Raw genomic sequence first — 140,545 nt, forward strand, 5'->3', positions numbered from 1 at the left:
GCTGGCAGGCAGGAGACACCGACCCACAAGCGGACGGGTGTGTAGGCAGAAGTGGGCGGGGACAGCCAGCCAGACAGACGCCCAAGGCGTTTTCCATGCACAGGCTCGGCGGGCTCACCCAGGGCAGCAGGAGGGCCGTCTTGCTCTCACCTGCCACCACAGGACCAAGCACGGAGCTGGAACGGCGGACGTATCACTGAATGGTATTAAAAATAGGGACTCCTTGGATCAAGCCTGATGGGGAAGGCTGTACGGACAGGCTGCCCCCACCATCAGGCCACTTGCTCCTCCTTCTCCGGGGACTGTTCTCACCCTGGCCTCAGCCCAGAGCCCAGGCAGGGCTGATGGAGCCCACCCACTGCCTCTGGTCCTGCCTGCTCCTGGAAGGGGACCTGCATGTCACCCTGACCCGGGCCTGCTCCCCCACTTGGAGTGAAATGGGAGCATGGCCGGGCCCTTGGGGCCCAGGGAGCAGGCTACCTCCCCACATTGTGGTTTTGTGGCCAGTGGCCCGCTCCGTGGGCAGGGATCACTAGGGCCAAGGATCTCGGACTAGGGGTTCTCACCCGTGGGGCTTCCCCCTTCTGTGATGGAGCCGCACCTGCCTGAGTGACAGAGAAGAGGGGCAAGGAGCCAGGTGGCCCGGCCGCAGTGGGGTTTGTGTGTGAGGTGTCTGGTGTGCCTGCGGAACTGGGGAGTGGAGTGGGTGCTGCCGTGTGAGGCGGGGACCGAGTCCGAGTCCCTAAATTGGAGGGCTGGAGTCTGCCGTGAGGAATTTTCTCTCTCAGCTTGGAAAAGGGAATCAGTTCCCTGAACGGCAGCAGAGCCTCCCATGCCGGACCCTCCCTGGGCCCTCGGGCCAAGGAGGGCTGTGCCCACCCCTAGGCCCCCAACCCCTAACTTCAGAGTTTACTGCAGATGAAGTTGTAACACAAGTTAATTACATGGTTATCGAGAGATAACGGAGCCACCCGAATGCAGTTTCTGGGCAATTACAATTGTTTCCAACAGAGTTCCCATATTGCAGCCATGAAATAACATGTCGTTTTGCAGTAATTATGTAATTAACTTGTCTCACCGCTCTAGGTTGCACAACAATTAATTCACTCACAATGAGATAGACTCAACATCAGGCAGCCGGCCCCTGAAAGCCCCCGAGAGCAGAGCTGGCCTTCTAGGAGGACCCCAGCCCCGCTCTGCCCACCGCAGACCTTGCCAGGGGGCTTCCTCAGTTCAACATGCGGTGGAACGTGCCAGATCCAGCACCATGGCCCCACTTACGGCTGTGTCATCGTCCCTATCCGGGACATGGGAATGACGATTTCCCGCAGCAACCATGAGCCGGAGATCTATACCGTGAAGTGCTGTGCTTACGACAGCTGGGGTCACCATGCTGGACGTCATGATGTGCTGAGTGAGACACCCTTTGCCCAGAAGTCCCACAGCGGTCCACGGCTGCCACCAAGAAGAGGCCACACAGGCCTTGCAGACATGCGGCTGGTGTGGAACCAACGGCAGGGCAGGGGAAGCAGAAAGGAGACCGGGCTCTTCCTGTAGCAGGGCAGCCAGGGCAGGGCTGCAGTGGCTACTTGCGGCCAGGGATTATGCACCTTGGGAGCTCCCCAGGGGCTCCCAAGAAAAGCCTGACTCCTCCGCCCCCCCGCCCAGCCACGTGGCATATAGGAAACTTGGTGAAGTACAGGGCATGAATGGCTCTGACCCGGTTCTCCTTGGGGCTGCAGCACCATGTAGACAAGGGTAGGGGGAGACAGGAAGAACCAAGCATGGATAGCTGGAGGCTGCAGCAGCTCGAGCCTCAGCCCGGGGCCGTGTGGGCGGTGGCAGTGCGGACAGACATCGTATGGTAGCCGTGCATGGTCCCCTCTTCCTCCAGCTAGCCCATGGGACCCTGTCTTTCCTGTCTGCGTTCCTTGGTGGCCTGTGTCAGAGATACCCTAACAAGGGGCCTGGAACCCACGGAATATGGCCCCTGCTTATGTCCCACCCCTTAGCCTGAAGCTGGACCACATAGTCAGTTTGGAAAGAAATTTGGTTCCAGTCTCGACAGTGCTGCATGACCCGTCTCGTCTCCTGGGCCTCGCCCCAGAGACTGTGCCCACATCGTGAGACACAGGAGCCAAGGCAGAACCCGCGTGAAATTCCTGCCCAGAAAGTCTCATCTCTGCGTGGAGACCATTGCTTTCCTCCCTTAAAGCTGTCAGTGATCATCACAGCCTGACTGACTATGTCTGGCATGGAGTGCTCCCCAGCACCACCCATCTAGGGACGCTGCCACCAAGTGAAGGTAGATTCGGGAAAGTTGCTTTGTGCAACTGTGCATTACCTCTAAAACTATAATTACCTAAAAATGAATGACTAAAGATGGGCTGCCGTGAAGATCAGTTGGTCCAGAAAAATACTTGGTCCAGCCTGGTTTAATTATGAGAAAATAATCAGATAAAACACACACACACACAAATACACACAGCTCCAGAGTGTTAGTAAATCAGAAGCTCCTGAACAAACCTCATCCCTGGGCCTGGGACAGACTTTCGTACTACCTTGTCTCAACAAGGGTGGGAGTCTCTTGCCCCCCGATGTAGGGTTGAGGGGTATCCCAGATCTCTCAGACTCCCAAGAGTAAGTGGACTACAAGTAGATTGTTCCTTAGCTCCCCCCCCCCCCCCGTTGCTGCCATATTTGTCGCCCAGCAATAGCCCCTCCTACCAATTGGTCTGCCCCCAGCTTAGCACCTCTGAGTTCCTGCTGGCTCCTGTGGCCACGCTGAGCTCCGCCCACCCCCAGGCTCCAGTGGTCTCCAGCACTCACCACCCCTCCCCTCTGGGCTGGGGCTGGTGCTTACACGACTTTCACATCACACTTCTTTCTGTGGCTTCTCCTTTTCACCCCCGGCACCTACTTCGTGGAACAGGGACCTCCCTTGCTGGCGCTTGTCTCCGGACCCTTTCCAGGGGCTCAGGGCCAGACCTAGGAAGGGGAATGCAGGTCCTGCTCAGGACATCCATCAGGGCGCGGGGTGGAGCAAAGGGTGCTTTACTGTGCAACTGCCGTAGCAGGAAGAGAGAAACAGGCTGGGGCCAGGTTTCTGGGAGGAAGGAAACCTGCAGCGCCGAGAGAGAGATGAGCTTTTAAAGCGTATTTCCTGTGGAGAACAGTTGGATTCAAATATTTTGGACTCTCCCGAATGGTTTTTATTCTGGGGCACCAGCCTTTCCCTTTATGAAACATGGTGAAAATCCTCTATGCTGCGGGTTCCCCCAAATACCAATTTCTCCCTCTCTAGACCCCCCAGGCTGCACACCTACACAAGGCTTCCCATGGGGGCCGCCTGGACCTCAATTCTCTGAGCTCACACGCTCCCAGCTCCACACAGCAGCCCAGTTTCCAGACTACCCCACTAGCACTGGGTGTTGCAGACCTCGTGGCCTTCTCAGGCGGCTCAGGAGCCCTTTGGCTGCCGCTGGCACCGGGTTGGGTCTCCTCCTTCGGCCCCCTGCCTTCTCTGGGTATGACTACATTCCAGAGAGGAGCCAGTCTGGGGGTCCTGCCTGGGCCTTGATGTACACTGTCACCTCCTGAGTCTGCTCTGCGAGCAGAGCAGGAGCCCCCTTGTGACCTGGCGTCTCCTACGTTTCCGGCAAGTACAGTTTTGTCTTTCAGAGTCTGAAGGTGCGAAGGGACAGAGGCAGTTTCTGGGCCACACCTCTTGTAACAGGTCTCCTTCTGCCCTTGGGGGATATGGGGCTCTCCCCACAGGGGGTCCGAGGGCTCTTCCGAATGACCCAGGACCCCCTCCTCCTGCCTCCCTCCTGATGTGCCAGCACGGGTTAGGGATCCGAGGTGGCACGCTTGCCTGAGACAGAGGGACGGAGAGGGAGAGATGAGAGAGTAAGAGAGGGGGGAGGAAGAAAGGAAAGAGGAGACAGATGGGAAGAGATGAGATGGGGCAGGAGAGCAGGAAGAGAGAACGGGCAACAGGTCTGGGAAGAATCTAACTGCTGGGGAGGCGTGGGCTGAGGGCAGCTATGGTGGCAAAGGGCCACGTGCCATGGTAGTGGCATGTGGCCAGGAGCCAGATTACGTGGGTTCAGAACCATAGCTCCTGTGCGTGGCAGCTGCCCGGCCTTCAGCAGCTCACTTCACTCCTGTCTTATAGAGGAGGCAAGTCCTCATCTTTACAAGGGGGTGTGGGCAGTGCCTCCTAAGACTGCCTGAGCCAAGCCTTAGATGAGTCATCACGTGGGTGGCACCTGCCACAATGGCAGCAGGCTCACGGTGGAGCACGGGCTTGACCCAGCCGGCACTAGGTCTGCTGGTTCTGAGGCCCAGGGCCCTCCTGCAGGAGGCCTGGGCTCCCCATGGCAGCCTCTTCCCTTCCCCACCCCACCCCCCCACAGGCTGCTCCCTGGAAGGGGCACTGCACCCTGGAACTGTGGGGGAAATCAGCCCGGCAGACCACCGAGCAGGCTTTCCTAAATAAAAACACACCCAGCCCCTTTCAGCTGCTCAGTAACTCGGTTAGGGAGGTGAGATGATTATCATCATCCCCATTTTACAGCTGAAGAAACTGAGGCTCCAGGTCTCATTCTAGTAAGTAATAGAACTGGATCTGAACTCAGGCCTGGTCTGACTCCAGATTGCAATCGGGGAATCCCCACGTGAAACTGACCCCTAGACGGGCCCGTGCACAGGTAGATGGCACCCTGACAAAGCCCGCAGACACGCCCCCTTGCCCCTGTTTCTCTCTACGGCCCATCCCCCAGCTGAGAACGTGGTCCTTGGGTAAGGAGGGAGAGACAAGAGAGGAAGAGTAAGTGACTCGGGCACTTCTGTCCCTCGTTGCACACCCTGACTGAGCCTGTGGGCAGGGCCTGGCCTGTGCGGAGTACTGGATGGGATGAGCGGGTCCAGATGATGTCATCAGAGGACACGCGGGCCGGGGCGGTGATACAACCCAGGCTGGAGTTCTAGCAGTGAGGCAGGCCCCAGCGCGTCACATTCAGTCTGTCAGGAAGCCAGCCTGCTGCGTGCCGGCGCTGGTGGTGGGTGCTGAGGAATGGAAATCCCGGTGGACGAGGCAGGCAGGGTCCTTCTCCATGTGGGCTTGACAGTCTAGTCGGGGAGACCGACAGTAAACAAACAGATCAAAAACAAGCTAATGACAGTGCAGAGAGCCTGGAAAGAGGCCTGCTTTAGATAGAATGGGAAAGAATGATCTTTTCCCGCTCACCTTTAGAGTAACCTTCTTCTCTAATAGGCTCACTTTGGGGAAATTGAGGTCTAGATAGGAAGTGATAGACAGGGGCACATTGAGGCCAGCCTGGGTTGGGACCTTGACTTCTGGCCCTAAGGCTGGCCCAGACCTGTGTCTCCTGCATCCTGAGACCTTCAGTCCCCCTAGGGTCCCGCTCGGACGCACAGTGCTTAGAGGACAGCAGTGCTGCTCAGCCCTGACGTCTGCTCAGTGCTTCTCTCCCTTTGTTTTCCAGGTTAATAAGAAATATTATTTCTTAAAATACCAAGACATTGGACTTGGGTTCTTGGCTGCCATCGCCAGTCTCCCTGCCCCAAGATGCCACTAACTTGGGATATGTTGGCTGGGTCCGTGGGTTCTGGGGATTCCATCCTGATTATGCACCAGGGAAAAAGAGGATTTGCTATAAAAGCAGGAATTGGCAATGCCCAGAGGGCCAGGGGACAATGGGTTGGCATCACCAGTCCTCCTTTCCCTTTCTCCAGACTCACTGCCTTCAGCCTGCTGGCCTGTTCTGAGGGGAGAGGCACTCCAGGCTTAGGCTCAGCCTCAGGCCTGCTACTGGGCCTTCCTGCTTCCAGGGATCCCGAGGGAAGCCAAGGCAAGTGGGTTTCTCATGGCTGTGCATCCCAGGGCTGAGGTGCAGGGACCCCTGTCTGCTGCCAACAGTGCATACCATGCATGAGGTGCCCCCTTGGACGGAGGGTTGTTTCATTTGGCTCCTGTGATTCTTCCCTACTTTACCCTGGGCTTTCATGCAGGGCTGTGGATTTCCAGAATGTGGCTGACAGTAGAGCCCCTTGCTTCTAGGCTGGAGACACCAGGCCATCATCCACTCCTAGCCTCTCACAGGGAGGAAGTGAAGGCACTTTGCACAAAATAGGGTTGGGTGGGCACTGGTTCCATGGAACTCAGGAGACCCTGGACCCCTTCTCTAAGTTCCCATGGGCTGGCTGCCCTTCAGCCTGGGGCCCAGCTGGCCCAGGCCTGTCCTTTACACCCTCCCCTGCACCTGCCTACTTATTTCAGGCCTATTTGGAAGCTAATCCCTGCATTCATTAAATGACCCCTCCTCCTGTCCCTCTGCTTTCATTAGAGACAAGAGAGCTAATTACCAGCCCCTCCGAGGCCCCACCACAGGCCATCTTAGAGCTGACACAGCCTTTAAATGACTTAAAAATCCTATTTCCCTGCAATGAAATGGGCAACCCTTCCCTCCCTATTAAAACTAATTACTGTGCACTTCCCATCTGAAGAGGGACCCTGCTCCTTGTCTTCCACAGACAGAGGCTCCTCACAGAAGCCTTTCCAGGTTGCTGGGAAGGGAGGAGGTGGAAAAGCCCTCCAGCCAGACATCCCAGTGAGTTGGGGCAGGCTGAGCCTGGTGGAGACTGGGCAGGACGGGCTCAGGCTGGAGAGTCGGCTGGAGAGGGTGTTAAGGAGCAGGGAGAAAAACCAGTCCTGGCCGTCAGCCCCCCTGGGGCCTAGGTGCTGGAAGAGCTCCCCGCCCACATCTAAGACTTGAACATGTCCTATGGGAGGGGGAACCAGGTCAGGGCCACAGAGCTCTCTGGAGCTCTCCATGGTCCTGGAGTTTTTGAGCCTGAGCCCTTGGGCTCACGTTCAGATGCACAGAGTGAAAGGGGTGGTGGAAAGCACCTCCAAGTATTATGATGTGGGCTACAACTGCAACACAGGAGCTCCCCATCTCCTAAAGCAGCTCGATTTTATAAAGGGAGGCCCCTGCTCAGGCCCCTCTGATGATGCCAACAGTGACCTTAATTGTGACCCTTGTCTTTCCCTCTGCCCCCTGTCTAGGACCTACAAACTTAAAAAAAAAAAAAAAAAAAGACTATCTACAAAGGGGTGGTCTTAATTTCAGCATATATGTAACCTTGTTTCATTTCAAGAATATAATTTTATTTTTCAATTTAGCCATTATATTTATTTTAAATCACATAGGGGGATGCCCTAACATTTTTTCTTTAACTTAGGGCCTCTAACTTGAGCTCCAGACTTCATCTGGCTCTGTTCATTGGGGGCTTTGCTACGTCACTTCCCCTCCCACATTCTGGGAGCCCTTGAGTCCCTCCCCAGGGACATGTAGCAGTGGGCTGTCACTACCTGCTCTCTTCCCACCCCCACCAGCAGTGGAGGCACACCTATGTTTAGCCCAGAGCCAGAACCTGTTAAAGTGGGAATGAATATAAGGGGGAAAAGGAGCATGATCTGCCCTCTTAGGGACCCCAAGGCCTCTGCAGTGCAAGTCTCAGGCCATCCTCAGGCCAAGCAGGACTCAACCTCTACCCTCTGCCACTGCCCTTGTCTCTGATGGCCCTCACCACCAGCAGCACTTTGAAGTATGAGGCACCATCTTCCTCTCCCCACTTCCTGCGCTCTACCAGTCCCGTGCACCTTCAAGCTTTGCCTTCTGATCTTTTGCAGGGAAACAGGCAAGAATAAAAACTCCACACAGAGGAAGAAGCACAGATTCCAGAGTCCCACAGTAGATGTAGGTTGCAGGCTCCTGAACGCATCTGGGTGATGACCAGATCTCCATTATACTTCTGGTTGCCTTTATTCCCTAGGGGAACGCTCACGTTTCCACCTACCCCTGCGGCTCATCAGTAGCAAAATAATGCCCTTGGGCCTCAAGAGGCTCTAGAGGGAGGCTATCAAGGGCTCCTTGCTCCCTGTGGACAGTCTAAATTCCTGAGCTCATAGGTCTGTACCCTCTGGGAACTTAACCCCAACAGGGCCAATGACAACTCCCCATACTGGAAAATGTTTCTGCTTATTAAATCCACGTCACCTCCTTTGCTGTATTGTGTTTCACGGTGTCCCTGGGAGCACAGAGGTTACAGGGGAGGAAATAAAACACATCGTGGTGTAGGTAGGTGGTGTGGAGAACTGAGGTCAGCTGTCCCGCATCTTGGGACAGGGAGATGCTCTGCGGTAGCTCAGGCACCCACGCCAACACAGCAGCACGTGGCGAGAACGAATGGATGCATCGCATGTTGTGAGAACTCTGAAGAAGGGGCAGCCCGTGTGGCACAAAATACCTGAGAGGAAGCAGAGACTGGGTTGTTTCTTGCAGAGAGAATAGCTGGAGGGATGAGGGAGGCCTTACAGGTATAGGGGGAGGTCTGGAATCTTGACTGGTTGGAACACGAGAGGGGACACTGGCAGTGGAGTGGCTTTGGAGTTGAGCTGGGGGCCAGGAAATGGGAAGCTGAACAGAAGAGGTGAAGCCTTGACGTGCGACACAAAGAGTTTTTCTAGGTTCTCAAGCAGGACGTGGCACACGAGTCCTCTATTTTCCAACTCTTGGGCCCTTTTTAATATGTCCTTTCCTGCAGGCACTGAGGAAACCTCACTGGCCACCATTTATCAAAGCTCTATCTTGGTAAGGGCAGTTACAGCCTGCAGTGAAGAAAGAGTACCAAGGAAAAAGGCTTTTGGTGGTCCCAGGAAGCAGAATTATTTGAGCTGGGCCTCAGATTCATCTGGGTGGAGACACAGAGAAAGGATACTTCTGGCCGAGACAAAAAGCAAGTGCAAAGGCCCAGGGGCGGGACAGTACTCGGGGAGCTCTGGGTGCAGCAGGTGGCCAGCTGTGCTGCTCCTTTGCTTGTCGCTCAGTGCATGGATACACTGGATGGTCTCTGTCTTGGGAATCGGGCACATAATTGAGGTAGGGGTGCCCTTTTTGGGGGGAGAACTCGAGGCCCGATAGACCAGAAAGGTTCTGCAGGTGGTGGAGTTCAGCACATGGAGTAGCGTTTTTCGATGCCATCTCTACCAATAATGCGGATTCAAAGCAGAGATGACCACTCTGTCGGCTAGAAATTGAGCGTGACATGGCCCAAGCAGAGCCCTGTGGCTGGTCACTAGGTACCTCCCATCGGATTACTGTTGTTTAGTGCTCTTTGGGGGCGGTTCTTCAAACAGCTGAGTAGTATCACAGGCATGGATGAGGTTATGAAAGAATTTATCAAAAGTCTGGACACCACAAAGCATCCCTGATAGCTGTCTGGTGCCCTAAGCAGAAAAAAAGTAGGATTGGTTCCATTCATCCCTCCCTCCCACCATCCCTCCTTACCTCCTTCTGTTCCTCCTTCCGCCCACCTTTCTATCTATCCATTGTATGTTGAGTGTCTAATGCAGGGTAAGGCCAGGGAAGCACAAAAGAAATGAAGCAAAGTCCCTGCCCTAAAAAACCTCTCACGGAAAGGAGGAGAGTCAAGAGCCAGCCTGTGAAAAAGCCTTAAGTCAGTGTGGTCGGTGTCCTACCAGCTTCAGAAAGAAGGCAGAGGAGGTGGGGAAGTTTCTGGGGAAGGACACTTGAACATCAAACAAGGGAGAATGAGCACAGCAGACAGTGCTGTGGGGGAAGGCCCAGAAGCAGGAGAAGGTGGAGCTTGGGTGAAGCGTGGCCCCAAGTTCCGTGTGCCCTCACATAGATGCAGAGGTCCTGGAGGAGAGCAGCAGGGCCCAGGCGGGGGCTCTCCTGCTGGCCTGGGGAGATGGGCATTTATCCTTGAGGAACAGGAAAATGTCAGAGCTTTGTAAGTGGAACAAGGAATGATCAGATCTGCACTCTTTGAAAGATCACTCTGGGGTGATATAAAGGGAGAATCAGAGGGAGCAGACACCCAAGTGGGGACACCTGCAGTTCCAATTGCCCAGGTGAGAAATGAGTTTTGCATGACTTCCTCTTCATGAGTCCCTGCTGGGCTTTTTTTTTTTATTTTTGTATCCACTCAAAAACATATACTAGAACCGTCCTGGGGATGCAGAGGTGAAATGCGCCATCCTGCCATAGCTTCCAAGGTCTGCTGTTTCCCTTTTCAGAAAACCCAGATCCCCTCCAAGGACCTTCACCCATGATCTGCTCCTAGGGCTTCTTCCGGCACAGAGAATAATGGCCGAAGGAAAAGTGTACACATCGCCAAAGACTGTCTTATGATTTGAGATGGACTGTGGCCACCTCCTCAATCCCCCATTACCAGGGAAGACATTTGGGGCTCATAGAGAGAGGAATTGAGAATGGTGCCAAATGTCCCAGATGATTTGGGGTGGGTGGGGGGCATTTTCTGTGAATGAAGGGTCCTGTGAAAGCAGGGGTGGAAATGAGTCAAACACGTCCTTAGCACCATAATTCTGGGTCATAATTATTGGAGAGAAATAAAAATCAGGGTACTGGGAGGCATATGCATTCCTCTGGTGAGAGTCAGCCTGCTGCAGTGGTGAATTTCTCTCAGCTCTCACCAGGAGGAAGCAATGCATGTCTGGTTGAGAGACTGAACTAGATAGAGTCAAAGCATGAACATCTCTCTCATGTAGACGAGGGAGCATCTCCCTGAGACACCCTTTGCGGTGGGCATTTGGTGAAGTCCCAGCCTCCATTCTGCAGATGATCAGTCTAGCTGGAAAGGGTGTGTACACTCCGCACCATTATTGGTCCAGGACGAGGAGGTATCCAAGTTGTCCTGATCAGACTAAGGACTTATATTTATGATTGGATGAGAGGTTTTCTGTCTTTCTTTTCAAATGTGAATAAGGAACACAGATAGCCCTGTTTGTCACCGGAAGCATCTTATGACCACAAAGGAGACCAGGAAGGCAGAATGACACCGAAGAGACAGAATGGAGGAATGGGAAACTCCTATGTCCTTGACAGCTTCATTACGCTGCTGGTAGCTGATCCTTGGGACCCGCCATACTTCCGATGTCCCTATTCTTCAAGCCCCTTTAAGTTGGGACTTGCAGTAACTTTCTGTTACTTGCAGCTCAAAGCATCTTTACTAATACCCTCTCCAAAGGACTCCAAAGGTGAAGGCTTGTACCTCCTTGGTGTGGTACAAGGTACTTTTGGGTTGCATAAAATCTCATGCCACCATCTTCCCGCTTCCCATATTGGTTTCAGGTGCTCAACTGAACCCCTCGATAGAAGAACTGCTTACACCCCCATCCTCTGTGTTAGATCTGGAGAAGACACTCAGAGAAGAGGCAGGACCTTCTCCTTTGTCCTCAGATGGGGCGCTGGCCCTGCCTTTGGGTATCACTGCCCAGAAAGGCTTTGGGGACATGGACAGCTCCCCAAGGCTTGAGGGTCCAAGGGCCAATTTCCTGATTTTCCTCTCAAGAGAATATCATCAGACCCATGCACTTCCTTCACCCGAGGGCCAGAAAGGAGGGCCTTGAACTGCGAGTGGGGGTGGCTATTCTCTCCATATGCAGCAGTATTTTCAATCCCATCAAGTCCCCCCTTTCACCGCCTCCCTGACCCTGTTGCTCGAGGGGAGGAGCCATGCACAGGCCATTAGCAACGGGGAATCCACTGCACATGGGCTAGAGCCTAGCAGAAGTCCGAGGGCAGAGTTCCAAGGGGTCAACTGGCAGGCAGACAAAGCTGGAAGCTGCTGTTCTCATTCCCTCAGGCTGACGTATCAGCTAGGATGGGCTCTGGAAAGCTCTTGAAGGTAGTGTCTGCAGTGCATCCTGCCCTAGCTCCAAGGCATGGCCTGGCTGGGACTGCAGGGGGAACCTTCAAAGCTGTTCTCGCTCCCCTCCCCTGCCTTGGAAACATGAAAGGGGTTCTGATGCCCCATGCTGGTTGCTTTGATATCCAGCCTTATCCACTGAAAAGACCTTTCCCTGTCAGTGCTCTCTGTCTCTCCCCTGTGACTCTTGCCCTGTCTCCTCTTTGTCTCTCCCTCTCTCTCTTTCCTTCATTTGTTCTCTGTCTCTTTTTGACTCTCTCCCTCTCTCTCCCACCCTCCCTCCCAGGATCTATGTAGCTAAAATACTTTTTCTCAAGTAAGATCTAAGTCACCCTGTGTAAGACAGTTGGGCGTAGTGGAGAGGCTGCCACAGGGCCTTTGCTGGCCCCAGCCTGAGGCTGCCCATCCCCCATTCTCCATTCTTAGAAAGGACATGAGTCTTTTGCTACTCGGAGGCTCACAGGTCATCCTGCCTACAGGAGAAATGAAAGCCTATCTGTGTCAACTGGGAGGCTCGCCCAGGCCCTAGAATAACCCCCAGCCCATCCGCCTGGAGCCTAAAACCATCATTATTAGTCTAGCCATTGGGAGCCCCTGTCCATGCACCAAGTGACACCATGTGTGAGCCTCGCACCTTCTCTCCGAAGGGCCCTGGTTATCAGAAGGAAGGAGCCGTGGAGGGGTGTGCTCTGCTGTTGGCACAAATTGTGTCTAAGCCTCATGTTTCATCACACACAAAAGTTCACACACATCTTCATAATTCTAGTCCATAACATGGCCTTTTTAGAGTGCACTTTTTATTGAAATGTGAACAAAAGAGCTCAAATCATTAATGCTTAGCCCCATGGTTTTTCAAAAGAAGCACACCTATGTCAGCAGAACCCAAAGAAAAGGAATATCATCAGCACCCTAGGAACCCTAGTCCCCCTTCCAGTCACTACCGCTGAAAGGTCGCCTCTAATCCGCCAGCCCGTAATAGATGCTTTTCCAAATACATGTTTTAAATTCCTTTCTCTGTAGTGCACCCACTATTTGTGGGAGCCCATACTTGTCCTGGGGCATTCACAAGCCCCAGCATCGTGCTGGGCACTGCGGACGGAGCAGCACAGAGCCTCTTCTTGCCCATCCTCCCAGCAACTTCAGGAAATGAGGACTGGCCTTACTATTTTTGGTACTTGACAGCTAAGAAACTGATGTTCCGAGAGATGTGATTTGCCCAAGGCCACTGAGCCTGAGTGGTGAGTCAGAAATGTGAGACCCCTGCCAGCACCCTGCAGCTCCAGGGGGAGATTTGCTCCCTGGAGCCTGAGTTGTCCCATCTGGGGAAAGGATTCCTGTTGAGAGCTTGATAACATCATGTTAGAGACGGTCGGGGGGCTGAGGGCTGGGCTTTAAGCAAGACTGACTCCCAGAACATGGACATGGAAATGAGGGCAGGGTCCCAGGCAACCTGACCAAGGTGACCAGTGGGCCAGTGGACGCTGCCTCAGAATCAAACTCCTGACAGGAGGTGACCTTAGTCCTCTGGGCCAAGTGTGACCTTCGGCTCCCAGATCCATTCCCAAATATTCAGTGGCCCTTCCCTAGGGGCAGAGGAGAACAGGACATGGTCTTGCCCCCAGGGTGGCTGGGTGACCTTGGGCAGGTCTCCTCCCTACTCCTCTTTACAAAAGAAGACACTAGAAGAAATTTCCCAAAAGGGTCCAATGTGGCTTGCAGTCCTGGGGCACCCAGCAAGGGATGTTGCCAGTGCTGCGGGTCCTGCCAAGGTCACAGTAATAGAACACGGTTCAAATGGTCTAGAAGGGTACAGCCAGTCTATGCAGCCCCACTGGCCTCCAGGCTGGAGGCCTCCAACTCACATCCCTCTAACTCCCTGAGGACAGGCTGCAGCCCAGGAAAGGGGTCCCTAAGCAGATTCCAGGGCTGTAGGAAACCTGCTTGGGGAAGATCACACCAAATTTTTCTAAAATTCAGATAACTGGAGAAGGTGATCTTTTCAGCTCCTTTTCAAAACAGTGAGTGTGAACCTTGGTGGACAGGAAGTGTTGTGGAAAAGGCGGTGACCCCTTGCTGACGACCCTATTGCCGGCCAGGCTGGCTTCAGAGAGTATGGAACGGGACAGACTCACGCTGCTCTCCCCTGGCCAGACCACCGCTGGGCTTTGACTTCAGGAGGAAGGTTCGGAATGGGAGAGAGAAGAGAGACCTCGTGCGACCAGGAGCCGCTGTTGCCACTGAGCGGGTCTCCCCCCGCAGGAGAGCAGCCTCGGGGCCGCGGTTTTCCGGCTGTGGAGCAGAGAGGTCAAGAGCAAGGGCTCAGGTCTGGCAAAGTGGGGTTTCGTGTCTCGTGCTGCTGCTCTCACCGGTGACCTTGCTTCGGTTACGTCCTGTGTCTGGCCTCAGACTCGCACGTACCTCACAGGGAGAGCGGGATCACTCAGTGAGGTGATGTGTGACAGGGGCCTCGTACTGTGTGCGGCACAGAGCAGTTCAGCTCCTCTTTGATACTATTACGGTTATTGCTGTTATTAACTGAGTGGCTCTTCTGGGGAGAGGGAGACTCGGGGTGGGGGTCGGGGAGAGGAGCCCGCAGACCCCACAATAAGGATGACCCCTCTCGTTATGAAAGCTGCCACAGTGGCTGTGAACTGCCCGCCCCTCGAGGTGTCCAGACAGAGGCTGACTGACCCCCGGCCCCAACTCCAAGGGCCACCTCCAGCTCTTAGCCAGACTTTTGGTGTCCCTTCCACTTTTGTTCCTGGTGGGGATGCCCAGGACGGTCTGTCAGTCTGGCCACGGGGTTTTTATTCCAGTCCAGAGCAAAGGACACGGGCAGACAGTGTGGTCCCGGCCAGTGTCTACGGGGGAGGATGCAAGGGCTCCTTCCTAATTCATCTCTCTGCCCAGAAAAGCCCTCAGAACTCCTCTTTCTGAGCACAAGCAGCAGGATAGGGACAGGGATGAGGGCACGAAGAGGTGGCTTAATAAAAAATCCCAATAAAGCTCTGCAGCCCCTGGTGGCCAGGGGCAGGTCCTGGGCACAAGCCTTCCTTAGACACGCCCACCCGGGGGCCCCGACTAATATTCCTGGAGCCTCTGCCTGCCCCTGGCTTCATTAACAATGCTGAAGGGGCCAAGAGGTCCAAGGGGGCTCCCAAATGCTGCCTGACAATATTGCCGAGCTGCCTGCGCCAGCCCCACCCCAGCGCACGCACCCCGCCCCCACGCCAGACCCTCTGCTGAGGAATGGGTTTGATTCAATCAGCCACTTGCCTGTGGGACCTTCCGGGTCAACTTATTATGGGCGGACGCCAGCTCCAGGGAGTCAGGCAGCCCCGGCGTGGAATTTGGAGCAAGGACTCATTAAAGAGCAGCTGATGTGGACAAAGCTGGGGTTCTGTTCCCCCAGAGCACTCCAGACCCAAGGTAGGCTCTAGCTAGGGAAGGCCCCGGGCTGGGGTAGGTAAGGGCAAAAACGGAGGCACAGCCCGCAGGGGGCACTGCCCTCCCGGTCAGAGCTGGCCTCCCTGCACTGGGAGCTCTGGGTGTGACAAGCTCAGGCCTGGTTCCCTCTACCTACCCCCGACCATACGGCTTTAAGGAGCTGGGGCTGAGAAAAGCTAAGTCCGGCCAGTCTGAAGACAGCCAGACAAAGGCCTGGTGCGGGACCCCCCGGAGCGCTAGGCCCTCGGGCCGCGTGGAAAGCAAGGGAACAGGAGTGTGGACTTTGCAGTTCGGCTTGAAAAGCAAACCTGTGAAACAGAGCCAGGCCCCCTCCCTCCCCCTCGCTCCAGCATTAGCAGGAGGGGCTGAAAACATTTGTTCGGAGGGGGGTGAAAAGCCCTAAGTGCTTCTGCTTCCTTGTTTTTGCCAAATCATGCAGAAGATGCTGGCAGCTGCAAAGATTCAATTATGCACAATGCGAAAAATCATTTACAAAAATAATGGCACTCGAAAAAAATGGCCTCTCCAGAAATGGCGTGGAACAATAAATCCGTTAATTAGCTAATTAATATTCAATTGGGGTCAGTGGGCTTAATAGAACCTTTCTTGGAGACCCAAGAAATTCTAAACTGCCGCGAGGCGCCTGCCCACTGCCATTATCTCGGGCGAGCAGGCCCTTATCGGGCCGCCAGCTGTCCCCGAACAATGCAGGCCCTTATCAGCTGGGGCAGCAGCCCTGGCCGCTCGCTCGGGCTCCCTCCACCCAGAGGAGCACGCAGCCTCTTGGTAATTGATATATGGCGCAGCTTTGTCTGAGGCTGTTTGCTCTGCTGGTATTTAAGGCAGCTCAGGCCCCCTGATTGATTGCCATTGGCCAAGTGTCTGCCGTCAATGACAACCTGTCAATGAGGGACCAGCCAATGAGGGAGGCTGACACTCCTGATGCCCTGGCCATCTGGGCCGGGCGGGAGGCCCGACACGTGGCAACATGACCCGCTTGGGTCTGGCTTAAGTTTGGTCGCCCTCCTCAAGTGGGAACGCGAGCCCTCCTAGACTTGGTGCTTGTGTGTGCGTCCCCGGTCCTGCTTCGTGGAGAGGTTGGACTGGACCCTCGCTACTCTGACTGTAGCCCATGGTCTTGAAGCATCCATCGCCTGCGAGATTGTAGAAACGCAAGTTCTTGCCACCCCCTCCCCCGATCAGATCTCCTGATTCCGACCTCTGGGAATGGGGCCCAGGAATCTATGTTTTATCAAACTCTTTAGATGGTCCTGATGCATGAAGTTCAAGAAACAGTTGACAAAAGCAGAGTTCCCACTCTGGCTGTGTCTTAGAATCACCTGGGGTGGGGAAGAATTAGATACGTGCATTGCCGGGTCCTGCCTTCTGGAGTTGTTTTCCCCTCACCCACAGAAAGCAGCAGGGGGCACAAGGCACTCTGGGAACGCTAGGACTGGCTAGCCAAGAGGCAGCTGTCGTGGCCTGTTGGGGGTCCTGTCGAGTGTGGACCAAGGCCGCACGCGTCCACCAGTGTCATCAAGCTCTGGCTCTTCCAGACTTGGGCCCCAGAAAACCCATATGGGAGCCATTGTGTATTCAAAATGTATTTTCTACAGAGAATGATGTTCCCTGTGGGAGGATGAGTCCCTAGGCTAGCCCCCAGATATTGTGAGACCCGTAGCAAAGCTGAAACTCAGCACGTGTCCTCAGCAGGAGATGCCACAGGGCAGGGAAGGGCAGCAAAGGAAGTGGAGAAAGGGAGGCAGATCACGGAGAGGGGATTTATCTGTTCTCTTCCCAGGGCCCACACCCCTACTTCTGAGCGGGCACGGGTTCCTCGGTGTCCTGCATTCCTGTCCTGCTCTTCCTTTCTCTCCTCACCCCGCTGGCCCTTCCTCTGTCATTGCACCCGCCCAGGTCAGCCCTGCCAGGTAGGGCTCAGTGTTCCATAGCTCGCCTCTCCTGCCCTTCCCCCAACTCAGACCCACACGTCCAGAGTCACAAACACTCCGGGAGCGGCTGCGGGTGTCTCTACAAGTGAAAGAGCAAGCCTGGGGCACTGAGGTAGAGGGCTTTAGTCAGATGTGGCCTTGGAGGCCGCTTAGGATGTGGAAGTGGGGAGAGTCCTCCCCCTGATTGTACCCCACCTTCTCTCAGGTGCTCCATGGAAGTTAGTCAAGCAGTAGGACCCGGGAGGCCATAGGTAGGGGCAAACACCAGACATAACCCAGCTCAGGCTTAATGCCCCTGATCCCACGAAGTTGGGGAGGAATCTGCAGATCGCAGAGCTTGATGGTAGGAGTTCAGGGGTGTACTCCCCAGAGAGCCAAGGCCAGGTGCAAGGAGGGTGAAGCATCAGCAGGCCACAGGGCCCCAGCCACAGCAGGACAAAGCCGGTCTGGGTGGAGGGAGCTTAAGAAGATGGCATCCCTGAGCAGGCCACCCAATGGGGCCTTGAACCAGTTAGGATGGAGTGATCAGCCCTGGGGCATAAGGCAGGGACCAGATGTGATAGTGAGGCCAGAGTGACATCTCCTGGGCCACCCTGAGGCCACAGGTGGCTTCAGTGGCTGGTGAGAGAGGAAGGAAGGAAACCAAAGAGGCAGCAGTTCGTTCCTCTAAGCAGTTCCTTTGTTTTTCCTGTGACTCCACAGCAAGGGCTCCCGGTGCTGCTCCTCGGGGTCATTCCTGTCCTGAAGAACAGGTGCCCTTAGGGCCTGGACCTCTGTGTGGGAGGATTAACAGAGCCCCAGGCCTCTGGGGAGGCTCAGCGCTTGCTCTGAGCACAGAAAGGAGCACAGCTCATGCTCAATGATCTTTTCATCGGTGCCCTCCCTGGGGCTCTTGGTGCATCAGAAGGCTGCTGAATAACATCAAAAGCAGTTACCCATCATCCATCATTCTGCCAGGTTAAACGAGTGCCATTCTGATTCGTTAACAAACCCTCGCAGAAAAATAACCTTCCATGAAGTAAGCAAAACATTGACTTGAGACCCTACGGATTAGCCCAAGCCCTAACCTACCAAATTAGCAAGTACTTCTGAAGCTTCCCAGAATGTCAAAAACAGTCCCTTCCCTTTTACAAAGATGTGCACACACATGACTTTTGCCCTCAGAGGGCTCCTTGGCCCCTCACTGAGCAAGTCTGTTCCTTTGGACACCTTGGGTTTGGGTCATCTTGTCAGATCTTGGGATTGGAGGCGAAAAGTGGGCTAGAGTCTTGGCCCCATCCCTTTTGGGGAGTGAGCATGTGACCCAAGATTGGGGGTTCTGCCTGCACAAGATGGTGCAAGAACAAGACACCCCCATCCTCCCCTGCCAGATGGAATCTGTTTTGGTTATGTGTCAGGAGGGCTACTAGACACTGGTCCCCCTTGGAGAGACTCCCATAGCCAGCTGGTGGTGGGAGAGAGAGAGAGACAGTGAGAGGTAACAATGGAACAGAGACATGGAGTGAGACATTGAGAGACTCAGAGACAGATTTGGGAGAGGCAGAGAGAGACATCAAGAGCGCTGGTTGGTTTGTGCAAGAGAGAAGGGGAGCTCTAGTCTTTGGTTAAATTATCTGGGACTCTCCTTTGGCTGCTACAGAGACTTCCTGTGTCTATGATGAGAGATACCAGGAAGGGAGTGGTGGAGGGCTGGGACCCCGGAGGTTTTCCTGACTCCAAGTCCCTATTCTGGTCTTGAGTCTCTGGCTTCCTGTGAGTCCACAGTGGGCTCATTCTGGAGCAGACAAAAAGCTGAGCTTGTTTCCAATCCCCTCTGCCCCCTCTCCTTGAAACACCGGACTCTTGGGAGCCTCCAACCAGTGTCCACCCTGACTTTGTAGATGAGGGAACTGGATCTCAGGGTGCGTCCGTGTACACACTATACCCACTGGGTCAGGTGCTGGGCTGGAACTGCAGAAACAGCCCTCTATCCCTCTTCAGTTCTCTACCTCCTGCCCAGCCCTCTTTCCCTCACCTGTCTCTATCGAGGGGGAGTCCAGGCCCCGCCACCAAAGGAAAGAAAGCCTCTGCTCACCTGAAAACCAGCCACAGAAGCAGGAGGCCCTGAGCGCGCCTGCGGAGTTTGGAGCTCCTTCAACTTCACGACTAATTGCAGAGAGGCAGTGGGCGGGCTCTTGGCAAGCGATTAGCTGTCCCGCTGCATGAATAATTTGCATAGAAAATGCTTTATTTTGGCAATCTATTAAAGGGCCCACAGTGCTGTGGCTTATCTCAGTCTCACAGCAAGGAGAAGGCTTGGCTATCTCGTTAAGTTCTGTTGATGCATAACAATTTGAAATGGGCACAAGCTAGTATGACATTTAAAGATGCCTTCACTTAATTATATTACACAAACACGGGTTGTTTATCCTTGGGAATAAAGTCTTTTTGAAGTCAAAGTTGGCATGTGCATAAAGGAGGGCATTTTAACTGATTTTTCAAGAGGGGGCCTCCTCACTTCAAACTTGGGGGGTTGCATTTTCCTAGGGCCTCGTAACACAGAGGTTCTATGGCTGAGATGCAGACTTTGAGACTGGTTCCCTTGTTCTTCTTCTCTGGGAGTGGCCTACAGTTTGGCACTTAATACAAAATCGTGGAAAGAAAAGCTTATTAGAGCAAGGAAAAGAGACTCACTGTGTGACCTTGGGTGAGCCCCTCCCCATCTCTGAGCCTCTGTGGTGGCCTCCCGTGCAACATGTGGGGTGGGACTTTCCTGCTCGAAGGCAATGAACGGTGAACCACAGTGTATTTTTGCTTTCTCTTTGCCTCTCATCTGGTTGACTCTCTAAATAAAAATACAGTCTCTTTGTGAAGAGCCAAAGGGAACTCAGGTCCCCATCATGCTCTTTCTAAGGACTGGGAACATGCTAGGAAAGGGAGATTGGGGGAAACGTGGAAGGGGCTCGCAGCTGCAAAGGTGCGGGTATGTGTTTTGCTCTGCCAAGCCAGAAGGCCCCAGGAGACTACAGAGCCAGCAGCCTTGCCTCACATCCCGGAAAACCAGGAACCAGGCCCTGGCTGGAGGGAATGCAAGGAGAAGCCCTAGGGGCATTGAGAAAATCCTCAAAGCCCGAAGAAGCCTGCTCTGCCCACAAGGTGCTCAGGGAAAAGCTTACGGAGGACACTGGCTCTCTCTTCACCTCTGAGCATTAGAGCAGAGACCGTGCTGCCGTGGGAGGAGCTCTGGACACAAGGTTAGGGGGGACGGTTTCTGGCAGGGTAGAGCCTTTGATGTTTCCGGTGATAGTGCTGCCTGAGTAGGTCTTTCAAGAGAAAAAGATGCAGAGAAAGGAGGGCTTGTCCAGGGCCCTGCTTCCAGGCTCTGTGTTCCTCCTGGAGTTAAGCTTTCTGGAAAACAGACTCTCATCCCGCCTTCCAGGCCCCTCTTTGCCCCCAGGACTGAAGACTGAAATTCTCCAAAGCTCACAGACAACATGCTCCTACTCTGCCTCTTCCTGGCACTAAAAAAAAAGATTTGTGATTAATGGACACATTATCTGTGATTAAGTATGGAGACAATTCCCATTCCCTTATGACTTCCTAGAAACAAAACTGTTAAAATAATTGAGAGACTATTAATTAGCATTAATAGTTAGTTAACCTTATATTTAACTGGTGTGTACCACTTTGAATAAAACCTAAGCAAATGCTAACTCCCAGACGCAATTAGGTAACTCCTTGGCTTGTCACTAACTGTTGGTCACTGCCTGCTCTAACATGATTGTCCCCCAGTCTTAAGGAACACCAATCTGGATATTGAGTATGTCAATCTTGAGTCAAAACCTTCCTGGTGGTTGCTAGAAAGAGCGTCCTCTCCAAATGTTAGCACTAAACAGTCAAGGTGGGGGAACTCACACACTGTTAGGCTTATACCATCTGGATAAGAAGAAGCAAGGTTGCCATTCACTGAGCACTTGTTTGGAACTGGGCCCCGTGTTAAGCACTTTGTTAGGCTAAACTATACAAAATTAGTGTTTTTGTAGTTCAAAAATAGCCAACTGGTGGCCACTTCATAGGACTCAACCTAATATCTGATTTAATCCTTACTATCTCCTTACCATTGTTATGACTCTTTCCATAGTACACATGAGGAGAATGAGGCACAAAGAAAGTAAATGATTTGTCCAAATTACAGAGCAAGTAAGTGGGGCCAGGGGCCATGGGCATTGACTCCATATGCCTCTAGCCCTGACACCTTACCTCTTACCAACATGTTCCTATAAGTATTTCTCATGTTTTAATCAATGGACGTGCTCAAACTGAAACTGGTACATACTGTGTGCTCAGTTAATGTTTATTAAATGAACAGACGAATGAAGGATGGATTACAGGGTGCCCGAGGCCCTGGTACCAGGATGGTACCCAGGAGTGGGCTGGCTGGATACTACTGAGCCATCGAGCACTTGGCCAAGGATCCTCACATTATCTTCTCCTCCTCCTAACCCCCCATACCAGGTTTTTTTTCCAGAGTGAAATATGGGGCCAGGCATGGCTTGAAAGGTGGTATGGAGTGGGGGGATTGACCCAGGAGCTACATGGCTGTCAAGGCAGAGCACTAGGACAGGGGTTCATTTAGAGAAGCAGAGGAAAGAGGGTAAGTGGAACCATTATGCCATTAGCCACTATGATTAGGCTAAGAAGCAGAGCCTCCCTGAATCTGGAATCCCCCTCCAGATGTAAAATGCCCACTAACATCAGAGAGTCCTTGTGCCACATCCGTCACTTCCTGAGTACTTAGAGACCTTTCTTCCTGAGCCCCAGGTCTAGTCTCTGGGCTTGAGTCAAATCTTCCCTCTCACAGCCCCTAAACCTCAGCTTCTCTTAACCTTGCCCTGTGACTGTGCCCAGGAGACTGAGTTTGGGCATATGTTGTGGCCAGCCATGGAAGAAAGGAAAGGCATGTGAGCACCGATACAAGAGACACAGGGCACCCCGTGGTGTCATGCATGGTATGAATTAATGGGTTGTACTGTAATTTATATATTTATCAATTTTTGGCCAAACATAACTAAGAAATTGAAAACTGTAAAATGACACATAGATGCACAATAATTATAGCTCCCCTAATGAATAGCTTCCAATAATAAGAAATGGATGTAGTTAGCATAATTGTTGCTTTCGGTTTTGCACTGAGCAGTATTCCTGAAAGTGATGGATTAATAGATGCTGACGCCGCACGTTGCCCTCCCTTCGGGCGGCAGCCACACTGCACACAGTGATGGTTATAGAAGTCCGTGGTGACAGGAGGCACTTGGTGAAGTTGGAGATTCAGAATCCAGGCTATTTCCTCGAGGCCCAGAGGGATGGGTGGATGGGTGCAAAAGGAGGAAAGCTAACCCCTGGGGAATGGCAGATGCTGGAAAGCCTCACCTTCCTTGTGCCTAAAACCTCCAGATCTGGATTACTACTAAGAGTCTTCTGAAGAAAGAAGTTCAGTTTCATTCAGTGACTTACTTGGCATTTCCATACTGCCCTTATCGAGCCCTGGGGGACTACACAGAAGAACCACCCACATGTTTTGCCCTCAAGGAGCTCGCATATTTTGCCTGGCTAAGACCTTATCTTGGATGCCATGCTCAATCCTTACCATTGCAGTCCTAACCCCACACACCATGTTTTATGATCCATAAGGCTCTTTCAATTCATTAGCTCATTTAATTTTGCAATGACCCTATAAGGGCAGAGATAATTATTCCCAGGGGAAACCGAGGCCCCAAGAGTAAGTGGCCTTTCCAAGCTCACTCAACAAGTCAGTGATGATGAAGGGACCACAACATCAACGTTTAATTTTGAGTCTGGAACTCATCCCACAAAAGCACACTACCTGCTAGGATGAGGTCGGGGGAGGAGGAGAACCCTGCTCTGCCAAGATGGATCTGGTGTGGAACAAACAGGGTAGAATTCATCTGGCCTTTGGGACTCACACAGCGAACACGAGTCTTCATGAAGACAGCGTGCAAACAGGATGGAAGAAAGCAACAAATGGACAAATCCTCTTCCAGACATGCCTACACCTGGTTGAGTGTCCTGAGTTATTTATCATTCATTTAACAAATATTAACTGAGATCCTACTGTGTGTAAGACGCTGTCCTGCAGAATATCCTGGATGTGAAAGACATCCTGTTATAATCCCCCAACTCTGTCCTCCCCCTCCTCCCGCCCTCAGTCTGGCTGTCCCAACCCCAACAGGAAGGCGGAGCATTGGTACCACGGACAGCTCAGTGGATGTAACAGTGAGAGCAACAGGCCAGAGCACACACACTTCCTTTCCGGGAAACAGCCTCATTTCCTGGTCCCACCCACCGCCCTTACATTGAAGACAATCTATACCCCTACCCTTTTGGTGTATGGCATCCAAAGGCCTTGAAAAATGATCTGGATGCTCCAAGGCTGCCCAGAGAAACCACCCAGACCCACTCTTCCTTGCTCCTTCCTCTGCTTTTCCTTGTGACACCATCTCATGTGACTCTGTGCTCTTGCTTTACAACCCAAACTCTGATCCTACCACCGTCCTTTTAGACTTCCAGTTTGTTCTGGGTGTTTCTAGTGCATCAACTTTGCTTTTTCTTAACATAGGGTCTGATTTAGCTTGCCCCTGTCCTGCCTTGGATAGGAGCTCCCACATGGTACCCAGACTCCCTTGTCAGCCATGTGCTTGTGTTCCCTCTAGGCTAAACCTAACAGACAGTGGGGTTGGACGTGTCTTCAAAATGGCTCACGAGGGGAGGAAAGAAAAGCCGGCGTTTGAGAACCAGCTAGAGCAAATTGACAGAGGTTGCAATTTATAATTGACAGAAAAGGGCATCAAGGGAGTTTCCCTATGAAGTTTCTTATTCCTTAGGGCTTTCTGATATGAGTGAAGTGAAGGAAGGTTTGAGGGCAGGGAATCAATTCTGAAATAGTTTCTGTGGAAAGCAGGAGACAGAGATACTGGGGACCGACAGAGGGAGGGATGGACAGTGCTGAGGGCTCGGCAGAAAGGAGCCCATAGTTCCTAGGGTTCTGGTCCTTGTGTTTGGGTAACTGTCTCCAGTAGCACTGCATGCAGAGATTAGGATAAGGAGTTTACCTACAAGGGCAGTGGGAAAATAGAGGTCAATGGAGTCAAGTGTGTTGACGAGACCCTGCTCTCTTAGCCCTGCAAAATCCTCCGCTGGGGATTCCAGAAGCCGTTGCTTTCGTTCCCATGCGCACACTGCCATCTACTGGGAGGATGGAGGAGCAATCCAGAGGCTGCCTGGCACTTGAGCCCAAGCCAGATCCCATCCTAGGAAAGCCCCTCTCTCCTGCTAGTCCCAGCCTGTCAGTCTTCAGCTTCCCTCCCTCCCTCCCTGCCTGCTTCCTCTGGCCTCCCAAGCCCTCTGTCACACCCCATCAGGGTACTGATCCCCCTCTGGCTTAGGTTCCTCTCCCCCAACTGCCCTTCCAACCCAAGCACGGAGACACAGGCACAGAGCACAGACCTTGGGGCACGTGGCCTCTCAAGCAGGACAAGCTGCCCGTCTGCTCCATCATTCTGGACCAGGCCAGGCAGGAAAGAGGCAGCCATGGGGCCTGCCTTGTCACAGGTCTGGAGGGGAGGCTACATGGATGTGCTGTTTCCAGTCTGCCTGAGGGTTGTCGGCCCAGAGAACCAGGCCTGTTCCAGAGCTAGCTGCTCTGTAGCTGCACTGGGAACAGAGAATGGCCCCCTGTGATCCCTGGGAGGAAGGCAGGGGAGTCACCTAGTGACCACCAGAGAGGGAAGACCCTCTGAGACCTCCCAAAGGAATCCCCATTTCATGGATGAGAAAACTGAGGCCCAGAAGTAGGGTGTATCACACTGCCCCTCCTGATGAGAGGGACTATTAAAGCGCATTCCTAAAGGACTCAGAGGACATCTAGTCTAATCCTCTCTCTTCTAGGTGGGGAACACCAAGGCCTGGAGGGTAGCAGGAGGGAGGGATGCTGACCTGCTCCAGGTGGCGATGCTAGTTAGCATCTGCCCTATGCTCTCTCTGTGCACCGGGCTGCCCCGGTTTGAAGAAGTCAGCTCCTGGAGGAGGATCTGCCTGAACACAGGAGGGCTCTGGGGAGGGGGTGGACAGGGAGGCCGCCCAGCCTTCTGGAAGAATGCTGAGACAGCTGCCACCGGCTGCCCTCTCCTGCTGCGGTGTTCCCACCCTTTCCTTTGCTGCTCAGAGCAAGGCCAAGGTAGGAGGCTTATTTATGCCTGTGCTTTTATTTATTCATCTTTTATTCATTCACATCCTGTCAGTGTATATTGTTTACATTATAAATCATATGTATTCCCACACTCCTTCTTAAGGAAAAGGCCCAAGAATACAGATTGTTGCAAAGCTGTGAACACAGTGGCGGTGGCAGCATGGTGCCTCCACCCCCCTCGGGCCTCCTGGCGGGACTGCAGAAAGTCTTCCTTATGGCAGGCTGAGGGCTGAGACCACCTGGATCTCCACAGGCACCCACCGCATGCGGCATGCACAGCCCACCCTCAACAGAGGGAGCAGAAGAGGGAAGAGGGATGAGAGAAGGCGGGGGTCTACAGGGAAACCTCAGGATGGCATTTTCCCTGCACCCTTTCCTGAGCTGGCCAGGCTGGGCCGGGGCACCAGCTTCCTGAAGCCTTCTGAAGGGAGTGAGCCAAATCTGAGCTAGTCTGTAGGGAAAGCCTTAAGCCACCAGAGAGATGGTTGCAAATGCCAAGACCAAAAGAAGAGAAGCAGATTTGTGAAGGAGAGATGGAGCCAAGAACTGGCAACCCGGTGAGGCAGGGCATTCGAGCAGAAGTGGGTCAGGAGCAAATGCAGTGAGTTCTGGAAGGGCCTGGCGGGAAATCACGGTTTGTATTTACAGACTGCCCTAAGTGAGTGGGAGGGCCTGGAGTTCTAGCCAGACAGGGGGTTGGAAGAACTGGACTGAGCAGATGTACCCTGCAGCTGCCAGACAGAACTAATGAGAACTTGTACATAGATCTCTGTGCGGGGTTGGGGGGGAATCATTGTTTCAATCGTGTATCAAAACCTTCAGATATGTCTAAAGCTATCCTCGGAGGTGGAGTCATAGACTCAGATGCATTGTTAGACAAGATAAGTAACTAATAGCTAGTGCAACAGGCAAACAGCAAAATTGCAGTGGCTCCACACAATAAAAGTTATTTCTTGCTCATGCTACGTGCCTGTTCCAAACAGTTACTTAAAGATGCAGGCTGATAGAGAATCTTCTGTCTTGTAGCTGGACCATCTGGGACACATAGCCTACAAGGAGGAGGAGGGAGAAAACATACTGGCTCGTAACTGTTTCAATCCAGAGAAAATATACACCACTTCTGCTCACAATGCATTGGCTAGAACTAGACCCAGGGCTGATCCAAATCTCAAAAGACGCGTGATGTGTAGGGGAGTAGCGCATATATAGCCAGTGAGCACTGTCCCGCCACACATGAAACATTAAACAAGAAACAACTAAAATAAATGACTTAAGCGTCCGACTAAAGAAACTAGAAAAAAATAACAAAATCATCCTAAGAACAGTAGTAAGAAGAAATTAATAATAAAATAGAAATTCACTCATTAAGAACAACTTGTTAACTGCCCAACTGAAGAAAAGACTAAAAAAGATGAATTTCTAGTTAATCAGATCAAAAAAGAAGCAAAGAAGCACAAGTAGACAAAGTAGGGAAATAACCACAAATACAGAGAAAATTAATTATAACTTAAAAATTTTACAACTCTATGTTAATGTATTTTACAAAGTGTGTGAAATTGTTTCTAGGAAAATGATATTACCAAAATTGGCTGAAGATATCATGGAAGATACTGAGAAAAAAATATTTTAATGATTTTCTTGTATGTACACACACAGTTTCACAAGTGAATTCATTCAAATCTCTGAGGAACAAATAATTCTGGAGTTAAACTGTTCCAGTGCATAAAAAGGAAAGAAAATCTCCAAGTTATTTGTCACAGAACTAATAAAATATGGATAGCACAACTGGACAAGGCAAAATAACTACTACAGATTAATCTCATTTTCATAACAAAACAAAAATCTTAAGTAAAATATTAGCAAGTAAAACTTAGCAGCATGTTTTTAGATAATACATAATTACCAAGTAAAATTAAAAGCAGAAATGCAAGGGTGATTTAAAATTAGGAAATATAATTTACCATATTAATACACCTAGATGTATGTTCTCAGACTAAAAGTTAGCACCATTCTTAATGCTGACACATTAAAATCATTTCCATCAACACCAAAAACAAGGTCAGAACATACTCTTGTACTATTATTAGGTAATATTGTTGTATAGGTACTGATCAATGTAAATAGCCAAAAAATAAATTCAAGATATAAAATTGAAAAGAAGAGGAAAGTCATGGTTATCTTTAAAAGATATGAAAAGTCCAAACAATTTGAGGGGAAAAAACAAATGGTAAATAACAATTAGAAAATTGATGTAAAAACTAGATGTTTTCTGTGCAAAAAATAACCAGGTTAAAAATAATATAGGGGGAAAAAGTTCACAGTCACAATGGCAACAAAACAGAAATACATTTAAGAGAAAGTGTTCAGAACCTATGAATTTTTTTTAGGGATTTATTTATTTATTTTAGAGATAATGAGTGTGGGGGGTGGCAGAGGGAGAGAATCTTCAAGCATAGTCCCCACTGAGCATGGAGCCCAACTCAGGGCTCGATCCCTTAACCCATGAGATCATCACCTGAGCTGAAACCAAGAGTTGGATCCTTAACCAACTGAGCCACTTAGGCACCTATGAATTTCTGAAGAATTAAAAGACTAGAATGAATGAAGACACAACTGGTATTTGGCTGAGAAAACTCAAATTTTTTAATGTTTTAAAAAGATTTTATTTATTTTTTAGAGAGAGAGAAAGCACACTAGAGTGGGGGGGGGAGCAGAGGGAGGAGCAGAGAGGAAGAGGAAGAGGGAAAAAGGATCTCAAGCAGACTCCCCGCTGAGCACGGTGCCTGAGTCAGGGCTCAATCTCACAACCCTGAGAGCATGACCCTAAGATCATGACCTAAGCCAAAACCAAGGGTCAGACGTTTAACCAACTGAACCACCCAGGCAACCCTGGGAAAACTCAATTTTATAAAGATGGCAAACATCAATAAATTGATCTATGCATTCATTGTGATACCAACCCTACCAAACCACTTAGAAAGTGATTCTAAAGTTAATCTGGAAAATATATTTGTGGGAATAGGGAGTAAAATTCTGGACAAGAGAAAGAGAAATGATAATGAACTAGCTCTACCAGATAATAAAACATATTATAAAGCTTCAGTAAATAAAACAGTACACTACAGACACAATAGACTGATCACTAGCACATAATGGAGAGTTCAGAGAGAAATCAAAATGTGTGTGGATTTACTATAAGAATAGTATTTTGAATCAATGGTGGAAAGATGGTTATTCAATAAATGTTGCTGGGTCACCGGCCAGTCTTTTTCTGGGGAAGGGGAGGAAGAGGATGGGAAGAAGAAGAAGGATTCCTTTCTCGCTAGTTTAGTAAAGTGAATTTCAGATGGGTCTGATATAGACGTTGCAAATAGGAGCATGAAAGTACCAAGAGAAGATACTGATGGATGCTCTTCAAATTCTTAAAGTGGGGATGGCTTTCTTAAGCATAAAACAGAACCCCAAAGCCTTAAAGGAAAAGGTTAAAAAATTAGGCTACGAACAAGGTAAAATCTCCTCTTTAATGGAATCTGCCATAATTAAAGACAAAAGAGAAACTTGGGGGGGGGGAGTCTGCCACACATTAGGCAAATGGAGCAGCACCCATAGCTCCGGGGAGAAGGGAACAGGAGAGTGAACAGAGGAATGAGAGGAGAAAGAGCAAGATGACAGAGGAAGAAGAGGGCAGGAAGGTGGAAGCATTCAAGAAAGAAGAGAAGAATTCATTTCCTCTGCTAGGAAGTTGCTTCCCCTGGGGTGAATTTCCCTCTTTCCAGTCCACTCCTGGAAGACAGTGTGGCCAGCTCTTCCCTGCAGACAGGGAATATTCCAACACCTGGTGACTGCAGAGAGGCTTGGTGATCACAGGAAGGCTTGGTTGACCATGCACAAGAGGCTGCCAACTCTAGGCTTGCAGAAGTAGCTTAGACCTGAGCCAGTTATGTCTCACCACCAGGAAACCCGCAAGACCTTCAAACGGCAGAGGTGACTGCCTTTAGGCAAACTTGGTGACTTCTTATGGGTGCCAAGACTAGACTTAGCACCTTTGAAGTAGGCCAGTATTTTCCACAGCAGAACTCTTTTGTTTTTCAAATGAAAATTAAAAATACCTACTTACCTATCTTTTACACATTTTTCTTCTCCCCTGCCCCGGTCTATCTGTATATATGCTCAGAGATTTCTGAAATAATGTTCAAGAGTTGTAGATGGTTCTATCCAGGTGGTAGAGTTTAGGAGTGGATATTAACTTTCTTCTTTGTATCCTGTATTGTTTCTTATAGTAAACATGTGTTAGTTTCATAAAAACAAAATCAATATATTTTAAAAAGGAATTTAAACAATTAAAACAACCTATGGCTTTGAAATGTCAAGAATTAAAAGCAACGATATACAAAAATTAACTCAAAATGACTAATGGTCCTAAATGTAGAACTCACATGGAAGAAAAACATAGGAGAAATTTTCTTGACTTTAGGTTAGGCAAAGAGTTCCTAGGTATGACATCAAAAGCACAATCCAGAAAAGAAAATATTGGTAAATTGGACTTCATCAAAATTGAAACTTACGTTCTATGAAGGATACTGTTAAAAGAATGAAAAGATCAGCCACAGGTTGGGAGAAAATATTTGCAAATCATATACCAGACAAATGACTTGTACCCAGAAAATTTAAAGAACTCTCAAAACTCAACAATAAGGAAGCAATTCAGTTGTTTAAATGGCAAAGATTTGAATAGATATTTCACCAAAGAAGGCATATTAATGACAAATAAACACATGAAAAGATGCTCAAAGTTGCTCATCATTAGATAAATGTGAATGAAAACCACAATAACATACTAGTATGTACACATCAGTTGGCTAAAGTTACCAAACAAAAGCTGACAATACCAAGTGCTGATGAGGATGGGGAGCAACTGGAACTCTCTTCCACTTCTGGTAGAGATGCAAAATGACACAGCTCTCTGAAAAACATAGTGTAGCAGTTTCTTTAAAAAGTGAAACATGGGACACCTGGCTGGCTCAGTCAGTGGAGCACGCAACTCTTGATCTCGGGGTTGTGAGTTCAAACCCCATGTTGGGTGTAGAGTGTACTTTTTAAAAAAATCTTTAAAAAATAAAAATTAATAAATACAGAGAGAAACATACATTTACTTATGTCCCGTGAATCCCCCTGTTTTTGTTTTCATCCTAGAGAAATGAAAACCTATGCTCACACAAAAACCTGTGCACAAAAGTTTATAGCAACATTTTGTAATCACCAAAACCTGGAAACAAAATCCAAACACCCTTCAATAGGTGAGTAAACTGAACTATATCCATACAATAGCATACCACTCAGCAGTAAAAAGCAGTGAACTATTAATACACAACATCTTCAATGAATCTCAGATGCATTTTTCTAAGTGAAAGAACCCAGTTTCAAAAAAGATTACATACTGTATGACTCCATTATTCTGGAAAGGGCAAAAATAGAGAAACAGAAGACAGATCCATGGTTGCCTGGAATGGATATAGGGAGAGGATCTGAAGTTAAAGGAGCAGCACATGGGAATTCTCTGGGTTGTTGCAATTTTTCTGTGTCCTGTGTGAGGTGGTGGTTAAAAGGATCTGGGTATGTATAAAACTCATAGGAAAAAAGCGAATTTTACATTTGTAAATTTAAAAACTTTAAGAAGACTCCCCAGTGAACATTCTGCTTTCCACATGCAAAACCTTGATGTGAATGAACAGCTGTATCAACCCAGACAGAGGGGGAGAGAGTATAGACTAATGCTTGGGGCGCCTGGTTACCAAGACTTTATGGAAAGACATAAGATTGGGCCCTTGTGGTGACACTAGTTTATTCATGAACGTAGCTGCACCGTTTCATAAGAAAAACAAAACAAAACAGAAAAAGAAGACCACCCAAAGTACCACAAATACAAAATAATTACATGTCAAAAAAATATCGAAAACAAGGGCTATTGAGGAGCATGTCTACTACTTATCAGTTTCAGCACCCAGTCAATTTCCACCTTTTTGCTTTGGTCACACAGTATTGAGAAGATTCTGATACCTAGAAAAATGTAGTGCAAATGGCAACGTATTTCGAGTTCACCTTGCAGCCTCAAGATAATCTTCTATTAACCTCAGAAGCTTGAAAGAGAACAGAAAACTGGTGTGTGTGTTTGTTTACAACAGAGAATCACCAAAGGTATCTGACTGCTTGCATTCCTTATTAATAAATAAATAAGGTGTTACAAATGGAGAACTCCAAACTTACGTGTTATGGCCATATTTTTAAGAAATCAAATTTATTTATAGAAATGAAAGAAGAATCTTTATTCTTGGGTTCTACTTTTTAAAAAATGAGTTAACGCGACAGTAAGCATTAACACATCAGGAGTTGTCAATAGATTCAAATTTAATATATACTTAATTTGAGTATGTGTTACTCTAATTACAGTTAAAAATGTATTTGAAAAAAAATTAAGAACAAACATTGAAGAGAGCCCTGCAGCACCTGAGTTTCTACAGAATACATTTAAAAACCACTCAGCTACAGCATGATAAACACCATCCAAGCCAAACATGAGAATGTGGGTGATCAATCATTCAATGGAAACCTGTTCCCGCCTCATTTACGCGATGGTGGTTTTCAGCTGCTACATAGTTTGCATGTAACTTATTTCCAGCCAGTTTAGGAGCTTTTTCAAAGCACTTTATCTGTCGAATCTATACATTGTCATCTTCATTCATCCATTCAAAGAATAGTTATTGATACCTACCATGCACCAGGCACTGTTCTAGGCACTGGGGAAGCAGAAGAAAGCAAAACAGACCAAATTCCCTGCCCTGATGCAGCTTAGACTCTAGAGGGGAGAGAAAGGAGAGAAAGGAGAGAAGCCAAAGTAACAGGCTGCAGGAGGTGGTAAGTGTTGCTATAGATTGTATGTTTGTGCCCCTCCGAAATTCATATGTTGAAACCTAATCCCCGATGTAACGGTATTTGGAGGGAGAGCCTTTGGGAGGTGATTAAGTCATGAAGGTGATGGGCTTCATGAGTGTGATTAGCGCCCTTATGAAGGAGACCCCAGAGAGCTCCCTTGCCTCTTCCTCCATGGACACTGGAAGAAGAGGGCTATCTGGGAACCAGGAAACAGGCTCTCACCAGGACACCAAATCTGCTGCTATCCTGCCCTCAGATCACAGCCTCCAAAACTGTGAGAGATAAAGTTCTGTTGTGGATAAGCTACCCGTCTACAGCATTTTGTTACAGCAGCCTGAACTGGCTAGGACAAGTGCCATGGAGGAAAATAGATAGGGCAGGTAAATAGAGGAGTGCTTTACCTTACATCAGGTGGCCAGGGAAGGTCTCACTGAGAACGCTGATAGTTGAGCAAAGACTCGAAGGAGGTGGGGGTTGAGCCATGCAGATGTTTGGGGCAAGAACATCCCAGGTGGAGAGCACAAGTGCAAGGACTCAGGGTGGCACTGCCCAGGCCTGTGTGAGTGTGAGCAAGGCCAACGTGGCTGCAGCTGGAAGCAGAGACATCACAGTACACGTGTCCAGAGAAGGAAGGACACTGTAAGTACAGACTCTGGCTGCTTTGGGACCCTTAACCACAAAACAGTAGGCTCCGATCCTTCTCTGCCCCTTTCCCTTCCAGAATCACTGCCTTCCGTTGCATTTGGGAGAAACAGCCTTTGTCCCAAGTGCATTCTTACCAAACATGGAGCAGACTGCCTCTCTGCCTCCACCTGGCCACCGCACAGCCCTCTGCACACATTGTTTCTTGTCATCTTGGTTGTTGGGATTAGTATTCTCTGCTGATTCAATGCTGCTCCTTCAGCCCTGGTCTTAGGAGATGAGAGGGCCTTGCTCCAAGCAGAGACCAATGCCCTAACCAGATTCCCGAGCACCAATGGCACAGCCCATGGTGTGTCACGGACTTTTCTAAGGGCTTGAGGAAACCATAAGAGGAATGCAGTGCAGGAGGAAAGCCTGGATATCACCACCCCGAAACCACCGCCCACCGAGCATCTCTCATCACAGCGAGCTCTTTCCTGGCTGACTCTCTAAGAGGCCCGCTCCTCCACCAACCACAGCACTTCAAACCCTGCTGTCTCTTCCCTAGTCCTTCGTTGTCAAACTCCTGTCTCTGCCCTCAGGAGAAGTCCCAAATCTCACAACATAACAGCCTCTCCTTGAAGAAAAACGTCACTTTATTCTGAAAAGCCCCTTGTCCTCGTTGTCTTAACCCCAGCTCCATCCAGGTGACCCTCTAGGCCTTGCCTTGCCGAGCCAGAAGGTGCCTAGAAGCATCTCCCCTGTGCCAAGGTAAGACTTCCACCATTCCCTAGAATACAGAAACACCAGCGTTTTCTAAAAATGGCAACATTTTACTTCTGTGGTGCTTGATACAATCAAAAACAATTATGTGTTATAGAAAACACAAAGCAGGAGCCACGTTACTAAAAGGTTTTAATTTCTCTTAAACCCAGAAGGAAGAATGAATTTTTAGGTAGGCGGTGTCTTGATATATAATAGTAACATATTTGTCTTTATAACAATGTAGCCATGAAATATAATTTTAAATATGTGCTATGGAGGAGGGGACCCATCAGGGCTCCCAGCAGGAGCCCCATGACAGTCCTAAAGTGACCCTGCAGCCAGTCAGAGCCTGCCATGACTTGAACCTGACCGGGGCATTCGCGCTCAGCAGTTTGCCTATGCCACGCAGACTTGGTAACAAAATTAGAGCAAAATAAACGTGATCCTTAAGCAAAATAAAATAATGTTTATTTCAAGTTATGAAAAAAGACAAAAGGGAGGAAATTAGGTAGAATTAAACTGACTTCTTTTGTGACTCTTTTTTTCTTTTTTAAGATTTTATTTGTTTATTTGAGAGTGAGGGAGAGAGAGGGCATGAGCAGGGTGGGGGCAGAGGAAGAAGCAGACTCCCCGCTGAGCAGGGAGCCTGACTCAGGGCTCCATTCCAGGACCCTGGGATCATGACCTGAGCTGAAGGCTGATGCTTAACCAACTGAGCCACCCAGGCGCCCCTTGTGACTCTTTTCTAGGCTCTAGGTCCTTGATCCATGTTCCTTTCTGGAAGCAGGTCAGACATTGAATAATAACAACATGCTCTTAATAATAATAGTAGTAATGATGGTAGTAACATTGAATCTGACGCAAGCTCTAGTCCAAGTGCTTTGCATGCAAACTCACTTATTCTTTGAGAAAGTCATGATACTTTTAGTTGCAAGAAATAGAAATCCCACTCTAGGCAGCTTTTTCTGCCCACGGATCCTGCCCCATGCTTTAATAAAAATACCTTAAAAAATAAAAAAGAAATCCAACTCTAGCAAGCAAGCTTAACACATATGAAAAAAATGGGAGAAATATATTGACTCATATGGCTGGGGAGGGTTCCGAGCAACCCACAGAATCAAAGGAGGGTAGGAGCAAGGAGAGTCTTGGGGGTGGAACCTGGATTCAACACCAGGCTTGCTCTCCATCCACCTCATTTCTGTTCCCTCATCATCTGAGAGTTGCCATAGGGCTGATAGCTCTCCAGCAGGCCAAGCTTGCTCCCCAGGTTAGAGACCAGCCTTATGCAAAGAGACGCAGGACCCCAGCTTGTACACAGGAAGTATCTGCAGGTGACCTGAAGGGTGAACCAATGGGACCTGAATGGAGCCCCTGGAACATTCACTACAATTCTTTATAGCACATGGCCTCCCAAATGGGGGAACTGCTTCTCCTCCAGCCCCAGCCCCAGCAAGCCCTGTGAGGCACCCTGATCTAGCAGGCTGAGGTCAAGTTCCCACCGTGGACCAATCACAGGTCAGGGGAACAGAAGGATGCTCCCTAGGGAGGGGGGCAGCTTCATCCGTTGGGAAAGAAAATGTTCCACTAGTCTTTTCCTCCACTCTCTTCAGTAACTAAAAGCCATATTCATCATATAAGTACTGAGTCCTAAGGCAACGACTGGCTTGGCTTTGCCCAGCGACCAAGGCGCAGACAGACACAAAACTGCCTGTTTCTCCAGTTTTCACCAACTTGATCCCCTGCAGGAAGAAGACAGTCGTTATCAAAAAGGCAATTGTCATTCTCCTCTTTAGAAAAATTCCCATTAAAGATAAAGCAAATTTTAATTAGATTAAGTATCCAATTACTGTAATTACATTTTTTAAAAATTCACATCATGAAGATGACCCTTTTTAAAAGGGCTACAGGAATAATTAGTGTATTCATATTAACCAAAATGTATTGGATAATATTTATACCCAGAAGACAAAGTACATTACACACATTTCACCTTTGGGGAAAGCTTGCAAATGTTTTGGCAGTGGCATGAATATTTATAGGCAAGAGTGTGCTTTAGCAAGATTATGTGAGGAAGCATTTAAATGCTCACCAATTTTTACCCAGGGGTAAAGTATACAGAAAATGTAGTGCAGAGATTATGGATATGCAAAGTGTGACTTAGGCAGAGAATTTCTATCAGTTTGCTTAATTAATTGGAGCCAAAGACTATTTCTTCTCATTCGAGGCAGAAAGGCCCAAGGTATCCAACTGTGACTTCTCTCTGCTCGGCATCTGCCGGGGGCAGGGGCCAGTGAGGAGAGGTGCTAGGAGAGTGGTAAGGACACTCTTACCTTGACCATACACCACCCAGAAGCCTCGGTCCTCATGCCCCCAGCCTCTGCCCTCCCACTCCCAGTAGGGGCAAGCTTTAGGGTGAGGGATAGGGGCCTTGTAGAGGCTTCCTCCCGATAGGCTTGCTCCTGAAACCGTCTCCCCTTTTCTGATTCTAGTTTTCTTCCTTTTACCTGCTTTGAGGTGTAGCTATGACTGTTGTTTCGTGTTACACCCAATTGCCTTCCAAGCTCCATCACATTTGCTAGCTCAGGGAGAGAGGCAGCACAAAATCCATTTCACAGGTGACAAAACCGGGGCTCCGGAGCTTGAAGCAACTCCCAGAACCATGCCACAGAGCCCGCCTCTCGAGGGATCTCTGCTGCCACTGCTCCCAGGCCTGCGTGGTCTCAGCTCCGCCTCTCAGGAAGCTGCTTTGGCCGCCACCAATGGCGGGGACATCCCACCTCTGCCACCACCTAGGACCATCAAAAAAAAGCAGCCCAGCCATTGCTGTTTCCTCTCAGAGATAACTTCCAAACCGAAGTTGGGCATGGGCAGGTCTGGATGGGGAAGCAGACCTACGCCTGGTGGCGAGGGGAAGAATATTTTGCTGGATTCTCCATTGACAATGTGAGGCTCTTGACACCAAAGAGAGGGCATTCAAAAGATTTTGGCCATCCACCATGAACAGGTGTTTATTACATTTCCTTCATCCCCGATGGAAATTCTGCCCTTCTTTCAAGGCCTGGGTCTGATATACCCTCTGTGTGCATCGTACCCCATCTCCTGCCTCCTTCTTTAGCTTCTTCATTCTGGGCTTTGGAGTTATAGGTCTTCCTCCCTTCTGCTCAGTGTTCTCGATATTTGGGTCTCCTTTCCATGTGGACCACCCCAATTTCCTGCCTATATTAAGGGTCCATGACTTTACTGTAGTTCCTTTGGGCTCTTCTTTAAAACTGTTTTCAGAGATCAAGGTGCATCCTTGGAATCTCCTCTGGGATGGAAATCCTCAATCACAGGGGCAATTACATTTTTGGAAATAGCCAAAGTCACTGTATTTGTCTGAGTTCTCCAGAGAAAGAAGAAATTGGATATGTGTATGTGGTCAGGATGGCAGGTGGGGTTGCAGGGAGAGTAAGAAAGAGAGAGAGAGAGAAAGGGAGAGACTTATTTTAAGGAATTGGCTGATGTGACTACAGCAGTTGAGCAAGTCAAAAATCTTCAGGGTGGGCTGACAGACTGGAGATCTGGGAAGAGCCCATTCTACAGTTCACGTCCAAAGACCTCCTGCTGCAGAACTGTCTCTTACTCAGGGGAGCTCAGACTTTTGTTCTGTTCAGGACTTCAGCTGATTCGGTGAGGCCCACCCACATTATGGAGGGCAATCTACTTTATTCAAATTCCACAAATTTAAGTTAATCTCATCAAAAAAAGCACCCTCATAGAAACATCCAGAATAATGTATGACCACATATCTGGGCACTGTGGCCCAGCCAAGCTGACACATAAAATTAACTATCATGGTCACTAGGGGGCAAATATAGTGGATGAGGTAGAGTGACCTATGGTGGGTGAAAACAGTGACTTTTTGAAATGAGACTCTTTGAGGTGACTCTATTTTTTAACCATGTCTTTTTTAATTGAAATATAAATATATTGAATATTGAAATTGATACAGAACATATTAGCTTTAAAAAGGAACATATTAATTTCAGATGTACAACATGATTCAATGTTTGCATATATTGTGAAAGGCTGACCAAAATAAGTCTAGTTAATATCTCTCATGACAGATAGTTACAATTTTTTTTCTTATAATGAGAACTTTTAAGATCTCTCTTAGCAACTTTCAAATACACAATGCATTATTACTAACTATAGTCACCATGCTGTACATGACATCCCCAGGACTTATTTATTTCATGACTGCTAGTTTATATATCTTTTGGGGTGACTCTTCAAGGAAACTCTGACTGTTGATTCCTAGGAAGATGCATAGTTGCCTTGGAGCAGTGGCAAATCAGTGTGTGTGTGTGTGTGTGTGTGTGTGTGTGTGTGTGTGTGTATGTGTGTGTGAAACCAGCAGCCTCATACTTCAGTAAGTACCTACTGTGAGCCAGTTCTGTGCTTGGTCATGTCGTGGAAAGCAGACATAACCCTATCCTCCCAGGGTTCCTGCCCAGGTGAAAAGACCCAACAAACCCATGATAAACAGTGTCCACAGCAATTCAATGAAAGAAGAGCTAGCATGAGCTGGAGCACCCAGGAGAGCTTCCTGGAAGGGGTTCGGATTTATCTGGGCCTTCTATATTAGGCAAGGTCAGCTGTGAAAGGGGTGGAGGGAAGGAAATCATTGGCAGTAGCTACAGGCTAGTGGCTCCAGCTGTGGGCCCTCACGGGCTTCATTATCAGGCAGCCCTGCTGGTCATTAAAAGGCAGAGTAGAAATAGATTCCAAGGAGAAGGAGACGGAGGTCTTCCCCTTCTTTGGGGTGTAAGGCTGGGAGTGCCCTTCTCTGCTTCCTACTGCATAACCAGAGAAAGGTAGGTTTTCTGTCCTGGGTCTTGGGATCCATGAGCAGTTTGTTTCTGGGCTGAAATTGGATGTCAAGATAAGTGGAATAAAGGTAAATCAGGACTGTTGGGAAGGCAACTAGCATAGGGATAAAAACGCCAGCAACATGGGAGAAAGCTTCTAGGGAACAATTTACAAGCTCCACGTCAGTGGGATGGCAGGCAAGAGGAAAAAAGCTTAGTTCCAGTGCAGAACGATCAAAAAAAAAAAAAAATACAATGAGATTAAGCACTTAACGATTAGGGTCAGGCATTTATTCAGAGTTTTGTATTATCGTCAATGCATTTCTGTATGTAAGGGACTTAGAAGTATGCCTAGGAGAGCCTGCTGCCACCAGAACCACACTCAAAACCAGCAAACAAAAAACCTACCACTCCTTACAAAAGCATGTCTTCTGGCTGCTCATTACACCTTCTGTTTCTGTCACCTTCTAACTTCCCAGTAACTCTTTATTCCAGATTTTAACACCTGGATCACTACCTTCTTTTCCACCCCACTTCTGTCCTCATACTTGGGAACTTCAACATAGTGGTGTAATCTAGGTTTCCCACTGCAGCCTCTCATCACTCTGCATGAGCCCTCTTGCTGCCGTTAGCTCCTCCCAGACCTCACTTACTATTGAAGGGCCAGTCGCTTCCATATTTGCTTCCAGCGCAAACATATCTTTTGAGCTCCAGACCCATATATCTAACTGCATAGCAGTACCTGGATATTTCATGGAACTCAAATTCAACTAGTCACAATCTGAACTCCTTGTCTCACAAACCCGATTCTTCAGTTCTCAAAATGCTGTTATATGAACTCAATGCCTATCCAGTCAACCAAGCCTGAATTTCAGGGATGGGTCATCACAGTTTTCTCTGCAGCTCTTAGAAGCCATATCCCGTAAGATACCACCTCCATAGGCTGCACCTGTTGTCCATGAGTTCAGAGCTTCCCTAGTTCCAGAGTAAAACTGGTGGTTAAGAGGGCAAGTCCTGGAGTAAGCATGCCTGGGTTCAAGTAATAGCTTTCGACTGATACTGTGTAATTGTTTGGGGAATTATGTAAGCTGTTTCTTGGTTGTCTCATCGTAAAATGGGTATATTGCTTACTTCATAAGATTGTTAGAATCAGTTGTTATGGTATGTAAAATACCTGGAATACAGTAAGTACTCAACTTTTAGTGATGTTGTGATCTCAACAATGATGCCTGAGCAAAGCTGGTAGGGGTAACCACCCGGCTGCAATAATTGAGGAACAAGATGTGGAGGATTTCACCTGCTTCTTAACTAGACTTTTTTTTAAAATGACTTTATTTATTTATTTATTTGAGAGAGCGAGAGCATGGGGGGGAGGGTCAGAGGGAGAAGCAGACTCCCTGCTGAGCAGGGAGCCCAATGCCGGACTGAATCCTGGGACTCCAGGATCACGACCTGAGCCAAAGGCAGTCGCTTAACCAACTGAGCCACCTAGGCGCCCTTAACCAGACTTTCAACCAATCCTTTATTCAGCCCCAATCCACATCTTTGCCTTTAGAGAAACTCAGTGCCTCCAATTCTTAAGACCTCCTAGGTTCTGAGGGGCAAATTGGTTTGCCTCTTAAGGGCTTTCCCTCAGTAGACACATCACTCCTTAGGCTTTACACCTACACTGCCCAATATGGCAGCCACTAGTCAGGTGGCTATTAAGCCATTGAAATGTGACTTATGAGTGCTATACATGTTGAAATTATATTTTGGGTATATTGGGTTAAATAAAACGTATTAAATGAATTTCACCTGTTCGCTTTTTAATGTGGCTACTAGAAAATTTTAAATTATATGTGACTCACTGTATTTCTTCTATTGGAAATGTTGCATCTTACAAAATGTTGACATTTCTTGTCTGTTATGTTCTCACTCATTCTCCTTAGTCTTGTAGTGGTTATACTCCATCTCTTTATTTTCATTTTTGTGAGGTGTCTGGGGGAGGAGAGGTAAATGGGTGTGTTCCATCTGCCAAGTTGAACCGGAAGTTCTATCCAGGCTTCTTACAATCTCTCTCCTGCTTATATTTGTATCCTGTCCCTTTATAGCCTCTATATTCTGTCAGGAGCCCTATGGCCCAGGCAAAATGAATCACTTGTAATCTTCGGAAGGCACACAGGCTTTCGTGCCGTTGCTTTCTCTGCACCGTTTGTCTGAATAACTCCTCCCACCTGTCTGTCTGGTCACTTACTCTTCAAAAACTCAAATTTCACCTACTTTCAGGAGCTTTTCTTGACCCCTCCTTCCAGTTGAGCTGTTTCAGAGTCCGGAATACTTCCGGTATTTTCTTGTTCAGATACTGATCTGCTGCATAAGGAAACCCGTCTTATTCATCTGACCCTATAGTACCATTTCCTGATTTGATACATTGTAGGAACTAAATGTTTATTAACGTTTGTAAAACAAAGACAGAAGGAAGGACTGTGAGAACACCGAGGAAGGAGAAGCTGACTGGAGGAGTCTCACGAGGGTAGTATTTTTCAGTTGTTCTTCAGAGAAGTTTTTCACCAGCGGAGATGGCGTTGGGAATTTCCCGGGCAGAGGGAACAGGACAAGTCAAGCTTCCCTGAAAGCAAGGAATATGCTGGGGAAAGAGCAAATGATGTAGTCTGGTGCAGCACTGTTAAGAACGGATCATTGGGGCGCCTGGGTGGCACAGCGATTAAGCGTCTGCCTTCGGCTCAGGGCGTGATCCCGGCATTATGGGATCGAGCCCCATGTCAGGCTCCTCCGCTATGAGCCTGCTTCTTCCTCTCCCACTCCCCCTGCTTGTGTTCCCTCTCTCGCTGGCTGTCTCTGTCAAATAAATACAATCTTAAAAAAAAAAAAGGAACGGATCGTTTAGGGCTTGGAGGTCTCGCACAAAGCAATGTGACAGTCGTGCTGAGGGTGGAGAGGCCTTTGTAGGGTTTCACACCGTGGAGCGAGGTCATCAGGGGCGCGCTGCGCTTCTCCGCTCCGGCTGCGGGCGGTGGGAGCGGCTTGCGGTAAGGAGCTGCTGGCGGGCTCGGGGCGGGCGGCCAGCGGGGCGAACGGCGGACCGGGACAAGGAAGGGCACAGCCGCCAGCCTTTCGGCGGGGGAGAACGCACCGCGGGGCGTGGAGAGGGAGGAGCTTCCCGTTGGCCCAGACCCGAGGGCGCGGGTGCGGTACGGACTCCGGGACCGCCGAGCGCGTGCCTCGCGCACTTGTCCCTCGCGCGTCGCCGTCCGCGCAGCCCGCGGTGCGGTCGGAGGAGGCCGCCGGCGCTGCGGTTCCGGTTCCGGCTGGCGTCCGCACCTGTGGCGAGGGAGGCGGCCATGGCATACTCCACCGTGCAGAGGGTGGCCCTCGCCTCGGGGCTCGTCCTGGCCGTGTCGCTGCTGCTGCCCAAAACCTTCCTGTCCCGCGGAAAGCGGCAGGAGCCGCCGCCGGCCCCGGAAGGTAGGCGCAGCCTAGCTCCCTCTTCGCGTTCGGAGAATGCGGCTCCAGGGTGGGGTGACTCGAGGTCTCCTCCAAACGGGCTACAGAGGGTGGACCGGGCGGTGTTTGGGAGGTGCCAAGCCCCGCGGTTCCCTTGGAGTCGGCAGACAGCCGGAGTCCACCGAGCCCGGGTCGATCCCGACCTTCTTCAGCAAGAAGGGCCGGGGATGCAGGCGTGCGTGCCTGGGTACCCTCCAGGTGGCCTCTCGCTCACCCCATGTTTGCAGCCCCTTCCCCCCACTGGCTTCACTCCGCTGTCACATCTGTTCAGGTGCTTTGAGTCCAGAGGGCCTCCCGCTTGGATTCCCCTCTCTGGGGTTTCTGTGTGCTTTGTGTCGCGCTTTTTTTACATTTTTTTATTTTAATGTTTTTTTTATTATGTTAGTCACCATACAGTACATCCCCGGTTTCCGATGTAAGGCTCGATGATTCATTAGTTGTGTATAACACCCAGTGCACCATGCAATACGTGCCCTCCTTACTACCCATCACCAGCCTATCCCATTCCCCCACCCCCCTCCCCTCTGAAGCCCGCAGTTTGTTTCTCAGAGTCCATAGTCTCTCATGTTTCATTCCCCCTTCTGATTACCCCCCTTTCTTTATCCCTTTCTTCTCCTACCGATCTTCCTAGTTCTTATGTTCCATAGATGAGAGAACTCATATAATTGTCTTTCTCTGCTTGACTTACTTCACTTGTGTCGCGCTTTTGTATGAAGTCGAGTCAATTGGAATTGCTATTGTTAGCCTGAAATCATCTTGTACTTCCGGCTCCCCGCTTCAGGCTGGTTTTTATGCCTTTAAAAATATAATCTGAAGATTTTAATTCAAACTTCAATTACTGAGATGACCGAATTACTACATTCCCCCTAAGTGTTGGCTAATCCTTTGTTATTGGTACGGTGTATGTAGTGTTTACAAATCCACCCTGTTGGTTGCGTTCAGGGGCTTTTACAAAGTAAGGGTAAAGGGATGGATGTCCAAGCTGAGAGAAGGAACTAGAACAATTCTCTGTAGCTCCTGAAGTTCTACTGGTAACTTTTTCCTGTAAATTATCTCTGTAATACCCGTGAGGATGGTTTTACAGTTTCCAAACACTTCCACTAATGTTCAGCCTCTTGATGATTGGACAGCTCCTTTTGAACTGAAATCCAGTTCCCTGTAATGTGTGCACAGTGACTATCGTTCCATTCTCTTGCACATCATAGATAGAAATGCTGCAGATGCAAAGCACTAAGCTCTAGGGGTGGAGGACAGACTGAACCCAGAATCCTCTTGTTAGAATATGCTTGATAAAGTTTAGGCTTGTGAAACTATCTACCTGAAAGAGACTTCTAAAATATCATGTTGGGTTTTTTTCTGCCTTATTACAAAATCCCAAAGGTTTTACTCATTTTGTCTAAGGATACTGCCTTGTCTGCCTTGAAGATTAATTCATAATGATCTTGAGCCGTAAAGATTTTTCTAATTCAGTATTTTACTGAATTGAATTCCATTATGCTGAATTATGTTGAATAAGTTGTATTGAATGTGAGTGGGAGATACTCTTCTGAATGTTGTATAGAGATTAAATGTGGCTCTTTCCCTTGAGAACTCGAGTTGATATTCAATGTTCTCATCTTAGAATCTTCGCACTTTCTGTTCTTCTTATTCCTAGAGTTTCTTCCCTCAGCTTCCATCTAATTACTCAAGTTTCTGCTCAAATGTAACCTTCTCAGAGACTTTCCCTAGGGACCCTAGCTAAGATGACTCCACCCCCATCCTTCCTTGTTCCTTCATGTTGTTCTGTTTTCCTTCTTGAAGGAATTTACTGTATGATATGAAATGTTCTTATTTCCTTTTTTTCTGTTTCTACCTTCAAGAATAAAAGTTTGATGAGGGCAAGGGCTTGGTCTTGTTTACCACTGTTTCTTTAGCATCTGCCTAAAATGGCAGTTGATAAATATTTTTAAATGAATAATTCAAGTTTATGAAGCTGCTAATATTGTGAATTCTTTTCGCATTAGTTACCAACAGAGTATAACCTAGGAAAAAAACTTCTCTTAAATGATATATTTCAGTAACTGAAATTTTGCCAACTAAACTCTCTGCCCTTGGATGGACCTAGAGGGTATTATGCTAAGTGAAATAAGTCAGAAAAAGACAAATAGTATGGATTTCACTTATATGTAGCATCTAAAAAATGAACAAACAAAAACAAATCCATAAATATAGAGAACTGATGTTTGCCAAATGGGAGGGGTGGTGGGGGAATGGTCAAAATGGGTGCAGAGGAGTGGGAGATACAGGCTTCCAGTTATGAAAAGCGTAAGTCACGAGCTCCTTCTCAAGTTGGGTCTGTCCTCTGACTGCTGTCTCAGGATAGCAACAGTCGTTGCAACAGTACCAGCCATCACCTCTCACATTCCATTGTCCAGAGAAGGAGCATGTCTTTTCTTTTAAACTCTTCCTTCACTCGCACCTTACTTTTATCTACCCCGCACCCCCACCCTCGTTCTTTCCCAGTAGTTCTGGCTAACCTATGCGTGCATTTTAATGGCTTGAATTAAGTTACTTGCAGGGCTTTTGGTAGAAAGAATATATTGGTTAACTAGTGATTAACCACTATGAAGTTGAGAGAGATTCTCAAAGGGATACAGAGGTACTGGAGGAGGGAGGAAAGAGGAAGTAGAGCAGGGGAGGCTGTCATCATTAGGTAAGAGGGAGGAGAACAATTTTAAGAGCTTTTTTAAACTTTTATATTTCTCTGGTTTTTATTTTTGTTTTTATGATTCGAAATTTAACATTGTTAGAAATTTCAGTCTAAGAGCCATTTTTAAAGATTTGAGAGAGGTGCACACATGTGCGCATGTGGGTGTGGGTAGGCGCAAAGGGAGAGAGAGAATCTCAAGCAGATTCCACGCTAAGCGCAGAGCCTGACATGGGGCTTGAGCTCACGACCCTGAGATCATCCCCTGAGCCAAAATCAAGACTCGGACGCTTAACCGACTGAGCCACCCAGGCGCCCCTTAAGAGCCGTTTTTAAGTAGAATTGGAAGGGGAAGGGGAGGGAAGCATCTTGGATTAGTCTCAAGCTATTGGCTTAGGTGACTAGACAGATGGTGATGCCCTTCACCAAAATAGGAATGGAGGAAAATAGATTAAAGGGAAAGTTGGTGAGTTCAGGAATTTGAAGACTAGCATTAGGGGCGCCTAGGTGGCTCAGTCGTTAAGCGTCTGCCTTCGGCTCAGGGCGTGATCCCGGCGTTCTGGGATCGAGTCCCACATCGGGCTTCTCTGCTGGGAGCCTGCTTCTTCCTCTCCCACGCCCTCTGCTTGTGTTCCCTCTCTCGCTGGCTCGCTCTCTCTCTGTCAAATAAATAAATAAAATCTTTAAAAAAAAAATGCAGACTAGCATCATGTCCCCTTCTTCAGTCTTTTTCCTACGTTGACATCTGAAGTAGTTCATCCATTCCTCCTATGACCTAGTTCCAGGTTTCTCAGCACAGCCCTCTAGAAGGCAAATAATAGCAAGTGGAAGCCTGTTAGCTCATGGAAGAGCACACCTGTTTCCTCCCTGCCCCCAACCCTCCTTTTAAAAACTCTCGGTTTCAGGGGCGCCTGGGTAGCGCAGTCGTTAAAGTGTCTGCCTTCGGCTCAGGGCGTGATCCCGGCGTTCCGGGATCGAGTCCCACATCGGGCTCCTCTGCTGGGAGCCTGCTTCTTCCTCTCCCACTCCCCCTGCTGTGTTCCCTCTCTCGCTGGCTGTCTCTCTGTCACATAAATAAATAAAATCTTTTAAAAAAATAAATAAATAAAAAAATAAAAAATAAAAACTCTCGGTTTCTATTAATGCACCCTGAGGATTGCTGTAGATTTTTGGCATTTTACCTGCTGACCTTGTGATATATGAAATCCCGAGTTGCTTTTGGTTTGTGGTTGCTGCTCATCTGGGTTTTGCCCATTTTGTGCTGTTGACTTTGTTTGGGAGCACAGGTGGGTGGGTTAGCGGTCATCCTGATTTCTGCACTTGGTCTCTGTCACGGCTGCAGACACACCAGAGGCAGGGGTTTCTCCTTTCGTGGCCAGTGGAAAGGCTTGGCTGCTGGAACTGCAGGGGCACCGGTGTGTGAGGTTAGCTTTCACTCTCCCCAGCACAGGATTCACTTTGGCGCGGCGCTGGTCCTTGCTGGGCTTGTTCGCAGGGAGTGGTGGGGCTGGAGCCACTTTGGACAGCTGCCTGCCAGGCTGCGCAGGGGAAGGTGGGGCTGCACACACGGTACTGGCAAAAGAGGTGGAGAGGGTTCGTGCTGGTGTTTGCAAATGTCTGGCTGTCTAGGCTTGGGGAGGAGAAGAGAAATGGCGTTTGCCAGCACTTCTGTTGCTGGAGTCTCCTGAAGATGCCTGCGTCTCCAGCACATGGTCTGAGGTAGTAAATACATCTCCGTCACGTGTACCTCAGGCACTTTTCAAACTTGTTTCTATGCTGTGTTTAAAGCCAAGTTATTTATTATGCTTTAAGGCGAGGACTCAGTTTCCCATCTCCCTTCGGTTTTCCTGGAGTTAAGCAGGTTGATTTTTAAAGTACCCAGAGTTAAACCCTGCTGATTTTTTTTTTTTTTTTTATTCATTCGACAGAGAGAGAGACAGCCAGCGAGAGAGGGAACACAAGCAGGGGGAGTGGGAGAGGAAGAAGCAGGCTCTCAGTGGAAGAGCCTGACATGGGGCTTGATCCCAGAACGTCAGGATCACGCCCTGAGCCAAAGGCAGATGCTTAATGACTGAGCCACCCAGGCGCCCCAAACCCCGCTGATTTTAAAAGCTAAGTTAAGCTCCACTGATTTTTTTTTTTTCCCCCAATGCCAGATGTTAATGGGGACTCATCTTCCCAGTGTGAGTCCCCAAAGCCTAGGGTGGGGTCTGATCCTCTAGCTTCTCCATGCTTGTGGCCTCCTTCCCATTTGTGGTTAGTCTTACCTGGGTTTCCCCCCCATCTCAGCTCTGCTCCTCGGCCCTTTTTCAAAGCGGCCTTCCTTCTCAACTCCCCCCCCCCCCCCCGCCAGGATTAAATGTGGAAGCACTGTTCTGCCAGTCTTCGGGTCATTCTCGGAATTAGTCGCACAGAGAGAGCTGTTATCTCTGTGTTCCCACGGCTTAAGTTCAGGACCCTCCTAGTCTGCCGTCTTCCTCACAATCTCCTGAAGAATGCTGTCTAGAATCTCATCCGAGAGCTACGGTGTGCTCACTTCTCTATAGTTGAAAAGTCCACCATCTACCTTTTACAGACTGGAACAATAGTTACCTGCTCCATTCTTTAAAATTTTTCTCTATCAACATAATTTCTTAAAGTTTTCTTTTAGTTTAATGACCTTTCTTGCAAGTTTTCTAGTCTTGGTAGAAATTACTTAGTGGACAGACTTATCCTCCTCACCCATCTGAGATTTTATTTTTGTCTTTAGGATTGCTGATTCTCTTTCATTTAACCCCAAATTTATTCCCTTTGATAGAGAATATGAAAGCAAAATAGAAGTTCAGAAGTTCTGCTTCCTCAGCATTACATTTTTATCAGGTAAATTGCCTTTTTTGCTCTAAAAATACCTCTTTCGCTTTGGCTAGCCTTTTGGTAAATCTTAGTTTATTTTGGACCTTGGCCTCCTGTGGTTCCCCCAAGTCTTGCCGCTCATTCAGTTATGTGTCTTTTTGTTCATCTTTTCTCTCTTCTCTTAGAAGAACTACCTGTATATCTTCCCCCCGCCCCCGCCTTTCCTATCTGACTGACAGTTTTTGAAATGCCCAAGCAGCAATGCATTTTAAGAGCTTTCCTCTTAGGAAAGGGTCTCATGCCGTGGGGCTCTTTGTTTTCAGAACGTAATTCTGCCTTCCTGGGGCCTGTGCCACACAACCCTTACTTTGTTGCCACAAATACTGAGTTGGCACAGTCTCTTTCTCCTGCAGTTCTCTTTTCATTTCACCGACCGGTTTCTTCGGTCAAAGTAGCAGTTCCCCTCCTTTCACCTTCGGTACCTGTGTAACGTGAAGACCTCAGCATGCGAGGCCAGGAACTTGTCAGCTGTTCCAGGGTTAGCACACTGAGGCTTCGAACAGGTGCCGAGTAGTCGAAGCCCTCCAGGGCGACAGTATGCTGCTTCTGTGCTGGAGTCGGCTTCGGGAGAGTCCAGCTCACCACCTCCACAGCTGGATCCTGGGGTGCTCCCACGACAGGGTCCTGTCTGGCATCTCTCCTCCTGCTCCTGCCTGCCCATGTTTTCTAGTGGGTGACTCACTCTGACTACTTATAAATAGGGTTCCTTACCAGTACCTCCCCAGTGGCCCTGTTCCTCTGAAATAGCTCAGACTCTTAAGTCACCGTGTTTTCCTCAGGTGAGTTCTGCCCACTGACCTTGAACTATCTAAGATGTGGAAATATATACACACGTATGTACAGTTATGTGTCCATGTATGTGTATGTATGCATATATAATACATATACGTATTTAATTTTTAAATTAGCTCTTTGTTTTGGTGTATAAGTGCTTGAGGACAATGTATTATTTTGGTCCCTTACCTTTTTTCTCCTAACGAATCCTCAAGTCTCTGCTCTGAAAGAGTGTCAGAGAAGGGAGGAGACAGTTGGAGACCCTGTGAACACATGTAAATTAGGCACTTTTTCAAGTTCAGAAACTTCTAGGGGAGCAAGTGTGGAGCAGAGTGGTGGGTGAGGAGCACCTTTACCAGTCACCCTGACTGTCATTTTCTGTTCTCAAAACTAAAAAACACTCAGGATAATGACGTAAAAAATTGTTAGTCCTGAGAGTAGCTAATTGTGCTGGGTCTTGAGATTCCAGTAAAGGCGAGCAGGCCCAGTGTAAGTCATCCAGGTAAGTCCAGCAAAGTGTACAGCATGCAAGACCCAGAGCATACCCTGTAGGGGACCCAGGTGCAGACAAGACACTAGACTTTTATTCAAGAAGTTCACCGTTCGCCCTTCAGCCACAGAGCGCAAGGAACGCCTGTAGTTACAGAAGCTGGATTTACTACTTGCGGCAAGGGAGAACGCACCCCATGGGGGCCTGCAGCATCACAGCGAGGTTGTTAGAAAAGCTTTATTATAGGGTGTGGACATGTATTAGGTGATTTTGAAGGACGTTTAAGGATGTGGGGCTTTGCTCTGGATTGGATGCCGTCAGGAAGTAAGGCAAATTCTGCGGCTGGGTATCTTAATAGTTTATCTAAAGGGAGAACACACTAGAGAAGGCTGAAGCTGTAATTCGTGAAGCAGCAGCAGCAGTCACTCATTGTCTGGGAATGGGGGCTATTTGATATTTTTTAGCTTGGGTAGTATTCATGATTTGTCTGTGTTCAGGCAGCTTACAAAGTGGTCTTACTCTTTTGTCTTGATCCACGGTGGTCACAGAATGTTGATGTTCTGAGATCGCTGACGTTTAACAGGAGAACGCCAAGACCTGACTATGAGTGCCAGGCCAGCTCATACCAACACCACGGCCTAGCCAATAGTACTAGGCCAGCTTCTGGATGTCAGAGGCATCTTTTCTGGTGCTCTCAAAGGATTTATAGGTTTTAGTCAGCTCCGAATAAAACTGGGTAGAAATAGAACTTAGTGGAAGATTTTATCTATTTCTGTTTCTCGGTCCATTCAAGTAGAGGCTGTAAGGCACATAAATATAGCTTTTGAATAAGGCCAGTTGTGATAAGTGCAGTTAAAGAGGTTCAAGCAGTGTTTTCTTTTCTTTTTTTTTCTTTTTTCTTTTTTTTAAAGATTTTATTAATTTATTTAACAGAGATAGAGACAGCCAGCGAGAGAGGGAACACAAGCAGGGGGAGTGGGAGAGGAAGAAGCAGGCTCATAGCAGAGGAGCCTGATGTGGGGCTCAATCCCAGAACGCTGGGATCACGCCCTGAGCCGAAGGCAGACGCTTAACGACTGCACCACCCAGGCGCCCCCAAGTGTTTTCTAAGTGCATGGGAGTGACATGGGAAAAGGCATTGGGGATGTGGGCAGTATGTGGCCTGGGCCCTGAAGGATAAGCTGGATTTAGACATGTGGAGTCAGAGAGAAAAGCAAAACCACTGGAGTCAGCAAAAAGCAAAGGCTTAGTGGTACGAAATCACAAGGCAGGCTCAAAGCATGGTGGGAAGTCTAGTTAGGCTGAATCAGGAGTATGTAATGGGAAAGAAATATGAAGAGGTACTTTTGGACTAGATTATAGAATTCAGTTGTTTGTAGGGAAGGCAAAACCAGGATTTGTTAAATACCCACTGCGCATGCATGGTGCATTGTATATGATATTTAATCTGTAATCCTTCTTGTAAAGATTCTGTTTGACAGAGAAGGAGAGTGCTTGTGCATGCACACATGAGCACAAGCAGGGGGAGCAGCAGGCAGAGGCTCCCCGCTGAGCAAGAAGCCTGATTCGGGACTCGATCCCAGATCCTGGCATCCTGACTTGAGCTGAAGGCAGACATTTAACCGACTGAGCCCCCCCACGTGCCCCTAATCTGTAATCCTTGTAACAACCCTAATTATATCCATTTTACAGATGATCAAAGTTAGCTCTAGAGAGGCTCATTTAGGGCCGTCTGGGTGGATCAGTCCATTAAGCATCTGCCTTTGGCTCAGGTCATGATCCTGGGGTTCTGGGATCAAGTCCTGCATCGGGCTCCCTGCTCAGCGGGGAGGCTGCTTCTCCCTCTGCCCCTCCTCCTGCTTCTGTGGGCGCGCACATGCAAGCTCGCGTGCTCTCTCTCTCAAGTTAAATCTTAAAGTTTCATTTAACCTCCAGTTAAATAGTTGGAGGCCTAGCCAGTGTCTTAACTAATAGCTCTGAAAAGATAGTACTGATTTTACTCACTTTGCTGGCTCCTATGTAACACAGTCTTGTCCTCAGTGGGAACCATTGAAAGCTTTTGATGGGAGAAATGGCAAGACCCATTAGGATTATGCTTTAGGAAGAGGACTCCTAACAAAACAGTAATAATTAATATGTGTAGGGTATATGGACTAGGCCCTGTGTTAACGACTTAGACACACAGTATCTCTTAACAGTATGTAGCATGACTTGGGAGTGGGGAGGTTGGTAAAAGATGAAGAAAAGATCTGGTTAAACCAGAAAATCAAAGCCGTGGTGGGCAGAGCCCCGCTTTAGGTAGGAGGGGATGTAACAAGATGAGGGGCCGTGGAGGAGACTGATGAGGGACAGTCAGCTGTGGTCCCAGCCTCCACTTTCGGTAATGCCAAGTTAAATTTGGCCTCTAGAATTTCCTCAGTATTTAAGGAGAAGCTTACATATCTTAAGGAATTGGCCCAGAAGGATCTTTCTTAAACTGCGGTAATCATATATAAACACATCCAGTTCTTTATTGATTGATTTGTCTTAAGAATGAAATGTTGCAGATGGTTTGATGCTGCTTTCAGAAAGCTCTTCTGTTCACAGTGCTAGAGTTTTTGTTCTTAGCAATAAGGATGGTTATTAACAAGGGAAAGTAGAACTTCACTCTGTAAAATCCAGTAAGTTTGTAGTCAAGCTTAAATGATATGCTAAGTGAAATTTTAATAATTAAATAAACCTAAATATGGGGAAAGCTTTCAATAAACAATTAGGACTTAGTCAAGTCCCATTTTAGAGAATACTTAAGTGCATATAGAGATAGTGAACACAGCTGTTTTCTATTTTGAAAAGTGCAGTTTTAATGTTCTAATATCTTTAATATTCTGATCTCTTGAGCTGTGGTTTTTTTTTATTTTTTATTTTTTATGTATTTGAGAGAGTGCAGGGTGGGGTGGGCTGGGGTAGGGAGGAGCAGAGGGAGAGGGAGAAGCAGGCTCACCGCTGAGCAGGCAGCCTGATGTGGAGCTCAATCCCAGGACTCCAGGATCATGACTTGAGCCGAAGACAGACGCTTAACTGACTGAGCCCCCAGATGCCCCTCTTGAGCTGTTTTTGTTTGTTTGTTTCTTTAGGCAAAATTTTTTAAAAACCACAAATCCTCTTTGTAATGTAGCTATAAGGTAGAATGTTTATAATAGTGAAAAATAGAAAAGTACCTAAATATTCATCGGCTAGGGAGGAGGTGAATAAGTTGTGATAACGGGCACACTAGGAGGTGCTATATGGCAGTTTGAGCGAATGAGCTGAAGCTACAGATATCAGTCAACAGGGTGCATCTCTCGGCCAAAATGCTAGTCCCCACCCAGAAAAGGGGCAGAAAAGGGAAGCTGCAGAAGAAGGGGTATAGTATGATATAAAGGTTTTTTTTTAAATTGTGATAAAATATGCATAACATAAATTTATCACTTTAACCAGTAGGTGCACGGTTCAGTGGCAGTAAGTATATTCATATTGCTGCACGACTGTCACTACTGTCCATTCGTAATATAAAGTTTTAAAACTCAAGACAATACCGTAAATAGTTTATGAATACAGACTTCACATGGTAAAGTATAAAGTGCACATTCCGACAGTCCACGAGCCTTCCAGTTACATCTGTAGTAGGCAGGTGTACAAGTGCTCATACGTTATCATTATACTTTTTGGTACACTTGGAGTATTTCACTTAATGTCTAGTCAAAAATTTCTTTTTTAACAAATTATTTCCAAATGTTTTATAGCCCTTGAATTTCTTTTTTTTTTTTTTTAAAGATTTTATTTATTTATTTGACAGAGATAGAGACAGTCAGCGAGAGAGGGAACACAAGCAGGGGGAGTGGGAGAGGAAGAAGCAGGCTCATAGTGGAGGAGCCTGATGTGGGGCTCGATCCCATAACGCCGGGATCACGCCCTGAGCCGAAGGCAGACACTTAACCGCTGTGCCACCCAGGCGCCCCAAGCCCTTGAATTTCTAAACATCCTGGGTTCAGTTCTAAGAAATGTGGTACCAAGATCCAAGAGGTGAAGTTGTTCCCTGTTGAGGACAGTTAACCTTATGGAAAAAAACCTCTGAATTCTTCCAAATTGAGCATTCTGACCCTAGCCTACCATCTCAAGAATTTCCTTGGTCACAGGTGGCAGAGGTTATAGGTCTTAAGCTTAAAGGTCTGAGAGAACCACTCTGTTTAAAACAAAACAAAACAAAAACCACAGGAGAGCAGGTTTTGGAAGGTGAAAAATGAGTTTCGTTTTTAGGTTTAACATGATAGTCCAACAAAAGGACATATGTACGAATGGAATTTAGAGTAAGAGACAGGAGCCCGAGGGGGAAAGGTCAGAACTAGAGCTGTCCATTTTGAAACTTATAATGGATCCATGAGAATGAATGAATTTGTCAAAGGAAAAAGGATAAAGAAAGGATAAAGAAAAAAACATGTTGAGACCAAGATCTCAGGGAGAGGATTAAAGAAGAACTGAGACTGAGAAGGAATAGGTTGAAAGACCAGTCGTTGGAAAAGAGCCCAGGAGAGTGGTGTGCCAGTGAGATGAAGGCAGGAGAGTTTGACAAGGAGGTGTTCAGATTCATTCCGTAGTTATTGAATGAGTAGTGTGTGAGAATCCCTTTCTTGTGTTGTGGGTAAGTCATAAGAGTGAGACCTGAGGGGAAGAGCTATTGGATTTGATGGTAAGGCACAGTTGCCTTGTTGCTGGAACTGTATTGCTCATCTCTAAACCCTTTAATTTAAAGATAGGGACTCTGTGGTATTATTTTTTTATTTTTTTTAAAGATTTTATTTATTTATTCAATAGAGATAGAGACAGCCAGTGAGAGAGGGAACACAAGCAGGGGGAGTGGGAGAGGAAGAAGCAGGCTCATAGCGGAAGAGCCTGATGTGGGGCTTGATCCCATAACGCCAGGATCACGCCCTGAGCCGAAGGCAGACGCTTAACCGTTGTGCCACCCAGGCGCCCCAGTGGTATTATTTTTTTAAAAATTTATCTATTTTAGGGAGAGTGGGAGAGAGTGTGCACACGAGTGGGAGGGGCAGAGGGAGAAGGAGAGAGAATCTCAAGCAGACTCGGAGCTGAGCACAGAGCAGGGTGCAGGGCTCAATCCCACAACCCCGAGATCATGACTAAGCCGAAACCAAGAGTCGGACGCTTAAATGGCTGCACCACCCAGGTGCCCCTGTTTTATTTATCATTTGAATCTCTGTGTCTGGCACACTGTGTTCATTAGTAAATTACGTGAAGTATTACACCAAATACAAAATGCTGAGGTTTCTCCTATGATATAAAACCTATTTTTACCACCTAGCCTATCTGTTCCATAGCTCTCCAATTCCTTCTCTTACCTTTGAAAATAGTTTTCCTCCACTTTTCAGCTCCTCTTTGTTTTTCGTTTGTTTGTTTCTAAAGATTTTATTTATTTATTTGACAGACAGCCAGCGAGAGCAGGAACACAAGCAGGGGGAGTGGGAGAGGAAGAAGCAGGCCCCCAGTGGAGAAGCCCGATATGGGGCTTGATCCCAGGACCCTGGGATCACGCCCTGAGCCAAAGGCAGATGCTTAAGGACTGCGCCACCCAGGCGCCCCTCAGCTCCTCTTTGATTCCAGTGTACAAGCTCTTTATCAGTCGTTTCCCTCCTTCTTGCCGCATCACATTCAGTGTTGCTGTTTGAAACCCTGCATTTTATTTCCTTTCTTCCGCCCATATTAACTCAATATAAAGAAGACTATTCTAACAGAGCTGTTGAGAGGCGGCATGAGCTTCGTGGGGGCAATACTGAATTTCCTGTTTCATTTTCTTCAGCAAAGTCAGGACCTCCACTTAAGGAAGGTGAGGGTATTGAACTCAGGTGGTTAGACTAGATGATTTTTTTTAAAAAAAACTTTGAGATATAATTCACATACCAGGCAATTTATCTACTTAAAGTGTACAGTCAGTGGTTTTTAGTAAGTCAGAGTTGTGCAACTGTCACCACAATCAATTTTAGAACATTTTTATCACCCCTCCTACATACACAAAAAAAACTCCATACCCATTAGCAGTCACTCTCCTTTCTGCTGCCCCCCCCAGCCCTAAGCAACCACAGATTTGTACTTTCTGTCTCCACAGATTTGCCTGTTCTGAACACTTCATATTCATGGAATCACGTAACATATGGTCTTGCATGACTGACTTTTTCTTTTTTCTTTTTCTTTCTTTTTTTTCTTTTAATTTAGCATAATGTTTGCAAAGTTCATCCATGTTGGAGCATGTATCAGTACTTCATTCTTTTTTATGACCAAATAATATTCCTTTGCATGGGTATACCACACTGTACTTACACATTTATTGTCAGTCGATGGACTTTTGGTAACTACGAATAATGCTGCTATGACCAGTTTTATACAAGTTTTTGTGTGAGCCTATTCTTTTTTTTTTTTTTTTTTAAAGATTTTATTTATTTATGTGACAGAGAGACAGCCAGCGAGAGAGGGAACACAGCAGGGGGAGTGGGAGAGGAAGAAGCAGGCTCATAGCGGAAGAGCCTGATGTGGGACTCGATCCCGGATCGCCAGGATCACGCCCTGAGCCGAAGGCAGACGCTTTAACGACTGCGCTACCCAGGCGCCCCAAGTGTGAGCCTATTCTTGACTATCTACCTAAGAGTAGAATTGCTGGGTCATATGGAAACTTCGTTTACCCTTTTGAAGAACCACCAGGCTGTTTTTCAAAGTGGCTACACTTGTGTACATTCCCATCAGCAGAGTATGAGAGTTCGATTTCCTCCACATCCTTGCCAATAATTTATTATCTTTTCTTTTTTATTATGGCATCCTAGCGCTGGTGTAATATGGTGTATCTCATTGTGGGTTTAGTTTGCATTTCCTTAATAACTAGTGGTGTCGAACATCTTCTCATGTGCTTATTGGCCATGTGTATATCTTCTTTGGAGAGATGTCTGTTAAGAGCCTTCAACCTTTTTTAGTTGAGTGGTAGGAGTTCTTTATATATTTTGGATACTAGAACCTTACCAAATCTATGATTTACAAATATTTGCTCCCATTTAGTGTGTTGTCTTAACTTTCTTGATGGTATCCTTTGCGGCACAAAAGTTTTAAAATTTGAAGTCCAGTTTACCTATTTTTTTGTTTGTGGTTTTGGCGTCCTATCTAAAACCATTGCCTAATCCAAGGTCACAAAGATTTATGTGCTTTCTTCTAAGAGTTGTATAATTTTCTTACATTTAGGTCTTTAATCAATTTTGAGTTGATTTTTAAAAATAGTGTGGGTAAGGGTACAACTTTTCTTTTGCAGGTGGATATCTAGTTGTCTCAATACTACTTGTTGAAAGACTGGATGATTTTTAAAATAAAATTTTTTTAAAGAGTTTATTTATTTATTTGACAGAGAGAGAGAGAGAGAGAGAGATAGCCAGCGAGAGAGGGAACACAGGCAGGGGAGTGGGAGAGGAAGAAGCAGGCTCCTAGCAGAGGAGCCTGATGTGGGGCTGGCTCGATCCCAGAACACCGGGATCACGCCCTGAGCTGAAGGCAGACGCTTAACGACTGAGCCACCAGGCACCCCAAGACTGGATGATTTTTAAGCCTTCTTCTGACTCTGAAGATTATATGATTCGTAGTACATTGGTTTCTGTTATTGTCTGAATAGGTGGATAGTCAAGATTTCATAGGATGGCCATCCTTTTCTCAAGAATACATTGTATCTAAAAATAGGGATTGTCATTAGTCTTTCATCAGTTTCTTCAAAACTTCACATTTGCTTTCAATTCTGCCTTTTTTTTTTTTTTTTTTTTTGGTTAAATACTCGTTTGCTTCTAAGAGGCAGCCCACGGAATGGGAGAATATATTTGCAAATGACACTACAGATAAAGGACTGGTATCCAAGATCTACAAAGAACTTCTCAAACTCAATACACGAGAAACAAATAAACAAATCAAAAAATGGGCAGAAGATATGAACACTTTTCCAATGAAGACATACAAATGGCTAACAGACACATGAAAAAATGTTCAAAATCATTAGCCATCAAGGAAATTCAAATCAAAACCACACTGAGATACCACCTTACGCCAGTTAGAATGGCAAAAATAGACAAGGCAAGAAACAACAATTGTTGGAGAGGATGTGGAGAAAGGGGATCCCTCCTACATTGTTGGTGGGAATGCAAGTTGGTACAGCCACTCTGGAAAACCGTGTGGAGGTCCCTTAAAAAGTTAAAAATTGAGCTACCCTATGACCCAGCCATTGCACTACTGGGTGTTTACCCCAAAGATACAGACGTAGTGAAGAGAAGGGCCATATGCACCCCAATGTTCATAGCAGCAATGTCCACAATAGCTAAATTGTGGAAGGAGCCGAGATGCCCTGCAACAGATGACTGGATTAAGAAGTTGTGGTCCATATATACAATGGAATATTACTCAGCAATCAGAAAGAACGAGTTCTCAACATTTGCTACAACATGGACGGCACTGGAGGAGATAATGCTTAGTGAAATAAGTCAAGCAGAGAAAGACAACTATCATATGATTTCTCTCATCTATGGAACATAAGAACTAGGATGATCGGTAGGGGAAGAAAGGGATAAAGAAAGGGGGGGTAATCAGAAGGGGGAATGAAACATGAGAGACTATGGACTATGAGAAACAAACTGAGGACTTCAGAGGGGAGGGGGGTGGGGGAATGGGATAGACTGGTGATGGGTAGTAAGGAGGGCACGTATTGCATGGTGCACTGGGTGTTATACACAACTAATGAATCATCGAGCCTTACATCGGAAACCGGGGATGTACTGTATGGTGACTAACATAATATAATAAAAAATCATTAAAAAAAAAATACTCGTTTGCTTCTGATCTCTGACAGCTTCATTTTCTTTTCTTCCTCTTTTTGCTCATAAGTACACCTATTCCGCCAACACTTTTAATATGGGAATAGTTCACTCATTTTATTTTTTAATTAACTTTCTCATTTAGGTAGCTTAGAGTTTCTTCTCAAGCCTAACTATAGTCTAATAAAAATTTCTTCTGAATGTGCTACCAACACCTGGAACTTAGTGTGTGAAAAATGTGTACTCAATCTTCCCCTTGTCATAAGCCCACCCAGTTTTTTCATTACCTTTTCTTAGTATATTGAACTCCTGATGTTGGAGGTTTCTGACCTTTCCCTCATTAGCTCTGCATTCTGCTCAGTAGTAAAGGCTGCTGATCATTCTGTGCTAAGAGCCCTTGGACCTGTCGCTTCCTCCTTGTAGCTACAGCCAGCACCTCAGGCCCTTACATTTTAGAGCTTAATTACTGCCTTCTTGTTGATTTCTCAGACCCTAGTTTGTCTCCGCGTTGGGCCCTATACTCAAATGATAGATTTGATCCCTTTCAGGTAACCTTCTCATTAAGTCATTTTCCTGATCTTAGACCCATAGTATCAAATCTATTCACCAGCATTTAAACCCTCCACCTCCACTTCCCTCTCCTTACTCTCGTTACTTCCCTAAATGGAGCCAAACTAATTTGGGAGTTAGACTTCTTTATTCTTATTTCTTTGTCCTCATCTCTTTCTTGTTGCCGAGTTCTTCTTTCCTCCTGGCATGCCTTTGCTTCTTTATTCTGTCTCATTGCCTTCAATGAGTTGATCCCGTTTGACCCTCTTCCTTTTTCCTTTGCATTCTTTTAATGCTTACATATTTAATTTATCTAGTAATAAGGTCCGTGGTACCCTGTCCTTTTTTGTTGTTTTGAATATACTACTTTTTAAAAGCATTGTTCAATGTGGGAACTGTTCTTTCTATTTTATTTATGGCTCGCTCCTACGTATAGACTAGAGTCCTGAACATAATAGCTGTCCCGTAAACCTTCCTGGCTGACAGACTGTAAGTGCTGGGGAGAGAGGTGTAGTGTTTAGTGTTGTCACCATTTTTTAATTTTAGAAATGCAGATCAGAAGGGGGAATGAAGCATGAGAGACTATGGACTCTGAGAAACAAACCGAGGGCTTCAGAGGGGAGGGGGGTGGGGGAATGGGATAGACTGGTGATGGGTAGTAAGGAGGGCACGTATTGCATGGTGCACTGGGTGTTATACGCAACTGATGAATCATCGAAATTTACATCGGAAACCGGGGATGTACTGTATGGTGACTAAGACTAACATAATATAATAAAAAAACATTAAAAAAAAAAGAAACGCAAAAAAATATTTTTGTGCCATTACCTGACTTTTATTTTTAATTTTTTTTTTTTTGGTTTTATACCAAGTTTTGGAGACCGTGTTCTCAGTGCAGTATAATGAAGTTCAACAACATGTATTACTACAAATATTAAATCTAGTGTATTGAACACTAGCCATCTGATATATCAGATTCTCTCAAGAGAAAGGTTAGCTTCTTGGATGCTGGCTAGGCATTTTTTGAAGGTGCACTATAGCCTCAAAGCCATTACTCACGTTTATATATGAAGATCCCTGACAATTTAATAGCTACATAGTCACCAGCACCCAGAATAAGGAGTGTTGACCTGGTTTCCTTCTGCTGTCTGAAGCTCTGCTTTTGTTGCTGTCCTCTTAAAAAGCACTTCTTCCCATAATTTCCACATCCTCCAAAGTCAGTATTGGGAGGAAAAGGAGGATTATTGGAGTGGAGTTGGCTGAGAGAGCGCTACAAGGTAGAAGGCGGCTTCCCAACCTAGCAGTGGCTAGCTGTCTTACCTCTCTGCCTGCCCGCCCGCTTTCTTTCTTACCTGAGGAGCACAGTTGACTTAAAGATAGTTATCAGTTTATAGCACCTTATTAACACCGTGAGTGCAGGTTTCCTGTCTTGTTCTTTTTAACCCTTTATCTTCAGTCCCCATGCCCATTCCCTTTCCCATTCATATGCACCTACTCTGTTTATGTCCCTATAGTACCATGTATTTGCTTGAAAGATATGTAGTATAATCATGATGTCTTCAGCTTTAATAATGGTATTTGCTTTTTACTCAGTGCCATGCTTTTTAAGATGTATTCATGTTGCTGTAAATACATCTGAAGTGTGATCTCTAAAAGCTACATAGAATTCCATATTTTGTCCACTCCATTTTGATTTTCCGTTCCTCCAGTTATCGAAATCAAAGTTACTTCAAGGTCCCTGCTACATTCTCGTCACAGCAGACATTCTCACACAGACCTATAAAGTCTGTACTTTGCTCGTAGACCATCCTATTTGAGAATTTCTCTGAAATTTATCCACCAGAGTGGGATCACTGGATCACATAGGATGCAGACATACTTGATGTCACTAAGATCTCCTAGCAGAATAGCTGTATCTGTTTATCCTCTTCCCGACATCTTTGCTAACCTTTGCTATTATCTACCATTCTAATTTTTGCTCTTCTGATTGGTATGAACGATGCTATCTCATTTTAATTTGTATTTTACTCATTGCTTTTACTTTGAATTTGATCACCTCTTCATTTACTTGCTAATCATTTCAGCTCCTTTTTCTGTAGGTTCTCTACCCACAGCTTTTGACCATTTTTCTTTTGGGTTTCTTGTGATTTTTTTTAATATCAAGTTGTAGAAATTCCTTATCTATTCTAGACAATTAATCTCTTATTTTAGATGTTGCAGGAGCTTTTCCTTGTCTGTCATCTATTTTAGCTCTGTTCGTTGTATTCTTTATTGAACAGAAATCTGTAATTTTGTTGAAGTCAAATCTAACAGTATTTCTGTATATAGTTTGTATTTTTGGAGTCTGATTTATGAAGTCGTCTTCTGTCTCATGTTTTCTGCTTTGTAGTGTTAGCTCCCAGTGCTTTTTCCCTACAACCCTGTTTACATGACCTTTTGAAGAGAGGTCTTTTCCTTTCTCACCTGTGGCTCTCAGGAGGCTTGGCAGTTGGTGTTAATGTTTGACTGCCCCGATGGAGGGGAAAAAATGCAAGAAAATTGGGGCATGTTCCTTCTGTGAGCCCTGTGCTTCTACTCACAGGACCCTGTGGCCCTGTTTGTGCTACGTGAATCCCGTCTGCCCAGCAGTAGCTGACCGGAGAGGAATGCATACTGCCCCGAGCAGAGTAATCAAAATCTTCCTCCAGGGAATTTGGAGCTGTGACTAGTCTCTGCGGGCCTCTCGAAGGACATGCAAACTGAAGGATTTTGGGGTGCCTATCTTCCTCCATGTTCACAAAGAAGCTAGAGAAATGGTCTGCCAGAAGAGAGAATAAAGAAGATCTGCACAGAGGAGCACAGGAAAAAGCCTATGGCCCCATAGAGAGGGAGACGAAAGTAGGCTGTGAGAGTAGCTGTCCCGGATCCTGATGGCTTTCCGGTTTCTGGTTCTTCTCTCTTCTGGGACCAGATTGTACTTCCTTTTCTGTAGTAGTTAAGGGTGGCTAACTGCTGGAACAGACTCCAAAGTGTATAATGGCCCTAACACAATAGAAGTTTGTTTCTCACAGAAACAGGTCCGGATGGTTCTAAGTTGGTGGGGTGGCGGCATTGGGAGGCTCTGCGCCACACAGTTATTCAGGAACCTAGACTGATGGAGGCTCTGCCATGACTTCAGAGGTCTCCCTAGGTCAGCATGAAGCCTGCAGATGGGAAATGAATGTGGAGTTTAATACACGGGAAGTTTTATGGGCCAGCCCTTGAATCAGCGCATATCACTCCCATTCCTCTGGCTGGGACTCCATTGCACGGCTACATTTAACTGCATAGGAAGCTGAAAAATGTTACCAAGCTGTGGACCTAAAAGGGAAGAGAAAATGGATTTGGTGAAGAGCTAGAGATTACCACATCATATGTATTAGCTGTGTGATACCTCTGTATCCTTATAATCAGGTTCCTGATTAACTTGTTTCAGTTGGCTTCTGTTATTTATGCCTCAGTGCATGAGATGTGTTCATAAGAGCTATATTTAAAATAGTAGAAGAAATAAATACTGATTATTTTCTCAGGAAAGTTGGGCCGATTTCCACCCATGATGCATCATCACCAGCCGCCCTCAGATGGCCAGACCCCCGGGGCTCGCTTCCAGAGGTCTCACCTCGCAGAGGCATTTGCAAAGGCCAAAGGATCGGGTGGAGGCGCTGGAGGAGGAGGTGGTGGAAGAGGCCTGATGGCACAGATCATTCCAATCTATGGTTTTGGGATTTTTTTGTATATACTGTATATTCTATTTAAGGTAAGTGGAATCATCTTGATCATATTACATCAAAAAAATCTAGTGTCATACTAATCATTTTTGGCATTAAAATTCTTTACAGTTCATAGCCTTTATTCAAGTCCTCTTTAAACCTTGCTTCCTCTTTATGAGATACTTAGGATAACTGTTATCTTGGTTTTATAGAAGAGAAGATCTTAGCTTAGAGCTTAAAAGGTTTGCCCTAGAATTCCCAACTAGAAACGCAGAATCAGGATTTGAGCCTGGGTCTTCTAGTCGCTAATGCAGTGAGCAATAAAAGTCAAAGAAAGCACCCTCCCACCCCAGCTTGTTTTTGTTTTTTTGACTGGATGTCTTTGCAAGCTGAAAAGGCATAAAGGTATTTTAAGGAGAACTGTATTATTAGGATTGGCACCCTGATTTCCGAGTAGCTACTGTGAGGCCAAATAATGGCCATACCAACACCACTTTGTCCTCCTTTCCCTCTCCAGTAGTGTGAGGTGCTGTTTTTAACATCCACTGCAGTAATTCTGAAACAAAACTGCCAATCCGGAAATTAAGCCTGATGTCTCCCAGCTCTGGGGAGACATGCTTTGGGTCCTTTACAAGCGGGCTCCCAGTTAAGTTCCACCTGTAGGCAAGCTTCAGCAAGCTGTGGGCCTAGACACCGTGAAGTGGAGCAGAAGTCACGTTCTGGTCCTTCCTGGAAATCTTAAATATTCACTGTGCCCTTCTAACCAGGGTAAGAGGCAAGTCCTTGCCCAGGAACTCTGCAGGGGGCCTGAGGTGCCTCTGTAAGAACGCCCTGGCGGCTGCGCAGCCCCTTTTAGGTGAGTGTGGGCAAGGCAGATGACCTGGAAAGAGATTGATTGATTGATCCCTCCCTTTTTTTTTTTTTTTTTTTTTCCTATCCTTGAGCCTTGATGGTTTTTCACCTCTTGGGAACCTTCTTCTTCTTCTTCTTCTTTTTTTTTTTTTTTTTAAGATTTTATTTATTTGAAAAAGAGGAGAGAGCACAAGCGGAGGGCGAGGGAGAATTCTGGAGACTCCCCGCTGAGCAGGGAACCCATACGGGACTCCATCCCAGGACCTTGAGATCATGACCTGAGCAGAAGGTGCCCCTCTTTGGAACCTTCTATTGGTTCTTTCTCTCCTCTTTTTTTTTTTTTTTTTAAATGTTTTTCTGATACTTGATTTGATTTCTGACTTTATTTTTGTCTCCCAACCTTTTTTTCTTTTTTCATTTAATATGAGGGGTTCCATGACTTTGAGGTTCTGAGCTGCTGTTGATGTGCTGTACCCCCTTCAATTCTCAGCTTTCAAAGGGGAAAACTCCTGCAGAGGATCGGAAGTGCTCTACTGCCACAGCTGGAAACAGCCACCGGAAAATTAGTAAGTGCCCCTTCTCAGTACGTGCACAAGTTTTTTTGAGTCAGACCGCCATAACACAGAGGGACGGTCTGTGTGTCTTAAAAAGCATTTCTCAAAAATGGCCCCAAATTAATCTGATGCCATTTTTACCTAAGCTCTGGGAATTCTCAAGTTTCCAAATTGATGTTGGGCTTTTAAGAGAAAGAGTTACAAAAAGTACAAAACTGTCCACTTACTTTTTTTATATATTTGCAAATTAATATTTCATATTTGGAGTGGGGTACTTCTCATTTCCAGACTTTAGAATATTTGTAGCAGATACCTTTATTTCACAGAGAGGAAAACTAAGGAAGAGAGATCCGTTCCTTGCCAAAATCAGTTATTAGATCTAGGGACAGGGTCTAACCCTTCTGGCTCATGAAACATGGTCATCAGGTATTTACTGACCAAGTAGAATATTCTGTGCTCTCTGGGGAAATGAAATGTATATGGCATGGCTCTTCCCCCTAAGAATTCATAGTCTGGGATGAAAAATAACTTGTGCAGAGTTTACTGTCTAGACGGGGACTTGGCGGAAGCCTTATGGGAAATGACATGGAACCAGGTCCTGCCCGATAGACAGGATGGCTTGAAGACACAGCCTGACCAAGGACGGCTGTGGGAAAGAAGGCCTTGAGGAGTAGGTGGGTTAAGCCATGTCGTTGAAGGCCTTGGAGGCCAAACTGCTTTATCCTGTGGATAATGAAGCCTCCTCAGAAGTGTTTAAAAGAAAGGCCGCAGCAGAATGAGCCGGCGGAGCCTCTGCCCTCGGCCATAACTGCTCTTTGGATTTTCTTCAGATTCTCTGTGGAAGTAGATACCCGATCACAGTCTGCATCCTATTCAGAAATCCTAAATATTCAAGAAATCCTTTAAGAAAGCTCTTGTGTTCTTAATTGAGATAATGTCTAACCAACAGTTATGGTAAATGAATTGGTAAAATTAAAAAAAAATTTTTTTTGGACTCTAAGAATAGCAAATTCTGTATCCAGTCACATTATGCATTGAAAACAGAAGTAAATAAAACAAATCCCTAAGAAGAGCTGTTTTATAATGTAGCAGTTATATCTGCGTCTTATCCTTCAATTTTGTATCATGCAGAAAATAAAAATAACCTAAGCATTTATGTGGCACAGTCCTCTAGACACTTTGCAGATGTTAACTGCATGCGTAAGAATTTGGTTTAGAAGTATTAAAAGGCCTTTGAAATATTATATTTTACAGTGGCCTTCTGAATATATCTGGGTAGAAGGGTACTCGTGTATGAAACAGAAAACCTGGATTATCTGTATAATGAACAGCATTTTGTTTTCCTGTTCCTTAAAGTTCATTTAGTTTACTAATCGACTTATTTTTTCTGCTCTACCTCTAGGGTCTTAGTGTTAATGTCAGTAGGTCAATGTGATCTCTGTTGACCTTGTTGAGAATACTGGGGGCCAGGGTTACACCACTTCATGCCAAATGACGAGGGTAGGAAACCTTGGCTGGGAGGCTTCAGCCCTAGTTCAAGACTTCCCCTATTGAGGAACCACAGCATTGAAACCATGATCTTCCAGTATGTTTTCAGACTTCGGGTGCAGGTGAAATACTACTCATTTCAGGGTCTTAAGTCCTTTTCTAAAGTACCTTGCAGGTTTGGGACTTTTACCCTCAAGTATCATTTGGATTAGAAAGGATAGATTTATCTTCTTGATTTCTTCCTGGGTTACCGTGTTGAGGGTTTTTGGTTTTGGGTTTTTTTTTTTTTTTTTTTTTAGCTAGGTATTTTCTTTAGCTGGTCCTGCTGTATTTCTGTGTGTAAGAGGAGTGATTTGTTCATTACTCCCTAAACATGTATCCTTTAGATCTCAGTGCCCACACCTTGGTACCCTTTGTGTCCTGATTGGATTAGCTAGAGAGACGCGCGGACTCTTCTCTGAATCTCTGAACCTGCTGGCATTTTTGTAGGGTGTCACAGACAGTTTCGGAAAAGAGCTTTTGGAGTTGTGTATGATGGTTCTTAGATTTGATGCTTGTTTTTCAGCCAATTTTGAGCTTGTTCAACTGCAAGAAAAACTGAAGGAGACAGAGGAAGCCATGGAAAAATTAATCAACAGAGTGGGACCTAATGGTGAGAGGTAGGTTTTCACATAACAGGACTCAGACTATTGCCCATTTAGAAAATCAATTCAGAATTTTGTTTTTCTTTGATTTCTGGACCACTTACTTTCATTTTATGTAATTGTCAACTTATTTGTCATTTATATATTTCTCATTAAGCATTTCCGTTTTCATACCATATGCTTTCAAGAGTCTCAGCTTTCATGAGTCTTTGTTCAGTGTTGTGCACATTATTGCGAGAAGTGTCTGAGCAGTTCTGCAGGGTGAAATAACCAGGTTCTAATGAAGATGATTTCATAGCTGTCTAATAACCTGGTTTTACTTAAAATTATGCCTTTTTAAATCTGCTTGAGACAAAAAGAAGACGGCAGGTATGATCAGATCAGGCATTTATATTTTGTGTTGACTATGCCAGAATAGGATTAGACCTGTGAAGTGGGTGTCAGGAGTCACACGGGCCCTTTAGGATGCTCCATGGGGGAGGCAGCCCTCCTTCTACAAGGCTGAGGATCTGAAAAGGTGGCTTCAGGAGGCTGATGCAAGTGGGCAAAAAGGAAGAAAATATGGATGTGGGAGGCCAGGGTGGAAAAGCCAGAATGTGACATTGAGAACAAAGAGGGATTCAGTCTCCGCTAGGCCTTCCGACAAGGATGGAGGAAGAGCTGGGAGGTGAGCGGCAAAATCCCACATGCTGAAAGGTCCCTCCTGTGGGCTCACCGTGGGGTCTTTGCCCCCAGAAAACTGCTGCGCCACCGGGACCTCTTCTGTTTGCCGTCTTGGTGGTGCCAGTGCCCGTCTCCTTCTCTCAGCTCCTTGGCTCCAGCCTTGGGCATCTTTGGCTAGAGAAGGCAAGAGTGAGCGCCTCAGATTGCAGCTCCTTGTCTTGGCTTTTTCTACAATGTCTGCACTGCTGCTGGAGTGACACAGATGAGGCTGAACCTTGCCTGTCTGCTCCCAGAAGCCTTACTTTTGGTCCAGAAAGCAGAGTGACTATGCAGACGGTTCGCCAGAGTGGTAGAGGAATGTGTACGTCCTCATGCATGAGTATACCTCTGTAAGTGTGTAATAACATTTGATGTTTGTTGGGCCAAGCTCTGAGTGAAGGGCTTTATATACATTATCTAACATAGGAGTATTTGTAGGAGTGTGACTAAACCAATCTGTGCAGCTGTACTTCTCTAATCTTTTCTGCCCTTACCCTGTACTACTCATAGTCTGGGTGGGGAACTATCAGCCTTTTATGGACCCTTGTCCCCCAAAAAGTGTCTATACCCTGGCTCTGGTCCATTTGAAGACCCATGCCACACCTAAGAGTCATGAAAACCATAGATGAAAACCTGTGGGCAGGGCCTCCCAGCTGGGAGCCTTAACCACTGGGCCTTGGAGTAAGAAGCCAGAGGAAGATATTTTCTCACTATTGCTGCTGTTCACTCCCTTAGCTCAAATCACACAGCTCCAGCTTCCCGCCGGTACATGCCGTCTGCGCACTGCCCAAGCCAGCGATGCGGTTCTGTGACCCTGACTACTTTCTGCTTTGTGCGACAGCTACTTCTCTGTAAGGCAGAGTCGTCCCCAGCCTGCAGCTGGAGTTCTGCCATCTCGTTGTTTCTGGGGCCACAGGTCCTAGCTCCGAATGTTTACTCCTTGTAAGATGCTAAGGTGTGGACTCCTTGAGAGCCTGTAGAGTCCAGCTGACTCTACTCCACCTTTGACATTCTCCACCTCCGCAAATGGCGCCGGCATCTACTGAATCGGCCAAAGCAGAGATCCAATATTATCCTTGATTACCTTGTCCTTCACCCCCTAGATCTCTTCAATCATTCTGTCTTGTCATTTCTTCCTAATTAATAAGTCTGTCTCCCTGCAAAAGACTCTAAGCTCTGCCAGGGCAGGGATTATCTGTATTATTCCCAGAGCCTAGCATAGGCCAACAGTAGGCTCTAAAAAAGTGTTAGTTGAAATGGAAGAATGAGACAATGAGTGAGTGAGTGAATGCTTTTTTTTTTTTTTTTGAAATGTAGTTGACATACAGTGTTCTGTTAGTTTCAGGACACATAGTGCTTACCACAATAAGTGTAGTTACCATCTGTCACCATACATTATTACAATAGTATTCACTATATTCTCTGTGGTACTTTTCATCTTATTTATTTTATAGCTCAAAGTTTGTACCTCTTAATAATGTCCTTTACCTACTTCACCCATTTCTGCCCCTCCCTCCCACCAGCAACCACCAGTTCTCTGTATCTGAGTCTGTTTCTGTGTTTTTTTGTTCTGTTTTGTTTTTTGTTTGTTTTTGTTTCCACATGTAAGTGATAAGGTATTTTGGTATTTGTCTTTCTCCGTCTGACTTATTTCACTTAGCATAATACCCTCTAGGTCCATCCATGTTGTGAATGGCAAGATCTCATTCTTGGCTTGGTAATAGCGTTCCATTTGTGTGTGTGTGTGTGTGTGTGTGTGTGTGTGTGTGTGTGTACACACACACACACAACACACAACACATCATCTTTATCCATTCATCCCATCGATGGACACTTGGGTTGCTTCCATGTCTTGGCTATTGTAAATAATGCTGCAGTAAACACAGGGTGCATACTTTCTGAATTAGTGTTGCTGTTTTCTTTGGGTAATGCCCAGTGGTAGAATTACTGGATCATATAGTATTTCTGTTTTTAATTTTTTGAGGATCCTCCGTACCGTTTTCCACAGTGGCTGCAACAATTTACATTTCCACCAACAGTGTACAAGGGTTCCTTTTTCTCTATATCCCTGCCAACACTTATTATTTCTTATCTTTTTGATTCTAGCCATTCTGACAGATGTGAGGGATGTCTTATTATGGTTTTGGTTTGTATCCCCGACGATTGGCGATGTTGAGCACCTTTTCATGCATCTGTGAGCCGTATGTATGTCTTCTTTGGAAAAATATCTGTCTGGTCCTCTGCCTATTTTTAACTGGATTATTTGTTGGGGAGGCAGTTTGGTGTTGAGTTGTAAAAGTTCTTTATGTATTTTGGATATTAACCCCTTAGCAGAAGTATTGTTTGTAAATATATCTTCTCCCGTTCAGTAGGTTGCCTTTTCATTTTGTTGATGATTTCCTTCACTGTACTAAAGCTCTTTACTTCAGTGTAGTCCCAGTAATTTATTTTTACTTTTGTTTTCCTTGCCGGAGGAGACATATCTAGAAGAATGGTTTCAGGTCTCACATTTAGGTCTTTAATCCATTTTGAGTTTATTTTTGTGTATGATGTAAGAAAGTGGTCCAGTTGTATTCTTTTGCATGGAGCTGTCCAGTTTTCCCAATACCATTTATTGAGAAGACGGTCTTTTCTCCATTGTGTATTCTTCTAGCAATAGGTAGAGTAGCTATATGCTAGAAGGTTATAGTAAAAAGTTCCAGCAAAGGTAATGAATAGGTCAGTGAGAGTGGAAATGAGAGGCCAAATCAAGGGGACTTGACAGAAGGGAGAAAAAAAAAATGCAGGCTGTTGGGTGCCTGGGTGGCTCAGTCGGTTAAGTGTCTGCCGTCAGCTCAAGTCATGATCCCAGGGTCCTAGGATTGAGTCCCACATCAGGTCCCCCGCTCAGCAGGGGGTCTGCTTCTCCCTCTTCCTCTGCCCTTCCCACCCACTTATGCTCTCACTCACTCACTCTCTCTCAAATAAAATCTTTTAAAAAAAAATTGCAGGCTGGAGGCACCTGGGTGGCTCAGTCAGAAGAGCATGTGACTCTTGATCTCAGGGTTGTGAGTTTGAGCCCCATGTTAGGTGTAGAGATTACTTAAATAAATGAATGAATAAAAAGTTCAAAAAAAAATCACAGGCTGTTTTCAGGATTCCTTGGTAGCAAACAGCCAACACTGGCTAGCAAAAATTTGGAGAAGGTGACAGAATTTATTGGAAAAGTGGGGTGCTCACCATATCAAAGGAATAGCTGAAGATCCAGGTTTCAGAAAGAGGGGGGACCAGAGCATCTCTGGGGAGTTAGAGGACAGAAACAAATGGACAGGTTCTTCAAGGACTGCTGTCAGAATGAATTAACATGAAAAGTTTTCAGATCTGGCTTATTGCATTCAACACCCAGTTTTAGGAGGAAGTACAATTGGTCCAACATGGATCCTTTCACACTCCAGGGATGGAGTGTGATGTTTGGCTTTGGGCCACATGGCCACCCTTGAAAGAGAAAACACAGAAACACTATGAGCAAAAGAGGGGTTGGTTCCCCAAAAGGAAAACTAGGTAATAGCAATGAAAGAGAAGAAAGAGATAAAGCTGAGTTGGAGATTGTGGCCCAGATGACAAGGAAGATTATGATGTCAACCAAGATGAAAACACAAAAGGAGAAAGAAGATAAGGCTTTGGTATAGGGATCATGAGTTCAGCTTTGAATATGGTTGAGGTGCCATGGGAACATCTGTGTATGATAAACACCAACAATAGGAAATTTGGGTATTGAGGTCAGGACAAGGACACGAGTTTGGAAGTCATTTGGCTGGAGGTAAGCAAGGGCCATGGGGAGAGAGGAGATCCCATTCCTGAGGCACGTCCTACTGTGCAGTAGCTTGCAGTCTTCCTGGTCTGAGTTCTGTCCTAATCACGAATGGTGTCGTAAGAAACTGTTTCATTCTCTCTGTGCCTTACTTTGGATTCAGAACTTGATGATACCTCTGGGTTTATAACATTCGAAAGTCTGGTCTTCCAACTTGACCTTCTGTTTTTCTAGCATCTTGGAATCTGCCATACCCAGCCTCTGCAAAGCTGGCTGCTCATGCAGCGGTTCCTCGTCCTGGGCCAACTAGGCCTGGCTTTGAAGAGTGAATTTAAGGTTAACCTCATTAATAGCAAGGCCTGTAAGTTTCTGCCTCGATCACTGGAGTTGTGAGACTGGTTTTCATGTGGTAAGTCAGGATTAGAGGTAGAGTGTGGGTATCATCTGTGTAGAAGCAGTGGTTTAATTTGTGATACTGGGTCTGCTTCCTGAGGGCATGACTATAAGAATGGACAAGTGAGAGCCCAAGGATTGAGCCTTCAGGAAAACCATGTGTTTAGGAGGAGGATTGGGGGGGGGGGGGCGGGTAGTGAGCCAGGATCAGAGATCCAAGGAATGGTTAAAGTGGGAGGAATACAGAGGTCTCAATAGCCAAGGGAAGAGAACATCTCGAGGAGAGGATGGCCCACAGTACAGAGAAGTCAAGAAGAATGAAATGTAAAAAAAAGATTCTTGGACTTGAGAGTAAAGTATTACTGACGATTTTCACAAGTTTTGGTGTAAGGATGGAGTAGAAGCCAGATTTCAGGGAGGTGGGAGAACACAGGTGGTAAGGAAACGGGGACCAGTTAAACTAACACATACTTACTGAGCGCTCGCAAGGTTCAGGGCTCTGTGCCTATACTGTCTGAATTTATCAGTGCCCTCCAGGACTATAAAACCAAGCTGAGAGAATGAGGACTCTCTGAAAACCTCATTACATAAATTCAGAAGCCGCAAGGCAGACCATGATTAATTGCCTAATGCATGACATGGACAGTAAGAATGTGCATGTTCAGAGGTGAAAGAGGATGCTTTAGAATTCTCTGAGAAAGCTTCACCTGTTTCTGCTCCTAGCCAAGCTCTCCCTTTTAAAATTAGGGGTTCTGGTTTTCCCTGAGTTAGGAAACAGAGTCAAGACTGTTTCATTCAGTAAAAATCAAAGCGCACGGAGTACAGTCCAGAGAAGTAGCACGTGCAGCCCAAGGGCCAGAGCTTTGTGATGAGCACAGTCTCTTTTCTTTTCCTTCCAAGTTTTTATTTAAATTCCAGTTAGTTAACATACGGTGTAATATTTGTTTCAGGTGTAGGATTTGGTGATTTATCACTCGCAACACCCAGTGCTCATCACGGCAAGTGCCCTCCTTAATCCCCATCATCCATTTAACCCACCCCCCTACCCATCTCCCTTCCAGTAACCCTCAGTTTGTTCTCCGTAGTTAAGAGTCTGTTTCTTGGTTTGCCTCTTTTTTCCTCCTATGTTCATCTGTTTTGTTTCTTAAATTCCACATATGAATGAAATCATATGGTATTTGTCTTTCTCTGCCTTTTCGCTTCGCATAGTACTGTCTAGCTCCGTCCATGGCACGATAAATGCAAGATTTCACTCTTTTTATGGCTGAGTTATGTTCCATTGTATATGTGTAGCACGTCTTTTATCCATTCATCAGTTGATGGACATTTGGGCTCTTTCCATAGTTTGGCTATTGTTAATGCTGCCATAGACATTGGGGTGCATGTACCCCTTTGAATCGGTATTTTTGTATCCTTTGGGTAAATACCCAGTAGTGCTATTGCTGGGTCATAGGGTAGCTCTATTTTTAACTTTTTGAGGAACCTCCATACCGTTTTCCAGAGTGGCTGTACCAGTTTGCATTCCCACCAGCAGTGTAAGAGGGTTTCCCTTTCTCTGCATCCTCACCAACACCTGTTGTTTCCTGAGTTGTTGATTTTAGTTATCCTGGCAGGTGTGAGGCCATATCCACCGTGGTTTTGATTTGCACTTCCCTGGTAATGAGGGATGTTGGAGCATCGTTTCATGTGTTCTTGGCCATCTGTACGTCGTCTTCAGAAAAATGTCCATTCGTGTCTTCTGTCCATTTTTTGACTGGGTCGCTTTTTGGGGGGTGAGTTTTATAAGTTCTTTCTATATTTTGTTTCTAGCAAATAGGCTTTTTTAGCTAGGGGTGCCCTGAGCCAGAACCCCCCCACAAAGTGGGTTGTTACAGTCGTAAGAATTAGGGGTTCTACAGAGCAGATGAGAGTCGGGGTCCCCGTAGGGATAGGAAGACTAGAGCTGTAAGAGGCCCACTACGTGTAAGATTTTAGCTGAATGTGGGACAGACAGGCGTCTTCAGTTCGTGGCTTTGAGACCATTTGGTGTGGAAGAAGGGGAACTCATGGTGCTTTTTTTTTTTCTCCCCACTGAGGTCTGTGGGAATGTCGCACCTTTCGTTTTATGCACTTACCATGTTAACATTGGAGGGGGGACACTTTTTTCCCCTGTTAGTCATTAAGGCTAAGGTTTGCAACGCTAAGCATAAAAAAGACTGGCTGATTAGGAAAAATTGATGGCACCTCCATGAGCTAGTATTAAAGGTCATTTTTCCTTCTTGAATTTACGTTGCCTTCGAATGTTTTGGATTTTTAGGAGGAGAATAAGTGGTCTCTGTTAAATCCTGCCCCTAGAGAAAACCGGTCCCAAACCAGTTCAGTCTTTTGAGTAGAACTTTGTCGGCCTCTGAGGGTGATGCAGTGCTTCCGTCTCGAAGAAAATCAGCCTGCCATTAATCTTAAGCCTCATCTTACTTTTGTTCACATTTACCCAGAGTTATCCAGCTAAATTGGGACTCAGACCCAGGTTTTCTAAACTGGAACTTGAGCATTGTGCTGTAAGAATTGCATAGAATGCAATCAGAAGTCAGGAGACTTTAGTTGTAGTTCAGGTGCTGACATTAACTAGCAAATGGAATGAATGTAGAATTTCCCCTCTCTGGCCTCAGTTTCTCTGGTCTAGATGACTGATTTGCCAGAATGACCCAGCTCTGAAATGTTCGGCTGTATCTTTATTTCCACACAAGTAGATGCAGCCTAGTGATTCCAGGGTTGGGCTAGTAAGATATTTTTCCACTAGAGTCTAATGACTCAGCACATTTTCTTTTAATGACCTTGCTTCAGAGAAAAGTGGCTTATAGTAAATGGGCAGTAAGAGTAACTGTGCAATTTCTTGGAGATTAGAGAATCAGGGCAGTGAGGTCTACTGAAAGAACACTGAACTGAAAGCTGAAACATCTGGGGTCTGGCTCCAGTATTGACCTTAATTCATTGTGGGACCTTGGGCAATCACTTGATCGTTCTGAGCCTTTGTTTTCCCATAACATATCTAGTTATCAGCTGTGCATTTCCAGGATCAATTTCTAGAATACTTACCTGCTGCTGTTGGACTTCCTATTCTGGGATCCAGACAGATCGTAGTGATGTCTCTGTTCATTGCCCAGGAATTCATTTATCATTAAATGGCTGGGTTGTCTGTTATCTCTAAACAGAGCACAGACTATGACTTCTGACCAAGAAAAACGGTTGCTGCATCAGCTCCGAGAAATCACCAGGGTCATGAAAGAAGGAAAATTCACTGACAGACCCACTCCAGAGAAAGAAGCTGAGGAGGCCCCTTACATGGAGGACTGGGAAGGTAAACAGTGTCTTGTCATTTCTTGGTTAGCTGTCAGCCCAGAAAAGAGATCTTAAAATTTTTTTTAATATAATATATATATAATAAAATTTACCAGTTTTAACTATCTGGTTGGATAAGTTTTAAGAAATGTATAAAGTGGTATAATTATACCGCAATCACGTTCTAGGACGTTTCCATCCTTTCATAAAGTTCTCTTCCCCTTTGGAGGGAATCCATTCCTTCCTCTGCCCTGGCAACAATGTAACCACTTTCTGTCCCTATAGTTGTACCATTTTCTATGTAAATGGATCATATTGCACATGCTCTTCTGTTTCTGGCTTCTTTAATTTAGCATAATGCCTTTGAGAGTCATGTGTTGAATGTATCAGTATTTTTTTTTAATCGCTGAGTAGTACTCTGCTACATGTATATACTGTTACTTGTTTTTCTGTTCACTAGTTTAGGAACATTTAGGTTGTCTCCAGCTTTGAGCTATTACGAATCAAGCTGCTATGAACTTTTGTATACACATCTTGGTTTGAACATGTATTTATTTTTCTTTTGGGTCTATCCTAGGAATGAGATTTATTTCTGGGCTTTTATGTTAAGTGTATGTTGAACATTTTTAGACGCTGTCGACCTGTTTTCCAAAGTGGCTTTGCCATTTTGCCTTCTGCCAGCGATGTATGAGTATTGTAGTTACTCCACATCCTTGGTAACACTTGGTATTGTCAGTCTCTTTACTTGTAGCCATTCTAGTGAGTATATAGTGGTACTTCAGTTGTGACTTTAATTTGCACTTCCCCAATGACTAATAATGAACGTTTTATAATGTATTTATTTGCCATCTGTGTATCTGTAGTGAAGTGTTTGTTCACATTGTTTGCCAGTTTTTATGGCAACATTTTTATGGGTTGATTATGTTTTTATTGAGTTACAAGAGTTCTTTATTATGGATATAAGTTTATTATCAGTTATGTATTTTACAAATATTTTCTCCTACACCGTGGCTTTCCCTTCTGTTTTCTTAGTGGCATCGTTCAAAGAGCAGAAGTTCTATTTTGATGAAGTTCAGTTTATCATTTTTCTCTTTTTTTTTTTTTTTTTTTTAAAGATTTTATTTATTTATTTGACAGAGATAGAGACAGCCAGTGAGAGAGGGAACACAAGCAGGGGGAGTGGGAGAGGAAGAAGCAGGCCCACAGCGGAGGAGCCCGATGTGGGGCTCGATCCCGGAACTCCAGGATCACGCCCTGAGCCGAAGGCAGACGCCTCAACCGCTGTGCCACCCAGGCGCCCCTATCATTTTTCTCTTTTATGATTTTTTTTACTTAACCCAAGGTTTGCCTAACTCCTATGTTTTCTTCTTCTAGAAGTGTTATAGTTTTAGCTTAAATTTAGGCCTATGAGCCATTTTGAGCTAGTTTTTATGTATGGTGTGAGGCATTAGGACTGAGGTTAATTTTTTTCTATGATGATATCCAATTATTCCCACTTATTTGGAACATTTAATTACTTTGGCATGTTGGTTGAAAATCATTTGACCATGTATGTGTAAGTCTATTCTGGATTCTCTTTAAAAATTTTTTTTATTTATATTTAAATAACATACTTAAATAAATATATATATATAACATATATATAACATATTTATATATAAATAACATACAACATATGTTAGTTATATGTATAACTAACCTACAGTGTTACTAGTTTCAGGTGTACAGTATAATGATTCAACAATTCTATACATACTTAGTGCTCATCATAAGTGATGACTCTTAATTCCCTTTACCTATTTCATCCATCCCCCACCCATCTTTCTGGCAACCACCAGTTTGTTTTCTATATTTAAGAGTCTGCGGTTTTTTTCTTTTTTTTTTTTTTTTTAAGTTTATTTATTTGAGAGAGAGAAAGAGAGAGGGAGAGAATGAGAGAGCACAAGTAGGGGAGAGTAGAGGGAGAAGAGAAGCAGACTCCCCACTGAGCAGGGAGCGTGATGTGGGGCTTAATCCCAGGACCCTGAGATCATGACCTGACCCAAAGGCAGATGCTTAACTGGCTGAGCCACCCAGGTGCTCCTGTTTCTCTTTTTTTGTTTTGTTTCTTAAAGTTCACATATGAGTAAAATCATATCTATACTTATACCAATATCACAATGTCTATACCACTATGTCTGTATATTAAGTCTTGAAATCAGGTAGCGTAAATTCAACTTGGTTTTTTCCCTTTTATTTACAAATTATTTTGGTTATTCTAGGCCCTTCATATTTTCACATAAATGTAGAATCGGTATGTCAGTTTCAATGAAAAAGCCCAGTGGGATTCTGATTGGTATCATATTGAACCTTTAGATCAACATGGAAAAATTAACATCATAGCAATATTGAATCTTCCAGTACATGAACATTTTATATCTCACCATTTATTTAGGTCTTTAATTTTTCAGCAGAGTTTATAGTTTTCAGTATATAGGTCTTGTACATGTTTTTTTAAACTTATGCTTAAGTTCATATTTTTGAAGAGAATGTGTTTAAAATTTCTAATTGCTTGTTATTATATAGAAATACAACTTATTTTTGTATTCTGACCTCGTTTCCTGTCACCTTTCTAAACACACTTAGTTCTAGTAGGTTTTTTTTTTTCTTTAGGTTTCTAAGGATCAAATTTCAAAGAATTTTCTACATAGAGAATCAAATTGTGAATAGACAGTTTTACTTCTAACTTTCTGATCTATAGGTCTTTTATTTTTCTTGCCTTATTGCACTGTTCATAAACTCTAGCACAATACTGAATAGAAGTGGTGAGGGCAGACATCCTTGCTTTCCTGGTATTAGGGAGAAGCACTCACATGTTCCCTGTTAGTGTGATATGAACTGTTGGTTTTTCATGGATGCTCTTTTTCAGGTTGAGGAAGTTTCCTCCTAGTGTTACTTTGCTAAGAGTTTTTAATCACAAATGGGTATTTAATTTTGGGGAATGCCTTTTGTTAACTGAGATCATATTTTTCTGTTTTCATCTGTTAATCCAGTGAATTACATTGATTTTTTGAATGTTTAAACAACTTTACATTCCAGGGATAAACTCTGCTTTGTTATGATGTTCTATGTGGCTAGGTTCAATTTGCTAAGGACGTTTTATTTTTGTGTTTATGGGGGATGTTGGTTTGTGCTTTTGCTTTCTTGTCATCTTTTTGGTTTTGATTTCATGGTAATGTATTACAAAGTGTTCCTTCTTATATTTTCTGGAAGAGTTTGTATAGAATTCTATTTTTTTCTTAAATATGGAATTTTCCAGTGATACCGTCAAGACCTAGAGTTTTCTTATTGGTAAGACTTATATAACTACCAATTGAATTTCTTTAACAGATACAGTGCTATTCAGATTATTTCTTCTTCAGTGAGTTTTGATAGCTTGTTTCTTTCAAAGAATTTATGTATTTCATCTATAAATGGTCAAATTTGTTATTAGTATAAAGCTGTTTGTATTCATTTAATGTATATAATGTATAGGGATGTTCTCTGTTCTGTTCCGGATACTGGAAATTTATTCTTTAAATCTTTTCCTGATCAGACTGACCAGAGGTTTATATATTTTCAAAGAACTATATTTTGGTTTCTGTTTCCTATTTCCTTGATTTCTGTTCTTTACTGTTCTCTTCCTTCTGCTTACTTTTGGTTTAATTTGCAGTTTCTTTTCTAGTTTCTCAAGGTGACAGCCTCGATCCTTGATTGATTCCCCCCCCCCAGCCACTTTGGCCATTATTTTATTAATGATATCTCTCTCTCTTTTTCTCTTTCTCTTTCTTTCTTTTTGTCTTTCTACCTCCTCACCACTTCTGATTCTCCAGTTGCACTTTTGTTAGACCTTGGAAATTGCCCTATAGGTCACGTATGTGTTTTTATTCATGCCATGCTTAATTTTACATAATTTTTCTTGCTGTGCCTTTAAGTTTGTTAATCTTTTCTTTAGTAGTGTATGATCCGCTCTTGGTCTCATTTAATGTATTTTTTTTAAAGATTTTATTTATTTATTTGACAGAGAGAGACAGCCAGTGAGAGAGGGAGCACAAGCAGGGGGAGTGGGAGAGGAAGAAGCCGGCTCATAGCGGAGGAGCCTGATGTGGGGCTCGATCCCATAACGCCGGGATCACGCCCTGAGCCAAAGGCAGACGCTTAACAACTGCGCCACCCAGGCACCCCTCATTTAATGTATTTTTAATTCAGATATTGTATTGTCATTTTTAGATGTTCTGTTTGGGTCTTTTTTATGTCTTTCACTTAAATATTTCATTTCTCATATATTCTTATACCTTCTTTAAAATATGAGGCATATTTGTAATAGCTTCTAAAACAGTCTTAGCTGCTGATCTTATCATCTGAGTCTATTTCTGGTGATTAATTTTTCTCCTTGCTGTGGGCCCTAATTTCATGCTGTTTTTGCATGCCTGGTAAATTTTGACTGGATGATGGATGTTGCAAATTTTACATTATTGGATTCTGGATTTTGTTTTAGTACTTTAGTTGTTGGACTTCTTCATAACACACAGTTACCAGAAATCAGTTGGATTCCTTTAAGGCTTGTTTTTAAGATTCGTGAGCATGGGGTCCGAGCAGCCTCTACTCTGGCTAATTTAGCCCCACTAGTAAGGCAATACCCTTCTTAGAATTCTGTCTAGTGCTCTACAGTGTTTTTCTACTCTGGCTAGTAGGAACGTGTACTATTCCCAGCTATGTATGAGTGCCCAATTTTTAGGCCTAATGCAGTGCCTCTTTTCCTGGCCTTGGGTAGTTCCTTCACGTATATGCACAGATCAGAACTCAGCTAAACATGAAGAGTTCTCTCCGAAGATTCCTGAAGCTCTTTGTCTACAAAGCTTCTTTCTTTCTAGTATTCTTCCCTGTAAATTCTAGCTGCCCTGGCCTCCCTAAATTCTAGTCTGTCTTCCCAACTTAGTGAGACCACTGGGCTCTGTTTCCCTTTTCTCAGGGATCATGCTATACTATCTATTTATGTTTGAAAATTGGCGCTTCCTTTATTTCATTTGGTTTTCTAGTTGTTTAAAGAAAGGGGTCCCCATGTTTCCATCACTGCTTGAGCAGAGTAAGAGCCTACACATTTAACAGTGAAATAATTCCAGATACACTAAGTAGTTAGGGATGGAGAAGAGGAAACTTTGAAGAGTAGAAAAAGTGGTTATGAATATGTACTGGCTCTCCAGCAGGAAAGGGTTTCTTGAGCATAGAAGCAATGCAAGATCCAGTCATAATAAAAACTCTCAGAAAAATAGGAAGGAAGGGGAATTTCATCAACCTGATAAAGAGAATCTACAACAATCTACCGCTAACATTATATTTAATAGTCAAAGGTGAATGCTTTCCCCCTGAGATTGGGAACAGGCAAGGGTGACTACTCTTCCTCGGCATAATACTAAAAATTATAAGTAATGCAGTAAGGCAAGTAAAGGAAATAAAAGGCCTCCAGGTTAAAAAGGAAGAAACAAAACTGCTCCTCTTAGAAGATTACATGATTGGCTATGCAGAAAACCCCACGGAATCCATTTCTAAACTTCCAGAGTTGGGGCACCTGGGTAGCTCAGTCAGTGAAGTGTCCAGCTCTTGATCTCCACTCAGGCCTTGATCTCAGGGTCATGAGTTCAAGCTCCAATGTTGGACTCTACACTGGGCGTGGAGCCTACTTAAACAACACTCCCAGAGTGTGTTCAGCAAGGTTGTAGGATACAAGATAAACATACAAAAATCATTCTATTTCTGCATATTAGCAATGAATACGTTGATATCAGTTTTAAATTTGGTATCAAGATTTTTAATCTAAAATGACTTAGGTGTAAATTTAGCAAAACGTGTAGGACTTGTGTGCTGAAAACGATACAACACTGACGAAAGAAATCAAAGGTGTAAATAAAGGGGGAGAGCTATCATGCTCGTATATTGGAAGACTCAGCATAATACAAATATCCATCCCCACATTGACAAACGCGTGAATGCAACCCCTACCAAAAATCTCAGCAAGATTTTTGTGTGTGTGTGGATACAAGATTATTCTAAAATATATATGGAGGGGCAGAGAAAATAGAATAAACAATTTTGGAAAAGTGGGAAGAATTAGTTTACCTGATTCCAAGACTTACTATATAGTTACAGTAATCAGACCTGTGTGATATTGGTATAGGAATAGACCCATAGATCAAAGGAATAGAACCAAGAACTCAGAACCACACAAACATATACAACTGATTTTTGACAAAGGTATAAAAGCAGTTCAGCGGAGGAAAGCTAGCCTTTTTAACAAACGGTGCACCAGCAATTGGATATCTGTAGCAAAAAATAAGCCTCGAACCAACTTCTACATATTATACGAAAATTAACTAAAGATCATGAACATAAATGGTAAAACTAAACCTCTTCAGAATAATACATAGAAAATCTTGGGAATTCGGGGTTAAGCAAAGAGTTCTTAAACTTGACATCATAAACACAGTTCATAAAAGGAAAAATTGATAAATTGGAGGTCATCAAAATCTAAAACTTTGGCTCTGCAAAAGACCCTGTTAAGATAATGAAAAGGCAAGCTACACAGTGGGAGAAAATATTTGCAAATCACATATCCAACAAAGGATTTATAGCGAGAGTATATAAGAACTCTCAGGGCGCCTAGGTGGCTCAGTCGGTGCAGCACCCACCTTCGGCTCGGGTCATGAGCCCAGGGTCCAGCGGGGAGTCTGATTCTCCCTCTGCTCCTCCCCCTGCTCATGCTCGCTCTCACTCAAATAAATAGAATCTTAAAAAAAAAAAAAAAAAAAACCCTCAAAACTCGACAGTAAAAAAGTAATCCAGTTAGGAAATGGGCAAAAGATATGAACAGACTTTCACCAAAGAGGACCTACAGATGGCGAATACGCACACAAAAAGATGTTACACATCATTAGCCACTAGGGAAACACAGATTAAAATCACAGTGAGATAACCACCACGCATCTATCAGGATGGCTAAAATAAAAAGTAACAGCAGCAAGTGCTGGCAAGGATGTGGAGAAACTAGATCCACTCATATGTTGCTGGTGGGGATGTACACTTATTCTGCAAAACATTTTGGCAGTTTCATAAACCTCAACTACTACACAACCTGGCAGTTGTACTCCTGGGCGTGCATCACAGAGCTTGAGACTTAAATTCACACAAAACTTGTACATGGATATTTATGGCAGCTTTATTTGTAGGCACCCCAAACTGCAAACAGCCCAAACATCCTTCAACAGGTGGATGGTGACAGACTTGGTACGTTGATACTTCAGTATATTACCCCCCGTAAAAAGAAACTGATACATGCAACAACCCGATGAACTTCCAGATAATTATACTGAGTGAAAACGTCTAATTCCAAAAGGTTCCACATTGTGTGATTATATAACATTCTTGAAATGGCAAAATTATAGAAATGGAGAACAGGGGCGCCTGGGTGGCACAGCGGTTAAGTGTCTGCCTTCGGCTCAGGGCGTGATCCTGGCGTTCTGGGATCGAGCCCCACATCAGGCTCCTCTGCTATGAGCCTGCTTCTTCCTCTCCCACTCCCCCTGCTTGTGTTCCCTCTCTCGCTGGCTGTCTCTGTCTCTGTTGAATAAATAAATAAAATCTTAAAAAAAAAAAAAAAAAGAAATGGAGAACAGACTGGTAGTTGCCAGAGGTTAAGGAGGACATAGGGGCAGGAGGGAATAGGTGTAGCAATAAAAGGGCATAAGGGATTCTTGTGATAGAAATGTTGTGTGTATTGACTCTGTCAGTAATATCCTGGTTGTGTACCGTCACATCGTTTAGCAAGATATTACCATTGGGAGAAACCGGTTAAAGGGTACATGGGATTTCTAACTTTTTTTACAACTACATGTGAATCTGCAATTAAATTTTTTAAAAGCAATGAAGAAAATTATAAGGGAAAGGATAATGTAGCCTGAATACGTAAAACCTTTCCTTTCTGTAGATTAGAGAATATCACTCAATTTAAAGCCAACACTAAACTAGAAAAAGTATTTGTGACCAATGACTGAGAAGTTGATACCTTTAATATATACAGTCCTGTAATTTATAAAACAGATATCCTTCTGTGTAAGCAGTACACAAAAAATGCATCTTGCTACAAAACGTTAAAAAGTATTTCAATCTCTCTAGTAATCAAAGAAATGAAAATTGGAATTCATTTTCTCCTCTAAATTGCAAATCTTTTTCTATAACCTTGTTCCCAAATAAGGTAAAATCTTTATCATGTTTATTTTCTGTCTTCCTCTTAGGTCGTGTTGAAATTATATAGAATTTTAGCTCCAAGTGATACTAACTTTCAAATATATTAGCCTGTTTTAAGTATTTCAACAATGGCATTAAATTTCTAACCACATTATCAATAATTAGTTTACATTGATAATTCATATTGATTCATTGTTCACCACTTTCTCATATACAGTATGTTCTTTCTCAAATTATAAAAATTTTTTTTGTATTTGTCAGAATTTTTAAGTACCTCTTCCCCTACCCTCTCACCCCCTTATAGATTTGTGTACTTTCTGAGTCCTTGGGTATCCACACACACCATTTTCCACCTTTATACAAATAATTATTTGATCATGCCATTTTCCTTTTTAAGTCTGAAAACACTGCTATATTATCTTTCATTTGATGTTGAAAATGAGAAATCTTATCACAGTCTGATTCTTTTTCTCAATAGGCAATCTGTTTTTAGTTTGTTTTCTGGCTGGAAACATAAAATCTTTTAATACTTAAACATTTGACTTTGGGCGGGTTCACTGGTACATAACTGAGCCTGTGGGTGTATGTGGATTTTTCAGTGTTTTTGCCGATAGCATGTAGTGACTCTTTTCCATCTGAAGACTTGAGTCTTTCTTCAGCTAAGTGATATTTTCTTTTATAACTTTTTTTTGGTTATTGCTTTCATTTAACCTACTCTGCCCTCATTCTGGAATTCCAGTAATTTGGAGATTGGTTGTCCTGGATCAGTTTTCAATGCAGTCTGTATTTTTTTTCCTCACAATTTCCTTTTTTTTTTTTTTTTTGGTCATATTTACCTTTGTCTTGGAAGAATTTCTATACTTCGACTTCTAATATACTAATTTGGCTTTTAGCCATGTCCATTTTAATCTATTTTCTACCTTTCTCAAGTTTAAATATTTTCTATTTCTAATACCTCTTATTTCCTGTTTGCTCCCCTTTTTAAATTGAAGTCTAGCTGGGTTTTATCAGTGCAGTTGCATTTTGAATATTACTGGGAGTATCCGGTACAATTTGATTGATATTAACTCCTGTTTCCAGCCTTGACTGTTGTTTTTTTTTCTGGGCTGTTTACACTGTTTGCTTAGTTTGGGTCCCCTGCTGACTCCCTCGCAGGATCAGTGAGTTTGATAGCTCGCTCATATTGTTAATGAAGTTCTTGGATAACCAGCGATGTGGGCTGTTAACGGGCTCCCTCAGCAGCTCACGTGTGAGTCACTGTCAGGTTTTCCCTAGCAGGCCTTCCCCTGTTAAACCAAAGCAGATAGCATGCGACTCCACGGGTAAGCTTTGTCCTTGGTGTGGGGAGGAGGTAGGAATATGCTAGAAAATGGACTTCTCTGAAGTACTCAGTGGCTGGGAGCCAACTAGCAAGTAAGCTTCTCCAGCCCCTCCCTTGACCAAGGAGGCTGTGAGGCCTCGGGTGGCCACGCTTGTTTTAGCCCGCATTCCGTCCGCAGTGGGTTAAGCCAGCGGGCGACGCTGCCTCGGCTAGATTCTGCCCGTGCTACTGGCAGTGACGGGAGGATGTGATCAGATGGACAATTTTTTACGTCACTGGTAGAAGAATATACATTCTTCTGGAAAGCAGTTTGATGGAGCGTGAGAACAGGCTTTGAAAATGTCTTATCCCTTTGTTCTCACATTTCTAGCGGTCTGTCTTAAAGAAATAGGGAAATGGATTGATATTCGGAGCTCTTAACTGCCATGTTACTTAGAGTCAGGGGAAGGCGGAGGAACCTACTCGTCTTACAGAAGAGCCGCGGCCAGTCGTGTCAGTTATGTAGCCGTGCGATGGGGTATTTTGCAGCTCATGATAGAATCGCTGAATGAAAAAAATCAGTGTAACGTTTTACACACAGTATGTTTATATATGATAAAAAGGCCAGAAGTAATACAACAAATTATTATCAGTGGTAGGATTCTGGGTGACTTGTGTTTTCTTTTTAAAACTTGTCTGTTTTCAAAAATTTTTTCTGTAGTGAGTTTGTATGACTTTTATAATCACACACAAAAAAAAAACCCAAACAGTAAATGATGTTAAAATATGTCTGTCCACACTCTCCACTGCATCCAAAAAGACCCCTGCTTTTCAGAATTTGCAGGCAAAAAGTGGTGTGCGTTAGGGTTGAATTGCCGGTTATCACAGTGTGCAAGTGGATTTTGGACGCTCCGGCCTCTCGCATCGCGTAGGGCGCGCGGCTGCCGTGCCAGCGCCGGCACGTGAGCCCCAGCGAGGCCCGTCTGCCGCTCCGGCGCTGCGTGCCCGCCACAGATTTATCTCCTTTCATGCTTTCATTTGGCAGCATCTCGTCTTTTCTCATTATCATAGCTGGGATTCAGTACCAGTATTATTCATTTTGTTTACTGGTTTGTTGTCTTCTTTTGTTCCATTTTGTGGAGACTAAGAAGCCAACAGTGGGGTTGGTGTCTCGTGCAAACGCAGCGCTTGTCCTTTGGGATCTTGGGCATGTCTTGCTGAAGGGTGCTCGCTCTGACACTTGCAAGCCATTTCACTTTCAATCAGTCGAAGCCTTTGGGGTATTTTTTTTTCCCCAAAGAGCTTAGTCTTCCCTCCCCCCCCCCCTGCCCCCAGGAAGATTTGGAAATGGATCCAAATAGAAATTATAAACATTAGGCTCGAGCTATGCTCTCTCCATCTGGTGTTTGGTACTTTTTTTTTTTTAACTGAAGGCTCCTGTTGTTTAATCTTCGTCACTACTGCAGAAGCCAGAGGGGCGAGACTTCTCCTCTGCCCTAACCACCCAGCACTTGAGAAGGGATTTTCTTCTGAGCTGGTTTGTATCCAGAAAACACTGGGATAGTCTGCCAGATTGCTAAGAATTTACGCAAGTAAAACTTTAGAACTGTTAGAGTCATCTTAGAGATTTCTCGAATGGGTTTGTTGGGATAGGAGGGCGGCTGCCTGAGAAGCCTCTTTGAGCCTGATACGTTCTGTTGAGCGACATTCTTTGTAAGACTTTGTGCTACTTTTTTCTCTAGGTTACCCTGAAGAGACTTACCCAATTTATGACCTTTCAGATTGCATCAGGTGTAGGCAAGAAACAGTCCTGGTGGATTACCCTGACCCTAAGGAGCCCTCTGCCGAAGAACTAGCTGAAAGAATGGGAGTGCTGGGAGGTGAGGAATCAGACCATCTGCGTTGGGAAACGCCCACTGACCCCAGAGCCCAGGAAGAGAATTCTGTTACCTCATGGGACCCAAAGCCACAAACCTGTTCCTGCTGTTTTCATGAAGAAGAGGATCCTGCGGTCTTGGCGGAGAATGCTGGATTCAGTGCGGACACTTACCCCGAGCAAGAGGAAGCCACCGAAGAAGGATGGCCCCAAGACTTCAGAGATGAAGGCCTGGGCGTCAGCCCTGATAAAGGACATACAGGTGGCATGTTGAGGAAGCGGAACCCCCAGGGTTTTGAGTTGAAAACAGCTGGTTTGGGGAAGTATCCATTACTCTAGTCCCAAGGTGACCTTTCTCTCCTCTCTCAGATTTCATCCTTGGCCCTGTGCCCTGAACTTCATCCTGTATTTAAATACCCTAGCTAATCAGGCCACTACCATGGATATCGTGTATCCTTCCTGGTGCTCACACACCTGTCACCTTGTAAAACACCACAGCAATTAGTAGGAACACAGTACAGCTTCGCTCTATCTCTTCATGCCTTTCCTCCAGCAGAGTCGATCCACTGAGTAACTCTTTGTTGTGCACTCAGGGGCAGAGGTCTGACTCTTCGTGCTAGGAGTAGCAGAAGGTTTACCTGTGAACAAACCGCAGTTTACACATGATGAGGACGTAAGGCTGCGAAAGTGAAGATTACAGAGTCCAAGATGCCTTACTCTGTGGGCCTTGAGCAGGTTAGTGGTCCCCTGGGTTCAAGAAGAGAACGTTTTGTTAGTGGGTATGATGGGGCCAGAGCAGGGTAAGACTCTGCTGTGTGAACTGAAGCCCCTTCCTCACAGTGTGGGCCTTTTTAGGGGCACTGTGTCTGCCTCGGGTACCCGCTTTTCTCCAGAGTAGCCGAAGGCTCCCAGCAACCTGTGAGTGAGCCCAGAGACCAGCTGGGGACTGTTACTCTGGTATTGCTGGGTCTCTAGCTTCCTTTATCCCTGTTCTGTTTCACGGAGCTGCCAGCCCGGAAGCACGTTTGTACCTCTGGCCTTCAGTGGCCAGAGGAAGCTTTAGATCGAGGCTTTAATCCTTGCCCTGCAGACACGAAAGCCAGCGTAAGGGTGCTGGTTCTCCATGAGACACTCAGGCCAGAGCCAGGGGTAGGGAGAGAACCCATGTACTTGAGGACAGTCCTTGCCTAGAAACTGTTGCTAAATGCTGTGCCCTCTGGGAAATTTGTTCTTACTGCCAATGAACTGAAACAGAAATGAAGAGGACTGAGCTTACAGACACAGTGCCAGCCCGAAAGGAAAGTTGCAGTGTGTGTCCGTTGCAGAGAACCTATAGCAGTGCCCGGGGGAAGAGACTCTTCTGTATTCAGGTATCTGGGTGTTTTGAGGAAGCTGGGAAAAGGAGGAGGTTGGTTAAGACTGGGAGGATTTTGACCAAACTAATAGCTGAATCTCTGAGGTGCCACCTGTCCTGTGTTGTCTTGAGATAAGATGGCACCCACGTATCCTGTCTAGTCAGGATGAATGTAGTTTACATCTAAGACCTGAGAGTTTGAAGAGGACACATTCCTGAGAACATTCCTCGTCACGAAACGTGGAAGACTTGAAAACTAAGAAATGGTGTAAAGGTCAGTAGGGCTTTTGGAGTTCCATTGTTCCTGGTCGACTAAAATGCCAGGAAAATAGTTGAAATCAAACGTAAGCATATAGACTGCTGTCAGAAGGTTATGGGATCGTATTTAGGTAACATGTCAGCTACTACTGGGCATTTCTTGTTAATGAAATGAACATTTCTTGTTACGGAGAAAAGTCATTGAAGGTGACTGTAGGAAAGTATACCACATCCGTCGGTGTGTGGGACCTTTGACTTTAGAGAGTATGGTTTGAAACGTACGGAAGTCATGTAGGTGTGGTGTAATGCTCAAGGTAAAAACAATGTAGGTGCTCTTTACTGTTCCGGGACATCATTTTCCCTGTTACTTCCCTTCTTTCACCATGAGGGGTTGGTTTATAAGGAGTCCTGGATCCCTGGTTCCTTCTTTTTTGCCTTAGTATATATGGTTCCCTTGTTAGAGATGTGTGTTTCTTTCTAGCTTATTCGTTCATTCATTTAGCAGACACTGCCCAGAGCGGGGCAGTAGGAACAGAGCCTCAATTCCTGCCTTTAAGAAACAAAAACGTTTAGTGTGGGAGCCTTGTCCAATTTTTTTTAAATGAATGGTTAACTGTAAAGGAGCTCGTGATTGTGAACTCTGCAGGCAGAGAAATACCGGTCATGATTCCATCCCTGCCTGTTCTATCTGTAGACGCGTGGTGGCTCCTTAGCCCTCCCGAGCCTTGGCTTCCTCCTGACAGAGGAGAGTCGAAGTCCTGCTCTCCCGGGTGGGGGCGGGAGGATTAAATGTGATCATCAGGGCGTGTAAAGCAGCGTCGGCCCTTCCACGCTAACCACTCACTGGGTGGTAGCTCATTTATTGTACAGGGTTTTATGCTGTAATTGAGACGTGGACCCAAATCCCCAGGAACATAAAGATCATTTTTGCCAAAGTACTTCCAAGAAGCTTTACTGGGGCCGAGGAGGAGTGTGGCCATTCTTGGCAGAAAGCACCGTGCCAGACAAAACAGTGCAAGTGTGGAAATATGTGGATGTTCAGGTATTTTTATGAGGCCGGTATGTGAGGTGTGTGTAACCAACTCTTTATTTTGAATGTTAATCTTTGGGAGAAACTGGCTTATGCAGCTCTCTCCTGCCAGAAGCACTAGGAGCGCAGGATGGCTCCCGCGCCCTCACGCTTGGTTGGCTCATACAGCTGGGATATATTAACATATTTCTGTTTCAGAAATTTTGATGTATTTGGTCATTTAGATGAGTGGTCTTTTTGGACTTTTCCAGAATTATTTTATCCTTCAGGGATGACAATTATGTGTATATACAACCCAGGATGACCAGAATCATAGGACTGGTTTTTGTCGTCATGTGTGCTCTTTCCTTATGGGCTTTACTTCTCAGAACTGGTCTAGGCTGTGAACTTGATCAGCCCCCAGGTACTAGGTCCTCGGTGACCTTTGAGCACTGTGGTGCAGAGCATGAAGTCCTAGCCTGGGGGTGGATAAACGTTCTAGGAAACAAGGGCGTCACCCGGGACCGTGCTTGGTTATGTCAGGTGGGCGAGCCGGTCAGAAAGCGCCTCGTGAGCGCCAAGACCAGCGGTGCACACGCTCTAAAAACCTAGGCCCGGGAAGGAAGGCATGTTGAAGAATGGAGGCATCCTGACCTTTAGAAGACGTGGCCTATAGAACCACTCTGTACCTTCTATGGCTTTGCTGGTCAGATAACTCACGGTCCAAACTAAGGCAGCTTGCGAAGCGGGAGCTTTAATGATGCCAGGACAATAGGCATAAACCGGGACCGCCCTGGACCTATAGTCACCCTGTTCACGGCTAGTTAAAAGATTTGTCGAATTTCACCTGACCACTAACCAACAAAAACCTCTGGTAAGAACCCGCAACTGCTGTTTCCCACAGAGGCAGAGCCGAGGAGCTGGGCCACATAAACACTGCAAATCTAGGGTAAAGAAATAAACCAGCTCTACTTAACTTTTGTCCTAAGAACCAGGCGCCTAGGGGCACACTGAGGAGCTAAGCTGCCCATGCTTGCAGAGGACTGCTCTAGCCAAAGCCTCTTCTCGCCAGCCCTCGAGCTCGGCCAGAGCATTGCCAAACAAGCCGGGAGCCCCTCCCACCCACCCCCGCCCCCAGGCTCTTAGGACAGACGGAACTGGCGTAGGAAAACATTTGTAGGTAAGAAATGTTTTCTCCCCTTTTATAGGAAACAAAAGTGCTCCGCAGTTGAAACAGTTCAAGTTTAATTTGTTGCTGTATGGTCTGTACTTAGACAAACACTAAGGTCTACAACACAGTGTCAACACGGGGACACCAGCTCTGTCATTGCACATACCAGTAAATAAATACATTTGCTCAAGGATACCAAAGAGTTTATTCAAAAAGTCACTTAATAAAAGCACAGTTTTGCAAGTTTCTCTAAAACTCCAGATAATTTGGAACAAAAATAAAATGACCACTCCAGAACAGGAAAAGACAATCTTGTGCAAACGGACATACACATTCTAGGCGTTAGGAGAACTGGCTAAATGGATGCTCCCAGCGAAAGAAGTGCCGCCCATCCTGACCAAGTCCCCTCCGAAACTCTGCAGGATTCCAGAGGCCAGAGGCAGGCTTCCCTTTCTAAAAGCCACTCGAATTACACTCTAGGGAACTCTGGCTCTTGGCCTCATCTGCAGCTCTGCCTGGACCTTGATGGGGGAAGGGAGAGGGGCAGTTGAACAGAAGAGAGGAATGGGTGTGACATGTTTCTGAGGAAAGAAAAAAGGCACAGTAATGAACCAGAAAAGGTAGTAATGAAAGCAAGGATCCAGTTTTCATTCACCCCGATTCTTACTGAAAGCTTTGACAGCCCAGCCGCCTCAGTGTGTGGATGAGACAACAACCTAGGAAAATCATGTGGTTCGTGCCGAATCCCATAGCTAAGTGCAGCAGTGCTCTAAGATCAACGCGCCTCTCACCTTGGTCAGCAAACTAATCTATGCGCACACTTCTGCTATGCCTCGCCCCCCAGATCCTGAGATGACAAGATGGAGGTACAGAACGACAGGGAACCAGTACGAACCCGAGCCCTGGCCTGTTCCTGGGGGCCGCTGCCGTTCAACGCTGGGCCCCACGACACAGCAGATCCTTCGGCTCTCTGGAAAAGTGTGCTCTGAGGGCCACCTGGTATCCTGAGGTCACAGGTAGAGCCCAGCTGGGGCAGAGTGCGCTGGCGAGGGGAAGGCCAGGGCTGCCGCAGTGCGGGGACACCAGGGTCTCTGGCTGGGAGAGTTTGTGCTTGCAGAACAGAGCCCCGGCCAGCCCAGCGGCTCCCCTCCCCGCAGACCCCCGCTGGGAGGAAAGCATGTCCTTATGAGGCTTGAAATCATCACTGCTGCTTGTTAAATTTAGAATTTCCTCTAAACGTAAACTTCCTTAGAGGTAAATGCTCTGCTATTTCCAGACCAAAGACAAGCTTCTGCTTCTGTAATTTTGTTGCCCTTTTGGTCACTGAGGGACACAGACTCCAAATTTCACACTCGCTGGCCTCTAGCACCTGTCTGCAGCATGTGTCTGGACCTTACCTGCTCCTTCTGAACTAGTGTCGTGATTTTTAAGGCACATTCACTAGAATATGTTCGAATTCATCCAAAAGCCCGCATATCACATACCAGTTTCTTCAGGTAATGCGAAATGGAACTGAAAAACTAAAATTTCTTGGATGGTATCCTCCTAATCTCTCTCCCAAGAAAGACCTGGTACTTTCCCAGGTTTACTTTCTGACCAAAGAGCATGAAATGAACGAACAAAATCCACAGGTGATCATAATATCCTTATTCCTTTCCTACTCACCTTCAGACATGGTCATAGTAAGAAACCTCAGTTGGTGATTTGCAGATTGCCCTTTTCCCCAAATATACACAGACACACACACAGACAGACACAGAGCACCTTGGAGCCAGAAGGAAAGAAAAGCTAGAATTGGAGAAGAGTGGGGAAGTCAACACCACTGCTCTACAGAAGAGCTGTTTGGGGGAAGAGGGTGTGGCCCCAGGAACAGTGACAGGAGCTGCCTGAGGTCCCAGCTGCCCACCACCCTTAGGGCTTGCTCATTCCATCATCCAGTTCCCGGCCCACTCAAGGCCCATCTGGGTAGAGGGTATGAAGGACAAGAGCTCTTACCCCCGGAGATGCGAAGCCCAGATGGCCTCCAAGGGCCTTGGCAGCTTTTTTGAGTCTTTGTGCCCATGGCTAGGAGGCCAGTGGTCAGGGAAAACCAGCATCACCAGGAATGCAGTCTTGAGAACAGACCTTGTGAAGCTGGGTCTCGAGCAGCTGACTCAACTGCTCTTGTCACTCCGTGCCCAACAGAGTCTAGCTACTGAGCTACCTTCCCCACGTTCAGGCTGGGAAGCTGAAGCCATGTTCCTGACCACGCCCCCCCCCCCCCCCGCCGCATATTCAGTGGGATGGAGGCGCTGAGAGTTTGCCCTTGTGCTTCTGCCTTTTCCACGCGGCTTCCCTCCCTCCCTCTAGGCTCTCGAATCAGCCTGTTCTACTTCAAAGTCCAAGAACCAGAGAAACAGCTTAAACTAGATTTCAGACATCCAGCTTCCAGCGTCCCAAATGTCAGCAGGTGTCCTCCCAGTCACAAGGATAAGAAAGAGCCCAACTAGGACTGGAAAAGTGGACTGGCCCCAGTAAAAAAGTCTAGTGCCCTCAGAATGACCCCAAGAGTGGTCCAGAAACTGGACCCGTGGAGGGGCCTCACACGGAGCCCCCCTGCCAGAGCAGCTGCACCTTGCTCTGAGCATTCCACGCAGGAAATCTTAGCTTCTAAGGAAACGAGGACACACTACTACTTCCACTTGGGTCAAAACAACTCCCTCACTACGGAGCCTCAAATGTTTCAAGTAGGACTTATTTAAAACAAAAATTTCCATGCAGCCTTTCTAAGCACATCTACTCTGAAGGGAGGAACAACCCCTGCTTGCTTCCCACTGATTTCGGACCTCCATCTGGGCAAGTAGCCTCTGCCAGGGTACAGGACAGGCAAGGGCTTAGCGTTCCCAAGTGCTCCGGGTCGGGGGTGCCATCCGAGGAGGACGGAGATCAGGCCCAGCCCGGGAACACGCAGGCCTCAGCCACCACACCCAAACAGAGGAAGGCAAGGGCCTCGGCAGGGCCTGCCCTCGGGCAGAAGCCAGCTTTCTTTCAGCAGGGAACCGCCTAATTGCCCACTGAAACGGTTTCAATTTCATACATCAACTCCAGCATTTCTAAGTCTCTGTAATCAGGCAAAAGAGTGAGGGCATGCGACCGGGGTCCCAGGAAGGCCAGAGAACCAGAGAGAGCAGTTTCTCAGGGGATGTAGGAACAAAGAAATCAAAAGAGTGGAAATTCTGAACTCTGCCACTGAGCAGCTAGTTGGCCCGGTGCAAGTCCATCTTCTAAATGTGAGTCACCTCAAGTGACACATTGTACTAGTTCATCTCTAAGGCTCCCACCACCTCTCATCTCTCGTGGTTCTGATATACGCCCTGCCCCATTCCCGCCCCAGAAGAACCACATGCGTGAAGTCCTCAGCAGCCATGACCCAGGCTGAGCACAAGGGGTGCGAGGCACAGGCCAGAGCCCCTGGAGCTAGACTTTCTTCCTGGACCACGCCCTGGCTTAGGGCTGGTGCTCTGCCGGCCGCCGGCCCAGGCATGCCTACCTGGCTGCACAGTGAGGCTGCGGCCCCGGCCCTGTCCGCATTTCCTGGGCACTGTGCAGGAGCCGCTCAGCAGAAAGCTCCTCGGGCTGACGGGCCTCCCAACATAGCCCTGGTCCAGGGAGCCTGGTCCATGCACCTCCTGCAAGCTGAGCCTGGGTCCTGCAGGCCCTGGCCTCTAAGACCCCTGGCCTCCTGCTGCCTCTGTACAGAGAAAATCTAGAGAAATCAAATGAGCGGGCACCCTAGGCCACCAACCAATTCCCACAGCCGTAGCCAGGCCCCTGCAGTCCTAACAAGGTTGCCACTCACCTTTCCCAAACACCCATAACTTCTTCTAGCCTGGCCGAGGCCTTCCGAAGTCAGAGGACTTTCTGGAGTTAGCAAAGGGCCTGGAAGCCGATCCTAGCCCTTCTGTGTAAAATGATGTACCCACCACACATACACACCCATACTACGCCCTGCACTGTTGGGGACCGGTTGTCACCGGACTCCTAGACTGAGTGGATGGCTGGACCGCAGCAGCCCTGCACTGTGCTTCCTCTCCGTCCACGTTTCTTCCTACCTTCCCGGCTGAAGAGGCCGCCCAGCGTGGCAAACACGATCGCAGCAGGATATGAACTCAAGAGCGGGGGTGTGCGTATGGACCTTGGGGCACAGGAAGAGTTCACGCTGGCCCCTTCACACACACACCTCTCCCACCTAGTCCTCTGTCTCAGCGGTGGAGGCAGGGGAGCCAGGTCCGAGCCGGCTGGGCCAGGGAGCCGCTGAGAGCTGAAGGTTCGTCTGGCAGGAGGCCTATGTACAGAGAGAGGGTAAGCAGGGCTGTCTCCGCAGGCAGGCGGCTCCGCTCCAGGCTGGGCAATCCCGAAGGGCACAAGGAGGCCCTCTACTCGCAGGCCAGCTTGCTGTCGAAGCTGGACAGGGCGATGGCAAAGGCCTGCAGCGCGCACAGTGGGTAGTTGTAATCCATGGTGAACACGTCCTCCGCCACGCGGCCGAACTGCATCACGATGTAGTCCGCTGCAGCCGGGCGCGCACGCAGCACAGCGCAGCGACAGTGCAGGGGAGGACGGACAGACAGATGGGTCACAGTGGGCGGAGAACGTGAGAAGCGCAGATGCCCAAAGGAGGGAAGACAATGGGGAGAAGCGGTGGAAAGGAGGAGCAGGTGACAGAGGAGAATGAGAGGCACACAAATACCGAGGGACAGAGAAGAGAAGAGGTCCGTTCAGAGGGCGTTCCCGCACCGGGGACTCTGCTGCGTGCACAGAATCTAGGGGCACGGCTCCGAAGAAGGCTCTTCCGCGGGCCTCCCAGTCACGGGGTCAGAGGATTTCTGACCTCGGATCAAAGCCATATAACCCACATCCTTGAGCTCTGGCCTATGAAGGCAGGGCTGGGTGAGCTGAACCCTGAGCTCAAGGCCCTGGGTGCCATGGGGACAATCATGAGGAAGGGCAGAAACACTCACGGTCATTGCCATGGATGATCTGGAAGTTCTTCACAGAGGCCTGTGTGACGCGCCCATGGAAGTTGAGTACGTAGGACTGCGTGTCGTCGTTCCAGACAGGGGTCTTGTTTTGCAGCTCGATGATACTCTCTGTGTTCTTATTCTGCCAGCGTGCCAGCAGCGTCTCATGCTCCTGGGAAGGCAGCCTCGCCTGAGTCAGGCCCGGCCCCAGGCCTCGGCCACATGACCGCCCTAAAAAGGGATCTGCCCCTGGGGGCGGAGTCCTTACATCTCCCTAGACCTCCACCTAGAGCCCCGGCTTCTTACGCTGCGTCCCCGACAGACACCCAGCAGCTCAGCTCTGCTCCTGGAAGCGCATGCACCCGCTGGGATGACGGGGGCGCGCACTCACGTTTCGTGGCCGGATGGAGACTCTCTCGTGAACCATGTTCATGCCTGGGACAATCACACTCATCTTCCGAGGCCCCTTGAAACCTAAGACGTTTGTCTCCTGGGGGGGAGAGAGAGGACTCAACACCGGCCGTCTGAGGACTCTACGTACCTAAGGGAGAGACTGGGAAGACGGGACTAGAGCTGACGAGCTTGTTTGCACCGTCTCCACCTGAGCGGCTGACAGGCATCTCTACACTTAACCCGTCCAGAACTGAGCCCCCGAGTCTGCACTCTGCCCAAACCAGCGCCTCCCCATCGCCTTCCTCGCTTCAGTTAACAACTCAGTTCTTCCATTTACTCAGGCAACCTACTTCGAGTCGTTCTTAACTCCTTTCTCTCACACCCACTTCTAATCCATCAGCAGATGACGTCACCCCTACCTGCAAATTCTTTCTGGAACTCAACCACTTTTTTACCAGCACGGCCTCTCCCCGAGGTCACAGGACTAGCCTTTATCTGGATTCCTGGTTTCTGACCTTGCCCTGCCCATCTGTTCACACAGCGAGTGGTCCCGTTGTTGTCACGTCCATTGCCTCCAGTGTTCACGCAGATTAAAAGCTGAAGGTCTTACCTTGACTGCGGGGCCTCACGTGGTATGGCCCCACTACCTTCCTCTCCCCACCACCTGCTCTCCTCTGCACTCGCTCTGCCCCCTCACTATTCCCCACACACGCCCGTCACTCAGGACATTAGTTAGCACTGGCTGTTTTCCACGACACCTACGTGGCTGGCTCTCCCTTCCTTCCAGCCTTTACCCAAGTGCTACCTCCAGGAGGCCCTCCCTGCCATCGTTACTAAAAGCTTACACGCACCTGAGCATTTCCTTGCTTTATTGTTTCTTAGCCACATTTGTTTTGCTTGTAAGTACGTTTTACAGCTTGTCTCCCCACCAGGGGTTTAAGTCCCATGAAGGTATAAATTTATGTCTCTTGTTCACTGCTGTATCCTCAGCGCCTCAAACAGTATTAATATTAGCAGGGGCGCAAGGAGCATTTTCAGAGATTCAGGCTGCCTCCCCAAAGGTGACCAGCAGGTGGCACCCCAGGCTCATACAGAACAGCTATGGCTTTCCCATTCGGCCTCCAAGACGTACCCAGGCCCAAATCAATAACAATGCCTCGTTTTAAAATAAGGTAGAAAAATTCCCTGTATTTACATTCCAGTTTGGTCACTTATGCATATGACGTTGGCAAGTGACCCAACCTCTGAGCCTCAGTTTCCTCATCTATACAGTAGAGGAAATAGGACTGAGCTCTTAGGTCATGAGTTCCATGAGATGACCATGCAAAGGGCCTTGTAGCCCATGGGGGGCGCAGGTACTGGAGGGAGAGGTGGAGAGAGGCACCGACAAGAACTCAGGCCTCCTGCTGCCTCCTTTCCTGGAGATTCCCAGGCTAGGCGGCACAGAGCTCAGCCCGCTTCCCAGAGCCCCCCGGGCAGATGGCTATCTGTGGTCTGAGCTCTGAGGACAGGCAGGGGCCGCTCCGACAGAGGGCAGCCCAACTCTGTACGGTCCTGTCTACTCACAAAGATAGATGGGACAGCCCACAGACTGGGTGGCAAGTCCGCAGTGTCATGTCTAACTTGGAGACCAGAGACCCAGGAACGCACGACTCACGTAGCACACAGCGGCCAGCTCCTGACGCAGGGCTCCACTTTCCAACGTAGAGGATGATGCTTTCTGAGGGTTGACTCCATTGTCATAAACGGTGAACTTAGTGCCCATGAGGTTGGACCTGGAGGACAGGCGACCAACAGAGGATCATGCACCCTCTGCCTCAGGGCAGGGACCGCTCGGGCTGTCCAACGAGGAGCCTACCGAGCACTCTGGGCTCGGCCAGGGCCAGACCTGGGAGCGCACTGCACCCTGAATCCCATCTCTGAAGGTCCTTCTTGGGGAGAAGGCCTCGGGCTGTCCAACAAGGAGCCTACCGAGCACTCTGGGCTCGGCCAGGGCCAGACCTGGGAGCGCACTGCACCCTGAATCCCATCTCTCCTGGGGAGAAGGCCTGGACTTGCTCTGAACAGAATCAAAGGGCATCTTAGTTCAGCGAGGGAGATTCCAGGAGGTAAGTCAGAGTTCCACAGGCTTCCCTGGAGGAACAGGAGCGCGCCCCTCACGGGAGGCGAGCAAGCGGATGGCATCTGGCGAGATTGCAGAAGGCACTCAACATCCCACGGAGAGTGGCTGAGACGACCTCCTCTCTCCCGGACAGCCTGCGAGTGCTGGTCCAGCCCCATCTCCAGCATTAGCTCCTCACCTCGAAACCTGATCTGTGCTCCCCACATAAGGCACTCTGTTCCTCGGCAACCACTCCCCGAGACCTAGCTCAGAGCCTTCCCCCGACGGCACGGGCTCACTCCCAGCCCTGCCCTCTGGCACTGACCACGGGGCCAAGGCAGGTCTTCCGTGGTGGCCTACATCTTCAGTGACTTGCTGAGGTTCGATCTGTCCCTCTTGGGCCTACGCCCCACCTACCCGGGACCAGCTTAGGGTCGGGTATGTGAGCGCCATCTCCGAGTCTGGCTCTAGGCTGGCACAGACCCGGGTCTATGGTTGGAGCTGACGGACAGAGAGGATTCTATGAGAAGACCTGACCCCTGACCTAGATCTCCCTCAGGGACAAGACATGCCCTCTCCAGAGTCTGGCCCTGCCCCTCCCTCCCACCCCCACCTGCTTCCTAGGGGAGTGTTAGTACCGCAGTTTCCCGATGTAGCTGTCCCCTCCTCGAGACAAGTCTGTTGGGTCCACAGAGATGAGGTAATTGGAGGTTTTACTCTTCTTTCTCTTCCTTCCCGCCAAAAGGAACACCTTGGGGAAGGGAGCAAGGTCACGTTCCAGGCCAGCCTCTGGTCACACACAATCACAGGTGCCCCCCCCCCCACACGACTCCCTCTGGCTTCAGCTCCTGAACACGTGTGTGTACACACCAGCGCACATGCACGAGCAAACACAGAGGTACGCTGACCAGGCACGGAGGCTTCCGTCCCTTTGGGGAGCTGAAAGGTCAGTGCTGGACCTGAGGCTGCCAGTCACATGCCAGCCCCCAGGACCTCAAGCCTGCCTCGCTGAAACTGCAGGTTCGGGCCCACCTCACCTTCTTCCCGTCCTCGCGGTCCAGGTGCAAGAAGTAGGTGGGGTACATCCCCCGGTCCATGCCCTTCTTGTCCCGTGTGATGCGGCACTTGATGGTGATACCTTGGGGGGCCGGCCGCAGCGCAAACTCCTCAAGATCCTGGACCTCGACATCCGCCGAGGGCTCTGGGGCTGTCGGGCTGGGGGCCGAGGCTGCCTCCTACAGGGGAGAGAGGGAGCCCGAGCGCCAGAGACCCTGAGCAGCTGCAAGTGGCGGTCCGGGACCCAAAGCTGCCCCCTGATGTGCTGGTGGTGGTGGGAACCGGGACAGGGTCCTTGGGAGGTGGGCCCGGCCATCCTGGCCCTGGGGTCAGCAGCTAGCTCCTCAGCCCTTCCCCCACCTCGGCCGTCCCCAGGGGTGGAGATGGAGGCTGTGGGCAGGTTCCCAGGGCCCTCCTGTCCCACGCAGGCCCCCCGCTGCTGGCCTGGCTGGAGAGGAGAGGAAGCAGGAGAGGACAGAAGAGCCCCAGCCGGAAAAGCTCCTGCTCGGTTTCTAGGCCCAGTCCCAGGACAGCCACCTCTCCATTTCTTCACACCCATTCCCCCCCTCAACCTGGATGACCAGGCCTCCGCGGGCTGCCGTCCGTCCGCCCCCCATCCCCCGGGCAGGAAGGCGCCTCACCCGGACGGACTTCCTGCTGGTGGCGGAGCTGGGGCGGGTGTTGCTGTTGAGCTGGGAGGAGCTGGAGCTGTTTTCATCCTCGTCCTCCTCTTCCTCCTCAAAGCTCATGCTGCTGGAGAGCCCTGGGCCGGGCAGAGGAACCGGAAGGGAAGAGTGGTCACATACACACGCCGGATACGCGTGCCAAAGCACCGAGTCACCTGTACACACAGAGTCGTGTACACACACGTCCACACACACACAGCCAAATACACGCAAGGACACATTCTCTTGAGTGTCTGCATGAGCTGGGGCTGGTCACCATCCTTGGGGTGTAACCCCCCCCCCCCCCAGGTTCAGCTCAGTCCTCCCATGAGACCCGACCTCCAGCAGTCAGTGCCCATCTGCGCAGCGAGGCCTGAGTGGAGTTGACCCTGCTGGGAGCCTTGGTGTCTACTGGAGGCCTCAGCTGTCACAGGCCTGGAATCTGCTAGGGGAGAGGCCAGCTCCCTCCTCCCCCAGCCTGATGCGCATGGCCCACGGACTCCTCTCCCAGCCTGCCTGTGGCCGTCTGTCTACACATTTCTTCCCACCTGGAATGCTGTCCCCAGCCTCCTGCCTCAATGGCCCTTTCTCCAGGAGCCAGCCCTGATCTCATTTCTTGGAACGTGTGGCGCTGCCAGGCTTCCTTCTGCTACCCTGTGCCGGGGACTCCTGGGGCGGGGCTCGTGGTGGGGAAACTCTCTGGGCAGCAGGTTTTCTGGGAGGATCTGCCCTGCCTCTTGGCATTCTGGCCCCACTCCCTGAGCTCAGCAGATGTAGGGGAAACATTTTCAAAAGGACCTTTTTCAAAGGAACCAAAGGGCAAGGAAAGCTATCTCCAAACCTGGGCCTCCCTGGGGACAGGAAATGCAGGTGGGGAGAGAGGACTGGGCTGTGGACTGCTTGCTTTCCCTAGTTGACATTTATTTCCCTGAACCTGGCCTTATCAGGGGCCCCTACACCCAAGTTTCTCATTGGTCTTGCACTGTGCCCCCCACCAGGGCCATGTTCCCCAAGAACGGTGCATCCGAGAACCTGGGACTGAGCTTTGGGGGTGTCGCTGAACCCCCACAGGGCTCACCCTTCCTCTGCATCGTGGCACGGAGGTCCTGCCCACTGGGCTGTGCGCCCCCGCCGGCTGCCGTCTCCCCCGCGTCCTGAGCGTGGTCTGACTGGCCCACAGTCAGGATCCGCACCGGGTCTTGGGCCTCAGACTTGTCTTCTGCCAGTGCTGCCGGCCCGCTGGTGCCTGCAGGCCACGGAGACTCCTGAGTCCCGGGGGTGGGGTGGGGGGGGGGGAGCCTGCATTCTCTGATGTCCTTGAAGTGGGTGAGGGATGAGCGGGGGAACCCTCTGCAAACCTGATTCTTAAAAAACACTAATGACTGCTGCCAGCGCCTTAATGATCACAAGCTACAAAGGGACATGGGCTTCGTTTCTTCTGCAGTTCCCCCAAATCAGTTGCCGAGGGTTGGTCTGAAATGCCTCCCACCCCTAGACAGAAGACAGCCATCTACAAAACCAACTGCACAGTGAAAAAGACAAGATGGAGAACAAGGATCGATCACGACCATGGCCAAGGCCACCACTTACCCCCAGACACGGCCAACTCCCAGGTATCAGTGCTGACCTTCTTGCTCACACACACAACACACACACGCACCCGTAACTCACAGACAGCATTCGAAACACACGGGGCCCCTTGAAAAAGACGGAGGTCGGCATACACTCCCTTCCCACATGGAAGATCTCCCATCCCACGTCACCCTGCCCCAGGTGCCCGAGTAACAGAAGGCCTGGCCCACACAGGTGGCAGTCGCCCTGCCCCCCAATGCTGCAGTCGGCTCCACAAGCCTGTGAACCCTGACACACCACTGTCCAACCATGTCCCAGATGCCTGGGAATCACTGCCCACACACACAGGTTGGGGACACAGGGTGTCTCACCGGCAGAGACAGGACTCGTGGCAGGAGCCACCACAATGGTCCTTGATCTCTGGGGATCTTTTCTAGAGTGAGGGGAACAGAGAGAACAGACTGGTCTGTGGGCCCAGAGGGCGGAGTCAGGACTAGAGCAGAAAGTCGAGAAAGCCCTCATGACAACTGTGAGTACCACACAGGATACGGCAGGAGGCCCGGGGCAGGACAGAGATGGAGGGTGCTCAAGCCAGGTGCAGGGGGTGGGGGGGACCGCCTGGGCTGGACACAGGCGAGGTGCGCTTCACTTCCTGGCAGTGTGGGGAGCTGGCCCACGCCCACAGGCCAGCCCAGGGACCCCATGAGCGAGAGGAAGCCCGTGAGCCAGCTGGGTGGGGGCCTGAGTGCCCTTCTGTGCCTTCACGGAGGCTTCCCACCCTGCCCCTTACCTCCAAGTCTGGAGGAGAAGCCTCCCCCCAACCCTCCAGTGGGAGCCAGGCCTCCTGAGGAGGGCTGTCGGGGAGGAAGCCAACCTTTGTGCTTCCCCTTCTTCTCCTTCCTAGAGGCCCCGCCCTGGCCCCCCGCCGCAGCTGCTGCCTTGGTTCTCTTGGCTGAGGCTGGTGCTGTTGGGCGGGCAGCTCCCAGCTGCGCACTGGAGAGTGAGTCGGCCTCTTGAACTGCTCAGGAGAGAGTCGGGGGGAGAGGGGGAGAGGGAGAGAGAGAGAGAGGAACATGGGCCCTAGGTGAGACCAGAGCTCTAAGTGGAACTCACTTCTCAGCACATTTCCCGGGGCCCCACCACCACCCAAGCCCTACCAGGGCCTCTGTACCGTGCATCTCTACGAGACAAAGGGGCCGGGGCAGGCCAAGCTGGAAGGAGGGGTGCCCCAGCCCAGGGTCATGAAGTCCACAGGAAGCACTGTAGTCAAAGGTCTGGGCAGGGGCAGGGAGAGCATCTGGGAGAACGTGGGTCACTCAAGGTCTGAAGACGGAAAAGGCTGCATTTCCTAGAAGAGCCCAGAACTCGCAGGACAAGCACTCCAGGGAGCCTGCATCGGCCTGCACGGGACGAGCCCACGGGAGCCTGGCAGGCCGGAGTACCCCGCGCAGGAGAGACGCTCCGGCTACAAGGAGCTGCGCGCACCCACGGAGAGGTCTCACGGGGCTCACAGCGGGGGGGCCTCCACGGTCTGCACACAGAACCCCAACCTGCTCAAGGTCTGAGTGACTTCCCATTGCTCATAACATGAAGACCAACCTTCTCCTGCAAGGCTGGCCCCTCCAGCCCCCTTCCGCTTGGCCTTGGCCTTCATGGCACACCCCCTCATCTCCCAGGCACCCCAAGTCCCAGCCCCACCAGGCCCTTTCAGTGCCTTGTGCACAGCGTCCTCCCTCCTGCCACAGGGGCTTTGCTCTAGTTGTCCCACTGTCTGCACTGTCCTCACTGTGGACGCTGGCCCCCTGACCCCAACTAAACTCCCACTCAACCAGCAGTCACCTCCTCCGGGAAGGCTTCCCTAGCCCTCGTCTGGGCGCAGTCTCTCCGCCATTCACTCACAGAGCCTGGTTTCTCTCCACGAAGCACACCCGTGATTCCGTGCTTAACTCTCTCCCTTCCTAGACCTCCAGGTCCGGGAACAAACAGACAGCACACCTGTTTTGTGCTTCCCCGGAACCCTCGGCCTCGAATCCACAGCCTGACACAAAGTAAGTCCTCAGTCGATATTTAGGAAACGAATGTACGACATAAACGTGAAACGCTGTCGTCTGCTGGGAGAATCCGTTCTCACCGATGTCCAAGTCCCCTCTCGCGGGCTGGAAACGAGCCCGTGTACTTAACACCAGGAGCCAGCAGAGGGCAGAGCAGGAGGCCGCTAAAGCCGCAATTTGCGAAGCCCCAAGGCACAGAATGTTCCTCAACTTTACGAGGGCAGAAAACAGGCCCAGAGAGGGTAAGTGACTTGCTCCAGGTCACGAGGGAGCAGGCGCCCTAGGGTGGCGTGACCAGAAACGATCTTCCGACTGGGGCGGGAGCCGGGCACACAGTCGGCGCTCAGGACACAGCTGCCGGCACGACTGCGACAGCCCGGCAGCCTCGGGACGCCCGGGTACAGGCCAGCGGCCTCCCTCCACCGGGGCCTTAGCCCCCGACGCGACGCGGCCCTACCTTGGTAGCCGGTGCTGCCGCTGCTGCTGACGTAGGACTCCACCAGGGGCGCTTGCTCCTCCGACTGCCGGGCCCGCCGGCTTCGCGGCCGCCCGTCCGCGTTCGCCTGCACCATCAGGGGCTCCTGACGCTTCTTCTTCTGCTTCTGCTCCAGCAGGGCCCGCTGCGGACACACCGGACAGGCTCAGGAGTCGGCGGCCCCGAGAGCGCGGCCCGGCGTGTCCACCCGGAGGTCAGGCTCCCCACTGGGCCCAGAGAGAAGGCCCCGATGGCTAGAGCTCGGGTCTCGAGGTTGCCAGGGGGTCCACAGCCCGCTCTGGGCCAAGGCGTCTTGCCTCTGGCCCTTTGAGACCCAGGGTCCAGGAAAAGGAGGCACAAGTCAGCCCAGGTAGCCGCCCCAGCAGGACCGCGGCACGGATGCCCAGTGCTCCGACTGCGGGCACCTGCTGCCTGCCCGGCAAGAGCCCCGGGCTCTGGGGCGGCGCTCGTGCTGAGCTGGTCAAGAGAAGGCTCGCCTCTCTTCCGTGAGAGCCTCGTCCCCACCAGCCAGGTCCTACCTCCCCAGGAAGGGAGACAATTCTCCCTCTCCATGCAGGCTGGTAAGTGCTGACTGCCCGTCCACCCGGCCCAGCCCCGCTCACCTGCCGGTCCAGCTTCTGCTGCCTCAGGTTGCTGCCCTCATCATCTAAGACACTGCAGAGGGAGACAGGGCACTCAGGGCCGGCCCGCCGGCCGCCACGATGGCGCCCACAGCCCAGCGCCCACCCACCCCGCACATCTGGGTTCTTTAAACCCCTCCCGTCATGACTCCGGGAACACAGGAGAGTGAGGAAGGGTGGAGCTACTATCTGGAAACTGGCTCCAGACGAAAAGCTGGGAGCTGTAATTCTGCCACTTTAGGAGCTTTCTCCTGCTGGAGTCCCTGCTGACGAAGGAATTCCTAGTCAGCCTGGCCCCAGTAAGTACAGGAGGAGACTTTCCCTCTGGGCCCATGAGCAGGGACATGCCTGAGATCCAGGGGAATCTGTCCAGAGGCATCAGGTGCAAGCCGGGCCCGAGGCTGGGCTCCAGGTCCCTCTCGCACCTCACCAGCTCCTACCGCCTTTCTGTCCTTCCTAGAGGAGGCTCGATCCTTTGAGACGGACTCTTTCCTCTTCTATTCAAACTCCTGGCTCTCCGAGAGGTGGCAGACCAGAGGTGCTAACACCGCCCACCCCACTTCCCCTCTTAAAGAAGGCTGAGGGTCCCCCTCATAAAAGATCAACCGGTCCCTGAGGGCAGGGCTAGGGCTGGGGGGATGTCTGCAGGCAGACACAGCGCATCAGTGCACAGCCCAGCAACCAGCCAGCACGGTGCATGGGGCACCATGGCATCAAATCCTTGAGTCCCTAAGGTCTTGGAACGGGCAGTGTTGTCTCGCGTAGACTGGACCTGCCTCCCAGGAAGACAAGCATAATTAGGGAGCTCTAACCACTCAGCCTTCCTTCTAGTCCAAGACACATTCACGAGACGTAGCCGCAAATTCTATGAAAGCCAAGGTTAGGGGGTAGGGCTGGAGGCTGAGGATCGGAGCCCTGGAAGCCCCAGACGACCCTGGCCCAGTGCCGCTGGAGCCCACCCAGCACCAGACCTCGAGCGGGGACCCGCACAGGCGTACCTGCGTGCATCAGCTCTGCACGTAAAGCTGTGTGTGTATGCCGTGCGTGTGCGCACTCCGGGACGCGTCCAAATACAAGGCGTCTACACGTGTGAGCACACACCTGCAGACGCGCACACTCACGAACGCCTGTGTAAGAGGTGGGTGTGCTTGTGTGCGGGCGAGCACGGCACGCGTGAAGGAGCAAGTCACCCCGAAGGCGAGCCGCAGCCGGTGTCGCCGCCTCCTGGCGACAGAAGCACTTTCTAGCTGAACAGTCACCCACCTGCAATGTCCCCTCGGCTCATCCAAACTGCCTGTGTGTCCGTGTGCTGGGGGAGCCAGCCGAGCGCGGCGGGAAGGCCGTGGAGTCCACAGCCCACGGGCCACCTCTAGCTCTACCCACCCACCTCCCTGGCCACAGCCTAGGACAACTGCCTGTTTTTAACTGGCAGCGGTCCTCCTCACTTGAAGGCCTGTCCTGACAACACGGGCTGCTCTGCACTGAAGACGAGCCCCAACCGTGACCTGAGTCTGTTCACAGCCTTATTCTCCAAAAGCCTTGGCTGCCAGAGCACAAGAGAAAACACTACTAAACAGACGGGCTTCGAAGTCAAGGCCTCAGTCCACCTCAAATCGCCCATAGCTGCATGTGGGACTCCCTGAGGGCACTGCCAGGACCAGACGACAGCGACCCGGCTCCTGAAACTTCAAGCTGGCTGGGACAGTGCCCCTCGGAGGAAGCAGGCCCCACAGGCTGGAGTTCTGAGGGGAGGCCGCATTTATTGGGGTAAGATGCCTGGGGTCTCTCCACCTTACGTCGGGCCTCACTGAGGAGCACTGAGGCAAAGCGTCTGCTCCCACAGACTTCAAAGGCTCAGTCCACAATCACCACCGCCCACCGGGCTCTGCTGCACAAGCAACGAGATCCCTTTAAAACTGCAGGACAGGGCTAGAAACGGCCCTCCGGACGCCGGCTGAAATGCAGCTGTGCTCTGCTTGCCGAGCTCTGTGCCTGGGTCCACGCGGGGCAGCCTGTCATCTCAGTCGTTCGCTAGCGGCCAGGCCCAGGAGCCCACGTCACCTCCACAAGACTGGCGGCTCCGCTCCCTGCTGGCAGGAGGCAGCTCCATGGCTCCCTGGGATGACGTGAGTTCCCTGCCCTTTCGCAGGGCAGGGCCAGGGGCAGCCAGGTCATCCCCGTGCTGAGCTTGGTGAGACGCCCTCCATGGTGCTGACGCAAACATCTAGGGTCGTTCAGAAAAGGGGACACCCGCCTGCCTGCGAGTTAAGCTGACATGAGCAAAGCCACCTCCAGAACCGCCGGGTCACAGCGGCAGCTCGACGGACAAAGGCGGCCCCAGCCACGGTGGCCTTGCCGCCCAGGGCGTCTAGTGTCCCTCTCCATGCCGGGGAGGGGGGCACATTCCTAGCCCAGGCTGCTGTCTCACTGCCATGGACTCGCCACAGGTCATCCCGGGGAGGAGGCTGCTCTCCTCCTGCTCCAGCCCAACCCCACCCCCTGATGGGGAGCAGCAGCGCAGGCGTCAGTCAACAGGTGGCACGCACTTCACCACGGGCCCTCACAGAAAGATGGATGAACAACGGGAAAGCTTCTGAGGAGAGTCCAGAACCACCCAGAGCCTGGAAGTGCCTGGAGAGCCGCCCCCACGTCCCTCGCCACCAGGCACACTGGAGCAGCGGGGGCCGGCGTGTGCAGGCCGGGGGGGCGCTGCTGGGAGAAGCAACCTGCGCCCCAGTGAGGACAGCCCGGCTGCGCGGGACCCCCCAGGAGGCCCGCAATCCACGCACCTCCGCGGCCGGGAAAGCAGCTTCCTGCTTCGGCCCTGTTTCTAGGAAAGCCGCAAAGGTCCGAGGCCGACCATGGTCCCTGGCAGGGACGGCCCCCGGCGGGGACAAGCCCGGACTGCCTGACAGCACAGCGCTGTGTCTGAGGCGCACATCTGTCCCTGACGGCTGACAAATCCCCGCAAGTCCCCGTGGCTGCGGAGAAGCCCGGCAACAAGGGTGGTCTCCAGGGAGCGGAAGGAAACCTCTCCCCTCCTGGGCAGGCCCCGGCCCCCCACCCCCTCCGGGCAGCCCTGCCCCTCAGCTCCCACCAGGGCGCCTTCCTTCCCTTCCCGAGACACCCCCCGGCTTGCCTCTACCCGACGGGCGCTGTTCTAGGCAGGACTAAATGATAACCACAGAAGAGACGGTAATGGCTTTTTAACAATTCGGGCTCCAATTACGGAATCACTGCCAAGCCCAGGCTGCCAGCTGCGGCCCCGCCAGGAGACTCGCACTGGAGACAGGGCAACTGATGGATGGGTCCTCCCGCTGACCCTGGCGGCTCCTTCATCAAGGTCACCTCCTGCTGGGGACTGGACCAGGGACATCCAGGAACACACGGGCCACTGACTCCTGTGGGTCGGGAAAACCCGGTCTGCAGTGTCCACCAATCCACGCACTCTGCCCAGGGCCAACAAGGTGGCCCCTTCGGCTCTCAGGGAGACAGCCCCTCCATATGCTCTTGCTTCCCCCGAACTGCCCAACAGAGATCTGGAGAGAAAACCATGCCTGATAACAAACGAGAGCAGGGGCACTTCTCCCATGGGATGGAAAAGCCAGCCGTGGACAACACATTTAGGAAGCCGAGTTCCTGCCTCTCTTTAGACTCCACCCTGCGTGCTCGGCTAACCCACCAGTGCTGACCAGAAGCCGGGGGGGCCAGGCTACCTAGGCACAGGCCCGTGCTCCACGCCCAGTTCACCCTCCCCTTTTACGTCCTCATTCCTTCCACTCGGTCACAGAGGAAGCTGCCCCCGTTGGACCAAGGGAATCAGAGGAGGAAAGGCTACCCAGGGGGCCAGGCTGCAAGCCCTGTAGCTGTGCCAGACTGCCCCACCCCCACCCCAGCACGCCCAGATCTGCCCCTAGCGGCTGCCTGGAACATCAGGGAAACAGTACGGGTGGGAACAGAGGCAGCCCCAGGAGGGAGAAGCCCACAGGGCTCACCAGAGTCCCAGCCTCCCAGGATGGGCCCTCTCCATTCCTGCCACGGGCTCCAACACTTCGCCGGTCATTAAAACTGCTGTGCGCACTCGGCCCTGACTCGGTGATTCAGAACTGCTGGGGAAGCTACCCCAGGATCAATCCCTCACCTCATTTTCTCTCTTAAAGCAAGAAACATAGGTGATTTTGATGCTCAGTCATGTAAACGGGGACCACGAGCCACAGCTGGTGAGCTCTAAAGAACAAAAAAGAAATGGGAGAGTTGCTGGAAGTACGGAAACGCAGCCTTCTGCTCAGATGGGGGAAGAAATCACAGTCTGTAGATGGGTCAGTCTTACACAGCCCCAGGTAAGATCATGGGCCGGTTCACCGAAGAGCCAGAAGACCCAGTGATCAGCAGGAGTGAGTCCAGTCCACCAGCAAGTCAGGGCACATGCCCCCAGACCGATCCGGGACCACGGGAGGGCAGCTCAGCCGGGCTGCCACATGGAACCGCAGGGACCAGTGACGGTCACTCGTGGGCGGGAGAAAGCAGTGTTTGGCGTGCCCCTCCCAGGAGACAGGTCCGTGCAACAGTAAGGCACGCCCTGACCAGAGGGGGTTTCCAGCACCCTGCTTCCCTTGCTTAGCCTGTCTACTGATGACCTGAAGACAAGGCAGGCCTCTCGGCAGACTTACAAGCGACACAAAGCCGAAGCGATACTAAACTGTTCATTGAGACAGCGTGACTTCAGAAGACACTGGACAGCTCGCAAAGTCTGACCGATGCAACCCTGACAGGAGAGGGTCATGCCTTACATGTGGGTCCCCACACAGCCAGAATGGGGGGACACAGGGCTTGACATCGCCCGGATGAGACTTTGGGGTTCTGCTGACAGAGGCCTCAAGGTGACGAGTCAGGTAGCTGAAGCTGTCCCCCACGACAGGGAGGACTCAAGGTCAACAACGGGAGCAGGGCCCCCAGCAAGGAAGTGACAGCTTCCCTCTGCTGGGTGTAGGACAGGCCAGGAAGCTGCAGGTGGCCCCACACTGGGGGGCTGGAGGAGGGCAGAGACCAACCTGAGGGCATCCAAGCGGTCCCTGCGCCCGGAGTCCTCTCTATCACCCGTTTCCTGCTCCTCCCACCCTCAGCAGCAGCGGGGAGCCTTCCCCAGGGCGCCGGGTGGGGAGCAGAGATGCTGTCCCTCGTCCCGGCCGCCGTGGCATCCAGGGCCCCCCAAGGCTTCCCACACAGGCAGAGCCCAGGGAGTCTGGTCTTGCTCGGGCTCCCACTCCCCAGAAAGCGCAGTCTGGAAGTGGTGGGAGGACCCTCACAAGAGCCAAGAGGAGGGAAAACCCAGAGGCACGCCCAGGCTCACCCCAAGAAGAGCTTTCTAACGGTCACAGTCACGCGACAGAAGGGAGCATTCGCACAAAGGACCCGAGAGCCTGTAAGGGCCCTTGCGGCTCAACGGGCACGCTTCTCCAGCAGTGTTCCTCTCCGAGGGGAGGCTGCTACACGCCTCGGGTGTGCGGAGAACCCGGGTGTGCGGCCACGAAAGCCAGAAAGTCCAAAAAGCTATCTGGAGATGCCTCTTTGATTCAAAGTAGAGCGCCTCTTGTCTCTGCTGGGCACGCCAGGCGCGCAGCCCAGGACCAGATGGGGTCCCTGCTCTCCAGGAGCTCGGGGCCGGGTGGGAGGAGACAGGCAGAGAGAGCACTGAGGACAGGGCCCGCCCTCGCTCCCGCGCTCTTAATGCTTCACCTGCAACTCATAAAAGGTTGTGAAGCCAGGGAGGAGGGGCATTTAATACTCAAGAAGAACACAGATGAAGACAAAATGGCAGACGTGAAAATTATTAGTACTAGTAATAGAAAAAAATCAAAAGACAAAACATGATTCCAGTTGTTCAACTTTATAAACTAAATGGCTCCCTTCTGAGTCAGAATGTGAGATTAATCCATGATCATTATAAACTGAGCCACAATTACCCGTAAGAAGATTATCGCCAACTGGCAGTTGCTTCAGAGAAAATGAGCCAGGCCTAGGGAAGGCAGGTGCAGCCATCACAGAGGGAGTAAAACCCCCACCAGGACAGCTAACAAGAAATCGACCGACCTCTCTCCCCCACACGGAAGGACGCATTCCAGGTCTGACATGCTGTGACACTTGGGGAAACCTCATACCGAAGCACGTGCTCGTGTGCCCATCCCCCTCGTCGGCAAGAAAGCGGCCTTGCCTGTCTTCTGCCCCAGTTTTCTGCGATCACGCAGGCATGTGGCTTTAACTGCAATCAGCAGCCCAGTTAATGCGAGAGGCAATTTGCATCTCCTCTTAGCCCAGGTCTCCCCGTTCTAGAAGTCTACACCCGAAGTCCAGGGTTTTCCCAGGCTGAGGGCACGCTCAGAAAGACCCCCCGAAGGCAGGAGAGATTCTGGCAACTTCTGACTATAGCCTGCCCCCAGCTCGAGACCCACCGTCCCTGCCACAGAGCCAGACGGCAGGGTTACAGAGCAGTGGGAGGGCCGCAGGAGTGCCAAGCTGCTAGGGACAGGCTTCCAGGGTGATAGGGCTCTGTGCTCCAGATGGCATGTGCGGCCAGAAAGGAGTGGCCTTCTCTAAGACTCATGCACTTACTCGACATATTCTTCTGGTCCTTGGCTCCTGGGAGAGGCTTCCTTCAACCTTGATCTGGGCTGGGCCCCCATGTGCCAGATCCTAAACACGCCTTTGTATCTACGGCCACAAGTCCTGTCCCTTCCTGCCCTCCTAAGTTTGTGCCCACCACCCTGCCACGTGCCTCCCCATACTCGTACTTCCACAGCATTAGAGGCCACGCAGCCCGCAGGTGCTACCCAGGCACCTCTGCTGGGTGGCTGGAAAAGGTTAATGGTATTCCATGGGGCTGCACGGTCTTCTAGGAGGTCCTCAGCACAGACGTGTCTAGCCAGGATGCTCCAGAAACTACCCGTGCCCCTAGCCTGGGTGCCCGGTGCAGGGCAGCAGCTCTGGAGTCAGCAAAGCCCCAGTCTCCCGCTGGGGGTGTCTCCCTGATCTGTGGGAGACGCTGAGGTGTGACTGCATTATGTCTGCAGGAAACCCTATGGGTGACTCGTGTGTGCGCACGTGCGTATGTTGGTGGGAGGGGCACCCACAAATTCTAACTTGGGAAGCCCTAAAGCCCCCAAAACAGCTTAGAGACAACAGTTCTCGAGAGCAACCCTGGATCCCCAGGTCAGTGGCAGGTGCTTGTTTGCTGAAGGATCTGCTTTTAACAAGCCTCAGGCTGTTTCAGCCGGTTTCCATTTTGGATGCTGTCTGGACAGACTCCTAGAAGAGCTGTCAGAAGTATTTTGTCGGTGACTAGAATCAGGTCCCTTCCCAAGAGCTGGCCGTGTTACAGGGCAGGTCCTGAGGGTCTGCTCCTCCAACCCGCAGGCATGAGCACCCAGGCGGGCAATAACATAGTGGCCCTGGGCAGTCCAGCACCCATCTTACACACAGGCCTCTCTGGGAGGCCTAGAGACAGCCCCGTAGCCCATGGCAACCAGGAGCCAATAGGTGGCCAAGGATCTGGCGCTGCCATGACGATGAGCTCTATTCCAGGGGTAATGGAGAGAATGAAGAGTGGATGGGGGAAAGGCCTGCACCTGTGTGAGAACCACCCAACACCCCTCCCCCACCCCAACCACCAGGCAACTGGCAAAGCCCATCTATCCTTGGGACAGACCACAGAGTCTGGCGACACTGGGCAGCCCTGCTTTCGTGAGTGCTCGTATGAACGTAAAGGCAGTCTATGTATTGTGAGTTGGTGGGTGTCCAGGTATAGACCTGTTCGCGAGTGGATTTCCGAGTCTCTGATAGATACCAGTAGTACCTGTGAGCGGGTAGCAGGTGTCAGGCATTGTCCAAATACAGGATGTGTATGGGCACAGAGAGTAGGAGCACACCTGTGCGAGACCAAGACTCAGCGTGTGTGGAGACGTACGGGGTGCATGTGTGTATGAGCGGCCTGTGCTCTTGGTTCACAATAACTGTCTCCAGGAATTCATGCTCTGCGTGTGTGAACAGACCAGCAGGAGCGTCTCTGGCCCGATGCACCCACGGGGGGTGCATGCCTGTAGCTGTACGGCTGTCTGTCCACAGGTCTACCGGCGTGTGACCCGGTGTGCTGGGCCTAGGAGGGGGCTCAGAGCAGTGCGCTCCCTCCCCGGGCGGCCACATGGCGCTGCCCGACCCAGCACGGCCCCGCACAGGCCCAGAGCACCGGCCCCTTCCAGCAACCCCGGCGGACAAGAGATGGAGCAGGGCAGGCCAATTCAGTCCGCCCGGGGCCCAAAGTTGGGGTAGGAAGGCCCCGCGCCTCCAGCCCGCGCCCGCAGTGTGGGATGGGATGGGTACAGGGGCCCCGCGCCCCGGGTCGGGGTGCTGGGCGCCGCTCGCTCTGAGCGCTGCAGGGTAGTGGGCCGAGCCCGCGCCCCCGAGCTGAAGGGGAGGTGGGGCCGGCGCCCGCGTACCTGTAGGGAATCCAGTCGGAATGCGGCTTGGAAGTCATGTCTCCCGGGGGCGGGGCGGCGGCTGCGGCTCTGGAAGCCGGGGCCCGTGGGGGACGGCGCGGGGGCCCTGCTCAGCTCCCGGGCCGCCCCGGGCCGCATCCTCCCGGGCCGGGGCGCTGGGCCCCGCCGAGGCCCGCGCTGCACGCCAGGGCCCCGGCCGCGGGCTCGGCGAGCGGCTGTCTGCGCGGCGCGATGGGCGAAGCGGCGGAGCGCGCGGGGCCGCGGCGGGCGTGCGCGCGCGTGGAGGCGGGAGAGGCCGGCCCGCACCGCCGGGAGCCGCTGGAGGGGCTCGGGCCCGCGCCGAGGGGCCGGAGCGCTGCGTGGCGGCCCGCCCCCGCCCCCTCGCCCCGCCCCGGGCGGAGACCCCACCCCCGGCCGGCGCTCGCAACGCCCCCGCGCCTTCCCCGAAGCCCCGGGGGCTCCCGCGCCGCACACGTGACCGCGCCCACCCTGGGCTGAGGCCGCTGCCGCTGGGCGGGCTCCCAGACCTCCGAACCTCAGTTTCTTTCTCTGTGAAGCGGGGATATTTCGAACTCCTACCTGCCGGCCTGGCTTGCCTATCTCCACTAAAGGATGGGAACCGCCGCTCAGATGGGGGGGTGGGAGGAGCAGAGGGGGTGCGATCCTTCCTTGCGGGAAGGGGCTGAGGCCCGAACAGAACCAAAGAGGTCTCAGGAACCTGCAGGTCCGAAGCCTGGATGCTGGCCTTCCCCTCGCTGCCCCTTCCACTCCCCCCTCCCCTGCGTCCCCACAGACCCCAGGGGAACCTTTGTTTTTTAGTAAGGGAGCGGCTAGAGCCCTGGGTCTCTCCTCTAAGCTGTAGCAGTCGAGAGAAGAGTAACATATGCTGTGTATTGCATTCCCAGCCCTTATAAATGTGTATTATTTAAGCTCCACAACAGCCTTGAGAGGCAAGTATTGTATTCCTATTTCCAGGGAGCAAAGCCTCAGTGACGCAAGGATGCCCCAGGACGTAAAGGTAAAGCTACAAAGCGTCGGAGCTCTAGTGGAACCAGGGTCTCCATCCTCCAAAGCTCCTTCTAGGGGCCACACTTAAAAGGAGGCAAAAACTTCTTTTAAAAGTCATCTTAGGGGCGCCTGGGTGGCACAGCGGTTAAGCATCTGCCTTCAGCTCAGGGCGTGATCCCGGCGTTATGGGATCGAGCCCCACATCAGGCTCCTCCGCTGGGAGCCTGCTTCTTCCTCTCCCACTCCCCCTGCTTGTGTTCCCTCTCTCGCTGGCTGTCTCTATCTCTGTCGAATAAATAAATAAAATCTTTAAAAAAAAAAAAGTCATCTTAAAGTCTCTGCGTGCTGACGGGGTCTTGGCTGTGACTCACGCCAACTTTAAAGCACAAGCCATGGGATGATGAGGCGAAGGGCCGTGAACCCCCAGCCCGGGGGAGAGAACAGGTGACGGGGCGAGGTCTGCTGAGGGACACAGTCTCCACACTCCGTGTGGGTGTCCTCACGTGCTCGCTGGCTTCAGCAGCGCGCACACCCCGCAACCGTGCGGGTCCATGTGGGGACCCTGTGGTGCGGAATAGACCATCATGATTGCATCACTGGGAGGGACAGAGTGTGGAGCAGCAGCTGGGCTGAGGGAGGGCCCCATCCTGCTGCCCTAGGTCCACAGCCAGGACTCCCCAGCCGAGGACTCTCCCAGCCTTTCTGCCCGGCCTGGCCTTCCCCATTAACTATAAAAACAATAACCAACATGTTTGGAGCATTTGCTGAGCCCCAGGTGCTCTCTACACGGTAACTCATTTCATGCTCACAGCCATCCTAGGAAGTGGATGCTATTATCATACCCATTTCACAGAAGAAACTGGGGCACAGAGAAGGCAAAGATCTTGCCCGACGTCATAGAGCTGTTCAGTGGTGAAGCTAAGACTCATACACAGCAGTCTGGGCCCACAGCCCTTGCCCTTAGCCTCCTTCCTGCCTAGCACGGTTCATGCTGTGCACATGCCACACACCTGGTCTCCTTCTTCGGGTTTCTGGAGTGCAGGACAGGACAGATTCATCTCTGTCTGGCACAGCATCGACACTCTCTGAAGGCTGCGACCTCTGATTATTTATCAACCTCCAAGAGCTATCACTGTCACAGCAGACAGAGAACAGACAAAAGAAATCACCCCACAGTGAGGTGCAGGGGGCAGGAAGCAGAGCTGTTTCCTTGCCTGCTGGGACACTTGGCATGGGCCTGGGTTCCACCCACCGGTTTCCCAGGAAGGTCAGCAGAAAGGGACTGGCCCCTGCTTTGGAGGCCAAAGCACTACCCTGAGGGCCTCTGTCCTTTAGGACCAGAGGACAGAGCCCTGTTTAGCAACAAGAGGCTGGTCCCACCCTCCAGACCACCCTTCCCCAAACTGCCGTCAGCAGCTACCACTTCAGTGAGGACTGGAGCCTGGAAGACTCCCCTTCAAGAATGTGAATGCTTTCCCCATTTATTCCCAAATTATCTGACACCTTAAAGCAATCAGAATCAAGTTGGAAGGTCTCAGGAGCCTAAAGTAATTGAATCTATTAAATAGATACTTTAGGTTCTGTCCTAAGAGAGCAAAATCTGGAGGCAGAGTGAGGTGCAGAAGTAAGACAGCTCCCCGTGTCTCTTCCTGCAGAGGCTGTGCGTGTGCCCATGGGATGTGTGGGAGCCAATGCGACTGCGTGCCGTGTACCCATGAGTGTGCAGGACTGTGTGTGTGAGGTGCCCCTGCAGCTGACTGGGTCTGCACAAGAACATTCGTTGGATGGCGTGTTGGTGTGCGTGGAAAGGATCTCAGGTGCTTCTGTGAGTTCGAAGGGGCGTGTAAGTGTTCACGCTCAACTCAGAACTGGCAGTGGGTTTTCCTGCTCCGATAGCTTCCCTGGTTGACAGTTTAAGTGTATGCCCTTGGCTTCCATCGAAAAGCCACCCAGAAAGCCACATGAGGTAGACTGTACTAGGCCATGGTTAGAATACAACTGAGCTACGGGGTGACCTTTGAGAAAGGGCCTAAGCTTTTCAGATGTAGCCTGTGGAACTAGGTGATCTCTCCCAACATGCCCGCCTCGCCACCTGCCCCAATCCTACGAGGGTGGATTTAAATTCTCCCTGTTGCCGTTTAACTTGTCGAACTTGGCCACGGCTTGTGAGGGGAGTGCAAGAGTTTAGACCAAAGGAGACTCTCCCATGCGCGACCCCAGCTGGGAGACCGCGGTGCAAGCTTCCCTCAGCAAGACTAGCTCCCCCAAGGAAGAAGGTTCGCACCTTCTTTCGGCACCTTGCTGCTTCCGGGTGGAGTCTTGAATGTTCTGTTTCTAATTTAACGGTTGTATTGAATGTGGGCCACGTCTAATCAGTTTTGGAAGGAACAGGATATGAATGATAAGGGAATATCTACTCAGATTGGGCACCCAGTCCCAAGGTGCACCGCCTCGGAGCTCGGCGCTGCACCCTTGCGGGCGGAGGGAGGCGACGGACTCGACCGGCCCGGGCTCACAGGTCCGTGCAGGGCTCTGGCAGGCGCCAGGCCCGGTTCTGCCCTCGGGGAGCTCTCCTGGCAGGAGAGACGCGGAGCACCGACGTGCTGGGCTTCCAGCTCAGCGGTACAGAGTGCTGGGGGCACAGAGGATGGGCAGCCGGTGGAGCAGGGGGAGAGGAGCCAGGTTAGGACAAATCTGTCCTGAGAGTGAAAAAGATGACATCTGAATTGGTCGTTGAAGGATGAGCAGGATTTTAATAGGCTGATGAGAAAGGAAGGGGACAGTGTACCAGTTACTGAGACTCCACAACTGCCCCAGGGCCGGGCTGGGCTCTTTTACCAAAGGGCATCTAGACACGAAGATGACATGAGCAAAGCCACGGGGATATGAGAACATGCCACCACTGCTGCTGGTGCCAAGCCGCACGGTAGCACGGAGGCCAGTGGTTCCATGTGGCAGGAGGAGGGCCTCGAAAGTTAAGGGAGGGCCAGGTCGCATGGCACCCTGCACACCGGGCTGAAGAGCTTGAGTATTATCCTATAGCCAATGGGGAGCCACCAAAGGGTTTTCAGCCAAGAGTAACCTGCCCAGATGTACTTTTAGAAACACAGAATTGGCAGCAAAATGGAGGACAGACAAGGCCAGACGTATCGACAGCTGCTCTCTGGGTGATGGGAAAGTCCAGGACGGAGAGGAGCAGGCCCTAAACCAGAGCTCAGGGCCTCTTCAGAGCTGTTGAGCAGACACGATGGCAAAATGGTAGCGTAAGCGCGGCGGCCACGCAGTGCGCTCCGAAATTCGCAAATAACTGCGGAATATACAAAGACCTCGGCCCCGTTTCTGCCTGACTCAAGGGAGATAAACAGGCTTACTGATGTATTTGAAAAAATGTAGGGTAAGCACTCACAGAACTAAAAACAATATGTCTATTTTCCAACAAACTGCCGGAGATAATAGCAAATTGAAACCACCACCATCACCACCAGCACCACCAGCACCACAAGCACGGCCTAAAGAAAACAGAACACTGGGACAGAGCCAAATGTAATAGTGACGGAGTGAGTGTGAGCGCGGGGCCTGCGGAGGGGACCACGTATACCGTCGCGGGCCGCGTGCGCGCTCTGGGCCAGGCACTCCTCCCCGGTTTCACAGAAAGCAAATGTGGGCAACGGGGTGACGAACTACAACTCTCCGTCGAGGCTCCTCGTGAGCAGATGTCCCGTTGCGAAGTGCGGTGGGATAAACCCGACCACGCAGGACTTGCAAGGGAGGCGGCGCACACCCGGGTCTGTACCGTTCGCCGACGCCTACCTCTAAACTATTAGAGGCTTAAAGAGGAATTTTAGAGAGAGCCTCAGGGTCTGCTGGACCCTCAGTGGAAGCGGGGAAAGGCACATGGCTTTTGCCTCAAATCCAGAGAGGGGGGCTTGAAGGAGACCCCCTAGGACGGTCCTGAGGTCACGGGCACAGGCAAAGGATCCATGCCTGCAAATCCGAAGAGCAGGTGGTGGGCGGCTGCCCTGATGGCCGAGAGGGCGCTGCTGCTTCAGGGTCAGGCTCGCGGGCTAAAGAGACGGAGCTTTTCCTGTGGACCAGAGTGGGTCCCAGCATGAAGGCCGCATGTGGTTATCTTAGAGCTCAGCCAGGAGGGCCCCGTTGTGGGAGGACGTGAGAGTGGGGAGAAGGGATGAGCCCAGGTGTCCCAGGGCCTGAGAAAGGAACCACAGTGTCCTGTGGAGCTAAGGGGAGGGGGGATCACCCACATCAAGGGAGCGGAGTTAATGGAGACAGCCCAAGCGAGGAAGTGGTGTCCAAGAACCCCCAAAAACACCCAGATGGGGGGGAGAATTTTCCCACTTCTCTCCTCGCTTCTTTGCCTCCCTCCCTTCATGGTGGACCCTGGAGAGGGTCAGAACTCCAAGCTGGACCCTCTCCCGCAGGCAGCTGGCTCGCAGCACACCGACATGGGCAAGAAGAGTTGGTGTAAATCTCAAATTTGAAGACTTTTTTTCATTACAACAGACAGGGCATATTAATTACTGACAGGACAACCTTTGGTTACCTGGAAATGGCCAGAGAAGTCATGGGACTTACCCTCAATTTCATCTAGGTTGGGGGGGGGGAGCAGACCCATAGAATAAAATTAAAGAGACCGTGGGAGACAAAAATAAAGTTTGCTTTATGATTACATCTCATGAGTCATGCCTATTCAACCTAACCTAACACATGGCTCCGCTCACCGACTCCTCACACCGCTAGGAGGTAGGTACTATTATTATCCCCATTTTACAGGTGAAGAAATGGGAGGTTACATAACCTGCCTAAGTCACAGATCATAAGTGGGAGAGTTCTAGAGCCACAGGCTTAACTGCAATCCTCTAGAGAAAACCAGATGATGAGAGCGCCTTAGCCCTTTGACTCATTGATTCCCGTTCTAGAAACCTAGCCAAGGGAGCCATGCAATGGAGTCAAAACTTAACAGAGATCGTTGGCACTGCTTTATTTCTAATGGGAGAAATAGGCAGGAGTCGGGGGTACGAAACATCTATCAGTTGGCACTTGGTTGTAAGTCAAGAATTCTGCGTTCACAGGACGGATCATTAAGCATCCTTTACAGGGAGGTTTTAACGACGGAGGAGCGGGGTTATGAGACGGGGTACGGTACGGCCGGAAGTAACGTGCTCTGAAGCAGCCCCAGGTGCCGGCACGTGCATGTGGGCTCTCATAAAAAGCCGCGCTGGGGGCAGAGAGACATGGTCAGTGCCCTCCGCTAGGCCACCCGCGGGTCCCACCCTCTCTGCTGGTGGCTCCTCCTTCCGGGTGTTGGCTTCCTCTCGTCAGGGCCTAGTCACCCCTAAAGAGCCCAGACGACACCCTGGGCCCCGGTGGTGGTGGGGAAGGGGCAGTAAACACCGGCCGTGCACAGTGGATTTCGTAAGTCAGTCAGTCCATATTTTGAGGGCTGTGCAGTTGGGATCTCTGTAGTCGCCTAGTGGAGTGTGATCTGTCACCAAGATGCCACCCAGGTGGCCGCACTGCAATGGGTGCCGGCACTGGAGACGCCTGCAATTTGGGGCCAGGTGATTTATCTGGGAGGGGCACAGGGTGTGTGGGGGAAGGAGGCTGAATCTTCACACCTGCCCTGTACCCCCTCCACTGGCTCCACTCTGAGAATCTGCTAAGTTTCCTGCTCGGGGGTCCCCGTGCCAGGAGCTGTGAGGCCGGGCGCTGACGCTCAGAGGCCCAGTCCTGGAGAGGCTGTCACTCCCAGACAAGTCCTGCCCCCCCCCCCTTCCTGATGGGGCTTCTAGGCCCTGTTCTCCAGGGAGCAGGGGCCGAGGTTATAAACACAAAAAGGCTTCTGAGAAGGAGCAGCCAGGCCCCAGGGCTCGGCCTGCGGGAGGGGTCTGTTTTACCAGCCTTATTGGATTTGCAGATAAGCAACAAGGAATTAAGCTGATCAGGAAGAGAGGGACAGAGCTCTCATTTGTTCATAATGCAGGATTTATCTAGCAGAGCCCTCTCCTTTGTCAAACAGAGAGCTGGTGCCTTCATATCCTCCAGCAAAGAACATTTTATTTTGTAACCTTTCAGAAAAGCCTATGAGTGTGCGTTTTTGACCTGTTATTCTCCTTCACCTAAGAAAACCTTGGTTATTTAAAATGTGAAATGCATTTTAAACAATCCTACTCTGAATTCATAAACCAATCTCTCTAGCAAGAGGAATCGGACCCTGAAATGCAATTTAAACTATTTGCAAAGTTTATTACTCCCAATATACCAATATTGCGCTCCACGGCCTTCCCTTTTGCTAAGAACGGTTCGCAAATACCAGACTAGCCCCACCAGGTTACTGAGGACGCGGTGTCCTCAAAGACACTGCTGGGGGACTGGAGTCAACAGTTTTGCCTCTCTGGCCCAGTTTTTTTTTTTTTTTTTTTTAAGATTTTATTTATTTATTTGACAGAGATAGAGACAGCCAGCGAGAGAGGGAACACAAGCAGGGGGAGCGGGAGAGGAAGAAGCAGGCTCATAGCTGAAGAGCCTGATGTGGGGCTCGATCCCATAACGCCAGGATCACGCCCTGAGCCAAAGGCAGACGCTTAACCGCTGTGCCACCCAGGCGCCCCTGGCCCAGTTTTCTGATCTCGGAAATGGGGATAAAAGTTCCAAGACCTAGAACAGTAGTGAGTATAGAAGAAAGAACACCAGACCCACGTTCCAGTGCTGGCTCTGCACTAATGTGCTGTGTGACCTTGAGTGAGCCGTGTAGCCTCTCTGTGGCTCATGAAAAGCAGTGGGTGGAACCATCTCCAAGGCTCCCTCCTGCCAGCACTAAATTTCTCTGACATTTTGACTTTACAGCAAAGCTGTTAGAAGACAAAGACGGTTATGGCTTGCTCAACTCTGAAATAAGGATAAAAGTTTTATATTTTATAGAAGAAATACACAAGAGTGAAAACAGGCTAGAGATATAGGAAAGCTGAATTCTTATCCTCTCTGTGCTGCCAACTCACTGGGTGGCCAGGGACCACTGGCCCAGAATTGCCTGTTTCCTCATCTGTGAAGTGGGGACAATGCACGTCTTGCCAACCGCACAGGGTGTGAGCAGTGGAACTGAGGGAAGGAGTGAGACCACCGGGTGGGAAGTCGGAAGCGCCCTGGAGGGGGGACAAGGATTAGCGATTAGCGCTCCCCCTTAGGAGCCCCGAACCGGCCTGTGCTAAGTGGGGCTGCATTATCTGACTGCTCACGCCCCCCGAGGGCCAGCACACAGAGGGAGGCAGAAGCGCTGGCAGTCACAACAGCCAGGATTTCCTCAGTCCTGGCCAAAGACCATGCCTCAGAGCCCCAGTCTCAGCTGAGGAGGAAGACAGAAGTCCCAGGGGCGGCTGCCTTGCCTGAGCTCTACGAGGCAGGAGACGGCCGCCTACCCCTCCTCGTCACCCTGCTCTGGCCCAGGAAGGAGGCCCTGTGGAGCCCGTCCAGGCTTCCTTGGATGAGGGAAGGGCCGGACAGCTGGTGGGCCTGGGCGAGGCAGCGTCCACTTCTGCCTTTCTCCAACTCTGGGCTGCTTCCCACCTCTCCGCATCTCTCCCTGAGTCCCAGTGCCCCTCACAGCCCACCTTCCCTCCTGTCTCCTCCTCAGGCACCAGCCTCCCAGCTGCCACAGAGCCTGCACCTTCCCGACCCTACCACCTTGAGGGTGGCAGGGAGGGGCGCCTTGGGGACAGGGGTTCCACTCAGCAGGACAAGGCCCTGGATTCTGAACTGGTCATCGAAGGCCAGTTGGCCCTCTCCTGGCCGTCACACTCATCAGGACGTCTGAGGTCTCCCTGGAGATGGGCAAGCCGGGCCTGCCCTTTGAATAGACTTCGGGCTGGGACCCTGGGAGGTGCCAGTTACTCACCCGCTCTGCCCAGCCTCCTGACTACCTGCTCCCAAATCCCCCAGGTCTCTGTAATGTGTCTGAGCTCCCCATACTCACACCGCAGCCCATCCAGCTTTCGTGAGGTATTCATACCCCTTCCTCTGGCTCCAGCAACTTGTTCTCCGCTTCGCCCCACCCCACCTCTTGGCTGTGACACTGCAGGATCCTCCCCCGGCCCCCCACCAGGACGGGCGACCACACACTTGCAGACATTGCTCACAGCACCTTCCCTTGCCCTGAAGATGCCGCTAATGTCTGGATGTTGGGAAACCTGAGATCCAGGTGTCAGTCCCTGGCCTCCTATGTGACAGGAGACAAGTCCTGCCCCAGTTTTCTTGGCCTTTGTGTATCAGTTTATAAGATGAGGGGTGGATTGATGTCTAGAGCCCCCAATATCACTCGAGTTCCATTATCTAGAGCCCCATCAGACAATGTGCATGAAAAGGACACACATTTCTCACGTCCTATCCCAATCGCCCTTGGAGAGCAGAGTGGAGAACACTCAGATCGGGCTCACGTTGCTCTCAGAGCCCCCAAGCAAAAGGTGTGATGAGCAGAGACCCATCCCTTACCCAGCCACACACCCAGAAGACAGACAGAAGGGGCAGGATGCACCCTGGCAAGGGAGTCGGAATTCCCTCCCTCCCTCCCCGTGAAAAAGAGTAGACGTGATGTGCACATATGAACAACCCAATGGAAAAGTGAACAGACAAGTCCCAGAGAAACTCCAAATGGCCACAAACACGTGGGAAAATGGGTACCTTGATATCGCCCCCCATCCTGGTATCCAATCCCTTGCCAAGTCCCTTGCTACTGAACACTAAGTATCTCTTCCATTGGTCCCCTCCTCCCCACCTCCAATGCCACCCCCATGGGCCCAACTACGCCATCTGTGGCCTGGGACAGCCTGTGGTGCTTAGGAGAGGGCTCCCGAGCCAGATCTGCTGGTTCCAAACCAGGCTCTGCCGTGTACGACCCATGTGCCCGGGGACTGGAGAGTTAATACGCACGAGCCCCTCAGCAGCACCTGGTTCACAGGGGGGAGACGTAGGCCTTAGCTGTTACTTAAGGGTGTGCACCCCCTTTCCCTCTGGTCGCCCTGCAGTCTGCTCTCACGTGGGAGCGAGAGTGATCTTTTCACTGTGCAAATCCGCCATTGCACCTGCTGCTTCCAGCTCTTCCCTGACTTCCCTTGCTCACAGACCGAACATTCTAAAGTGTCTACGAAGCTGTTCTCCATACCGGTCTGCTGTCAGACAAGCCCTGCTCATGCTCGCTCCAGCTCTGCGGGCACCGCCTTCTCGGTCTGGAATCTACCTCTCACCCCACTGCTCCCAGTCCCAAGCCCTGTGGCCCAGCCCAAGGCGGCCGTTCCATGGGGATGGAATGGGCCCAACAACCTGTATCTTTAAAAAGTTACTGAGGGCAACACCGATGAATAGTCATTAGTCTACTATATTAGAAAGGTGGAGTCATAATTTATATTATTGTAAGTGATACACTGTATAGGGGATCCTGAGAAGACATAAGGGGATCAACGAGAAAACCTCTAGAATCAGAAAGTTCGATGAAGTTGCCAGATAAAAAGATAAAAACAGCCAATAACCTTTCTGTTATTATTACAAAATAATGTTTTACAGAATGAAAATGAAGATATTTCATTTACAATGGCAAGACTGTGTGAACTGTTTTAAAATAATATTAATGAGACTTATTTGTGATTCATATGAAGGAAATGATAAAATACTTGAGATTTAGCAAAAGAACGTGAAGAAGCGGAGATTCCTAGTATATTCCTATGTGATAAGAACACTATTTTAAAGACAGTAATTCCTCCGAAATTAGATTTCATTTAATTCAAAGCAAAATACCACGGGATTCTGAAGCTTAAAGTGCAGGGATTTCGTAAGGTTCCCTCAGATGATGGTCTAAAGAAGGGAGGTGAGCCAGCGGGTTTGTGAACGTGGGCTCCGTGAGAAGAAAGCTGAAGGGACCACCTGACTTGCTCACGTCAATCACCAGTGTTCCTGAATTTTGTCTCACAGAGCGGTTGGGTCAGTGATATAATTAGGTGTTTACTCTGTACCTCGATGGAGCATTTTCAAGGAGTAAATAGGCTAAGGAGAGGTAAGGTAATTTTGAGGTAACAACCCTCTGGGGAGTGGGCAGTGAGAGGCAGACACTTGCACCAGCGCAAAAAGATCTAGGGGTGGAGACGGACTCCTCAGGAAGCCTGGGTCCTTGACGGCAGGTGGGAATGCCGCGGGGCACAGCCGGGGCTGTTCAGGGCACGCGTGAGCCAGGCCTGCTCCCCGGATTGCCCCCTACTCCCGAAGCTGCCCCAGGGGTCCTGGTCTCAGGGAACGCCACGGTTCCAGCACAGCAGAAGTGGGGACAGCGGTGAGGGAGGGGGAGTCAGGGAGCTGGTGACAATACTTCCTTGTTTGCCTCTTTCACTGGATCCGCGGGCCTCTTCCGTTTTCAGAGCCTGGAGCTGAGAGTGCTTGACTCCATTGACCTCTGTCAATACCCACGATGAGGGCAGCCTACGATAAACTACTCACTGCCCTGAATTCCTCTAGCGAACCCAGGTAAAACTATTCCAGAACAAAAGTAGGTAAGAAAATAAAGAAAATTCCAATGATGATGGTTAAAGAGAGGAGGACCGGTCCCACCAGATAGTAAAATGTGTTATAAAGCCACCACAACTAACACTGTGCGGTAATGGACGTGAATCACACAGAAACACCGAGGGAAGAACATAAGCGACCCAGAAATACCCCCATTCTCCACAAGAACCGAATTTAAATGTCAATGACCAAAAAAGCATACTAAATCAGAACACGAGAATGCAGAATTGTGATCACAGATCACCAGTGAGAGCGCACCAGCGACCCGGGCAGGACGAGGCCGGCAGAGCTGGCAGCCCGGGGCTGGTTCGCAGTCATTGTCGCTACCCCAGCAGGCAGCTTACACAGACAAAGAGCAAAGAAGACAGAGCGGTTCAGGGTCGAGCAAGGACTCTGGGCACAAGGCTGGGGTCTGAATTCTAGCCACAGCAACCCTCCCCCCCCCCCAGGGCTTTCCCCTTTCAGGGCCTCAGGCCAACATTACAAAGATAAAGGACTGACGCAGATGACCTCTACTGGCCCTTCCGGCTCAGCCCTTCTGGGAGCTGACCATGTGGGAATCATCCGCGTTTCTGGTTTCTGCGGCAGGGTGAGATGGGAGAAGAGGAAGACGTGCAGCCCTTCCCTGCGCCCCATCAGCAGGTGGCACTTCAGGGCTGAGGCTCGCTCTGCACTCAGCCTGGCAGTCAGTGGGGCCCAGAGGTGAGCGAGACCCGGCGCCAGCCTGTGAAGCCCGCGGGGCAGCGCTGGACGTGGCACGGGTGGACGCAGATGCAGCGAAGGGTAATCCCAGGTGCAGGGAAGTCGAGCGTCTAGAAGGCCGAGAGCTGTGCGGATGCAGGGGAGAGGGCGGTGGAGTCTGTCAGGGGTGCGGGGCGGGGTGCGGGGGGTCAGGCAGGGCTCTGCAGCAGACACCGCCTTTGAGGCCGGACTGAAGTTTATAAAGGTAGTGGGGGAGACACGGGAGGCAGGAGTGTGCTGAGGTGGGTGGTGTGAGTGGGACCTGTGAGCAGGAGTTGAGTGGGGGGACGAGGGGAGGTTACTCGGTGCCCGGCTGAGTGTTTGGCCTTGAATCTCTCAGCAATGGGAAGTCCCGGGGGCTGCTGGCATTGGGGACATGACATGACGCGGTCCCGCCCCGTGAGGGAGAAGCTCACAGGCAGCCCTTGGAGCAGGGATCCAGGGTGCGGGCTCTTCGGTAGCCGGACCAGAGCGGCCTGGCCAGGGGCAGAGGAGGGGACGGGCCGGGGGGTCCTGGCGAGCCCAGAGGACCCGAGGCGGCGCGACACGGATAGCCCAGCCCTTGGAGACAGCTTCTGAGGCCAGACCGCCATAGCCTCACCCTGGCTCTGCCCTCTACTAGCGGTAGGGCCCTGGGACTTATTTAACCAGCCCGGCCGCAGTTTTCTCCTCTGCAAATAACGGCAACTCTTTCTCGGGCGCGGCAAGAGATGAAGTGACTGGACGCACGAAAGCCTTCAGAACTGTGCCCGACGGGGCAGCACGCAGTTGGCTGGCGGTGATGCTGTGACGTCGCGATGAAGACAGCGATGGGGGGCAGCCGCATACAGGGACCCTCTCGGGGAGTGCCGTGGGGGAGCAGCTTTGAGTCTGGGGCTCAGGTGTGCTAGGTTCCAGCATCTGGAGGACACGGCGCCCCAGGGGGGTGCAACAGGCACACGGAGCTCAGTGAGGGGAGGGTCAGGAGACGGAAATTCAGGGGGGGGGGTGTCCTGCAGGGAAGATGCAGACTGGGAGGAGGGGAGGGCTGCCAGCAGAGGCTCCAGTTTGTAGCTGTGGAAACAAGAAGAATCTGAACTCCCCAAGGGCAGGCATTTCCCTGTTTTGCTCCCTGCCCTGTCCCCTGTACCTGGGAGAGTGCCTAGAACAAGGCAGAAGATTGACACAAATTTGCTGAGTGAATAAATGAGCAAAATTCTTCCAGTCATCTACTCTGAATATGAGGCACGAAATAATAACAGAAGCTAGCAGGTATTTAAAACACCTACTATGTGCTAAAAGCTGCACATGCAAGGTCTCATTTAATCTTTAGGGCAGCCCTATAGGGAAGGGTACCATTTTACAGACCAGGAAACAGGTGCCAAAAGGTGACACCGTGCCCGAGTCCTGGCATGGCTACTAGGGAGCAGAGCCGGGGGCCGAATCCCGCGCTGTGTGATTCCTGGAGGTGCCCTCCCTGACACCGGCGAAGCAGGAAGGAAACTGGGGGGAAAACCCTGCTCACCACAATCGCATTGTGCTAGCCCCCAGTGCTCAGTGAAGAGTGGGTGTTGCTAATCTTGGTGGTGGAAGAACGAGCCAGAAGCAGGGGCTGGAGAAGCAGGATCTGGTTAGTGTCAGACTTAGTGGGACCATTGACAGAGCAGTGGCTTGTGAGGCCAGCTGCGGAAGAATGGGGAGCAGATGAGAAAGTGAGAGCAATGATTGTAGGGGTTCAAGGTTCAGAACGGATATCAGCGATGAGGCCCACCTCCACGTCATGATGGCAGTGTGCGGGTGGGGAAAGAAGGGGGCTGCCCAGGGATCCAGGCAGTCCAGACAGATCCTGGGTCGGCCCCGGGCCATTTGCAAGGTGCGGGACTGCATTGCCCGCGGAGGCCGAGCTTGTGCAGGCGGCTTTCGGCCCCCTCAGACTGCTTCTGCAACCCCGGCCCAAGTCCCCGAACACCCCAGCATTATTGGTCTCACAAGTAGCCTAGCTCCTAGACCACAGGTCCAACTCTGCCCTCTGCTGCATGCCTAGCACAAGCACAGCACCTGACACTTGAGGGCATTTTCCAGAAAGGGACTCGGAATCAGACAGGCTAGATAGAGTATGCCAGGTCTCCAGCTTGTAGGGGACAGAATGGGACTCAGAACCCGAGAATCCTCTTGCCCCACAGCTATGGTGCCCAGAGCAGGTGGCCCCGGGGGGAAGGCAGGAGCAGCTACAGCCTGACTCTACCCCAATGTTTGCATCCTTTGCACGGTCCTCCCGCCCCCAGAGAGGAGTAAGGTCCAACCCCCCTGCACAGTGAGGGACCAGGCCTGGGATCGGGGCCAGCGCATATGCAGCAGGCCTGCCCAGGGACTGAACCCAGGGCCAGCTCCCCCGGAACCGCAGGGAGTTGCCTAGTCCCTCCATCCTTACCCACTCCTGCCCCGGGCTCGGTGCCCCCCGAACCTCTCACGTCTGTGCTATCGGCCTCCAGTAACGGCTCCTGCAGGGACAAGGCTGTCCTGCCGGGTGCCAGATGGGACCTCGGCCCGGTGCCCGAGCACGCTGGCTGCCACTTGCCCGTGTCAGAGCCCCCTGTGTGAGACAGGAGAACTGCTGAGCGTTCCCCGCACACACATGGTCCCAGGGACCTCGGGGCAGCTTCCTGCTGGCCCCACCCTCCTCAGCCAATGCTAGGATGACACGGTCGATCAGGCACAGACTACCAGCCAGAGCGCTAACCCCGGCATACGCCTTGGTCCCTGTCTGTCAAACCCCAAGCTGGACTCCGGGGTCACAGAGAGAAACTCCCCACATCGGTAGGATTCTGAGGTCAACAGAGGTCAGCAACCACAGAAAGCACTCGACCCTGCTCCAGGCACTTGCGGAGGGAGAAGGCCGGCCACTGGCATCTGCTAGACACCAACTATCTGTGCTGAGCACCTCCCCGTATTTGTTTCAGCCACTACACTGAGTAGCTCCATCTTCCAGAACAGGAGACCGAAGCTCAGCGATGTTAAACTGAGGTCGCATGGTAGCACCCAGATCGGACCAGGGTGTGTGAATGCCAAGTCCATACTTCTGCTGCACCCAGCCATGTCTCAACTCCGTCAGGTCACCGTTTGGGGGTCCTGGGGCACTGACCATGTCTCCTCTGTCCATGGCCACCTGCCCCAGCTGCACCCAAGCTGGCCCCATGAACAGCAGGCCAGGAATGAGAGCGAAAGCGGATCTGCTGCCTGACCACAGCCTGGAGGACCTAGGTGGGCCCAGGAGAGCTCCCTGCTACCCAACGATGGGCATGCTTCACCTTCAGCCTAATGCCTTCCATCTGGGCTTGCCCTCTGCACACGGGAGCCCTGGCCAAATGCAGCCCTTGGGCTGGAACGTGGACCCCCTGCCCAGCTTCTGCCAATTCCCCTCCAAGAGGCTGGGTCCTCCTGTCTGCACCACATACTGTCCTACCTTCCCCCAGCATCATGCTTCTGCATGGAGAGGCCCCTGATACAGAAACTCTAAGACCCCCTTGGTTTTACAAACTGCCCTCCTGCTCCATCCTGCCCAGAACACACTTGAACGTCCATATCTCTTTATTCTCCAGTTTTCGGAGTCCTCTGACACTGTGACGTCAGCCTGCTCTGCTAGTTCCCACTGGCCACCAGCCACGTCTGCTTGGACCCTCCTCCGGCATCTGGCCTGTCTGTTCTGAGATCAGAGGGTGCCCCGCAGCCCTGCCTGCAACAGCCACGGCACCCAGATGTCAGCACTGGGTATCGTGCCTCTAACCTCACTACCTCTGTCTTGAGTCCCGGATTGCACTGATGCCCCCTCTCTTCATTATCTGCAGGCCACAGTCTCGGACCCTGACTCAAGGCAATGTTCCCTAAGGCCCTTTTTTTTTTTTCCCCATACTCCCCCTGCTTGAACCTCAGCCAAGACACAAGGGCCCAGACCTTAAGAAACACTCCTGGTCTTACCCAGCCAGCTGTTGGTCAAACTCTGGTTTGACAGGCAATAGGCGAACTCTTGGTGCAGCTCTCCTAATGATCTTCAGGATCGAGACAACAGCTAAGTGTACTACAAAGCCTCAAATCTGGTTTCTCCCCATGTCCACAGGCACAAGCACAGCATGGTAATCCGTGCACCCAGAAGGCCAGAGCCAGGCAGGTTGCTGTGTCGTCCCCCAGCACAGCATGCCGGGCCAGGGACGAGCATGGGGCCAACGGGGTTCCCTCGCCCCTTCATTTCAGCCCTCCCCAGGTCAAGTGCTTCTGCTTCCAAAGCACACTCAGAATCACAGCATCTGGGACAGTGGCCCTGGGGGGCATGCTGGCCTACTGCTGGGGGCTGTGGACTAAGCCCAGAGAACCAAAACTGTTTCCCGGCCCTGGTCCAGGCTTTGACTCAGAGATGACCCCACCATAATCCCTGCAGGGCAAATGATGGCCATCGGGGTCTTGGGGTCCTGCACACCGTGCCTGGCATCACCGTCATTACAGTAATACACACTGAAAACAACCCGACGGCACCACTCCTGACCAATACGGCGCTGGGAAAAATCAAAACCCAACAGTACAGCTCCAAATACAGAAAACAATGAACCTTAATATTGGTGGGCTGGAGGGACCAGCCGTACATAATTGGTGTCACGGTAAACAGGTTCGGAATTTCTGAAGAACTCTCTAGTAACATGTGACAAGAGCTACAAAATTGCTCGCGCCCTTTGACCTCGTAATTCCACTTGGGGAACGCTTCCCAGTCAGATACTAAGAAAGTAATTTGTACAGAGATATTCATAGCAGTGTTATTTATAATAGCAAGGAATTGGAAAGAGCCCAAGGGCTCAGCACTTGGGGACTGGTGCAGCGAACTGGGTCGCGCGGGCACCTCGGCTGTTGCACAGCCAGGAGGCAGGGAAGCGAGCGGCGCCAGGCGGGGGTGGGGGCGCCCAGCCGGACAGGAAAGGCTCAGGCCGGCTCGGACTCCCGCAAACGTCCCCGCGGTCACTTCATGTCAATTCAGTGGTCAGTAGCCTTCGTGTTAATGATGAGGACTTTCAGGGTCATTTTAAATTAAGTGGATTCCTTTTTGTTTTTAGATACATTAAAGACGTTCAAAGGCAACGCCATCAACAAAATTCCGCAACTCTCCTTGGGACGCCTGCCTTCCGAGCAGTCCACTCTCTGACCCCTATTCTCCTTCCTCGGACGTCTGCACAGTCCGAGCCAGGCTCCCCCGTGGGGCTGATGGGGCAGTGCAGGGCTCGGGGTGGCCCCGGGCGCCTCGCATGCTGAGCCCCAGGCGCTGGGCTGCGAGGACCCTTCCTCCTGAGGCTCCTGGGCCTGCATCCCTCTCCTTTCTAAGTCTTTCTCCCTCATGGGCCCACCCGGTTCACCGTTCTTTCTCCTCTTGTGCCCCAGTAAGAGGTCACTGAAGAGCACGTTGGGTCTCCCCCTTGCGTGAGATTCTGCAGTCAGATCATCTGCAAGGGCAAAGCAGGAGCGCCGAATGGCGGCACCGCAGGCAGCGGCCTGGCCTTCCCCACGCCTACGATAGGACTGGCCCAGGGTGGGCGTCCCCCTACAGCAATGGTTTCTCACCCGGCTACGGCTGTCTATCAGAATCACCAGGGGGTTTTAAAAATAGAGATTCCTGGGTCCCATCCCAGACTCTTTGGTGGCAGGGCCTAGGAATGTGTATTTTTTAAACCCTCCCAGAGGTTCACATGCGGCAAACCACTTTTCTAGAGACTCTGATGACTAAGAGAGAAGACACGGCCTGCATTCCTGGGTTCCTGAGTTCAGAGGGCTCTTAATTTGGGCCAATGAAGTCAGTAGTCACGGCAGAGACCACAGCCCCTCATTGTGCAAACACACACACGCACGCATTACTCAAGGGAAGACCCCAGCCAGGTGGCCTAGAACATCAGGAGGGCCCACCACAGGCCCCTAAGAGCCCCGGGGCTCCCTCATTGCGCGGAGGCCCAGAGCCAGCCTCCACCGCTGCCCCAGCACTTGTGTTTCCCTGCCTCCGGTAGCCTCCCAGCTCTCCGGGGTCCCCCGCTGCCTGCTGCAGGTGCTCCTGGTCCGTGCCCAAGTCCCAGGGTGAGCAGTGGGGGCCTACGGCCCCGCCTGCCCTCGGCCATACTTACGGAGTCATTTTATAAAGCTGCGTCCTCCTCTCAAACAGCGACCCTCCCCAGGCCCAGGGCCACACCCCGGCCATGGGCATGGCCTGGACAGACTCGGTCTCACTGCCCCCTGTCTCCACGACACTCTTCAGCTTCACATTGGTGCTTGAGTCCCCCAGCCTGTTGTCAGGAAACACCGAGAGTCGTCACCCCTGCCCCCACGCCGCCACCCTACCGAGTGAGAGCTGGTCCAAGCGGCCTCTGTGGTCCTGGGGAACCCAGAGAACACGGGGAGGTAGAGGGAGGGACTCCAGGGAGGGGCTGGGGGGGCTCCTCTCAGGGCCTTGGAGAAACTTTCTGAGCCCATCTAGGATACTGAGGAGAGGACAGGGAGGAGGCCACTTCCAACTGTCCCTAAGGTAGCAAGAGACCCCATGTGCCCTTTATCCTTTAGGGGGTCAGGGGCAGAACAACCTTCCCAGCAATGGGAGGGTCATATATGCTGGGATACGAGCTTGGGCTGAAGGTACATGGGGAGCTGTGACCCCTCTGAGTTCACCTGAGAACCCCAGAGCCGGCTGCCCCCCCTCAGCTCGGAGGCCCTGCCCTGAGGGAGGGGAGCCAGGCATGGGCTTCCCAGCGATGTGAGTCCCACAGTCCTGAAGGTCCTGGTTTCCCTCCAGAGGCACTGGAAGGGCACTGGGCTCCCACTCTGGGGCCTCCCCTCTTGTGGCCCCCCCCACTCCGGTCTAGCCCCAGCCTTGCCTCCAGTTTGCTGACAGTGCCTGGCCGTCAGGGATGTCTGGGGAGCTTGGGGGGGCTGGAGGGCAGCCAGGGCGTACCCTGCTGAGGCCTCCAGCACAGTGGGCCCCATCACGGAGGTCAAGCTTGGGGAAGAACCCAAGTGTTTCGTGTCCTGGTCTGAGAACCTGTGCTCTCTGGAGAGACCACAGAGAACAGCAAGGGACAAGGAGGCTGACTTGCTGCTCCCAGCCAGCCTTACGCTGCATTTGGCCTGGGAGCAGAGCAGAAGGGCCCGCGTCACACGGACCCCACCTGCGACACACTGATGGCAGAGGCTGGTGACCCGCCAGCCAGGAGGAGGAAGCAAACTGAGCTGCACCCACGACTGCTGTCACCTATGTGACTGTGGGCACGACTGTGACCCTGCTACATGGGAAATGGGCACTGAGGCCCACACAGTGTTCCTAAGAGGATACTTGGTTTCTCACTGTGTTTATTACTCTTCCGTCTCAGTGTCTATGTTGACAAGGCTTCACAGACTTGGGGTTCTTTGATCCAGTGGTTTTTAGCCGGCAGCCAACATAGAAAACAAAAAAGCCAGCGGCTCTGGATGAAACTGGGGGTGGGGCGGGGACTGGAGTACCAGCTCTCAGCTGCTCCTCTTCTCCCCACTGCTTCCCTGGGGATGCTTCTGGGTGACCCCAGGGCTCCAAATGTCATTTGAAAGTCACTGGTCTGGTCCAACCTTCTCTTTGGCAGATGAAAAAGCTGAGGCCCAGAGTGAGTAGTGATTTGCCAAGGTCACACAGCAAGTTGGTAGCAGAGCCAGGACTGGAGCTAGAAACAGGGCCCCATGACTCCTAACTATCGTGGCTTCCAGCTCTTCACTGAAGGCAGCCAGCTGCCCACTTATGGTTCTGAACTCCTCCAATCCTCTCCAGCCCACTCTCTGGCTCTCCTGCGTGGAGGGACCTGGCAATTGGGCTACACCTTCCAGAAATGAGACCAAGACAGACACCTGAGTTCCTGACCCTTTGGGACCAAATCTGGACAGCTGTTTGAGACTCTCATTCTGTGTGCTCCCAGGTGACCTGTCCACTCCCATAGCTGCCCCACCTGTCTGCAGGGGCTACCAAATCTACTTACTGGGGGCTCCCCTGAATTCTTAATGCCTCTGGGCTCCTCCAAAACCACCCCCAAGTCTCCAGGTCCAAACCTGAATGTCTCTTCCTCCAGATCTGCTCTTTTTCCTATTTCTGGCAACATTACAGGCCCCGCCATGCACTCCATCGCCAGCCCAGAAGCCCAGATCCACCCTATCTCCCCTTCTAGCCCCGTTATTGGACCTCTGGCCTCCTCTGTGGGCCCCTCCCTGTCCCCGCCTCTGTCTGGGTTTAGCACCCTCCCCCAGTGTCTCCAGCCTCTTCCAGGCTCCCTATGTGCAGTTCTGCCGCTTCCAAGAGCACACACTTTCCACACACTGCCCCCTCCCAGAGCACACAGCAGCCTATCACCTGTCTGCTGACAAGGATCCTTTGCCCCTCATTCCACAGGATAGAATACCCCCCCTTCATGAGGCCTGGCCTCTGCCTCCTGGCCCTCTCTGCCCTCCCCCTATCCCACCAGGCTGGCCCAACTCTGCTTTGCTCCAGCCACCCTGACCTCCCAAGGCAACTTCATCTTTCTTGTCTCGCTGGAACAATGTTTCTCTAAGTGTGGCCTGAGGGCCACCTGCTTCCCCAACCCCCAGCACTCCGCAGACTCCCGGGCACCGCCCTGCCCACACCTGCCAAGAGGGAGTCTCTGCATTTTTACCAGTCATCCCATGGGGGCTGCGCACTCAATGCCAAGGACCACTGCTCCAGGTGGAACACCCCGTTCTCCCTGTCCCAGCCCTCCTCCTTCTCCAGCTGGACAAGCCATCTCCTGCCTGTCCTCCTTCCCCCACTCTCCAGGGAGTAACCGGCTGTGACCGGGTGTCTCCTCCTCTGGGCCATGAGCACGTCTTCCCCTTTCTGTGACTCCCCAGCACGGGGCACCGAGAAGGGGCTTAGGCAGTGCATACAGAATGAACGTATGCCAGGTGAGCTCTGGCCACCTGGCCCAGGACCAGGAGGAAGTCACAGCTGAGCTGCTGACAAGCTGCATCTTTTCTGGAAATCCGAGAAGCTGCTCCCATGCCTCTGCAAGTTGCACCTGCCCTCCTTCACCTCCCCTCCTGTGGGATAAAGGAGGCCTGTCGGGGCTTGTGGGTAACTGGGGCCTAGTGAGAGCTTGAAAGAGCCACGGTTAGCACCCGGCTCTCCAAAAAGATGTTTGCAGGCATACATACGTACGTTTATTATAAATTTTACTGATCTGAAGGCTGTATGGCACATAGCTTACAAATAAAAACTCCATATAGCCATTTGATTGTCTCAGAAATCAACGTATTCATTGATTCTTGCCTCACTGTTTGTCTGGCGCCCGCTTACGGCTGCAATGACAAGTGAGCGGTGTTCCAACTCGAATGTTTGTTGATACTTTCGTTTAACAAGTAAGATGAAAGTGAAACAAAAGAAATATGCCACAACTTCACTTATTCATCAGTGATCTGAGTGACTTCTTTGCTCACTTGGTTAATCGTTTTTGAACAGGGAGAGAATATTTCTTCAGTATTTGGGCTCGAGAGCTATGCTGAATACAAGCGAATACGACGTAGCAGCCACAGGCGGACAAGCTCTGAAGTTTATCTGCGCGACTCCTGTCTAAACATCAACGAGTCAAGTCTTCATCAGCACTTCCTGACTAGCGCGGAATAAATGCCCCGTCTGGCCAGTTTTGTGACAGTGTGGAGCTGGGAAGACTGTTTCTACCACACAGACACAACCGGCGGCCTCACGTCAAGAGCACGGGCGCAGTCAGATGTAGCTGAAAAAAAAGTGGTGAGTTTTGTGTATTTACCACCTTCGTTTTAAATTTATTTACGTTTATGGAGTTCGATTCTTAATAGCAGCTACGTTTAACAACTGACTTAACGACTTTCTGAGGCCGTGCGGACCGGCTTCAGTGCAGTCAGCCCGCAGAACCGAACATGAGCCGCCTAAGCCAGCGGGCCGCCGGAGGGGCCAGGCCCGGCCCCCGGCCTCTAGTCTCGGCTGTGGGCTGCCAGAGATGGGACCTCTGTGACCCTCAGGCTCATCTTTTCAGGGGACAATCGTGGCCACCATCTCTCAAGGTGTAGGGAGGATTCTATGCCCACGCGTTCCTTCTCCAACATGCTCCGCACTCAGGCGCTCGCCCATGTGCGTCACCCCCCCAAATGCACACGGCACCTCACACGTACCATGCATATATTCTGAACCCACATATCGCCCTTCTCCCTCCCAAGCCACACCACACGCACTGACACGTCGGCCCCTCCTCCCTCACACACAGACAAGTCCGCGTGTCCACGGCCGCCTCCCACATATTACCTCAGACACTCCACGTACACGTTTGTCTCCAGCTGTGTCTCACACACACCCCTCGCCCACCTGCCCAAACCACCACACGGTACTCACACTTGCATATGTACGTCAAACTCCTTCACGTACTTCAAACACGCACACCCCCACCAAGTACCTATCACCCCCCAGTTCAAGGCATTTCCCACAGCAGCGGAAACTTACCCTACCCACCACACAACCCCCTCACTCCAGACAGACCCCACACAGCTCCTGCCCTCTGCAAAACATACACCCACACCACGCATGCATACGCACCATGGCCTACCTACCTCCATCTCTCTCCACGCTAGCGTATCACAGGCGCCCGCACATGCGACCCCATCCACTGAGCTCTCACACTCAACACATTCCCGTATCACCCCCAGGTTCCAAGACAGAAGACCCCTCTGCCAGTCCCTAAGCCCACCCCCGGATCCAGGAGCATGCGGGTGATCCAGGCAGCAGGAGGTGGGAGAGCTGGAGTGAGACTCCTTGGGTTGACAGCATGCTTCCCTGGAGATCAGGCTCTGGACGGAGATGCAGGGGGAAGTAAGGGGACTTGGGCGGGGGAGATGGGACAAGGACTGCTGGCTAAACACCCCGGTTTCCTTTAGGCCCAGCCTCAAGCATATGTGGGAGGGGGGCTCCAGCAGCCCACCTCCTTGCTGCTCTCCCCAGGATCCCCATCTGCTTCTGGAAGCTCCTCCCATACCCAGCAAGAGCAGGCCTCTATGGGGGTATATGGGCCTTGCTCAGGGTGCAGTGAATGCTGAGCTCAGGCTCTCCTGGGCTCACAGAAGGGACCAGAAGGCCAGAGGCACAGGATCCCGGTGGGGAGCAGCTGGTAGGAAGGCAAATAGGGAAGTCAGGGCTCCCAACTACAAACCCCACAGATACTCTCAGAGGCCCAGAGCATGTCCCCTTCCTGCACCCTGCCAGACTGAGGCCGTGACAGAGGCACATCCCACCCTTGGCCATCCCAAATCCCAGCTCCATCTGAGGGTCGGGGCCTGCCCAGTTCCTCTGACCATCATCCTGTACTCCGGCACTGTCCTCGCCTCCAGGCCCATCAGTGGTAGAGGTGAGTCCTGGGGTGAGGGGTCTGGGTCTGCTCCCGCCACCCCCGTGTCCGTGTGGCCTGGGTGAGCGCCTCTCTCCTGGACCACCCCATCATCTGAGGGAGGAGGAGCCAGCGTCGAGCAACTGCCAGCCGGGCTCCAAGGCCCATGACGGGCAGAAGCCAGCACTGCCAGCTCACTCTGAGAGCGGCCTCAGCCTGGACCCTGACAGACACAAGGAGGCCACCTCAACAGCACATTGCCCCTTCTTACAGCATCACCCAGCAATGATCCAGAGTGATGGACCAGGCCTGAAAGGATGCTAGTGGGGTGGGCACTGCCCTTTTTAGAAAGTATGTGCTTGTTCTCACTCTTGTGTGTGCGCAGGCTCGTTCTCTCTCTCCCTCTCTCTCTCTCTCTCTCTCACACACACACACACACACACACGTGCGCACACACTTGGGCCCAAAGACAGGCCATCCTAGACTGGCCCCACCCTAGTGCCGCCTGTTCTCTCTGGACTCTGCATCCTGGTCCTCCCAGAAGACACTGCTTGCAGGTTTCCATGGCAACAGCAGTTGGGTCCCCAATTGATGCGTTACAATAAGTCCTTCCTCTGTCTAGCCTGGGGAGTTTCCAGGGGACACAGGCTGAGCATCTAGGTCTGGGCTCCAGTCTTGGCTTGGCCGTGACTCATCTCTGGCGGGAGACAAGTCCCTAATCCCCTGGTGTCAGTGTCCCCGGGGCTCAGGGAGGGAGGCTGCACTCTGACCCTTTTAGCTCTGACACACTGACTCTCAATAATTCCCCTACATATCAGAGACCTCTAGTTAAAAAGATAACTTCAAGAGCTCTTACTCACAAAAGCAACAGAAGAACGAACAGATCCTGGGAAACTTTACAAGAAGTATCTTGGACATACACAAAAACACACTAAAACGCTAATAAAACAAACATGAAATCTTACCTGTACAAACACCCACGATAAAAAGAGACGCCCCCCGTTCCTGTATGGCCCTGTAATTTTGTCAAATCACTGTACAGATTCGGATGCCATTCTAATCACAAGCACAGTAGGATTTCTGTTTTCAATGGGACAAATTTATTTCAAAATTCATCTGGAGAAATAAGTCAGTTTTCCAAGATAACCAAGAAAATGTGCTAAGAGAAACGGAATAAGGACTTGCCACACCAGCTACGAGACTGTACCTCGAACCTGAAATAAAAGAGCGGTACTGCTTCGGGGATGACCGATGGACCCACGCGATGTGGAAACAGACCCCCCTCTGCAGAGGAAACCGGGTTATGATAGAGATGGCCTCACAGAATGCTGACGAAATGTTTAGTCAGTGTTTCCAGATCAACTTGCTACCCACCTGGGGAGCACAAGAGTTCTACCCTCCCTCACGTCACACACAAGAACTACCAGAGGGATTAAAGACGTATTGTAAAAACAGAAGAAAACAAGAAGGCTACAATAGGAAGTGTTGGAGAATAGTTTTCTAATCGTGTGTAGGAGCTTTTCTAAGTATGTTCCTAGATCCAGAAGCCATATGGATTTTATCAGGTTAAAAACAACAGTCTCCTGTTCGGCAAGAGACGCCGTGCATGGGACTGAAGATAAAGCTGGCAAACAGCACTGAGGGAGGCAGTGTCTGGGGTGGGGGGTATTCTCATGGGGAGTCTTTCTGGAAGGAAATGTGATCCTATGAACGCACCAAAGACCTTTAATGAATATCTCTGAGGCAGTCGTCGTTTTCGAGCCAGGAATTTCCCTTCCCTGAAGCTGTTCTAAGGAAGTTACCAGGTGAGCATGGAAATTTACAGACAAAGATGATCACCATGGAGGGTTCTGAAATTCTTGAAATGACCCAGATAGGAAAATGGTTAAATACATTTCAGAAAGTCCATAAAAAGAACCAAGACATAGTCATTAAAACAAAATTCATCTAATAATGTTTAATGATATGTAAAAACATGTTACATGAAAAATCGAGAGAACCAGCTACACAACTTTAAGATACGCACACACAAACATGTAACTGCCACTTGTGAACAAACTCATACTGTACATTTTTTCAGATAACACCCGAAAAGATTTTTTTCCAAAATAGGACCTTAAGAGAATTGAAACCCGTTTTTTTTTTTTTAAGTAGGCTCCACACCCAGCATGGTGCCCAACGTGGGGCTCGAACTCACAACACCGAGATCCAGACCTGAGCTGAGATCAAGAGTCGGATGCTTAACTGACTGAGGCACCCCAGTGCCCCTGAAATCCATTTTTTTTTTAATGAACAATTTTCTGAAGAAACAACACAACACAAAACAACCTTACTTTTGGATCTACTCTGCAAAGCCCACAACGCCCCTCCACTCCCTATTGTCCCCAGCAGCACAGCACCAGGGACTAGCTGTGGGCACGAGCCACCTGAGGCTTCCTTCCTGACCCTGAGCTGAAGCTCTCCTCTGTGACAGCAGCCTTTCTTTGAAGACTATTCGTGCGAAGTTCATAAAAACGTATCCTTCCCCAAAATACCAATGCTATTGTAAAAATTAAATGGTTGAGAAAAGCACAGGGAGAAAGAGGTAAGAGAGAGAATAGCCACAGAGCATATATTTTCTTTTAAGTCTAAGATAGGCAGAACTTACTTTTAAGACGACAGACTTCACTAGAAGGGAAAATAACACACGACTTTACCCAGGAATTTCTGCTTTATGGTGCATCTTACTCGTTTTCTTTTTTCTTGTTCTCTTTTTCCCCTCTCTTAATGAACTAGGGGTTACCAGGGTAGGCGCATAAGTAAAAGATTAAAAAGAAATGCACTGGGGCGCCTGGGTGGCTCAGTCAGTTAAGTGTCTGCCTTCGGCTCAGGTCATGCATGATTCCCGGGTCCTGGGATCGAGCCTGCCTTGGGCTCCCTGCTCGGCGGAGAGTCTGCTTCTCACTCTACCCTTCCCCCCTTTTCGTGCTCACTCTCTGTGTCAAATAAATAAAATCATTAAAAAAAGAAAGAAAAGCATGAAGGAGAAGAGGTTCAATTTTATTATTCACTGGGGAGAGACAATTCCAACAGCACGACCAACAGAGCACGCTCATCAGAACAGCTAACGTAAGACAGGAAAAATCAAAGTTTGGTGAGGATGTGGAGCACACCGGCCTCACGCCCACTGCTGCGGAAAGGGTACTGGCAAAACCATCTTGGAAAACTCTGGCAGCATTTACTAAAGCTGAACAGAAAACTCAGCAATTGCACACCTGGGTACCTGCCATGGAAATGCACACACGTGTGCACCAAAGGACATGGACAAGCCTGTTCCTAACAGCACTAGGTCATGACCACCAAATACTTCAAAATCCTGAAATGCCACCCAGAGTAGGATGGGTGTATAAATTGTGCTGTCATCACACAATTAAATTCTGTATAGTGACGATAAGTGAACGACCGTGGAGCTATAGACCTGACGCAGATGGATCTCCCCAGCATCACAGTGACCGAAACAAGGCACGCTCAAATCGGGATATTATCCCATTTATAGAAATGCCGGATGCGAGCAAACTTAATCAATGATATTAGGAGTCCGGACAACTGCTTTGGGAGGAGGCAGTTATCGGAAGCGGCTCAAAGGGAGCTTCTAGGGTGCTGGCAACATTCTGTTTCTGGGTTTTGTTAACATGACTGTGTTCAGCTGTGAAAATGTATTATAAACTGTGCACAAAAAATCTATGCTTTTTAAAAATTTTATTTTATTTTTAATTTGAAGTAAGCTCTAGGCCCAACATGGGGCTGAAACTCATGGCCCTGAGATCAAGAGTGGCACGCTCCACTGACTGAGCCAGCCAGAGATTCCAATTTGTGTTTTTATGTATACTATTTATACTTTGAAAACTTAAAAGAAATAAATCAAAAAGTTAACAGGAATTATCTCTAGGTGTTGGGATTATAGCTAATCTCATTTTTCTTCCTTATACTGTTTCATGTGTTCCAAATTTACTATAACGTTTTAATCTACTTTACAATACATGTTCACACCACATGATGACACCGTGCTTCTAAAAAATGTGTTGTGGAGCTGGCCTGGGCAAGAAGCTACCACTTCTTTTCCTAAGGAGTATCTACTTCCTTTTTTCCTGAGCCTGGGCCAGTGGTTCCCAAATCTGTCTGGACATCAGAGTCAACTGGGTAGCTATTAAAAATTCCAATTCTAGGGTCTCACTCCCAGAGATTGGGATTCAGTTGGTCTAGGATGGGCTCCAATATGGCGTCCCTCAAGCTCTAAAGTACCGGGAGTTTGCACCACAGTGTCAGAACTGTCCCAGCTTCAGCTCCCCCTGCTGGACAGGGGCTGGGAAAGCCTGCCTGGGGCACCCAGAGTCCCCCTCGGTAGGGCTGGGAAATGAGGACTAGGCCCTAGGATTTGGGAGCTTCCTGGGAGAGAGAGAGCTTGGAAAGCCCAAGGCAGCCCTGCTTCAGCCAGTCTATAGGACAGGGAATAGAGCAAAGCCCTTAGGATCACAGATATACAGTTAAGTAGACAAGGGCTCGCATCCTGCTCTGTAACAAGCTCCATGACCTTGGACTTAACCTCTCTGAGCCTTAGCTATCTCACAGAAATTCTAACACCTATTTCACAGAATTATGAATATGGAAGAAGACAGCGTATGTAAAACTGTTAACACAAAGCCTGGCATGTAGTAAGATCACAATGTTAATAGTAATGATATATGCTATGTGTAAGGATTATGAAATACTCAATACTTGCAGTATTACTACATTTGTATATGTTTAATATTCTATATAACTATATAATGTTATATATATATAGTAGAGAGAGATGTATTGATATTGAATAGGAATAGTCCCAATTACGGAAAATCGGATGTTTTGATGATTGTTTTAGGAAATACACTTTTATCTATTATGGCCTCCTTTTGCAGATGTTATAAATCAAAATTCATTCATTCATTCATTCATTCATTCATTCATTCATTCATTCAACAGAAGTTAAGGGTACAATCTTTGAAAATTTGCCTCACCAGTGATGTGACAACGTGACTTTGGGCAACTTACTGTCCGCCCCATGTTCACATTCTTCATTTGCGAAATGAGAATGACAATAGGACCCACCTCAGAGGGCGGCTGTCACTACTGCATGAATCTGTATAAATGGCTAGAAGCATCTGTGGTGCACTGTAAGTTGTCAGTAAATTTCAGCTGTGCTTGTCCCTTCGACATTTATCTATGAGTGCTTGCTGTGTCTCTGCACTGCCGGCTGAGGACACAACAATGAGAAAGACAGGCATGGCTCCTGTCTTCATGCAGCGTGTCATCGAATCACAGTAAAGTGTATACTTTTTAAGTGGCCGAGCAAG

General features: G+C 49.7%; 2 protein-coding genes across 10 annotated transcripts; one reads left to right on the forward strand and one right to left on the reverse strand.

The window, feature by feature from the left end:
• The first annotated feature begins 41,879 nt into the window (after positions 1-41,879).
• Positions 41,880-90,026, forward strand: RIC3 (RIC3 acetylcholine receptor chaperone). 7 transcript variants are annotated; one of them, XR_015726912.1, is made up of 9 exons: positions 41,880-42,059; positions 61,899-62,125; positions 63,421-63,496; positions 65,538-65,631; positions 72,115-72,273; positions 73,693-73,838; positions 85,121-85,989; positions 86,509-86,624; positions 89,891-90,026. XR_015726912.1 is itself a non-coding variant. In XM_087868059.1 (7 exons), the coding sequence occupies exons 1-7, from the start codon at positions 41,936-41,938 to the stop codon at positions 85,591-85,593; spliced, it is 1,299 nt and encodes a 432-aa protein (XP_087724185.1). In that variant the 5' UTR covers positions 41,880-41,935; the 3' UTR covers positions 85,594-89,010. The 7 variants fall into 7 exon arrangements, 3 of the variants coding, with proteins under 3 accessions (XP_087724185.1, XP_087724186.1, XP_045638967.2); XR_015726911.1 differs by having other exon boundaries at positions 85,121-86,624; XR_015726913.1 differs by lacking the exon at positions 86,509-86,624 and having other exon boundaries at positions 89,891-90,013.
• TUB (TUB bipartite transcription factor) lies at positions 89,104-111,725 on the reverse strand. Of its 3 annotated transcripts, none has more exons than XM_045783010.2 (12): positions 111,490-111,725; positions 102,983-103,034; positions 102,342-102,504; positions 100,708-100,851; positions 99,340-99,507; positions 98,238-98,359; positions 97,578-97,775; positions 97,179-97,291; positions 96,097-96,214; positions 94,438-94,536; positions 94,047-94,218; positions 89,104-93,370 (listed from the first exon to the last, which is right to left on the reverse strand). In XM_045783010.2, the coding sequence occupies exons 1-12, from the start codon at positions 111,525-111,527 to the stop codon at positions 93,288-93,290; spliced, it is 1,470 nt and encodes a 489-aa protein (XP_045638966.1). In that variant the 5' UTR covers positions 111,528-111,725; the 3' UTR covers positions 89,104-93,287. The 3 variants fall into 3 exon arrangements, with proteins under 3 accessions (XP_045638966.1, XP_045638965.1, XP_087724184.1); XM_045783009.2 differs by having other exon boundaries at positions 89,104-93,595; positions 111,490-111,724; XM_087868058.1 differs by lacking the exon at positions 99,340-99,507 and having other exon boundaries at positions 89,104-93,595; positions 111,490-111,724.
• Between the last annotated feature and the right edge of the window lie 28,820 nt (positions 111,726-140,545).

This window comes from Ursus americanus, chromosome 16 (assembly GCF_024610735.1).
Source record: "Ursus americanus isolate L20-20 chromosome 16, mUrsAme1.1.p, whole genome shotgun sequence".
Taxonomy (NCBI): domain Eukaryota; kingdom Metazoa; phylum Chordata; class Mammalia; order Carnivora; family Ursidae; genus Ursus; species Ursus americanus.

Bases quoted from the DNA above. Each gene is read 5' to 3' on its own strand.
- RIC3 (XM_087868059.1), top strand. From the start codon at position 41,936: ATGGCATACTCCACCGTGCAGAGGGTGGCCCTCGCCTCGGGGCTCGTC. The intron at 63,497-65,537 runs GTAAGTGCCCCT...CTTGTTTTTCAG, and splicing joins AAACAGCCACCGGAAAATTA to CCAATTTTGAGCTTGTTCAA. The intron at 73,839-85,120 runs GTAAACAGTGTC...TTTTTTCTCTAG, and splicing joins TTACATGGAGGACTGGGAAG to GTTACCCTGAAGAGACTTAC.
- TUB (XM_045783009.2), bottom strand. From the start codon at position 111,527: ATGACTTCCAAGCCGCATTCCGACTGGATTCCCTACAG. The intron at 96,215-97,178 runs GTACTAACACTC...CCTGTCCTCCAG, and splicing joins AGCTACATCGGGAAACTGCG to GTCCAACCTCATGGGCACTA. The intron at 93,596-94,046 runs GTGAGTGTTTCT...GCCCGGCTGCAG, and splicing joins GATCATCCATGGCAATGACC to CGGACTACATCGTGATGCAG.